General features: G+C 41.9%; 2 protein-coding genes, 1 pseudogene and 1 gene segment (V, D, J or C); 3 read left to right on the top strand and 1 right to left on the bottom strand.

Moving 5' to 3' along the window:
- Positions 1 to 22893: 22893 nt before the first annotated feature.
- Positions 22894 to 55860, top strand: LOC143655789 (T-cell receptor alpha chain constant-like). The segment is given in 6 exon segments: positions 22894 to 22900; positions 27102 to 27283; positions 51870 to 52124; positions 53633 to 53677; positions 54549 to 54656; positions 55138 to 55860. Coding segments are annotated over 4 exon segments (522 nt in total).
- Positions 55861 to 66435: 10575 nt separating this feature from the next.
- On the bottom strand, positions 66436 to 107527 carry DAD1 (defender against cell death 1). The gene is made up of 3 exons (XM_077127236.1): positions 107225 to 107527; positions 75832 to 76006; positions 66436 to 66681 (listed from the first exon to the last, which is right to left on the bottom strand). Exons 1-2 carry the CDS (start codon positions 107433 to 107435, stop codon positions 75876 to 75878), a joined length of 342 nt encoding a protein of 113 aa, XP_076983351.1. The 5' UTR covers positions 107436 to 107527; the 3' UTR covers positions 66436 to 66681; positions 75832 to 75875.
- Positions 107528 to 107870: 343 nt separating this feature from the next.
- Positions 107871 to 110049, top strand: LOC143656477 (lipoamide acyltransferase component of branched-chain alpha-keto acid dehydrogenase complex, mitochondrial pseudogene; annotated as a pseudogene).
- Positions 110050 to 125176: 15127 nt separating this feature from the next.
- Positions 125177 to 143462, top strand: ABHD4 (abhydrolase domain containing 4, N-acyl phospholipase B). 4 transcript variants are annotated; one of them, XM_077127232.1, is made up of 7 exons: positions 125177 to 125283; positions 129006 to 129094; positions 130331 to 130703; positions 130861 to 131015; positions 132770 to 132881; positions 135554 to 135740; positions 141485 to 143462. In XM_077127232.1, the coding sequence occupies exons 1-7, from the start codon at positions 125222 to 125224 to the stop codon at positions 141641 to 141643; spliced, it is 1137 nt and encodes a 378-aa protein (XP_076983347.1). In that variant the 5' UTR covers positions 125177 to 125221; the 3' UTR covers positions 141644 to 143462. The 4 variants fall into 4 exon arrangements, with proteins under 4 accessions (XP_076983347.1, XP_076983349.1, XP_076983348.1 ...); XM_077127234.1 differs by lacking the exon at positions 141485 to 143462 and adding an exon at positions 136963 to 138523 and having other exon boundaries at positions 135554 to 135701; XM_077127233.1 differs by lacking the exon at positions 141485 to 143462 and adding an exon at positions 136963 to 138523.
- Positions 143463 to 144179: the final 717 nt, after the last annotated feature.

Here is a 144179-nt window from a genome sequence, read left to right as displayed (position 1 = left end):
TTTGAGCTTTTGTGCAAGGAACAAGGGAGCAGACGAAATGGCCAGCAGCAATGGTTAGGCCTGGGAGCTGTCCTCAGTATTTGTGGGCTTCCCCATGGCTGTAGAGGTTCTCAGAGGTTCTGGGCAGGGGTCCTGGAAGAGAGGTTTATGTAAAGGGGAGACCCGAGGTGTGAACTCAGGAGGAAGTACTGGTCGACTTACCTTCGGAACAGGGACCCAGGTGATCATCCATCCCTGTAAGTGCCTCTGCCCGGGAGGTGAGGGTCTAAACGCAGTCCCCATGGGGACATTTCCAAACCCTGCTCTCTGGTTCTGCTGCCCCATCAGCACAGTCCTAAGCACATCAAGGGTTTTGAGCCATGTAGATGAGGGAGGTGAGGCAGTCTCTGCCTTGGAGGACTCTTGAGGTCTGCCCTTTTGTGACTGTATTTGACAACAAGGCTGTCATTAGGAATTCTGGACTTGCACAGACAAAGGATATGAGCTTAAGACTGGAGCCACAAACATATGTGGGCTGCTTCAGCAGCAGCATCTTTGCAATCTCATGCAGGGTAGGATGTGACTTTCATAGGAATCGTGAAAATGGTTGTGTAGATAGAGATTTAGTTGTTTCTCCTTTTCTGTCTTCATGCCCTCTTCTCTGCTTGACTTAGAAACCCTAAATTAGAATGGCTATTAATCATTTGATTTCTCAGACCCATCGTTCATCAAGTCTGTCAAGAGGTATCTATTATCATAAATCCCAGAAAGGGAAAGTACAAAGAGCTCAATTCCCAGGGTCTTCAGGGTTGAACTTGGCAACTCCTTGGCCTTAATCACCTAACTGGTTCACCATAATCAACTGAGGTCAAAGAGGGCAGCCAGCATGTAGCATTAGTCAAGGAAATATCTGGCTGGAGCCCTACTGCCCTCATAGGGGTTAATCCTGAAGAGTTTGGGGGAATCGAAAGAACCCTTAAGGGTTGGCCGAGACTGCCCATATGGGAAGAGGTCATCAGCAAGGGAGTGGAGGGAGGATAGCACATGGAAATAGAAGGTTTCTGTTATGGAGCATCTCACAGTGTAACACTGACAGTGGCAGGAAACTCATCTTTGGGGCTGGAACAAGACTTCAAGTCCTACTTGGTAAGTAAAAGGAACCATGAGGTAATACAACTGTGTATTCCTTTAAAACAGGGTTTACTACAGAGGGGAAATGTCCTGGCTGGATGTGATCTTTCCATCTTTCCAAGGGAGGTGATCTCACTGAGGATACCTGCATTCGATTGTATTTATTTTATTTTTATTTCTATTATGAGATTTTTACTTCCATCTGTGACTTCAGACCTCTCTACCCAAACTTCTTCAATCCTCATTACTGTGTGTTTCCTTTGGAATAGTGGGCTTAGGAACTAATTTACTGTCAGGACTTTGTCATTCTAGGCAACACAATAGAAAAGGCTTAGGTTTTTTTTAATAAAATGTCAGTCAAAAAAAAAAAATAAAGAAAAGCTCTCAAATAGGATATAGAGAGTCCTGCTTACTCTAATAACTCTTCAGGGGTGATATGTATAAATGGGAAGAAGTGGACTAGAATGACCTTCTAATGAGTATTTTAGAATAGCTCTAAGGAAATTTGATTAGCATCCTACACACAAATTCTGAGGTGAATCATTTTACTAGACCCATGGTAAAGTGAAAGCAAAACCCTAACCCTCTGAGGACATAATCAAATGCCTACCCCTCTCCTCCAAAGCTCTGCTATGTTTCATTATTTACCAATTATGAAATGACTACATGATAATTAACATGAAATTACATAGATGAATAGTTTGAATTATTTTGAACCCCTTGATTAAGATGCAAATTATAGAACTTCTGGAGCATGCTACCAGGCAGAACCTAATATGTCGTGGACCCTGAAGACAAACAGTGTGCTTGAACACAATTTGTTTGTAGCATTGGTTTATACACTGTTCTGGAGCCTGTTTAAAAGATGACTATATGTCTCAGACTGCCAATTTGGGGTCTAGATGAGCTGTGCTTAGTGCACTGAGAAGTGTCCACTTTTGCAGCCTAGAAGTATGACAGAATGGCCCATTCCCGTAAGAAAGGAGAATGGGACTGTTGTATCATGTGGTATTTATCAGAGCATCTCCGCCTCATCCCTGCCATGCAGGGAGCCTGACTGCAAGCTTCCCCAGGAGGTTTTTGTTAGAGGATGTATTGCTGTGGCTATAGTAACAATGTCTTTCTCTTTGGCGCAGGAACCAGCCTGACAGTAAAGCCAAGTAAGTGGGGGATACTGGGCCAGTCTCAGAGTGGAGGGCTGTTCTGTCCAGCTTCAGAAGGCTTAAGACACTGCCCCTTCCAAGAGGATAGATGCACCTAGTTTCTTTGTGCCCGACACCCTGAGCTGGTTGGAGTCTATTACTTGATGAATTCTGGTACTCCTTAGGATTAGGTCATGAAAAATTAGAAAATTTCTTAGGTTATTTAATTGGCTCTGGATATATGGGAATGCTAAAGCAAATAATAAGCAAAACCCAATCTAGGTGATAAGACAAGGTAAAAAAAACCTGACAACCCAGAAGTTGGGTTTTCCTCCTTAAGAACCCCTCCACCCCAAAAGGAGTGCAATCAGCTCTTTTATCTTTTTTTATTAGGCTTTCTGTTTAAAAACTATGACTATGAAAGTGGCATAACAGTCCTGGTCCTAAAATAGCCTTGGCATGACCCAGTGTTGACCACCTGTGCTAGATGGCATGTCTCTGCTGTTGGCCTATATGTCTCAGGGCCATCAGAACCCAGTGTACTGAGAGCAAAACTGGTGGTTTAAAATCTAGCTTGGATCTGTCTGCCCAGCTGGCTGTTATGTTTAGAGAAATGTCCTAACCCTTCCAAAGAGCCGGGAGCTGAAGCAGCAAGGTGGTGAGACTTCCACGAGAAGGAAGGTGCTCCCGCTTGCTCAATCTCCCCCTCAATCCTCTTCCCACCCACTGGTTGTTGTAATGCCCTGTGTGACTGTGTGAATTATGGAGGAGGCCAAGCAAAGCTCATCTTTGGAAGAGGCACTAAACTCTCTGTTAAGCCGAGTAAGTACTAGAAATTTCAAAGTCTACACCCCAGAGTGCAATGAAAGTGCAACCCGGAAGTGAGTGAGAAAAAATTTTGCCAACTCTTTTCCCTGTGGTTGCTTCCCAACCTTCACCCATGAGCCCTGTGGAATTGCTCCTGCATTGGGCTCCTGGCTGTCCATGGCCTGGGCCGGCCATTCCCCGCTGCCAGAGATAGAAGGAAAGCTCTGGGTTGCATAATGTGTAGCAGACCACCACCCCACTTTGGGGAGTGGGTAACCTACTCAGCAGTGGTCTCATGGAAGGGGAGCCTCATTTCCACCACCAAGAGCCCTAAGGTCTGGAGACTGCTGTGGGATTGGGTTTTAGACATCAGCTTTAATAGGGGATCATAGGAGGAGGAGGAGGAAGAGGATTGCTGCAAGGGGATTTGTGTTTAGGGAGAAAGCACTGTGGTTCTTAAGCACCGGGTATTCATTCATCTTCGGCAAAGGCACCTCAGTACAGGTCACGCCCGGTGAGTTCTTGTGGTTGACCAGATTACCCTTTTTCTGGAAAGAAATCCAATGGGACCTCTAGGGACACAGCTGAATTTAATTACTTTGTTTAGTGCGTGGTGTTAACTATGTCGGATGCGGGAGCGAGATATGAATACATGTTTCCCTGGAGGCTGGATTTGGTTATCAGGTCCATGGGCAGTTTGATAAATTATACTAATACTGCAGTCAGTGCTTCTGGAGGGTTCCGCAAAGCACGTTGCAGCTTTGGGACAGAGGCCGAGATAAGAAGAAGAAAAGTTTTGTAATAGAGACAGAAACAAACCCGTGAAAAAGGAAGGCTCCCGAAGCAGCAGCATGTCGCTAAGGAAGCGTGTCCTTAACAGATAAGTGATAAGGACCCATCTGGGTTTATATCTGCGTCATCTGGTAGAAGTAAAAAATCTGGCCAGTGGACCAAGGACTCAGGTGAGGGCAGGGCGGTAGAAATTACAAGCTTCTCACGGCTATTCTTCAGAGAGAGTAATATTCTCAGGGAATATTCTTCCGAGAACAATCAAACTTTCTATGGAGACAGGGCAGGCCTTGATGTGACGCATCAGCAGATTTGATTCCCCCTTCTTTATCTCAGGGACAAAGTAGCTCCCCATAAGACGTCACCCCTCTGCCCAGGCTGGCTGAGCCAACTCTGGAGGGAGCAGAGAATCACAGTATCTCAGAAATCCTCCTCATCACCACTGGGTTATCTGTGATGAAGCAGAGTGTTTATCCGAGTTGTGAAGCTGTCAGGGAGAGGGTAATAGAGATGGATTATAGAAAGCTATATTGAGAATTTACAGGGCATTTCCACATTTGCAGAGTTCAGTGGGTTTTCTTGTTAGAATTACAGAAACTGGGTGTTTTCCACACAGACAAACTATCTGCAGAAACGCCTGCCATCTCACATTTCAGTAGCATTTCATCAACAACCCTCTGTGCCTGAACCAGGTGTGACAATAAGGCAAGGGGGATGATTTGTTAACAAATAGAGTTTATAAATGTATATGAGTGGCCCAGTCAAACTATTCGGCTTGAAGTGGTAACACAGTTTTGTCCAACACACTGCCCATTGCTCACCTTCTCTTTATTTTTTATTTATTTTATTTTTTTATTTTGCATGGGCAGACACCGGGAATCAACACCAGGTCTCCAGCACAGCAGGCAAGAATTCTGCCACTGAGCCACCATCACAACATCCTCACCTTTTCTTTTTAAAGTGCCTTCAAAGGCCACAGCATATTCTTTTTATAGCATCCGTGGTGGCTTTTTATTTTGTGGGTGGATTTTGCTTTTGTCAATAATCCAAAGCTTTGCAGAGCCAAGAAGTGTAAGTGAAAGAGGGACTCCAGCTGGTTACATATCATACTTTGGGTCCAAACTGAGGTGTAACTATAAAACAATGTCACTGTTTTTCTTTGTGTGGCTCATAAACTGACTTTCATAGAAGCATTTCAAACCTGTTTTCAGAAGCCACAGTATCGATGCAGTATCATGGCTGCCTAAAGGGAGTACTTCGCAGGAGTCAACAATCATTTAGATAAGTCCTCATGTGTTTGTCAAGTCAGCTTCTTTAACTTAAGATAAAATTAGACTGAGATGGAGAAAACTTTGCAAAGTCAGACCCAGGAGAAGCAGTGCAGATTTTCTCTGTGGATTGAGACATTATTCCAAGTAAATTTCTTTTAGAAAAGCAGGAGGTGAAGGCCTTCCAATGGGGAGAGTGCAGTTGATGTCCTACTAATCGACAGTAGAGCTGCTCCAATCATGGCGTCACACTGCTGTACATAGAAGCATGTAACGCCATGACCACTTCAGGCATCCATACATATGTCTTTGGAGCAGGTGCCAGCCTGGAAGTATACACAAGTATGCTTTACAGGCATGACAGAGTTTATTTTTAAAGTTATTGTTATTCTTGCATGCCTGGAAAGAGGAGGTAGAATATGGGAGGTACCCTGCTATGAACTATGGAAGTGAAAATGATGCTATCTGAATTGACAGTTCTGGGTCTCCCTACCCTGGACAGGAGCTGGAAAGCTCTGAGCATCACCCTGATGTACTTAGCAATAATTTTCCAAGAACTGTATGAATCATTAGAAAATTATTTCTTACCTGAAGACCTTAAGAGATTCCTCTCAACACAGTAGGAATTGAGTTTGCTATTCTCTTCTTTTAAGAGTATATTCTCATTCCACATTTTTCACTTGCTTTTCTTACCCTCTTTACAGTTCCCTCCTATACCCAACTCATGTGCTTTATCTGGGCATTCGTATTTTGAGAAACCACCTCAAAGGAAATCACGCCCACTTCTTAGACTGGGCATGATTTCAAGACTCTCGAAAATCTGGATTCTTTCTCTTCTCCAAATTTATTTCCAAGTATTTGCTTTCACAAACACTCTGTTCCAGCCAAACTGGACACATCTCCTTACCTTGAAGACTTACACATGCCCACATGTGTACCTTGTGTCCAAAAATTAGCTATCACGGAGCCACCACCCGAAAGTCAGACGGGCAGGTGACATGGATTGAGTTTCAGTCTCTTAGCAGGAGACCCAGATCTCTGCATGACAAAACTTCTTTCCATTAGGAGAGTTTGAGAAATCCTATCATGTTTAAACATTTAAGGGAGGCCAGGGTGGGAGATCCCACAGACAAATAGCAAAGTGGGAAGGAGATGGCTTCTATAAAGGGGTTGTAAGAAAAGATCTGTCCATGGGAAGATACTCCCTGGAGAAGGAACAATGTCATCTGTATATCCAAGTAGGAAATGCATGTGCTGCCGTACCACCTGAATTGCTCTTGTTTTCTCTCTGGAGCCGTCAGGTCCTAGTGGTGGGCTGGTAAGCTCCTGGACCACAAAGTGCCCAGTGGCAAGTATATACTACTCTCAGGGGTAGCTATGGAGCTTCTGGCCCAGATTTTCCTTCAAGTGTTCTCAAAATTGAGAGACTCAAAAGAATCATATAGAAAGGAGGGGAGATGCTACCTGTAAGAGAATGATTACAGTTTAGACCTCGAGATGTGTATCTCCTTGGAGAGGGACAATAAGACTGGAAAGTCCCTTGGACAAAGGCAAAAAGCGACAAGTCCTTTTCCCGGTAACCATCTAAGCGGGTGCTGAAAAGATCTGCAATTGAAGTTGGGATCATCTCCTGGGCAGATTGCTGTCTGAGACTACCTCTAGTTCTGTGGAATGAGAAAAGTTAGGAATCCCTTTAGATATTCTAGGAGCCAGACCTCAGGCAGAAGTGCCTGGTCCAAGCATCACGGGGGTGAGGACTAACCTGCTGACCACCGCCCCCCCAGCCCTGCAAGGTGGGCAGAGGCACTTGCCCCAGTTCTCTCACATGGTGATGACAGTCTTTCTGGTTTTGCTTTGGTGCTGTGAAAATGAACTGCTCCTGCTTTGTCCAAATGAGGTATGTGCTTTTCAGAACCCCTAGAGAATCACTATCTGAAACACCAGAGGACATGCGAGGATTTTGACAGCCAGTATTCTGGTCAGTGCAGGAAAATTCCTTCTTTAGAATATTGAGAAAGAATATTGTGCATTTATCCAACATGGAAACAGTCCTGAAAGCCAAGCTGGTGCTAGGATTCTGTGCCAGGTTATTACTGTGACAATTACTTAATATTCTCTGCGCTCACGGTATCGCTCCTTCCAGATGATCTTTAGGGAAAACTTAGTTCGGTTTCTAGGAGGTTTTTGCTGAGCTGAAGCTCACTGTGTGAATAATAATGCAGGCAATGCACTTACGTTTGGAGGGGGAACAAGGTTAATGGTCAAACCCCGTGAGTATCTCTGCTGAATCCATAATGAATGCTCTCATTTCAGAAAGAAGCCACCGTACTGAGCTTCATTTGAGGGGCTGTTTTCTCCCCTCGATTTTATTTTTTACAGAATCTAATTCCAATGATTATATAACATCTATGGCATGCCAGGTGTAGCAGTGAAAACAGGTGCATTTGGAAACCCCTACACAGGGACAAATTAACAGAAAAAAAACAAGCTCTTTGCCATTTTGTTCTTAACCAGTTGGGTCAAAAAGTCTGATTGCATTAAACACTGGGATTAGTGAGGACTAGAATGGTAGAATCTCCTTCTCCCGTGGCTTTGTCAGGGCTGTGTCATTGTTTGCTGGCCTGGTCGGGGGGTAGCACAGTCTGGAGGTGGGAGGATGAACTGTTAAACCTCAAAGGAACCTTTGCATCCTGACCATGCTGTGAATTGATCACAATGATAAACAGTCCTCTTCACTGCCTCTTTGGCCAGGGTCCCAGATGGAGGAGCACGCTGTCTGGATTTGGGGATTGAAAGGGATTTCCGGATACACATTGGCCTGGTCGGTTTCTGTAAAGCTTTCTATGACTGTGTAATGACCGAAAGCTGATTTGGGGATTGGGGACAAGTCTGACAGTACATCCAAGTGAGTCTGTGTCTTAACTCGCTTAAACCTGTCTGTGTAGTTTGAAATATCTCAGAATCTGTCTCTTTTTTTAGCCCTAATGTTTCAAATGTCCGGTCATGCCTCGGGTTTTCTCCTGTCCACCCAAGCGGACCCCTTGTCTCCCCTTAAATCACAATAATTAGATTGAGGGACCATAATTATTGTGGGAGGGAGGCAGTTATAGAATTAGAATATTTTCTACACAGCAAACAGGTGGGTCCATTCCAAAAGGGGCTGTCAGAAAGTGTTGAAAGTTAGAGAAGTCATGAAGATGCAGTAGGTTTCATGGCCAACATTATCGTGGGCCATTGGTAAAAACTGTTTCTACCCAACCAAACATATGAGAACTCCCAGCATTTGGGGTGGTCCCAGAGGCTACGCTGGAGAAACATCTCCTAACCGAGAAGTCTCCAGCAACACTCAGACCTGCCACATAGCACCAGCCTCTCTTAATCTGTGGTTTATAACCTTATCATGGTTTTACTAGAGGTCACAGGAAAGGAGTTGGATGCATCCCCACTTCTGGTCTCCCCTCAAACATTCTCTCTAAGAATCTTCTGGATCATCTTACAGTCCACCTACCCTGTCCATAATTTTTGCTTCATGGCGCCAGATAGGGTTCCTGTGAGGGCTCGTGGAAGCTGTGGCTGGGGTGGCTCCTGGGTCAGTTCCAGGACTCCGGGCTTCGCAGAACTCTGAGAGATGAAGGGAAGTTGTAAAGTGGAGCCAAGGGGCTTCAGGAAAGACATCTTTGAAATAAGTGTTATGGTTTTCTAAAGGCATATTTACATGAGTTTCTGTGTGTTAACCCAATAAGACTCACCAAGGAAGTCACTCTTACCTTTGTGGATCTAAATATGAGACATGTGTTGCAAGGAAAAATGAGAAATGTCAATTGCAGTGCCAAAATGAAGAGGCTGGGCAGAAACGTTGGCCTGTTTTAATGTTAAGTTTATGAAATATAAGCCTTTCAGAATAACCATCTCAGGGTACGTTTATTAAGGTCAATGGATAACTATTTTACCAGTATTACCAGTACACTCACAATGTCAAAAGAAGGGGAAAAAAAAAGACTAGTAGAAGGTATAGTAGTTAAGAACATAAGTTTTAGAGTCAGACTGCCTGAACAATTCCTGACCCTATACTTACTTGGGCCAATTCCCTAATCTTTTTGTACCTCATTTTTCTCATCCGTAATATGGGGATAATAATAGTAACCATCTCACTGAGTTGTCATGAGATTAAAAGAGGTAGTACTTAAAGAGGGCTTTGCATAGTGGCTGTGCATGATGTCTTTAATGAATGTTAGTTTTTATTATTAGTAGATGAGATTGCTGGAGGGAAAGAAGGGAAAGTATAAATGCCCACCCTTTTACAGTTTTTGTAAAGTGCACCACTACAGTGTGGTTCTGGCAACGCAGGAAAACTGATCTTTGGGCAGGGGACAACTTTACAAGTAAAAGCAGGTATGTATGAATGCTCCCGAGTGAGCCCACAAATGTCTACTCTATTTTTTTGTTGTTGTTATTCCTCTCAGTCTTTTTAACCTCAAGCCAAAGGCTCTTATTTTTAAGTTTTCTTCTCTCTTTGTAAAAGGTAGTAGAAATTTTGTGAAGTCTGGCTAATATGATCTTTTATAACCCATTGATTTCAGCTAGTTGCAGAAAGGGGTGAGCAAGACATGCGATTTATTTCGTGAGTGCAGAGTTTCCTAGGCTAAAGCTGAGAGCATATAAGTTTGGCCAACTAGGGTGAAATAAAAACATCAAAAATGTGAGTGGTTTACAAAAATAAAGGTGATTTTACCTATCAGTGTGCTAGAAACCACCCCCATAGCTACCAGAAATTTTTGAGCACTGTCTTTCAAGGAGAAAACAGCACGGAAATGGCAAGCTTTTGTTTGCAACAAAACTGTGGGGGTGGGGAGTGGAGAACAGGGACTGGACTGTGGGTGGTTTGGATTTTTTGTTAAGAAACATGGGAGATAGCCCTTTCCATACGATGTTTTTTTTTTTTAAAGCCCACCTCCAAGTGGGAGTCAAAACGTGCATTACATACCCCTGGTAAGCTTTAAGGAGGAAGAAAATTTATCGGGGTAGGGAAGTGTTTTTGTACTGGGCAGAAACACTGTGCCAACTTCTGGGCTGAACAAGCTTGTCTTTGGGACTGGAACAAGACTCGCTGTTATTCCCGGTAAGTCCTTTGGCACTTGAGAAAAGGCCCTTAATCTACAGTGGCCAGCTCTCACATCCCAGACACCTCATGAATTTCTAAATGAGCTTTGGTGTGTTCACCTGATAAGACTCTCCAGGGAGAAGGTCACCCTTGCCTCTGTGACTCTGAATGTTAGACATGTGTTGCAAGAAAAAAATGAGAAATGTCGACTGCAGTGCCAAAATGAAGAGACCGGGTATAAATAGTGGACCAGCTCTAATGTGAAGTTTATAAAATGTAAGCCTTTTAGAATAACCATCTCCGGGTGTATTAGTTTGTGTCTATACAGCACAATTGTCCAGTTAATTTGATTAATGTCAGCAGCTGATCTGGATATTTAGGCACTTCCTCCAGAAACCTTCTTTGTGCTCAAAATTGCCTGAATTGACTGCCACATTACCTAAATAATGGCCAGATCTGTTTTACTTTGTGCTGCACAGACTCAGCCTAATAAAAACAAACATTGTTGTGTTTTTGCCCAGTCTGTCTCCTCTCCACTCAGAAAGTTTTTCTTCTATTAAAACAGCGACTCTTCACACAAAGGAAAGATACCCAGCAAGCAATTTGACTTATTGCTGCTGCTATTTTGCATTTATATGACTCCTTTCCTTGGAAGAGATTAAGACACTTTATCCGACTTATTAGCTAAACAGATTGACAGCCTAATTAGGAAGAGAGAAACAGATTCTGAGTATCTTTTGGTGGCTGTTGTTCCTACCCACTTATGTGGAACATTTGGTCAGATGGCTTCTGAGAGACAGAAATCAGACAGGGAGGTGCTCTCCACTCGTCATGTGGGGCCTCTCAGCTGCACGTAAGAGGTTGTCACTGGAGGTTAAACAGCCCAAAATAGGTCAGGGCAACTGACAGAGCCATGGAAATTACTTTCCCCCAGAATCTATGTGTTCTCACGCAAGTAGAGCATCACAAGTTTTGACATCAGGTGTTGACATGTATCTGTTCTTCTTTATTTTGTTTGCAGACCCTTCCACTCCAGATCCAAGTCTGCACATCTCTTAACTCCTTCTGTGTCTACCCCTTTCTCTCTCCTTTGAATTCCCAGCTACCATCACCACCCCAGTCCCAGCACCCCTAACATATGCTGCCCCTGCCTCTTAACTTGCCCGTCGTATTTCTAAGAAGTTTAGTTTCTTAGCTCCTTGAGTGATTCTCAAATAGCTCAGGGACCTGAAGGAACCCTCCCTGGGGCAGCAGGGGACCCAGCAGAGCCCTGAAGTGGAGGGGGCTGCCATGGGCTATAGTGGATGCCAACGTCGAGGCTGGAGCTGGGCCTCATAGAATGAGGAAGAGCCCGGGAAGGAAGGTCTGCCACAGAATAAAGGGTGCCATGTGGGTCTACCACCTCTCTCCTACCTAGGGAACTTTAGCTTCCACTTTAGGACACAAGATGTGTGCCTGTGAAGAGGGGGCAGGGTTTCTGTAGTGGAGTCAGCCATTGTGGACAGAAGAGCTGGGGGAGGTGTGCTACATTTCGGGTCTGGCACTGGAGTGATTGTTACTCCACGTAAGTGTGTCTCTTCTTTCTGAGGGTTCGTGTGTCTGTAAGTCATGTGGAAAAGTTCTTTTACTTTTTCCCCATTTCCCAGGTAGTTGCTGATAGGATACAATTTCTGAATCTACCCATACGGCCAGTTTGACCTTTAAGACAGTCAAATTCATATTTAAAAATAACTGTGACTGATTTCAGTTAATGCTGCTGACAGCAAAGGGAAATTAGCATGTCGTGGGAACCAGACCCTGTTCATTCATGTGCTGGGGGAAGACAGTCATTTCTTCTTATTCCCCAGCAACTGGACCTCCGAATTCATCTGAACTTTTCCATGCCTGTCTCTTCTGGCAGGTTGAGTGTCCACTAACTTGTGTGTGCAAAACTATATTCCTTCAGTTTTCATCAATATTATTACTAACAAAGATGCTTGTTAGTTATTTTGTTAATAAGCTTCAGCTAATGTAGTCCTGCTGTTCATGTTAATAATCTCTAGGCTTTAACAAGCGTATTTTGCCCCCACGTTATTCAAACTGCATTTCTATTTTGTAACCTACTGTGCCACCCACAGCCCTTTATCTTCACAACAGTCTCTCCTAAGGTAAACAGGGTCACACCTCATCGAACATATTTCACAGACAGAAAAGCTGGGGCACAGACAAGTTAAATAATTTAAGTCAAACCAAAAAAAAATCCAAACTGAGATTAGCAGTGGGGATTCCCTGTTTTCTTACGGTGAATTGAAGACTTAATAAATGCAGGTCTTAGGCACTACAGGGAGATGACATTGAACCAAAACAAAAACGATTTCATTGCATTGATGACTGAAATATATCCCCAAATCGTCTTTGCTGTGGGTCATTGTTTGGTGGCAGGACGGGGAAAGAGCAGGGGGTGCTTTAGGTAAAGGCAGGAGGCGCTGCCGGGCTCAGGAGGTTTTTGTAGAGCCCAGGGTCACTGTGTCCTCTAACAATTACAAGTTCATCTTTGGGGCTGGGACCAGATTGCACGTCTTTCCAAGTAAGTGCTAGAGACCAAGGAGCAGTTTTTAAAAGGTGTTTTCTATAGACTACCCAGTGCTAAAGGTACTGCAGACCTTCCTTCCCAGCGCCTCGTCCTCTAGGCGCCTTCCATGCTTCTAGTTGCCCATTTATTCAGGACGGCACTGGTCACCGAGAGAAACCCTCTTTAAACCAAAACCCTTAGATCTGTATGTGAATGTCATGGGCTGGCTGAAATCATGTCACTGGCGAAAATGAGACACGAGAAAGTCGGACACATTATGACTCCAAACAAACGATCTGTTTCTCTCTTTTGCATTTTTATTTAAAATATCAAGGGAGGTGAAGCGAGTTCAGCTCCAATTTGAAAACCGTTTGTGAATTATGCTTCCCTCCTATGCAGAGAGCCCTGCATTGACTTTTGATGTTTAGTCATTCGATTTCATCATCTGTGTCTGGAATCTGTAATGGGCAAAGGAATTGAATGTAATTACATGAGCAAATAATCTTCAGTCGTCAATATTCCTACATTGTTTTATGTGCTTTGCCCTGGATTTTTTAATCTGTGCGTTATCTCTAATAGGCTCCTTGGTAGGACAGTGAGGGTTTTTGTTAAGGTTTTTGTTTCTGTGTAGATAGCAACTATCAGTTGATCTGGGGCTCTGGGACCAAGCTCATTGTAAAACCAGGTAAGTCTCAGGGACTATAAAGGAGAGGAGATGCTGGATGAATAATAGACTCAGTGTAGCATTCAAATTATATTTCTAAGAACAATCCTGCCTGCTAGTGGCAATGCACTTGACCCGAATGGGGAGTCAACTCCCAGTAAGAGGCCGTGTCAGCCATGCACTCTCTTGTTTGCTACAGTTGCTTCCCAAATGAATAACGCTTGGCTAACTCCCTAAGAGAGCAGAACCAGGTTGCTAGAGGATGTCTAATTCCCTCTGAGGTGATCAGAATTCTTTCCCAAGGTTGGAACCAATCTCACTCCATTGGAAGAGCAGATTCTTAGAAAAGGGCAAGGGCCACAGAAAGTGGGTGAAGGGAAGTGTGCCAGCTGCTTCCCCAACAACCCTGCCAGGGGCTGCTGCCCTGTGCTGGAGCTTCTCTGTGAATCACTCAGGGTTCTGGACCTTAGCGCAAACCCCAAGAGGACATAGCGCAATAGGCAGGGTCAGGCACATCAGGGGGAATTGAAGGCTGAAAGTTGACCTGGAAGTCTGAAGAGAAGCACAAGGACAGGGTTTTGCAGCAGTGGAACTGAGGTGGGCTTAGCCTGAAAAGACAGAAAGCTGCTCTCACCCCATCCTGTCCTGACAGTTACTGTAAGGCTCTGGAGGGATGTGTGGATTATGGGGGTGCTGCCAACAAGCTCAACTTTGGGACTGGCACTCTGCTTTCTGTCAAGCCAAGTACGTGAGTAGTGGGATCTGTCAGGGGGCGTCTGTGTCCAGGGCAAAAGGGAGGTGATAACTGCCCTTTGGCAGAAAAGGAGGGATGGAGATTAGCTTTGTTTCCCCCATTCTCATCCCTTACCTGCCAGGCTATGGCAGGCTCTCAAAATTTCCCATTCTCCAGGATGGCACACCATGGTCAGGAAAGGGGAAATGGTACTCATTTTAAGATAAGCTCCAAGGAGAAAAAACCATTGTAAGAAAATTGTTCTCTTCTAACTGCTACAGGCTCTTTTCTTCTTTGAACTCTATCTCCAGGCCATTTATCAGCTCTGGTCATACATTTACCTGTGTGGATACAACTCCTGCTGACAGATGTAGGCAATTCTGAGGCATCTGGTCCGAGCACCTTGTTTTACAGGTCCATATCTTATTTTTCTTCCCAAAGAGACTCCAGAGCTTCACTTGGAGAGATTACTGAGAAGTAAGGCAAAACTAACCCCTGGAGTAGGAGAAAGGGGAGGTTCAGGGCAGGTTAGCTCAGTCTTAAATGTATGATCCATGTAACATGTTGCCCACATTTTCCATATTTGCTTCCCCTTTTGTTTTCCCTAGATTGATTCTTTTTTGTTTTTTCTTCATACCTCCTGCTCCCAGGCTGAGAAGAGAGAAATAAAAATAATTTTGAACTCTTCCTCCAAGAATCAACAAGTCACACTCCTATTTGGGGATGAAATCAAGTCTCATTCTCTCCCCAAACTCAAAATCCTATCACTTAACCTCTACTTTTACCCAGGAAAGTCAGTGGCCACCAGGTATCTTCAATGCTTACTTCTCTCTTTGTGATAAAGGAGCTCTTGTGTGCCCTTATCCATGCCTATAGAATACAATCTTTTTTATAGCAGAAAACGTTGCATTTCTTCCACTTATTTCAGGACTGTGCTTCCTTAAGGCTGTCTTAGCTCTCTGCCCTTTTCTGGCTGAAACAGCCTGGGTCCATGGTGGAGCTTCTTTTTTGCCTTTTTGTTACTCTTCCCTCATGAAATATTTTCTACCCCATGGGCACTAGTCACAGTGAGAAAACTTTGAACTATATTGACCTGTGAGCAGGGGACAATGCAGTTTGGGTAGAGTCTATGTGGGAGGGCTCTGGAGCTGGGAAGCAATCCCGTGGATAGAGGAACGTGTCATCCCTTCAGACCTGCACGTCTAAAGCTGAGCTCATGCATGTGAGAGCAGGAGTTGCTAACAAATTATTGGATTCAGCTTTGGCAGACTTAAGCCTAGAAATGCAAAAGGATTTTTAGAGCTCCTAAGTTTGTTCTTTGTAAATAAGAAATGGTTTGTTTCATGTAGCAGAACTAATATGTATATTTTTTTCTATCATAAAAGCCATCTACTAGAGGCACCGAAAAAAAAAATCTTGGGCAGTCCAACTACCCCTTCTCACAGTGCCATGCGTTTGGTTTGGGTTTTACTACTCTGAGTAGATGGGGAGAGGTGAGAAAGGGTTTCAGTACAGGCAGGAAATACTGTGGGAATAATAACGCCAGAGTCTTCTTTGGAAATGGAACCCAGCTGGCGGTGAAGCCCAGTAAGTGGCCATGTTCAAGTCATGTTTGATCAAACAAAAAATCTTGTGAATTTAGTGGAGATTTAATTTAATATGTAAACAAATGTACCTTTTGAAAAATGGCTTTGGCAAAATCATGAAACATTCATGATTGTTGGGACTAGAGCAATAAGCATAAACAGATGCAAACTAATGAGACCATCCCAAATAGCCTTTAATACGGTAGCTTGGCTTTCTTTCTTCCAAAGACAGATTGGAGCCATAAGTTATTTCCAGCCACAGGCTCTCTTAAACTATGTCCTGTCATGATTTGTGTGTTTACTGTGATTTTGTCCACAGACCTTGTCTTCTAGTCTATTAAAAATGAGGATCTATCTCATTTTAAATGCTTCTAATATTTATAAGGTACCTTCTTTGTCTCTCATGCCTTCTCAAATATTTATTTTTAAAGATCTAATAGGAAACCCAAACATTTCCCATTTTGATAAATGTCCTGATCTAGTCTCATACACGTCAAATTTCACCAAGAAAAAAATAGCTTTACTATTCAAATTCCATGGAAAAAACAATTCAGAGATGCATCAGTGATCCCAGTTGGTTTTTTATGCACCTGAAAGGAAATTTGGAGTGAAAAAAAAATGGTAGGCATGAAGAGCAAGATTTTTGTTTAATGATCAATCCCTCCATGGAGAGTAAAACTTTAAACATACCAAAATTGAAGCAGGGAAATGAGGCATTCAGGGGTCTTGTATTCCTGAAGGGTGCTCTTTGGGTGTCAGCTTCTCCACAGGGCCATTTTGGGGACAGCAGGACCCATCCAAATGTTAGTAAAAAAAATAACAGCAAGAGGCAAGTGTTGTCAAGTTGACTAATTGGTTTATTAAACTATACAATAGGTTGGTTAGAATTGAGGAGCTTTAAAGGAAGATAGGCTATCTTTGAATGGCTTATCTGTGGGAAATGTCCAAAGGCAAGGAAATGGGCTGGTTGTCTCCATAAGTTTATTTTAGATCTAGTAAACATGACCAACCTATGCTAATCTTTTTTTAATGACTGTGATAAAGAGCATCTATTGTGTCAGTTAGATGATGAGAAGCAAACATTGAGGCTGGGTTCTTTATGAGTCAAACAAGGGTCCAGTCAGGATAGGTTGTAATGGCATAAATTTCTGTCTCTCTGTGGTTTGTTGACTTCTGTGGACTGTGAAAGGAGAACGTTTCCCAAAGGCTGGGATCCCTCTGGACCAAAATGTGTAGCAAAGGCAGGGCTACATAAGCCCAGTGAATGTGTGCTTGGCCTGAGGTGATTCATTCTCAGGGTTTGATCAAATTCAAAAACTTAGGGCCCAGAGCCATCTCAAGTGAAAACCCAGATGGATGATTGAAGCCACCCATGTCCTTCTTTGGGCTCTGACGAGTGGATGTCTACCTCAGTGTATGTCTATTTTGTCTGCATAATAGAATTGTGGTTGAAATCAGAAAGGAGTTTTTGGAATTGATGCTTTTATAATTCATTCTCAGTGTTAAATGAAGGCATTCAATTTCCTCTTTGTGCATCTGCAAAAAAGCAGCATAAAATTCAAGCAAAACAGCCAGGAGACACAGGGAAAGATGGCTGAACAGGTAATGAGGGCTGTAATATTACAGTAGAGGAGACGATGTGGGAATCCGTAAGTCCCATGAAGGTGAAAGACCTATCAAAGGATGTGTGGCTTTCCTGAAAAGAGTCACTAGAGGTTTTTGCTATGTTCCCAATCACAGTGTGAACAAAATACTAACAAAATCGTCTTTGGAAAAGGGACTCAACTTCATATTCTCCCCAGTAAGTGCTGTTCATGTGATTTTCTGGTATTGACTCTCATTGAGTCAATTGCTTTGGCGTTGGGTGGGAAAAGTTTCTGGGCTTTAAGACATGAGGAAACCTCTAGGTCCTGGGATCATGGAGAGATCTGGTTTTCATTCTTTCCAAAACTTAGCCAAATACCAAATTCTTGCTCTCTGGAGCTGGGAAAGTTGCTGAGAGGTTCTGCTGCCTAAATATCAATTATCCTTTTAATTGTTTCTATATTACAAAGAGTAGAAACTCATGAAACTTTTTCCAGAGTTCATCTTTAAGTCTCTCCTCCTAGGCTTAGCCCCCAGTAAATTTTGTTTGGACATATTTTTAAACCCAGTCTAATTTCTGGCTCCAACTAAATTTAGTTAGGAAATGAGTTCAGTTTACCTATGGCCTCTCTTCTTCCACCCTTCATAAAAGGACCCACTTTTTCTCTGGCCTCTGCTCATGTTCTTGGTCTAATGCCCCCACCCCTTCTCATTTCCCTTGTTCAGGGATGGGTGGGGGATAATTGTTTTAACAGCTTCTCTAACTCCAGAGTCAGCAAAGATGGTATGTCGACCAAGAACAGCTTTTTGTGTTAAGCTTTCTCACTATTTGCCATTTTCCAAATTCTTTTCTTCATTTAGGGGGAATGACCACTCCTTTTTATTTCTAGCACAATAAAAAGTTCATTATGAGGCTAGAGATGGGAGTTTCCTTTGGAATTTTTTTACAGGCTAACAATAAGCTGGAAGTTTGCAGATGACTCAGAAATGCATTCTTGGTTCACAGCTCCACGTATGGAGGCGCTTATCTTTCAGCAGGTAGACAGGCAAAGCCAGAGGCATCTTAGTCATCCTATATTAAGGGCCCAGGATTTTGGGGACTGGGACAAAGATGTACAAGAGAAAATAAAACTATGATCAGTGGGGAGATTTTTGGGTATTTCTACTAAGAAAGAAGGTTAACAAGAAGATAAGTTCAGGGAAAACATTGAGCCGGGCATCCAAGGTTTTCGTTATAGAGGCCATCACTGTGAGAACTTAGGAGGCAGGCAACTTGTTTTTGGAAAAGGCAACAAGACTTTCTGTGATTTCAAGTAAGTGCCCCTGGGCATCCTTAATTTTGACCGACAATAGCTTCTTCCCTTCCATGATTTGTCAGTGTTCCCAGTAGTACCTGGGAATACTTTGCCCCCAAGATGTTCTGTCATTTAGTGCTGAGCAGAAAGATGAACAAGTTACTCTGAGTTATACACCCTGGCATAATTCAGAAGCCAACTGGACAATCATGGGCAAGGACAGAGCTGGGCTTTGGGCCTCACTCTGGCCTCTGCACCTCCAGCTTTTTCTGGCCCCACATCCTGACCCAGGCTTCCCTCCTTTGGTCCCAGGAAACCAAAACCCTAGAACAGAGAACTTGAGACACCTGAGCCTGGGAAAGCACAGAAAGGCGTACCTGAGATCAATGAGCCATTTTAAATATATTGAGGTTTCTATCGAATGTTATTACTACTTTTTTTTTTTTTTGGTTATTACTACTTTTAACTTGCCTAAATAATACAGAAAAACTTCTCGTTGTGAACAATTCTAATTACAGATGGAACATACTCTTCCTACGGTATCAGTTTCCTCCCCAAATGTGATCACTGTGGCTGGTTTGGTGTGTTGTGACAAGTTTCTATCTGGAGTATGTTGATGTGAAATCTGTCTTCCAGGAGGGATGCTCGAGAAGTATAGGACTCTCAGGCTGCAGCTTACAGGATTTCAGTTAGATATAAGGAACAATTGCTGGAATGTAAGGGCTGTTGGCAAAGGAGAACCACATTCCCTGGAGCTTTCAGAGGCTAGACAGGTCTTTGGTTAGAGGACACTTTGCCTGAAGGCAGGAGGACAGACCAGACAACATCTGGAAGTTCAGCCAGGTCTCTGCAGGACTCAAAGGAAAGGTCTACTTCATGGCAAGCCTCTGTAATAGCCCTTCTCTTTGCCTTTCTTCTGGTTATTGTTCAGTTTCAGCTGCTGTCAGGGCTGGTCCTGTGCCTTAAGTGGTTTGATTTTCTCAGCATCTGTGGGGTTTTTGCAAAGAAAGGAAGTCCTGTGCATACTCTGGGTCTGGAAGCTACCAACTCACTTTCGGGAAAGGCACAAAACTCTCGGTCATACCAAGTAAGTTCTTCTTTCTGGCTAATTGTTCTTCCCAAGAAGCCCATCTTCCACCATGCAGAAGCTGTCAAAACACAGGTGGTGTTTTCTTTGCGTGGTTTGTGTTGGGCGATTCGTGATACTGGTTGGAAAACAAGGTTATTAATGCACACGTTCCCAGGGGGCATTGTGCTTGGGCTTTTCATATCCATGCCGCCTCTCCCTGAGAAAATATGTGAACCTCCACGAGGAGGAATTCCAGGGCAGGTCGGGGGAAAGGCAGGAATTGGTTGAAAATAGACAAAGACCCTGAAGGAGCAGCGAACAAGGCAAGATCCCGGGAGACCTAGCAGTAACCACTGTGTGAATTTCCCAGGAGCAGCTCCTGCCAAGGCCCATTCTTTCAAAGGATATGACAGCACGTAGAACCGGGCTGGGAGGTTGCTAGTTATTGCTATTCATCACACGCGTTAACCTAATTACAAGGAGACTGTTTGGGCCATGGGCAGTCATCTTGGGTTTTGTTTCGCTGCTTGCCTCCCCCACCTCCACCTGTCCTTCTAGAAGCCCTGGTCAAGGTTATTGCAATGGTGCCACACACTGTGTAACACCAATGCAGGCAGATTCACCTTTGGGAGTGGGACCACGCTCACGGTAAAGCCAAGTAAGTTGTATTCTTCTTTGACTGGGCCTTCAGGGGCAATCAATCAAATCATTAGTTTGAAAAATACTGTAATCCTTGCGCATCTGTTTGGGCTCTTTATTAATGTTCTTTCCCCAGGGCTAAGGGAGTTGGTTCTCTTTTCTTTCTTAAGTTGAGTTGTGAGTACACATATACACACACACACACACACACTTCCTGTATTAGCTCATGCTGAGGAGCTCTCGGGAGCATACACAACATTTTTCAAAGAAATATAGATATAAGCAATAATTAAGCCAATAAGGATGCAAGGAAGAACATCCATAGGCCATCCAGTCACCCACCATCCCCGTCCAGGCCTCTGTGCAGGCTCCCTGACCCAACGGGATGTTACCTGGCTCCATCCCATAGTCTAGGGCAAGGCATTCCTTACTTCTCTCTGTAATCACTTCCAAAATGAAGCAGCCCTTCCTGCCAGAAAGTACTTCCTCACATCTAACTTTCAGTCCTTCCTGCTGCGGTTTCGTTCTCTGTTTAAAAAGAACTGCTTGAATTTTTGGCATCTGGATTGAGAAGAAAATTTCAAAATATGAAGCTCAGCCCTGAGACTGCTCCTGCAGCACTTCGAAAGTTCCACAGGTCCCCTCTGGACATTTTGAACCTAAGCCATTAGAGATTAGGCAGTACCACATAAGCTTTGGAAACAGAAAAACTGAATTCAAGTCCTGGCTCTATTACTTCACTAGCTGTGTAACCTTGAGCAAGTTACTTAACCTCTCTGAGCTTCAGTTTCCCCAACTGTAAAGTGAGAATAAAAATATACCTGCCTTGTTGAGTTATGTAAGGAGCAAATGAAATAATACAGCTAACTTATTTAACATAGTACCCAGAACATAAAAAGAGCTCAATAAACACTAGCTATTAATAATAATGATAAATGTCCTCTCCAACACAAAGTTGAGCTTTTGTTTTGCCCCTCAGGCTCTTCTGTCAAGGCTCTGTCATGCATCAGGAAAAGAGCTGGATTGGGGGTGAGGAGGGGTGGATGGAGAATGTCAGCCTGTTCTATGAAATTCTTCACCTGGGATTTGAAAGTGTCTAGATGGAAATAGAAAGAATCCTGGCTAATTTAAATACAAAATCATCCAAGTGTCAGAGGCAAGGGAGAGTCTCTGCAGAAAGCTGCGAGGTTCTGGGTCTCAAGGCTAAAGCCTTGGAGTGGCAACACAGCTCACGGAAGTCCTGGGTGAGTGTTGCAGAAGCCGCAATCTTGTGCCACCCTGTTCCCAAGCTGCCCCCAGGGTGCCTCCTCCAAAGGGCCCCGAGCACCGTCCCAAGAGACGAGCTCCCCATGAGGTGGCACAGAGACAGAGAGAGGATGGAAGGTTCACAAGGAAGGGCAACCTGTCCCCAAAACCACCCTTCTACACTTCTGGGTAGTGCAGCTTATGAGAAATATGGACTGACAATGTTCCCAAAATGAAATTTGCAAACCTGGAGATGGAGGATCAGTCAAGTCTACGGAGATAAGCCAGGCAATTGATTTTGGAGAAAAGTGATGGAGGGCAAGGTGGGACTTGAGTCTCGTATCTAAATCTGGGAAAGTATGCGTCAAACAGAAGATGGGAGGCTCTGTTCTCCAGTCCCGCCAGGATCCAGACCCAGGGCAGGGCTGCTGCTGTAAGAGGAAGGGAGCTAAGTTAGTGGTAAAACCTTCCTAATAGGTTTTTGAACAGTGAAAATGAGCTGTCAGGAGTGGTTGCCAGAGCACTTTCTCTGGAGGGTTTTTGAAAGGAGATAGACACCTTCCTATCAAGGGTGATTGAAATGCAGCCCTGCCTCAAGGCAAGAGGAGAAATAAAAGAACCTCTTTAAACCTCTTTCCAGCCCCAGGAGCCTGTCTCCTTGAAAAGACTCTGGCTCATTAATGCACAGCCGCATCCTCCGGGACACACGGGTTTGCTGGGCTAAGTTCTGAAACCTTTGCTTGGAGTGTCCCAAACTTCCTTTGTTCTCAGGACAACACGGGTTGGCTTTTTCACCCTAAAACCAAAAGCACAGGCCCTGGGTCGTTTGTGCTGTTGAGCTGCCCTGGCACATGGGGAGGAAGTTCTAGGGGTTTTTGCTGAGCCCAGAAGCAATGTGGGAACAACTATGCCCAGGGTCTGCTCTTCGGTTCCGGAACCAGCTTGTCCGTGCTGCCCTGTAAGTACAGTGAAGTTAGGAGAAGACATGAGTCCAGGCCTCAGCTGGGAGCTAGCTGGAGGGGCTTGCGACCTCAGGAGCAGCAGTGGAGAGAGATGCAGACAAGGGAGTGAGAGGCAGAAACATGAGAGCTGTAAGGAGTGGGGGAGGTTTGCTTATTCAGGGAGGAAAAACACAGGCCTGCAGGAATAACCCTGGAGGAAATACACTAGAGGTTTCCCTTCTCAGGAGGGCTTGGAGGAGGGCAGGTGGAGTGGGTGCTGAGCTGGCAGGTTTTTGATGTTGGGGTAACCACTGTGTGAAATCACAAGGCCTCTCCCTCGTCTTTGGGAAGGGGACAGAGCTGCTTGTGGAGCCAAGTAAGTGGCATATCATCTGAATTGTGCACTGATTGTGGTGATCTGAGAGGAAGGCCGGCTGTCTTTTCCATCAGAGGGAGAGTGAAGGGGCTGAGCGGACCAGGGTGCAATCCCTAATCACCTTCCTCATCCTTGATGGGTCTTGGAAGTGCGGAGTGGAAGACATCCACCAGGACCCCCCAGATTGCCAGGCCTGGGGGTCCACTCTGTCAGACTTCCGGTAAATGAAATCATCTGATGCAGGGTCCTGCTTGGAAGGAGGCTCCAGCGTAGTCATTCCCATGTGCTAGATTTAAACCCTGAGGCAAACAGAACCCAGTGAGTCATATGCTTGCAACAGGAGCAGAACCCAGGGTCCTAAAACAGTTTCTCCACTGGACTCAGGCATTTGAAACTCTGGGTTGTTCCACTAAGAGGGTCGACGTTGCCATCGGCTGTAGAGGTGTTGAGGACTGGGCTTAGAAATAGGCAGCATCCTAAACACGGGGGTGCATTTTCGCTGCAGAGCCTAGAACAGGGTGCCAGAGTTCATCACCCCGGGGGGCCCACTCTCTGGACCTGCTGCCCAGGAGGTACAGTTCTTTGCATGCACCATCCTGTGTGTCTTAAAAGGAGAGCCATTAGAAGAGAAGGGAAGGAAAGGCTTATATCTCGTGGCATGCAGGTACCTCGTTTTGTAGCAAGATTGTTTCCCCCTGTGCAGTTTGTCTTCATTTAGCAGCTGTCTTCTGTGAGGAAGCCATTTTGTAGAGGTGCTTGTCAGGGTGTGACCACTGACAGCTGGGGAAAATTGAGTTTTGGAGCAGGGACCCGGATTGAGGTCATTCCAGGTAAGCCCGATCCCCCTGGGGCCTCGCCTGCCCTTATTTTTAATCCCTATGTGCCAAGCATTTCTAGCTGAGCCTGGGAGAAGCACATCTGAAAGGAAGCCATTTCCCTACACAGCGGTACCCGGAGCCACTAACCAAAGAGGAGAGGCCCATTTGGTGTTAAACAGAAACATTTTGGCATAAATAGGGATTCTCGTTAGTCTTTATCCTTTGTGTGACTATTCTCCTTCCCCTTGTAAGAAAACAAAATTTATGATAAGAAGGTTAGTCCTGACTCATGCTGCAGAGTGGGAGAGATCTGTGGATGGGGGGATGGAGGATTAGAAATGTGTGCAGGCAGATTGGATGTGTTTTCGACAGGATATGTAACACAGTGTGAATTATAACCAGGGAGGAAAGCTTATCTTCGGACAGGGAACCGAGTTATCTGTGAAGCCCAGTAAGTACAAATGTGTATCCCTAGATTAAGTAATGCTTGTGGATTAAGGGCTGATTTGGAAGCAATCATACATTATATGAAGAATGTTTACAGAGGGCGAATGAGTGTTTGAGAGTAGAAGGCCAGAAGGGTCTGGCCTCTGGGTAAAGAATGGGCCACGTAGGGGAGGCTCCAGGACTTGCTGCCAGAGGGGGTGTGGTGGGACCGAAGACATGAGACTGACCCCCTGGGGTTTGGGCAGGACCTGGAGCCCTGGGCCTGTGCAACAATCAGGAACAAGGTCTCTGATTCCTTAACGAGCCCTCAAAGACCCCATTCTCTCTGGCTAAAATAATGCCATTTATAGAAGGGATTTTGTAAATAGTAACCAACAACCCATATAAATGTGATTAGTCTCTCCCAAAGACTGAAAATCCCTAAAATAGAAGTTCGTTCGTAAGGACTTCGGGACATTTTCCATTTCTGAGAATTTAGGTGAAAAGTGTGTACAACGTAGCCTCATGGAGCTGAGAGAACCCTTGAAATCATCCTCTCTGGCTGTCTCCATTTATAAGTCACCCTGAGGCTCATGGCCTCCCAGCCGGCTCATGGCCAAGCTAGGGCTAGAACTTACCTCTCCAGCTTATCCAAACTGTTTCTATTGTTAAATCTCTGGTCTGAAGTTTGAGGGGTCAGCAGGATTCATCTGACAAATAATTTTTGTGCACCTACGCTCTGCTAGGCTCCACCCTCAGACCTGGGATCCAGTGTGGGAACACAGCACAGCATTTGCCCTTAGGGAACTTACATTCTGGAGGTGGATCCCATTTGTTCTCTCCCATATGATGACCTGCACACACCCTGATCCCTCTTGAGCCCGACCCTTTTGTACCATCCTTGCTGCCTCAGCAAACATTACAAATGATTTTTGTTGTACTTTTAAAGTCCTTTAGCAGCTAAATCAACATTAATACCTCTTGAGTCGCATGAAAGGAAATGGCTCAAAGTGAAGTGGAAACTAGCAAGTGCCTTGATAATTTGACTATTAAAAATGATCAGTATCAAGCTAGTGGCCAAACTAACTAAAGAACACCAGCTCTATATGTTACTTAGATTCTGTAGGCTCAGTCTAAGGAGGACTCAGGGATCTGGGCAGTTTCCTGGAGGCTTAACCCTGCGATGCCTTCATTAGAGGAGACATATTCTCTGTCCTGGGCTTTGAGTCTTTTTAAATGAAAAGATGTGAACAATTGGTTTGAAAGCTAAAATCAGAGAGACCTTACTCTAAATATATTGAAAGCATATGATTAATACTTAAAACTCAGTAATGGGAATGAGAGGCAGCAATTCCCTAGAAGAAAATGGGATTTTAAAGTCAAAGAAGGATTTATTTAGGATTTGTAGACAGGCCAAGCCTAGACTGACCAACAACACAGGTCTAATCCATAGAGAACTTCCTCATCTGTATTCTGTGCTCTGCCGACCTGGCCTATTTGATCTGGTTTTTGTTGTTGGCCATAACACAGTGTAACTTCTAGTTCAGGCTGGAAACTGACCTTTGGATCTGGGACCCAACTGACGGTTCTACCTGGTAGGCCTCCACGATTAAATATTATCTGCACTGATTTATTAATCTCTAAATGTATACTGTATGTATATGTAGCTTAATTGGCCTGGGGGGAAGAGTGGGGAGTAGACACTACCAATGCATACTTGAAAGGATAAAGTGAGAAGAAAATTATTTATCAGAGCAAGAAAAAGAAGAGAAGCCTTTTGGCTAAGTTTGGGATAGGAGTGGATGAAAATGAGTAAAGAAACCATCCTAACCTAGAAGCTTTACTCAATAAAGGGGGCAAATTCCATAAAGGAAACCTCTGCCTCATAATATTTGTACTAGGACCAGATTAAATGCTCCAAGATGGTTTTACCAGGAACTATCTTAAACCAACTCTAGTTGGCCAGCTACATTTTTACTCTTGAAGTTGCTAAACCCAAAGGTACCTATTTGACACATTAAGTAGGTTCTATTTCTATAGCTCTCTGGTCCCCTTCCAGCTAAGCATTCCTGTAATGTATTGCCTATCATTTCTACAAGTGAGAACAAGTAAGCCCCTTGCCCTCCAAAACCACATAAGTATTATAATTACTTGGCTTAGAATGAAGTCACCTCTATTTTTTTTTCTCATAATCGTGTTCATTTGTTGAGATTTGTTTAAATCCAAACTGTGTGGGAGTCTAACTATTGGCACTGAGGTTTCCTTTCTCTTAAAATTGTCAGCAAGATATTTTATCCATAAATAATGTTTCATCTAGACTTGCAAATGACAGCCAACGCTGCAGTCTCTTTTTCCCGCCTTTGAAGGGACTATGCAGGCAGGAAGAGAGAAAAAAAAAAAAAGAAAGAAAGAAAAGAAAAAGGCCAAAGCATATAATTTCACTGTGGGCTGGGAGGAGAGTTGTCAATGTGGATGTTAAAGTAAATTTGGTTGTGCCTTATAGGTACCTTATCAGATAGGGCGTAGTGATCTTATTAAATTATAGGTACAGATTAAAATTGTTAGTTGGTGTAGTTCAGGATGTTATTAAAAGAAGCTCAGGTCTAGTTGCCAACACAACACAGAACCAGGTACAGAGTAAAGAAGAGAAGTTACCAGATAGTTCTGGAACTAAAAGTAGAATAAGCGTTTTCCTCGCAGTCAAGTGCAATTGAGGAGAATTTTCATTACAATTAGAAAGAGTAAAAAAAAAAAAGTCAAGAGCATTGATTCGCTGTGCCCTTGTTTCAAATACTGTGTATGGAACACAGAGGAGACAAGGATGAACCCAGGCAGAAAACTAAAGAAAAGAAATCGATAAAACCACTGAAGAAAATCAGTTGCCCTTATCTTGCCTGTCTCTGATAATGAATGTGTCTTCTCAGCGGATTCCTCACTTTGGTTCTCGAATTTTCTAGGGAAGCTGCAAAGAACTGGAGGGGTTGGGTTCGTTTTGGACAGGTTGAGGGCAGCTCTAGTCTCTGGATGACACCTCTCCCTCTCAGGAAGCCACAGGGATTTTCTGTCATGATAGTAAATACAGCGCACAACTTAAACAGATTTTTCATCAGATCTGGGACCAAACTCAACGTAAAGCAAAGTAAGTGATAGCTGCCTACAAGAAAAAGTTACCAACTCGTTATACTAAATTCCTCTTATCATTCTACATTTGTTTTTGGTTCTCTTATTTTGTGTTTTAGGTTCCAACCTATAGCATTTTACCATCCCTTGTTAATATTGTCTTTTGAAGCAATATCCAATGTCGTAAACTAGGCCTATGGCTCAGCAAACATTCTGAAACTACCCACCATGCTCTCGGATGGTGTCTTCTATAAGGAGAATTCCTAAAGCTTAATTATTGCTACTTTAGCAGGTAGACAACAGAGCTTTTGAGTATAATTTAAAGTACCTATGAATGTCCAGGATTTCAGGTAAGAGATAGGACAAATTAGTGTGCATTTTTTAAGATGATAAAAATTATTCTTGATAACAATCTAATAACTAATACTTATTGAACACTTGTGCAAAGCACTGTGCTAAATGCCTCTCCTGCCTTAATTCATTTAGTCCTCATAACCACCCTTGGGAATAGGTGTTATTATCCCCTCATTCACAGATGAGGAAACTGTGTGAAAGTTAAAAACAACTACGAAGAGGTTAAAATAGTTGCTCAGGACTCACACATGTGAGGAGCAAACCTGGGCCAAAAGCTGGTCTGCCCTGCCTCTGCAGCTTGCACTCTTAGCCATAGTCCTGACGAGGTTTATACACAAAGACAAAGCACTGTGGCTCTGACGGCTTCAAGCTCAGCTTTGGAGCAGGAACCATAGTAACCGTAAGAGCAAGTAAGTAAGAAGGAAAAAGTCAGAATAATTTTATACAGACTGGTGGGTGGGTTTATAAGCAAGTTCACCTAGGAAGTGCAATAGTCAGTAACTAAATTCCAGAAAGTTTCCCCAGTTTGGGTTAGGTCCATAACCTTTCCACCTCTCCTATCTCCCCCACCTCCCTTCCTACCCCACAGTGGCTCTGCTCCTCAGGTACAAATTCAGAGTTTGTTGAGGGCACAGGTGTCATGGTCAGATAAAAACGGAGCTATCTAAAATTATCTCAGGTTCCTAAAAAGAAAAAAGTGAGAGAGGAGGTCACTGAACTGTTTAAAGAATAGAGAAAACTCTTTTAAATATATGGAGAACTGCTACGGAAATGAGAGAAGGGGTTAGAACAGAAGGCAAAATCAAAGCCAGTGAATGAAATCAGATGTGTCCTAGCCTCCTATAAACCATTTTGAACAATTAGAACTGTCCCTCAGTGGAAAGTCTGCCTTGTGACGAGTGGAACTCTTCTTCCTTGGGGGTCTTTACTCTGGATCCTTAAGGCGAACCATCAGGACATTAGAGGGGCTTTCCATGCCATTCGTTTATTGAACTGAATCATCTCTGGGCCTCCCTTTCAACTCTAAGTGCTAAGATCTCATGACTCAAGGCTAGAAGATGAAACAGTGAGCTCAGACCTCTTCTATTTGTATTATTTTGATAACCAAAGAAATAGGTCATCAAATTATTCATGCTGTAATGTCTACTTGGAATTTTTAGACAATGGTGACATATGATTTCCCAGTGCCATAAAATAGGAAATGGAAGGAGGGATAAGAGAAAGAAAAGTTAAAGGGGAGGCCAGGAGGGAGGACCAGAGGTTGAATGAGGGAAATGGGGTGATTTTGCAGAGGATGGAGCTTGTCTGTCAAAGCTTTCACAAGTTCAGCTTTGGAAAGGGATCCAAACATAATGTCAATCTGAGTAAGGGAGCAGCTTTTTATATGGGGGCGAGAGAGCCATGGAAGCTAAATTCCTTCCAATTTAAATACTCTCAGAAGGATGTGTAATTGCTTTTTGATGGGAGGGGACTCTGAAAGTGGGAAGGCTATTTTTGCCACAGATCATTTGTCCCTTGAGTTATAGCCTCTGAGGACTGACTGCCCAGCCTGGACTGCTGGCTGCACAGGGAAAAGGTTTAAAGCCACTTAAAGAGGATGATGGTGACTTTGCAACCCTATAGGCCAGGACAGGGGAGAGAGGCTACGGGGACCCTTAGGACTAGGTTCCTGTAAAGGGGGCCAGCACTGTGCAGACAGAGGCTCAGCCCTGGGGAGGGTGTACTTTGGAAAAGGAACTCAGCTGACCGTTTGGCCTGGTAAGTGAGTCATTTTCTACTGCAGGGAAACATTATTATGAAAATTGAAAACGGAGATGGATGAATTCCTTTAGTCTTGAGACTATGGGAATATATGTATTGCCCCTCCTGGGAGAGTCCCCTCCGTTGGTAGACTAGGGTAGGGAAGCAGAGCAATGTGTTAAAAGGACCAGAGAGCCCTTTTAGAGATCTAAGAATCTAGGAAAAAGCTCAGAGGAGACTGGGTTTATCCCCACCAAAGGCAAAGGAGCAAAGGGCAGCTCACATGCGCATGAGAGACTCTCAAAGCACCCACTCTGGTCCATACCCAACACTTGAGGAAGGATATGGCTCTCAACCCAGGATGGGTAAGCCATATTGTACCACAGATTTACATGGTTTATTTTCCTCATGTCCTGGGGCTTTGTCATGTTCTGCACTCCTTTCTTATGAAGAATAACCTCTCTATTGTACTCTGTAAACTTCAGGGCCCTGGGGAATATTCTTTTTTCTTTTTGCCTAAGAAACCTCCTTATCCCTTCCTTGGAGCTGGCCTCACCCTGATATGGGCTCTAGAATAGCTGAAGGGAGTTCAAATCTGAAGCTTTCCCCAAAGACTGCAAAGCTGATCCACTGTGCACGGGAGGTTTAGCAGCTGGGAAGGCCCTATGGACATTGGACTAAAAACATCCATTCTCTGTTTGGGGCCCTTCCTGGGAGCTAAACTGGATGGAGAGACCCTGTTAGCAAGTATATGCCTGTGTGAGTATGAGTGTGTTCATTGAGCATTAGTACTCTGAATGTGTGAATAGCCTGACTCTGAAGGTTGCAAGAGCTCATTGGACTCCCTGTTCTCAAGTCCTTTGTGAGTTAAAAATTGTCACATAGGTCCCTGAACGAAGTCACGGTTGAGACCCATTATCCTCACTCACAGAACCAGGTCCAAACAGCCAAAGCTGGGAACTGAGTAAATGTACAAATGGGTTAGACACCCATGGTGCACAATCAGAAGCATCCCAACTCTATAAAGTGGGTACTTGTTTACAGATTATTCTGAACATTGCAGCAACCTCCACTCTGCCACAGCCAGAGAAAATGTCCCTTGTCACATATTTACCAAGCGTGACTTCCTTGGTCCCTGTGGTTTTTGCTGGGCCTCAAACCACCGTGTGACCAACAGTGTAGGGAACAAGCTAACCTTCGGAGGAGGCACCAGAGTACAAGTCAAGCCCAGTGAGTACAAAGCTTGAGCCCCAGTTCTGTTTCCAACATTGCAATAAGATCCTTGTTATCAATGTTTAATTGACTGCGCCGTGTTGGTCTGAATGAATGTCTCAAACTTGCCTCACATATGTCTAGGGTTGTTTTTATGCATTAGCATGTGTATTGTACAAATTCTGCATAGATAAATGATATTTCTATCTTGATGTTTTCTAGGATATGCTTTTTCTTAAACAAGGGAAAAAAATAATACTAGCGTATTCTTATTTCTTCTCTTCTCTTCTCTGACTGTCCCAAGAGGCTGAGGAAGGTGGAAAGGGTGATGCCTTCTACTCAGGATGGTTAAGTGATTTGAACACAGTCACAATAGCAAGGCAACGAGCCTCTTTTTCTAAGGTTCACTATATCACTGCCAGTACCAGCCTCTATAAACATCATTCTGATTTATCTCCGCTGGCCCTCATTTCACCCAATTAACGCAGCTGAAATATTGGTGTGTCTTATCTCCCAGTTCACAGAGAGAGTGAGGATAAAAAAAGACACTGTTTTGAAAGGAGGTTGGGGTTATTTTGGTGAGATGGGATTGTTTTTTCACGTGTGTGTGTGTCTGTTTTGTTTTTAAGGGTGTAGGGGAAGATTGCTGTTTTTGTTGTTGATGCCAATGGCTTCTTTACTGGGGGACGGAACAAGGAGGGGAAGGGTTCTTGAAAGGCAAGGTAATATGATCAATACACAGAGGTATACAAAACAAATCGTGAAGATTTTCAGCTAGGAGCCAAGGACAGTGTGGTCCCAGCTCAGGCACATGCCAGCTATGTGGCCCGAGGAAAATCATTTAAGCTCCAAATCCTTGTTTCTTCATCTGTAACCTGGAGATTGTGATTCCAACCCTGCCCAACTCCAGGGATTTTGTAAGACTCAAATGAGGTTTTATATATATATATATATGATATTATTAATATATGTATATATATAAGAGAAATCTCTTTTAAGAATACAGGTGATCAGATGATTCACTATTTATTAAAAGTCAAGTCTTTATGAAAACTTCCACTTAGGGTAAATTTGAGAGTGTGCAAGCTTAACCGTCTTTGGTTACGGCAGAAACAGGGTTGAAGTTGGATATAACGCAGACCTTTCTAATTATGAAAGAAGGGATCATGAGAATCAGTGACCAAGGCCTGCTCTGGATATCCTCCAAACCCGTCTGAGATAGTTCAGGGATGAAATATGTAGTTTGGGAGCCTTTTTGTAAATGGCTTCTGAGATTTCCTACCAATTCAAAGAATGTGTAAGTTTAAGATTTTCTTGAGTTTATCTAAATGCATCCTTAGTGTTAAAATTGGGTTTCCACCAAGCCAGGGAACCCTGGAAGAAATGCCGTGCTTGAAAGTGAAGCGCCCTTTGGTTTTTGTGGTGAAATAGATCACTGTGGGAATTCAGGTGCCCGGAACCTGGTGTTTGGAAGGGGAACCACGTTAAAGGTGGATCTTAGTAAGTATTGCCATGAATTCATAGTTCTATTACTTTCTGAGACAAGTAGCAAGGTTTCTTGGAAATCGAAGTGGACTGTCAAAAGTCCTCAATTTAACCAGATTTTCTGAAGAGTAGAGAGCTCTCCACACTCTCCCCATCCTAACTGTAAGAGCTCATTCTGATCGTAGGACAGATAACAGTTTGCATCGTTTGCAAAATGGAAGACGTTCCCTCAGCTCAGTGCCCAGCTCTATCAGAGAAACCCACCCTGAGATGCCAACGCCTTCTCTTCCTCTTACAACCTCGATGCCCTCCATGGCAGTGCCACAGCTTCCAGTTCTCAGATCAACTGTCAATATCACTTTGGAAAACGTCTGGCTCAGTTTATCTTTCCTACCTCGGAATTTATGCAGTAGAACTAGATTTAGCGCTTCAGCCGGGAGAAGGCCTGATCTGAGTGTTATGCATTGTTAACATGCTATGGGACTTGGAGCTAGGTTTTGCTCTTCAGACCCTTGATTTCTTTATCGAGGGTGTAAATGGGGGTGACGATGAACTCCTCTTGCCTGACCCCCATTTCACAGGCCTCCTCCTGGGAGAGGGCTGCCCTGCGCAGGGATGGAGCAGGTCACTAAGAGCAGGCTTCCCCTGGTTGCTCCCTATCCTCTTCCCAGCTTGATTTTTTTAATGCATTTTTCATAACTTGACCTCACCTTATCCATGTATTCGTTTCCTGTTTGTCTCCCCCTGGATTGTGAGCACCGATGATGGGAACTCTGTCCAAGCTGCTCTCCATTGTCTCCCAGGTGTCTAGAGCAAGTGACTTACACGTCCGAGGTGCTCAGGGAATAGTTCAGGAGTGGAGGGAGGCGATGTCCCCACATCACCCCCTTCTCATTAGAATTAGAACTTCATTGTTGCCTGTCCAAACACTGACCATCCACAGTGTTCCTCGTCAAGGGCCAGGACAGAATACAAGTTTCCATTGTTTATAGTTGCATACAAGGTGGGATGGGTCAGCAGGTCCATGAGGTATCTGCAAGGCCTTGTCTCACTGTGCCTATCAGGGAGGAAATACCCTGACCTTTGGGAGGGGCACCTCCATATCAGTAAGTGCCAGTAAGTACCTGGTTATTGTTAATCCAGATGTTCGCATTTGTCCTGTTGTCTTACATTGCACAAATGACTAAATGTCTTTTTCTTCTTTAACTCAAGGAGTAATGGGGCTTAATGAAGAAAGGCATTAAAAGTAGGGGGAGGGGAAATGGACAGTTACCACCAAATGAGCCTGAGTTATGGTTTGGGATGATGAAAACAGTTTGGAAATCAATAATATTGAAGGTTGCATCAAGTACTGTCAAAGTACTTAATGTGAAAGAATTGTCCACCAAAAATGGTTTAAAAAAAAAACGATGCTCTCTCCCACTCCTAATACTCCAGCCGTAGCCCATGCCTCCTTCCATCCTCACAAATTTTAAAAAATAAATTCTAGTGATAAAACAAAGATTTTATTCAGGGAAATGAGCAGTTTCACAAATGCTGATAAAATGAGATTGTGTATAGGTGCTGATTCCTAAGTAAACCTAAGGATTGGGGCTGATGTTCTTTGGCTAGTAAAAGCAAAGATTGCTTGGGGAAATTTCTTAAATCTTTTCGGAGGAAATGAGTGTCAGAGCTGTCTAGAGGATATTACTTAGACCCTTTCAGGCTTACCTCTATGATCATTAATATTTTGCCCCTAGAAGAGGCTTTCACAGGCTTAATTCCAATGCTTAGTCTTTATTCCAGTAATAAAAAGGGGGAAATCCCAGCCATAGCTCCCATGAGGGAGGATAGATGCATGATAATCACATTAATCTATTATCAGGGTAGCTTGGGCATTTTTGTCAGGCAGCACAGTGTTGTGATTTATAACACATTCATCTTAGAGAGTGGGACAAGATTATCAGTAAAACCCAGTAAGTAGGCAATATGTCACTAAAGTAGGAGGTTTAATGTGGCAACTGAGGCCCATTGAGCTTACTGCAGTATTTGTAGGACCCAAGTGTCGAGAAATTAATGGTTTATGCAAGCTTAAGTACATTCTGATGTAGAAAGAAATATTACCATAATGGCGCGGAGTAGAAAGATCTATCTGTGGAGAAAAACAGTCAAATAGATGAACCAAAAATAAAAGACGGAAATAGCCCAGCCAGAGAGCTGATTCTAAGGAAAAAGATACAAAGTTCAGCTGAACACTTCCAATTCTTCTAAACCTGTCCTGATGAGTGCAACTGGACCACAGTTTCTTCCCCTGTAAAATTAAAACATTGTCATCATCTCACAAGTTATTTTATAGTTAATAAGTTCCTGCATTTGAAAGTATTTATGAATTATTACATGCTATACACATGTAAAATAATTTTATTTGTTTCCAGAATAAATAGCTAAGAGAGATAGTAGAATTCTTTGAGAATAAGAAAACATCTATTCTTAGTCAAATAGATGTTTTCATGAGGAGCTGTAGCCATAGGCATTGGTAAAAAGCATTTTCTCTTCTCCTGAAGTATAGTGACTTGAATGGCCTGGGAGGGGCAGGCTCTTTGTAAAGACCTGCTTTACGGTGTGAATGCTGGGAGTTACCAAAAGCTTGCCTTTGGAACTGGAACAAAGGTCCAGGTCACCCCAAGTGAGTTTAATTTCCTAAGTTTTTTCTCCTTCCTTGTGTTGTCTTTTCTCAGATTGTAACATGTGGAGCATATGGTGGGGCTATAATAGTTCTTTTTCCTGGGCCTATTTGTGAGGTTCAGATAAAGGGACTACATAAAGATCCCTCATCCATCCCTCAACATTTTAATAGCATTGTTCCATACAAGTTGTGTTCTTCCTCAATAGAAAAGAAAGTCAAGAAATTGGCCATAAGGCAAAAGGAAAACAGTTGATTTGCAAAGAATAAGAATTAAAGAGAAGACAAGTGATGTTTTTTTTCAATCAGGCCTGAAGTGGAGTGGGAATCCTTTAATCAGATTGATGCTTGGCTTTGGGGCAGGACAGGACTTAAGTAAAAGATCACCACTGAGTCCGCAAAATGAGTTGGCTGGGAGAAGAGGAACTGTCAGTCATGACGATCTGGTTGGAATTCCTGTGAAGTTTCAAATTGATCGAGGTTAAAATTATGAGAGACACTAAGAGAAAGAATTTAAAACTTGATAACTGTAATGACGATGAAAGAAGAGCTAGGTGTATCTATTGGATAAAGAGAATTGAAAATCAGAGTCTGATGGTGATGGGTCCAGAGACGTGGGTAGCTAGGGATGTCATTTTAAGTGCTGTACAATAAATACCCCAAATTTGAGTCGAATGACCTGTGAATGATCTGCAATATAAAAAAAAAAGAAAAGAAAACATGTTGAAATGTAGTCACTTTCGTAGGTGGAAGAACCCTATCTCTAGGTCTCAGATATGAAAAAGATGAATGGACATGTGGGTGTTTTTGACTGACTAAGACACACTGTGGGAAAGGTGGAAGCAATACATGGCTCTTCAGCAATGGGACCAGACTGCTGGTCAGGCCTGGTAGGTGGAGAATCAGATAAATAATGAAGGGTTAAGGAGAAAATGTCTTAATGTTTCCAGAAATGGCCATGCAATGGAGGCTTAGCTGGAGTCTTTTGAGGGATTACTGTTACTAGAGTTCTGAAGCCTGGTTCTGGAAAAGTAATTAACCCCAATATAGCTACAATCCTAATCTCGAAAAAATATGGGAGAGGAACCTTTCCTTACATCTCCTAAAATTTATCTGTCCTGTGTATCCAGGATTCTTAAGTCTTTGTTAGCAGTGCTGATCCAACCTACTTAATCTCATTTGTAAAACAGGGATAATAACTAGCTCATGGCATATACTTGAATGAAGTAATGTAATATACATAAACTGTTAACCCACTCGGCATATAATAGATTCTCCACAAATAATGGTCTTCTTTCTCCTTCCCTAAGTAGATCACAGTAGAAAAGGCTCCACTGCAGGCCCTTTTTGTATGGGGGTTTTCCATAGTGTGAATACAGGACTCAGCAAACTCACCTTTGGAAAGGGGACTGTGCTTGTCGTCTCTCCAGGTAGATGCTGTTCCCTTTGTCCTGGTTTAAGGCTCTACATATCCCACTGCATTTTAGATTGTGTCATATTTGTTTCATCATTTGACCTATGAATTTAAAGTTGAATCCCCATGGGAGATTTTAAAAATGAAAATAGCTATCAGAAGAGTAAGAAATAATAGGAGAACTAACTCCCTAGACCACAGTGGCGTGGCAACTAACACTGTAGAAGATTAAGACCAACCTAGTTTGTTCCCAGAAATTGCCTGGCTTCCCATTTAATCCCGAGAACGTTGTTTCTCCTCAGACCTTCTTCACAGTCTTCTCACCCTTTATCTCCCTACCTTCAGCTGCGGAGTCTTGGACAGTCTGTGGCTCACACAGCTACAGAAAGCTGTCAGTCCAGAGAATATTGCCCATTAAAACCGAAAGATCCTTGAAAGCAAAGATTCTTCTTATATCCCTTGAAATGTCTGAAGGGTCTAATATGGTTCCTTTTACAAGTAAGTGCTTGATAAATGCTGGCTTAATTGAAATTATACACCCAAAGAAATCAAGTTTCCAGGCAAAAGGGAAGAAGTGAATGCATTAATGACGCGGTGCATTCAGTCCTGTAGTGGGGCAGGGAAAACACTATGCCGAGAATCAAATAGAGCCCTGTTTTGGTCCCAGCTCCGATACCAGCTGACAGTGTAACTTAGAGCAGAGCTCTTGCCTTCAGGCCTCAGTTTTCTTGTCTGTCAGTGGGGAAGTAGGTCCAGACGACCTTTGTGACCCCTCAGCACCAACGCTGTATGAATTTATTCCACTGGAGGAGGGTTTTGTTTTTTCGTATGATTGAGTCAAATAGCTTCATTAAATATGGAGTGCTTTCTAACTTGTCAGGGTAACTCAGGAAAAGGGGTGAAACTCCCAAAGGAGTTTATTGTAAAGCTTCAGACACTGTGGGATTCATGGGAGCAGTCAGTAAGCTCACCTTTGGGATGGGGACCCAGCTGAAAGTGGAGCTGGGTGAGTATGAAATTCTGTGCCATCTACAAAATGTATTCTGGAGATGCCGAACGGGAGGAAAGGAAATGCCATTTTTTGTGATTTCTATCTTATTTATAATTAACTATAATCTAATGCTGAGGTATTAAAAATTGTGGCACCCAGGTAAATTAGTGTAAGTATTCAGAGACTATACAAGCCTATCTCCTTTGGCGTGGAATTTATCAAACCATTAAAGCTTTTCCCAAGAAATGTGGCTGGCAGAAGTCCTGTCTAGCATTAGAGTTTTTAACAGTAGAATTGAGCTAAATGGAGCCCCATAGAGGGGGAAAAACTAGAAGGGCAGAAAATTACATGGCCGTGGTCTGATAAGTCCTTTCTACTTCCACTGCCACTGACTCAAAAGAGCACTGGGGGGAGGATTCTCAAGGTCATTTTATCTATGTCCCAAATAAGCCATAGCCAATTTGCTCCCAAATTTGAGTGTCCCTTCTCATTAGACAGTATATAAGAAGAGTCGGCAAAGTGTAGAAAAACAGGCCCAGGGCTTCTGATTTCAGACCAGAGTTCTAGATTTGTTTTGGTCCCAACTGGCTATGAGATGTCAAAGAAGTCATTTCTCCTTTGGGGGCCTCAGGCTCCTCAGTGTTAAATGAGGGGATTTAAGCACTCAAAGTCTGTAATTCTAGGATCTCACTCCTGTATCACATTCAGGTTTCTATAACTCAGTGGTATGGACTCTTGTGAATAGTTCATAAACAAATTCTATAACCTTAAGAAAATAACCTTGTTAATAATTTAACTCAACATAGAAACAATAACCACCATCTCAGCACCTACAATATACCAGCATGATGCAAGGTGCATTACATATAGTGTTACTTGACCTCAAACAGCTCTGTGAGGTAGAGGGAAGGAAACTGAGGCTCAGAGAAGCAATTGCCCAAGATCCCATGGCTAGTGAGTGGAGGAACCAGGATTCAAACCTGAGTCTGTCTGCCTGATCTGAAAGCCCTACTCTTTCTGTCACATAACGTCAGAATTCAACTTATGCCCGTCCCAGGATTTAGAAATGAGAGAGGATGGCATACAAGTGAGTAGGGAAATGGGTAATATGTGGAATGTATCTTTTCTGTTCTTAGATATTGTCATGGATTACAGATGGTGTTTTGCAAAAATCTTGACTTGGATGCACCAGATGTCTAAAGGATTTTTCTTACCCCTTTAACAAAGAAACAAAGGTAGAGATACTGCTGGGGGCATCTACCCAATAAAGAGAAGGGAGGGGTTTCTGGCAGTAGCCACTTTCCTTGTTCTGACTCTCCCCACTCCTCTCTTCCTTGTATTTTCCTCAGGCAGACCAGTCACCAGTATGTGTGATCTGTGAGTGCCTGATGAGTTTGTGAGTTATAGAAAAATGCAACATTGCGGGCACTTTGAATCATAGACCTTGAGATCTGAAAGGGTGCATCAAAGTCATCTGGTGCAGACTTCTGTACTTTTCTCATAAGGAAATGTAGACCCAGAGATTGGTTGAATTGTCCAATATCATAAAGTCGGTGAGAACTAGAGATGTGAGTAGTACCTGGTCTTCTTTGTCCCTGGGCATAATCTGTGACCACTGTTGGCAAATTAACCTTCTGGTTGGTAAGAGGTATGAGATAAGCTCAGGAACAGGAAAAATGCAAATGCGTTTTACAAGGAGTGAAACAAAGTACTACTTATTACTGGCACCTTATGTCATGCTCCCTGGGCCTGCTCCCAGCTGTGGTATACAAGTGGAGGGAGAAGGAAACGGTACATTTTGTCATAGCACAAATCAACGTGGGGAATACTGGAGGTTTCAAAGCTGTCTTTGGGACAGGAACAAGACTATTTGTCAAAGCAAGTAAGTTCTCTGAAATAACCCGATTTGTATTACAGTTTAAGGGCATCTGTTTTCAGTGATTTGATTTTTTTCCCCATGGTTTGGCTGCTATTTAAGTACGATCAGCTGGCATAATAAAGTTCCATTAGACAGCATCCGTGAGCAGCACTCAGGCAAGAAACATGCAATGAACACTTTCTTAGTGTGGATGGATAAAACTAACCCAACTCTGTGACTTTTTCAACCTGAATATTAGCTGCATCCTGGATATAAGCCACTTTATCCAAAGCAGGAACACCTGTGAGAGTCTGCCTTGCTCATTGTCATTTCCCAGTAGTCTTAGGAAAATGGTTAAATAGTAAAATTATAGGCGCTCTCCCACTTCGGTGCTTGCACACACACATACTCACACACACAGGCACACCCTTAGGAACTAGCTTATTTGTGGCTTAGGACTCTTAGGCTGAGGCCAGCTGCAGGATACCATTTTGTAAAGAATTATGTCAGAGTGTGAATACAGGCTTTCAAAAATATATATTTGGAACTGGCACCCAACTTTTGATCATCCCAAGTAAGTCAGATCTCCAGAAATGTATATCCCTACTCCAATGTTAGGTTTACATTTTTTATATGCACATGTGGCATTTAGGTCTACAGTAGAATATTATTACTATTATTACCGTTATTACAATTCTGTTATTGTTAATCATAATGATGCTACTAACTTGGAATATGCATTCTCTGCCATAGTATTCTTTCTACCCTTTAAGGAGAATCAGTGTCAAAATATCAGTGCAGAAATGCTAGTTTTCCTTTGGAGTCAAGTTTCTTACTTGGTCATTCAGTTCCCGTATTGTAAGGTCAATATGATCCTCGAGTGTTTTGTTTTTATGCTGCTTCCTTATTATCTGTCTTAGAAAGGCTTCCTTGTTTTGCCCTGCCTAAGAAGTTGGGTTTTCAGCTCACGTTTACCCAAGGTATACTTTGCTTTTAACCTCTCCTGAATCTGGTCTCCTTGTCCAGTAATTATGCACAATAACAGTTCAATTCTGTAAATAATTACTGAGACCCATCAAGAAACCAGGGACCATAGTGAGCTTTTATTTTTAAAGAAAGAAAAGAAGAAAATGTTGAAGCTAAGGTATGGCCCTAGAACTTGGAGAATATCCAGACCTAACGTGCAACAAAGCACTTGCGTGTTAAAAGTCTAATAGCAATTTTCACGGGCCTGTGCTAGGTTGGCTGCCGTGTGGGATCAGCTTGTGGGACTTGGGTACAGCCTGCCTTGCTTGGCAGAGAGCAAGCACGATTCAACGCCTGTGTTTCTGGAAAGGGATTAGAGTCTGTTATCTACTAAGATGTTTGACTTTCTTGAGGACAAAAAGCCTCCTTGGCAGTGAGCATGCTTGAGCGAGGTGAGGAGAGAAACAGGAATGAGTCAGGTGTGAGTCACCCAAGATTCCTGCTCAGCCCGTGGGGGCCAGGCTGGCACTGAGTCCCGCTGCGGCATGTGTTCCACGTGTGCCGCCGCCCGGCCTGCTGGGAATGCACTTGCCCCAACTCTGTATGGCAAAATGAGAAATACCCTTTTGCAAATGTCCTCAAGAAAATGGCGCCGCCTTCTCAGCCATGGCAGAAGAGATGGGGAAATGCTGGGCTGTTCCCTGGTATCTTTAGAAATAGTCACACCCACTGGTCTATGGAGGAGGCAATGTTTTCCAGAAAATTTTCTAAGGACTCTTTTTCCCCAGCAGAGAAACAGCCAGAGGCTGTGTTTGCTGAGAGTTGTGATGAGGGAGATGAAAGCCAGCAGGTAACAGTGGAGCTAATGCCAATTACACCCATTAGAGAGGCTCTTTCCAGTCCAGATGCCACCCTTTACATAGAGAACTTGAGGATTAGCCTTCAGGATCAGCCTTTCCAGGGTTCTAGCTTTTAAAGCTTCTATGAATGGACTGTGCCTTCCAGGAAGGGGTGGGCAGGTCCAGGACCTTTTTGTTATGCACTTACCTAGAGTGTGACTATGGGGGTGACAGATTCACTTTTGGGAAGGGGACCAAAGTGGCGGTCACACCAGGTAAGTGAGTTGGCATCCTCCTGCACAAATGTTTCAAGGTCAGACCCCCCCATCCTCACACCCAGTGCTGGACAGCTTCTTATTCTATACCCATGGGGCCGGAGAGGGGAGGGGAGGCTGCACCATTCATCAGTGCACCTAGGGTCCTTGGACACTCACTGCCCCAAACCTTTGCCACCCCATGTCACTTACACCCTCTCCACACTCCTCATCTCTGTCCCAGCCCTTCCCTGGGGCTGCGTTTCACATGAAACAAAGGAGCACAGAAGTGAGAGCTGGAGGGGACCTTGGGGACAGGTGGCAGGGGTTGCTTGAGGCTGAGGGTCCAAGGCCTCGGCCAAGGCTGCGCCGTCTCTGGTGCAGAGCAGCGTCCAGCTCGGGCCCCTCGCCCCCACCCCAGCTCAGCAGCGTGGCACAGCTCTTTGCCAGCGTGACACTCAGACCTGGCACGAGGTGAGCTGAGAGCCGGCAGCGCCTAGCAGCCAGGGAACCGAGGAGGAGGGTCCCGCCCTGCTCAGCCGCAGGCCAGGAGCCCGCCCAGGCCATGACTTCCCGGAGCCTCAGCTTTCACAGTCCTGATGTGGGGCGCGTGATCCCTGTTTCCTTTCATCTTTCAAAAATATTGCAAAAATTGTTGTGCCTTTTTTCTCTGTAGTCCTAGGGCTTCATAGAAGCAGGACTCTGTCTGGATCAAGGTCACTGAGAGTTTATAAAGGAATCTAAGTGCCTGGGGGCCTTGGCCCATTTCCAGGAGGTGAGGAGGGAAGGTTACCAGCACAGATCACAGGAAGGGCCAGAATCCTGCTGGGAGTCTTGCCCTGGGCAGGGATGTGCAGGAACCCAACCCCTGGGCCCCACGGAGGAAGAAGGCTGGGAATGGACGTGTCTTAAAAAGAGCCATGGAAAGGGAAAGACAGGAACGAAAAGGGTTTGCAGGAAAAGAGGCCAGAACAGTCTCAGCAAAACATAATATAAAACTTTTGTTGTGCATCCTCGGAGCACCTTCAGAGGTCCCTTGTATCTGATAAATGAGTATCAGAGTCAGACCCTCAGGTGTCTTCCCCCAAGGTGGTGGTGGTGGTGCAGGATTGAGAGTGACGGTCAGAGCTGCTGCTTCTCTCTTGCTGGGAGAAGGATGTTTCCTCCTGGGTCACTGAGTAGCCGAGGAGCTCCAGCCCCCACCCCTCTTGGCTCCCATCACTGAGGACAGATGTGAGATGTTTCCTCCAAATCCAGGAAAGTGTTAGCAGGTCTTTTCCTGGGTTGTTGCCCCAATGCCACTGGGGCAATCCAAATGAAGGTGGTAACATGAGACAGGTTTTAGCAAAGGCTCTCCTCACTGTGCTTCTGGAGGAAACTACAAGCTTATATTTGGAAGAGGGACGAGCCTAGTTGTTCATCCATGTGAGTATTGCAAAAATGACCAAGGGAATATTGTAGGTAGAGAGTATATTTTGGAATGACTTTGCTATAGCAAGAGAGAACATGTGTTATGATCTGCTCTATTGTCAAAGGAGTCCATGGTTGTCTAGGAGGAACTTGTCAGTGTGTCTGGTGTTCGTAGTCAGATCTAACACAATGATTGAGGCGATGCTGAGCAAGGGTTTTGTGCAATGCTTTCAGAGTATGAATCCCCAACCTTTGAAAGAAAAAGGCTTCGCCCTTGGTTAGATTTCTGAAGAACTTTCAATCTGATGGCAAAGGGGTCTCCCCTGCCCCTCAACCCTATGGCTCAGACTCTTTTACCACCTATTTTCAGATGCATGAGTTATCTGTCCCTAGAAGAGAACACTCCAACCAGGGAGCTGAGGCACCTTGGGAGGCTGACAGGTGGAAGGACATGGACGGGTTTCCTCTGGCCCCAGCCAGACTTATCCCTGTACTGCAGTGTCAAGCATTGCTGGGAATCATCATAGGATTAACTACTGTTTGCTAAATGTCCAGTGTGTGCTGTGGCCATACTCAGTCCTTCATGTATGTTCTCATTCAATGCTCACATCCATTTTAATGAAAGGTAGGTGATAGGATGCCCATTTAATGAAGGAGGAAATGGAGGTTTAGGTTAACTAAGTTGCCAGGAAATGACAGAGGTGGGGTCTAACTCCGATCTATTTGACTCCAGGACCTATCGTTTAACCATCCTGCTACACTGCTGCCACCATCTCTCCTACACCCTGTGAAACCAGACCCTACACCTTGAGAGCCACCTGCTTGGCCCTTGGTTTGTCCACCTGATCCTTCTTGCCGTAGTGACCAGGTAGTCTTAGCACAGGACTCAGTACTTCTAAAGAGATCAATAAAGTCATTGAATTGTGTTGGCAGGATTCAGGCATGGCAGGGAAGGAAGTAGAAACCTTAGGGGGACTATTTATTGGACATGATGGGACACAGAGAGAGAAACCTATCATCCAAACCACAGCATAGTCTGTTTAAAACCTTTTCTCCCTAAGAGTGAAGGCTGTGAACATGTGGGGGCCCCTCTGGCACCATCCTGGGCAGCAGAGGGCAGGTATTTGTACTGCATTGTACCAGAGTGTGGGCACAAGTGGCAGGACACTCACTTTTGGGAGTGGAACAAAAGTCCAAGTATATCCAAGTAAGTGTCTTACCTTAAATTCTGGCCAAAATCACAAGAAGTCCCTACTCTGCTTTCTTAGATAATGAATGTGTTCTTCCTCAACTAATTTTTTATGTTTCTTTATGAGCCTTGAATGTTTTAAAATTTGAATTCCCAGCCACTGGCTCAATACTAGCTTATTTTCCAATGGCAGTAATTGCCAGTGGGAATTGGCCTTTTCATCGTTACAGAGACAGACTCTTTAGTTGTTTCTAGATTCCTTTGAGACAAAAGATCTTTATCAGAAAAGACCCATGACTGATTATGTCAAAGAGAACCTTATTTTTGTTATTATTTAGTTTTCATGAAAGATAATGATTTAAATTTCCCAAAGACCCTTTGGATTTGTACACACTCTCACAAAACTCCATGTCTAATTGAGATGTGGGGGAAGAACGTAAAGCCTAAATAGTGCCATAAAAACAATAAAAGGTTTGGGAAGTGGAATCGTAGAGAAGTTAAAGGAAAATTAAATAGTCCTAATAAGCAAAGATAGAGAGCAGGACTGCATTAAAAAACTGAATTAAAAGATTGAAAGGTTTATCTGTTCAACAACTATTTATTGAGCGTCTATTATGTGAAGCACTCTGCTGGATGTTGGGGGAGGGGAGGGAGGGAAGGGAAAGAGAAAGGAAAGGAACAAGTATAGTCTAAGCATCAAGGATCTCACAGTGGGTAAATATCCATGTAAACAGACAATTAGACAATTACATCTGATGACATAAGTGTTATAAGGGAGGACCAAGCTACAGTGGGAGCAGAAAAGGAAGGCATGCCTACCTCCTGTCCTAGTTGCCTGTTCCCTACCTACATCTTCCAATGCTCTGTAAGCTCCGGGGCGGGGGGGGGGGGGGGGCAGGACCCTCTTTCATTCATCCTTATATCTCTACAACCCAGCACACCGACTGGCACATAGGTGTCACTGAACAAAGGATTGTTGGAAAAAAATGATTTCTGGTTAGAGAGCCACAGAAGGCTTGGAGTGAGGGATAATTATTGTTTAGAACATATTGGTTTAGACACTAGCAACTTTACAACCAAGAGAGTTGTTAGACCTCAAAATAGGGAGATTACAGAATCCATCCAAATCCACGTGGGTGGGAAACCGCCTTCCCCTCCAGGGAAAAGCTTCTCTGTATTTATCTGTTCATTTGTGCACTGCACGAAGCCTCTTCTCTGCCATGGCTAGGTTCAGGCTGGATTTAGAAAGCCCTGAAATCCATTATATTTCTCAATAATCAGGCTCAGAGGCATAAGGATTACAGCGTCCATGATAAGGAAGCAGCACAGGAGGGTTTTAGCAGCAAAAAGGAAAGAGGTCTAATGATAAATAAATGCAATCTGCATCTCTGTAAGAGACCACCCAGGAAATAACATTCTAAGGGAACATTTTTCCATTAGGACTAGAATCATCTTTGGAATAGACAGTTCCAAGGTATGACTGGAAGGAAGACCAATAAATTCACTTTTGGGAAAGGCTTTTAAGTCATTATTGTTCCTAGTAGGTAAACCCTGTGATGCACTGGGGCGACCTGTATCCTACACGTTGCCTGTGTCCTCTCTGCCCTGTTTCTGAAGGTGGCAGGAGGATTTGCTGCACAGCTGTCTATGTCTTCAGCAATTGCACAAAGAGAATGAAGCTGTTTGATGACAATTAGAAAGAAATGATCAGCATAATGAGCATAATGAGGACCCTGGTTGTTTCTGCAGGAGTGGGTGGGAGAACGAACAGATTCAGAGCACAGAAAACTTAAAGGCTGAAATTTAGGATGGAATTTTAAATTCTTGGCACTCTAAGGAATATATATCTGTATATGTTCCATGTGTATAAAATGAGTGTTCTAAGAAAAATAGTTTCCTGGACCAAATAAGTGTGCTAAGCACTAAATTTCTTTATCACGGAAATTCTCAGAGCCTTTGAAATGTTAATTTGCATTGTCCAACTGAAATAGAGCAAACAACATATTCTAAACTTATTTGAGCTTAGAGTCTTCTTTTTTTTTTTTGGCAGTAAAACTTAGAAGTCTGCAGTTCTATGAAATTCTCAGTACTTATCTAAATCAAACTTTTGAGTTCTGGTTTTGTTTTGTTTTGTTTTTTCCCCATATGGCTGTCAACTCTAATCTTAGAATCCTCCAGAGAAAGAGCTTCTCAGGCCCCACATGTAACTCACTCCTGATTCTCACACTCCTTATACATTTTTTTTTTAATATTCCTACAGCAATTTTAGTCATTCATCTTCTATGCCCCCAAGGAACACAGAGACCGCTTTCTAGAGGGAGAGTCTTTCCTTGGCCTCATCATTTAAGACCTAGCCTAGGTTTTCCATCCATCCCCACTGCTATGCATTTTCCTCTTATGATTTGTTTTCCCTTTAATCTCTCCCTGTTCTCCAGAGTCTCCCAATTTTCCTCCTTCATTTTCAGTTGTGGAGTACAGAATGGGTACCCACCCTCCAGGAAGGCCTGATGAGGGAAAGTCTGTGGGACTGTTATAACAGAAAGCCAAGGAACCAGGATCCTGTGAACCATTCTTTTCGCTCTTGTAAGAGGAAAGATGATTTACAGGAGCCTGGAAGACAGGACAGGAGGGGGTGCTACCGCAGCCACACTGGTTCTGCCCAGGCTGGAGTTCTTGTAAAGCTGTGTCCTCTTGTGTGTCTACGAAAAGCTGACCTTTGGGACAGGGACCAGGCTAACCATACGCCCATGTGAGTATAACCACACAAATGAAAAGATCAAAAATAACCAACACCTCATCTATGATAAACAGGCAAGGATGTATGGCAAACTCGGAGATAGCTGAAAAACTCATTTTCCATTCTTCGAGTTTGCTTCGTGACTTAAAACATTCCCATTTCTCATATTAAAGACAGAGGTGCCAAAAGCCAATTGAGTAAATGAAAATTTGAGCAGAATAATTTACCAAAACATTAAGAGAGTACACAGTGCTTTCAAGCGAAGCTGATAATATCAGCATCAGATAATCTGAACGTTCAGGGAATTAGCTAAGTGCCCTTTGGGGAAAGAAATGAGCTAATAGCAAACACAAATTCTCTTCTCTTGAAGCAGGTAGCTAAATTTCCTAGACTGGCTAATGAGCACAGTTCTGGGATGCCTGCACATAGACTCTTCCTCTCTCTAGAGTTTGGTAGTGTTTTGAATTCTCTCCCAAGGGTGCAAGTGGCCCAGACCTCTATTCACATGGGCAATTATACCATGTAAAGTAATGAGGCATGGAAGCCATGTGGTAAAGGGTTCATAGCACAGCTCAGGAGGCCAACAGACCTGGAAAAAATTCTCTACTCTCACCAGCCATACATAATAAAACCTCCACTTTCTCAATGGCAAAATGATGGTAACCACATCTTAATAATATGCAACAATGCCCGAAATATAGCAGGCAATTAACAAATGGCTTTTCTAAAATTTTATTATTATCAAGGCTTTGCTATCCTAAAGTTTACATTATTGTGACAGGAAAGGGGAAAGGCTTCCTTGGGAAATAGGAAATCTAAAAAGCAAAGACCCAGAGAGCTCTCTAGGAAGGTGAAAGGTGCTCTGAGATCCTGGTGGGCTCCAGTGGGTTAGCACAAGGAAAGTTATTGCAAAGACCTTACCTGCAGTGGGGCTACAACGGGGGGATACAAGCTAAACTTTGGAGCAGGAACCAGACTGAGTGTCCAGCCAAGTAAGTAAAGTGGGGTAAGGGTGGATATCGACAACTAATTCTTCTCTGTCCAAAATGCTGAGCTGAGCTGAGCCCAGGTATTTTCTGCTGTAGGATCTCAAATGATTCTTTCCATCTGTCCCTAGAAAATCCTCCCATCTAGCAGTGAATGCTCTGCAGACACTGTCATTAAGGCTGGGAATTTAGGAATTATGAGGCAGGAGATGAGCAAGTTGTCTTGGACCTTCCATACAAGAGGACTCAAGAGACTGCTGCCCCTAACAGAGCTTTGTCCTCTCCTGAATTCTTGGTCTATTGATATCACATGAAATCGCAACCTCTAGTCCAGGACGAAGCAGAGGAAAAGGATTGAACCCAACAGACACAAAATCTCCATATAAAGGAGCAGACGGTCAAACTCTCAGGAGTGTAGCCCTCCTGCGCCTTGTGGGAGATCAGTGCTTCTCTTATTTAAGCAGTAGGTAAGCCCAGGGAGTTTTTGTACTGGTGTCAGCTTTGGTGTGAATACTGGAGGAATGACTGGAAGACTTACATTTGGGAGAGGGACCCAAGTGACCATAATATCTGGTGAGTTATCCTAAGGGCCTCCATTTGCAACCCCACGGCCCAGTGTCCCTAATCCTTTGTCCGGGACTATCAGTCATTCCTGTGGCCTGGCTAACTGTGGATGTTATACCTAATTGTCTCACAGAGGTTGCTGTGAAGGGACAAAGCATCACTATCAATCTTGAATATCTGTGTCTCTCTAGGTCAAACCCATTTTAGTTTGACTTTAATCGTTCAATGAATATTTTTAAATATCTTTACTGCCATCACTTTATAAAATGTTAGACTGAGTATAAACTCTAAGATAGATGTCTGACCTGTCCCCAAAGAGAATAAAAACTAGCAAAAGGGACAAAATTAATGTAAGTTGAGCAACCTGAAAACTATCTCAGTACTAACCAGTTAGGCACAACAGAGATTCAGAGGAATGGGGTTCTGGCTGGAAATTGGCCTAGGCAGGGAAAGTTTTTGTGGTAGAGAGGATTCATTGAGCCCTGAAGGATGTTTAAGACATGTATGGGCAAAGAAAGGAGAGAAGGGAAGTTTCCGACATAGAACAGTAAGAAAACAGGCATGATCTTGGGAATGAGCATAACACATGCACTTTGACCTAAGTAAACACATCTGATATTAAAGTTAGATGGACAACAAAGCAAATAAGATGTGTTCTTATATTCTGGAAATACTACTGCCTTCTAGAGAATGTATTTAGGGCCAGGGCACGCCACTGGGAAACTGGAATCCAGTGTAGAAATGCAGGCCAGGTGTGAAGGTGAGAAGGGTCAGCTCTTTCCATGGATGGCTCTAAGAGGACTTTCCCCATTACTCAGAGCAGGAAAAGCCTAACGGTTTCTGTAGGGGAGACGCTGGGAGTGGTACATGGGTGTCGCCTCCCAGTTACACATTGGCAAAGGAACCAGAGTAACCATTTTTCCTGGTGAGTCGGCTCCAAACCCTTACCAAAGCCTCAGGGATCTGGAATCAGTGTCACTGACTCATATTTCTGGCTTTCCTGCTGCCTAAATATAAAGCATAGATCTAGAGCCTAGAAGGCTTTCAATCACTGCTGCACCCCTGGGGATTAAAGCACTAGTGCATCGGACATGTGCCGCCACAGTTCATTTTAATTTAAAATGTCAGGTTAGAATCTTGAATAGCTGAACTTCATGTCGAAAGATTGATCTGATCTTACTTAGGCTACCTTCTGATATCATCAGTGGTAGGATGTGTTTATCTTATAGGATACAATATTTCTCCCTGTGGGGCTCTAACAGATGAAACCCTTAAGACCTCCAAATTAAAAGTGTCTTGTTTCTTGTGTTCAGATAAAAAAGAGGTTGCATTAGAGGTACGTGGAGGTAAAAGTAAAAAGTGGCTTTAAAAAATATCAAATTTAGGGATCAGTACCAAGCATTTTTTTAACCAAGGAGTGTAAGAAGCAGAAATTGTGCACATCCTGATGGTCATTAGCCCATTCATTTATTTTAAAACTGTTTTATTGAGCACTACTCTGGGGCAGGTACTAGTGGTAAACAGGGACCAGCCCTGGCTCGCACAGTCCTTAACGTTCCAGGGAGCCAACCTGAAAAGTCTGGGGCAGCCGTGCTCCCATGGCCAATGAGAGGGCTTGAGAGAAAATAAACAGGGAGGAAATTCAAACTTTCAGACCATGGCAGCCCTCAAATGTCATGCCCAGAAAGTTTGGGCTTTACCCCATGGGCAATAGGGAATCCTTGAATCAGTGCAAACAAAAAGTGCCCCAAGCCAATCCACGTTTTAGAAAAAGTATTTTGGAGGTTGAGTGCAGAAGAAACGGGGCTGGTGAGGCTGAGCAGGAGAAGAGATTAGAGGTAGGGAAGCTGGAGAGGAGAAACCACAGCAAAACTGCAGGTAATAAAGCCCGAACTGCATCAACTAGGGGGTAACGAGGCTTGAGAGAGCTACAAATCACCTCAGTTCTTGGGACTTCATTTTATCACTTTTCATCTTCATCTCTTGCTAGCAAAGTTGAACACCCATTGGCCTGCCCCTGGTAGAATAACCCCTTATGGACTCGAAGATGGCTTTTAAGTTTCACCCTTAGCCCCGGATGCCTTTCCTCAAAATCCCATGCTCTCTCCAGTCCAGGGCTCTCCAATGCAGCTTTCTGTGATGAGGAAACAGTTCTACCAGTCTACTATTTACAATCAGTTACTGTCTGAAATGGTAACCACCAGCCGCACAGGGCTGTTGAGCTCTTGAATATTTAATCGTTAACGGAATTTTTAATTTTATGTAATTTTAATTAATTTGCATTTAAATAGCCACCTCTGGCTAGATACTGTCAAACTGGACAGTGTGATCTAGGCCTTCTCCAGTCTGACAGACACTCGCCCTGGGACATGAGTGAGAGGATTTAAGCAGGACTCAAAGTTGAGCATCCCCCTCCCCCCCACACACACACGCCCAGCAGCCTCCTTTCCCCTCTAAGGCCAAACTAAGGCTCCTTATCCTCTGCCTTTCCCTCAGCTCACATTTCCTCAGCACCTCCGCACCCTTCCAGGTCTCCCTCCCCAGCCCGGCCCTTGACCATGGCTAAGAAACCCATTGGGATGTGTGAGTGGGACTGATGGTTTCCTGTCTCTCCCCTCCCATTTAGAGAGCTGGAGCTTAGGTCCTTAACTCGCAGTGATGTCAGGCCCTGCGGTGTGGAGGGCTGCGACGTCAGCTGTCTCTCAGAAGAGACCCCAGAGCCCCCCACCCTGTGCTCGGCAGCAGCAGCTCTGCCTAAGTCCATGCATGCCAAGGGCAGATTTTCCGGGTTGGGGGTCCAGCCGGACTTGTCTGTGTCGCCAAGGCCACCCTGGCTGGCTCAGCCCATGGGGTGCATTGCTGGACGTGAGAAAATTCTCATACAGACATGGTGAGGAGCTGTGGAAGCGGAGAGCCACGGGGCAGGAAACTGGAATCCCAGCCCTGCTGTAAACTGTCTGGGTGGCCCCAGGCTTGTTAATCCTCCCAGCGGACCTCCGCTTCCTCCTCTGAAGGCAAGAGGTCGGAAAGAATCAACAATGAGGCTCACATTAAAAACACAAAATCCCACAGAATTGCCAACGATGATTCTCGGCACTAAGGAAAAGCCTCCAGCAACTCCCGCTTCCTGGAGGTGAAGAGTAGAAACTGCCGCTGTGGATTACCAACTAGCCGTTTCCATGGCAGTGCTCTGGCAAGCCTCAAATGCTGCAACTATGAACATTTCTTCAGTACCTTAAACTTGAGTAATGTAATTTTATATGGAAAAGCTCTCCTTTGTTTCTCCAAAGAGCCCGGAAGGAGGTGGGCGAGGTAGCATCCCCATCTTACAAATGAAATTCCTGAGACCTGCAGGGCTGGTGTGTCTTGCTCATGGCCCCACGTGCAGTAAATGGTAGAGCCAGGGCTGGAACTTGGGAGTCCTGATGTGTAGCCCAAAACTTTTAATGATGGATAAATCTCTGATATTCTGACTTAATGCCCAGCCCCAGAAACCTCCAATTTCTGTCAACGCCAGCAGAGGCAGGGGAGACCATCTAGATCCCAAGATGTGTGGTTTTCTTTGCTTTGTCTCTTCTCTAAGCTTGCTTTCGTCCTTCTGGTTTACTAGGACTGCTGAGGTTTTGGAGAAGTCTCCTATGAAGTGGAAGGAACAGCAGTGTCATTAAGCAGCACTGCGTGTCTGGTCTCCTCAGAGGGAGGGCCTAGCGGAGAGTGTTCACAGAGAGCCTGGCCTCGGAGCCAGGACCTGTGGCTCGTATGTGTCCCCGAGTCCCGGGCCACTGTGAGCAGCTGCTTTGTGAAACGTTCTCTCCCATTTAAAGCCTGTGAAAGTGACTTACCATCCCCGCTTTTGTCCTCCACTGGTATCTAGACTCCAGCTTGGGTGGGGGCCAGGAAGGAAATAACAGCACCGCCTAACCCTGGGTCCTCTTGATCCACAGATATCCAGAACCCTGACCCCGCCGTGTACCAGCTGAAGGGACCTAAATCCAGCATCACCTCCCTCTGCCTGTTCACCGATTTTGATTCTCAAGTCAATGTGACACAAGACGTGGGGCCCACGGTGTTCAGAACGGACAGAACCACAGTGGACATGAAGGTCATGGATTCCAAGAGCAACGGGGCCCTGGCCTGGAGCAAGGACGTCAAGTTTAACTGTGATTCAGCTTTCAACCAGGCTGATTTCCACCCCTCAGGTCAGTGTAGCCTTGGTGCCTATGCAGGTGGCGTCTCCCCATTTCCAAGGGCTGCTTCTGCCCTGGTCTCAGCTCAGTGGTGTCTAAAAGCTGATCTGATTAGTGGTCTAGACTCATCCATCGTCAGCAAAGCCCTCTCCTGGCAGGCCACAGAATGACCTGGGCAAAAAGCAGATGGGAAGAGGGTGGTGAGAATGGGCACCTGCCCAGCCTCGGTCTCACCTGCTCCCTGTGCACACTCTGCGAGCTCCAGCCTCCCTGCCTGTGTTCGGGTTATTGCCCTTGCTGTTCCTCCAGGCCCAGCCCTCATACCCTTTCTCCAGGACGTGCCCACCCCCACCCCACCTCCCTCTCACCCAAAGAATTTTCCCCAGCTCCTAACTTCACCATGTCACTCATCCATTCAACAACATTGGGTCCCTACAATGTGCCAGGGGCTGGAGTACAGGATGAGGGCTCTGCCCTGAGGAAGTTCCATTCCCAGTTAGGGGAAACATCCATAAGCAAGGGGGAAACTAGATAACTTCAGGTTGTAATATGTACTTTAACTTGGGGTTGAGGAAACAGTTGCTTTAAGGTCAGAGGGTCAGGGAAGGGCTCTGTGAGGAAATGCTATTTGAGCTGAGACTTAAAAGAAAAGAAGGTACCAGTCAGGCAAAGGGCAGAGAGGGGCGCCTATGGTGGCCCTGAGACAGGGGCAGAAATGGCTGCAGCAGAGCGAGGAAGGGGAAGGCGAGGGCCAGATCATAGGGCCGTGTAGGTCATGAGAGAGGGGGCAGCACTGGGAAGCTATCAATTGATTTTAAGCAGGAGAGTGATATCTAATTTACTTTTATAGACACTCACGCTGACTGATGAGTGAAGAATGGGCTGTAAGAGCCAAGAGTGGAGGCAGAAAGGAAACTCTTGCAGCAGAGAAGTCATGGGGTTTGGGCCAGGTGGTGGTCAGGGCATCAAGGAAGTGTCCAACATCATTTGTGTCTCATAGGTAGAGCCAGGAAGGGATGAGCAGGGAAGGAGGGGATCAAGGTGGACACCTGGATTTTATGCCTGAATCAATGATGGTGCCATTTATTGAAATGGAGAAACAAAGGAATGAATTTGGGGTGCAGGGATCAAAACTTTGTGGAACACATGAAATGATCTATAGCCCTTATAGCACTCGTCATTGTGCCCATGTCTTGTTGGCCCTGCTAGGCTGGAATCTGCCCGAGGGCAGGGTCTGGGTCCGATGGGTTCCTTATGGCCTTGTGTCATGTCACGTGTACTTTGCACAAACGGTGTTTGTTGAGGGAATGAAATGAGCCAAGGAAGCCAGACTGTTGGTCTTGCCCAGGGTCAGTGACTGTCCCCAGTAGGAGCCACATGCAATAAGTTCACTCAAGACCTCGCCACAAGGGAAGATGGCAAGGCTGTAGACATTCACCTACCCAACTCCTGGGATGTCTGGGGTGGAAAAGTCAGCTGTGCTCTGGGCTCTAAGAAAATCTCTTTGTTTCTATTTTCAGACGGTGCCTGTAATGCCAAGTTGATGCAGAAAAGCTTTGAAACAGGTAAGAGAAGGATCCAGCCTGGCTTTGCACAGGGTTTGGGGGGCTGTGCACCCATAATCACCCTCAAGGAGATGGGAAGGCATTTATAGATCTGGGAATAGAGTTAGAAGGGGCAGAGACAGCAATTCAAGCCCTACACAGAGTTCTGGGGGTCTTTCTTGAATCCCCAGGCTCCTGTCACCTTTAATTTTGTTCTCTATTCTAAGCACTTTGAGGATGAACCTCTAGTTTTACTTGGCTTCTATATCCCTTTCATTAGCTCCACCATCAGGAGAGCCAAAGAGAGCTTCTGGTTGGCCCAGCTCTGAAATTTCTGACTCTTGTGTAGAGCTTCAAGCTGACCAGGTCACCCCGAGGTCCCTTTCCCTTCCATAGCCAGGGATTTCACCTTCATCCCAAAAAAGCAGCAGGACTCCACATGAGCCCTGATCCTGCCTCTCAAGGGCTGCCCCACCCACTCCTCATCACCTATCCTGGGTCCATAGTTATTCCCATTTGAACTGTTCTTACTGAGTCATCCTTCCTGTGGTTTCGCCACTAGGTTCTCAATAAAGGGCCCAGACCCAATGGATTGTTCTGATTGCCTCCTAATTCTGAACATCTACCCGCCATCTCCACCTGCAGAGGGGCTCAGAAATAAAATAAGGACTAAGCCCAGCTGGTGTGGTTCTTCTGGAATAAAATACTGTTTGCTCTGGAGAAAGGCACAAACATTTGTTTATAAGGGAATACCCACAGAAGCTCAAAGCAGAGGCAAATCCAAGAACTGAGGTCCACCCTGCTTTGGGGAAAGCTGAAAGTGTGTCACAAGGGGGGTGCCCAGCCCTCGTGTGCACATGCCCCTAACAGCCGTGGCCCCTTCGTGTTACAGATATGAACCTAAACTTCCAAAACCTGTCAGTGATCGGGCTCCGCGTCCTCCTCCTGAAAGTGGTCGGATTTAACCTGCTCATGACGCTGCGGCTGTGGTGCAGCTGAGGTGAGCGGGCGGGCGTCGCAGCTGGGGGTGGGTGGAGGTGGCGTGGAGGGTCTCGGGGTGGGTGCCCCAGCTCTGAGAACAGACCTCCCCATAGGGTTTTGTTTTTGGAAACCTGGGCTCCCCAAACTCTTCCTTTTCTTCCCAAGTTATTCTTGTTACTAGCAATGGCCCAGAACGTGAGTGGAACACTACACACTCACTCCAGCCACTTCCGCAGAGCTGTTTCTCCATGATGAGGTGTAAAGAATGGGGCCACCCAGTGAATGAGTGGGAGAAGCAGAGAAGAGAGAGCCGCAGCTCTTTCCATTCAGAGCACATCCTTAGTGCTGGGACTCTCTCACCACATAAACTAAAAAGAGTCCCAATTTCTTTCCTCGTGTCCTCTGCCCCCAGTATTGCTCTCTCAGCTGCATAGAGAGAAGATAGTATCATCAGCTCACATCCCAATCCTAGCTAGAGTCTCCATCTCCTTCTCCCCCAGTGTCCCTTGTCATCCTGAAGACAGGAGCTTTCCATTCCATCACTGTCAAAAGGAACTCCAGGGTCTGCTTGCTCCTTGAACTTCGCAAGGGGAAGTGCGCTGAGTGACACAGCCCCAGATGGAGGCCTCTCACCACACTCTCCTCAGTATCCAGCCTGACTTCTGTTCCTTCCCATTCAGGTCACCCGTTCCCACCGCGCCCCTCCCTTCTTCCTCGCATCACCACCCCCACTCTCCTCCACCTTCCAGCAGAAGGGAGAATTCCCCGCCCACCAGGAAGAGAAGCCTCCCACCGCCTCTCTGGCCCCATTGACAAAGCCAACAACTGGATCCTACCTGACGTCTGTGATCTGAAGAGCTGCCAAATTCTGCCGCCACCCTCTATTACCTTCTTGCTGCTTTTCTCTGCCTGACATTCATGTCGAGGGCAGGGGCTGCTGCAGCCTCAAGTGGCTGCGAGGAAACTCCCTACTTGTCCCCAGAGCTGCCTCCAGAGTCCCACTGGATGACAGAACCCCAGTTGGTCCCTTGGACTCTAACTCCTGGAAAAGGTCGTGAGGTGTTTATATATTTTTAAATAGTGTTCATTAAAAAAACACATATTTTTCTTTTCTCCAATATGTGGGGAAATGATCTCCTCTATGCCCTGCTATGCTGTGTATCTGACCCGCATTGTATATTCTGCTGCCCACGGCTTCATTAAAAGTGATTTGGAAGAGCAAAGCTGGTTCTGTCTGACTGGGTTTGTTTGAGATCATTTTCTGGTTGTTTTTGGTCCCTAGCTGGGGAGAAGGAACTTTGACTATGACACCACACACAGGGAGCCTCACTCAGCAAGCTGCTTAAGTCAACCTCTTCTTGGAATCACCTCTAAAAATTTTTACTTTGCAGGCTGTGCTGGGAGCCCGGCAAACCCACTTAAAAGCTTGGGCCCCTGTTCTTCCAGTCTTATGCCACACCACTGGGCCACTCGTTGCAGGAGACCCATGTACCTGGGTGACTTGTATTTGAAACTGGGCAGACAAGTTTCCCCCGAACCCCATCCACCATCTCCTGTTCCCCAGAAACATTCTCTTTGCCTTTCCTCCCACATTGGATTTCCACTGAAACTGGGCATTGTCCCACAAAGTTGTAGCTGGGAACTACCCACCACTCCCCCGCCCAGGTCCCAGCACAATGCCCAGCCCATGGCAGGCAGGAAGGGGGTCCCTAGCAAGTCTACTCCCACCCCACCATCTTGAACATGAGAATGAGGAAAAGGGTGATAAGCTTTCTCCCTTTAAGCCCAAGGATTTGGCCAAGGAGAGTAGTAACCCCAAGCCTTCACCTAAAGGACAGCAAGTAGGATTCATGGGACCCCCATAGGGCACTACCCTCTCTCCTGAGACTCCTGCTGCCAGAGCTCCCAGGGGTCATGGATGCTGATGACACACCTTGGAGACCACCCAGCCATCCACCTAGCAATTGCCCCTGCCAAGAGCAAAGCAGAGTGCTTACCAATGCCCAGGGGTCTGCCTCCAGCACCTCTACTAGTCCCCTGTGTGTCTCTGACCATACCAGCCAGAAGTCTACAGACACCCCCAGCTCCAACCCAGGCTGCTTCTCTTCACAGAGGTGGAGCCATGCGCCATGATCTTGGGCACATCCACCCTTCCGTGAGCTTCAGGGTCACCACCTATGTAATCTCAAGGTGGGGTTGGAAGCCATGTCCAGCTCAATGCATCTGACTGTTAGCCCCATTAAGGGGAGTCATAGAATCATCAGTTCCCTCTGAACTGCCTCCTCTCCAGCCTAAGTGCAGGTCCCTTTTAAGACCACTAAAGGGAAAGAAGGTCTCAGAGGAAATTCCCTCATGGCAAGGTCACCCGCACACAGAAGAGCACAGGAACTGTCTTCCCAAAGGTGGGATTTGCCACCTTCGGGGAACTCTGGGCAGGCCTCTTGCTCAAAACTGCTTCCTCTGACATACTGCCAGAGATTCCACCATTGGGAATTTCTTTTAATTAAAGCATTCTCTTTCCCATATTCAATGAAAATGCCCCTGGGAGGGTTAATAGAGCAAGCCTTTATCAACTGTTTAAAACTTAGGACAAATTAGTTTGTCTTTTTTCCTAAAGTGGTAATTCACTTTGTTCTGTATAAAAAAGATCCAGGCAAGCAGTATGTGGGTGGCTGGGGAGGGAGGCTGGCTCCTGAGAGGTGGCCGTGGTGACACCGAGGCTGAAGGGGATGGAGGTGTCTGGGACAGGGGCCAGGAGCAAGGGCCCTGGAAGGCAGAAGGAGCCAAAGACAGACCCTTGGAGAATGTCAGCAAAGGCCCAGACTGAAGGAGGTGTAAGGGAGCCCATTGAGTCACAGTAGCCAGCGCCCTCAGGCATCAGGGCCCGCGGTTCACAGGTCCCTAGGGCCGCCTGAGGATCTATGTGAGGTGATGCTGCAGGGTCTGGGAATCCACCACACAACTGGAGGGAGGGAGGTCTCAGCTGAGGCGCAGGGTGGCGAGGCCTGGGCAGGTGAAGGCCATGTGGAGAGTAGGGTCACCAGTCCTCAGGAAACCCCCACATCATGCCAGGGCTTCCTCGGTCCTGGGAAGGACTCCACTCTCAGGTCTGCTGCTAAACTTGAGGCCAGTAAGGGCTGAGGTCCTAGGAGTAGACCAGAAGCAAATGGGTTTGTTGAGGAGGGACAGAGACTCCATTCATCTTTGACCACTCTGCTCTCATGTCTGACTCCAGGCCCCACTGGCATATCAAGGGGAATTAAAGTGGCCTTGTGAGGAGGCCCAGGAGAAGGGTTTCTAGGTCCACTGAGAAGGGCAACTCTAAAGACTCGGGCTGCTGCAAAGGAGAACTCAGAGCAGAGGGTCCAGCAATGAAGAAGTGGAATTGTTCAGCTTGGAGGGAAGAGGTAGCTGAAGAAACCTGGAGACATGATCATCCAGTCCATAGAAGGCCCAGGCCTGAGGAGCAGCCATCGCACAAGCCAGAACAGTGGGCTGTAGCTGCAGCTGGACAGCTTGGCTCCTGCCTCAGGGAGGAGGGGCAGACATCCCAGCAAGGAACATGTTGCCAAGGCCAGTTGTAGAACGTGTTTCTCTAAACAGAAGTCCTACTGCCCTCAAAACTTAAGTGCAGTCCAGCCCAGGAGGCAGAAGATAGGCCAGATGACCCTCCCTGATCCCAGGCCTAGGGCTCTAGAGAAGTATCTGAAACTTCATCCAGGAACCTGGCCTCTGAGTGCAATTGGAGTCACGGTCTCGTCAGGAGAAAGGACAGGCTGAGGAGGTGTGTACTTCGGGAACATCTCAGGTGGGGTGTTCAGCTCCAGCAGTCACCCTTCTGCTGTTGTCCCCTGTAGGAGAGGCAGCCAGATGAGTCTGGAAGGATTGCTTATCTTCTTGGTACCCTCATAAAAAGCCAGCTCCCCTGGGGTCACACATAAAGCCCTTGGTTATCAGGTAATATCTCAGCAAGAAAGCCTACTGGACTATGCCCTCCTGGCAAAGGAAGCTTCTCTTGTTCATCCTTGTGTCCCCAATACCTAGCACAATGCCTGGCACCCAATATGTGCTTATTAACCACTGAATGAATGAATGGCTTGTGTTATTAGGCATTGGGGAAGGAGCTGAGCTGGGGGAGGGGGAAAGGCCGATGCACAGAGAAAGGAAAAAGGATGAATAGCAGTGGCTGGTGAACTTCTAGTTCACAATTTTGCCAAGAGCTAAGAGTCATCTGTCAAAAACTATCAGGAGAAGCCAAGCAGAGCCCCAAGGTGGGCACTCTTCGCAAAGGAGGCTGCTCTGGGAAAGCACACAGGGTTTCACAAGTCAGAGCTCTGTTTGCTGAGTGGTCACACAAGGTCAGTTCCAAAGGTCGCATTACTGTTCCACCTCACTTTCTCTGTGCCTCCTAACCTGCAGCTCTTTATCCAGCCTGCTCCTCAGTGTGGGGACAGGGGCTTCTGAGGGAGTGGGTGGGTCTGGGGGAAGCAGCCACTGGGGATCCAGGACTGCCATCCTTGTTAATAAATGCATAGATGGCTGGGGAGGCTGGAAGGACAGCCAAGGCCTGTGTGAAGGCCACCTGGGTCACCAGGGGAAGGGGGATGGGTCTGGACCAGACACACACCTGCATAAGGTTTCCTCTGAGTATCGCATGTACAGCTACATTTTGAAATTAATAAACAGGCCAGACATTGAGTCACTAGCCACAAGTAGGGCAGGAAGTGGAAAAAGTCTCCCACTTCCCTCCAGGTGTCTGGGGGCGTCAGGCAGCCCCTTCGCATTTCCATGATGTCATGGCTACCAAGAGGGGTAAATAGGGCACCCTTTGAAGCTCTCCCACAGAAGCCACATCCTCTAGAAAGAAGAGTTAAAAATACCGAGTTAGAGATAGCATCGCCCCAGGCCACGTGCCGGGGAGAGGCAGGCTGGGCCGTTACACCGCGACCGACCGCAGGTGCGACAGGAAGGCGGCCAAGCTGGGAGGGGCTGGCAGGTCCCTCTGCAGACTAGCACCCACACCCAGCAGCAGGCCTCGGGGTGCCGCCCGTGCCGCCATAACCCAGGCAGCCTCCCTCACCCCACCCCCACCCCCCTGAGATCAGACCTTGAAACGAATTCAACACTTTCTAAATACAGGACAAGCCCTCAAAGCATATGTCCAGTTCACCATCCCTTGGAAAGTCTTCTAAAAGCCTCAGCTAGTTTCTCCTGAGCAGATCCACTCTGGCTGGCCCCACCCTCGGCCCCTGACTCCAGACAGAAGCCAAAGTGCTGGGTGATGGCCGTGGTGGACGTCTGCCTCTCAGAGCCCAGGAGCCCAGGATTTAAGGAGACCTGGAAGCCAGGAGCCACAGAACTCGAGACTGGAAAAACATCAGGATTAGATTTCCTGCTGTGGGGTAATGTCTCAAGTCACCCACCTGGGGGCAGCAGCGCTCCATCAAAAAGTCCTCTTCTCCCCAGGTCTGTTTTTTCCTGGGAAGGTAAAGCTCCAGAAGCTTAGGAAAGCCTCTTTTCAGAGGGAAAATGAAAAGGCAGGTGGCTTTCATTCAGCAAGCCCCTGCTCTGAGCCAGTCACTGCACTGGCTCCAGGTCATGAGGTCCTGCCACATCTCCATGGAGAGTAGGGTCTCGGGTCAGGCCCCACCAGCAGCAGGGGGTGCTGCCTGCCCAGCATGGGCCTCGCTGATCACAGAGAGCACTAGAGGGGTACTTGGAAGGAGGGACTGAGAGGAGCCACACTGGGGACGAGGAGAGAACCTTGGATCCAGAATCAAGAGCCTGGCTGCCACCCTCTTATCACTTATTTGCTAGCCACAGGACCCTCGATGGGTCACTAATTGCTGGGGGCCTCAGTTTCCCCATGGGCCAGTGCTCTCTCATAGGGTAGTCTAAGAACCAAGGCTCTCTTTCAGTGCAGCACATCTACCATGTACACGGTCCCAGGCTGCAGGGATCCAGTCTCCGTACAAACTGTGTGCTTTCTGCCAGGTGAAGTTGAAGTACAGACAAAAGTAAACTTTAATCAACAGTGGGAGAAATCAGAACTGTGATTGCCTCAAGGGTAGAAGGTGTGACTGGAAAAGGCCATGAGAGGATTTTCAGGGGTGGTGGAAACTTTCTGTTTCTTAATCTGGGTGATGGTTACATAGGTGCTTGCAAGTGTCAAAATTCAACAAGGCCAGTGTCAAAAGAAATTTAAAAATAAAAATTAAAAATTTATCAAACTGTATGCCAAAGATGTGTGCATTTTAGATGTTTGTAAATTATATCCCAATAAAGTACTGTTTACATTAAACACACATACACACAACCATACACACACGTGCAATTTCAGTCCCCAAGGAGTTACAATGCAGGGAGTACACGGACCTGAAAGAGACGTGTTGGTAACTGTAATCGCATGACAGTTCTTAGATTGTTGGGACAAGGGCATGGGCAGGAGTCAGGAGAATAAGGTGAACTTCGCTGCTCCTCACTAGGCTTCTCACCTAAGGCCTTAACTTTTCTGAGCTCCTATTAGTCATCACTTACAGGAAGATTAAAATGCCTGCCCACCTACCTTCCATTATTGAAGGGATCAAGAGATAATGGATTTGAAAATGCTTAGTAAACTGAAATTTCAATGCAAATACAAGTGCTTACTGACCCAGCTACATAAAAATTAGCAAACGGGGAAAAAAAAAAAGAAAATATTAGCGGAAAAGCACATAAATTTAAGAGGACAAGACTGGTGGGACTTAGGCTTTCAGCAGATGCAAGAATGTGGTTTAGATAGTGGTAAACAACAGGTTTCCATTTCATGCTTCCAGCTCTGATGGGAGGAAACCCAGCTAACACTAGAAAGGATTTCTTTCCAGTAAAGAATGTGACACTATTTTTATCAACCTCTAGGGTATCTCCTCGCTAACCCAAGTTATTCCAGTGATTTCCAAGGGACATGGAGGGCACAACCTCCTCATCGAGAATCTTTATTAACAATATCCTGAATCTGTTCAACAATCAAAGCGCACACTATCTCCTTTGATCTTCACATAAACTTAGGTGCTAGGTGAGGTTTACAGATGGCCCATTTACAAATGGGGCACAGTGGCCTGTTTAGGATTACAGTGAAGTGGGGCCCGGATTAGCACCAGGCCCTGGTTCTTCCCACCAGCTCCAGGGACAAAGGAGTCCCAGCCAATTGCATGTGCAGCTACTGTGGAGGAAGGGAAACGAAGTGACTGGTGTCTCTGAGGACCTCTCCAAGAAAGGTGTTTTGTATTTACCTCGGTTGCCCTTCCCTTTTCTGTGACTCTGTTTGCACCCATTTGATCCATCAACAGGATCGCATTAGAATGCTAAAACAGTGTTTTAGCCCCTGTACATTTTGGGGGCCTCCCTCAATAACTACCTATTCACGTTGATTGTCTCCTACAGCAATATCCTTGTCACATATAAACTGTTTTCTCGATCATTGGCAAAGAGGGGTTAAGGTAGGGCCATGGTTGGTCCCTTCTCAGCTATCACATCTCAGCCTAAATACCACCTGAAGCTGGAAGTTGAGTATCTGGGGTTTTGTTATACTCTTCTCTTAATTTTTGTGTGTGATGAATTTCAATAATAAAAAAGTCGAAAATAAATTTAGAAAGGCAGAACCCAATGGGGACTCCTAGGTAGGAGTCTCTCCATCTCCCAGGAAAGATCAAGACTTGCCATTGGCCACTACAGTCTTTTTGCTAAAAACCAGTAAAATGAGATGTTCCAATGAGGGAAAGAAACATTATGTTGTGGAACATTCTCAGCATTTCTGATGACTGCTATGAGAATACTAATACATTTGTAGAGCAGTTACATTAACAAGATACTTTCCTTACATTTTGTTGGGATAACAGTGTTTGGTAGTATCCCCATGCTTATTATTTTGCTATTTATTTCATTCAAAACCCAATCCAAATGCTTTGAAACCTTTCAGAAATAAGATCAAATCCTAACGCTTAAGAACTGAGTCTCCATTTCCTCATCTATCCCACACAATTACAGGAAAACAAGTAACAGGAGGCCACTCAATACCACACCAGACATGCGGTACAGGTGCACAGTGTTAGCTCACTCACTCCTGGACGGCAAGGGCTGTATGTCAGCTTCCATAATCCCATGCACTACCTAGCCCAGTGCCCAGGTGCCTAATTAATTGATACATCTTAGAGGCAAAGGTCCACAAAAGGTCAACAGATAATAAATGGCAGAACAGGTCTTTGAATCAATACTGGCAAAGTGCTTTCTGCAGCCCCAGGCTGGTCTCCAGCAGCCTGAAAATACCCCTCGTCTTTGTCAATCCATCCTTTTCATTCCATTAGAACATGTGCATGAACTTGGACCCACCCAAAAGTTCAACGTAAGCAAAAAAATTTTGTTTAGTCCTTCATAAGCTTCCTCCTACTTTTTCCCTCACTCCCTGACCTAAGATCCTTGTTCTAGAAAGTGGTGATTTACCCACTTTTAAAATATTTAACTTTTTAAAAATTAACTATAGTTAAAAGCCACACAGCACCCAAACTAGTATAGGCTTTCACAGTCCAAAGCCACAACCCACCAAGATGGAAGGACAACAGGGTCACACTGGGTTTATACACAAACTCCCCCAGTCTATGATAACCATCCAGTGCTAGCTTGTAGAGCCTCTGTGCTGGTTTGAAAGGAAGCCCCCTAAGAAAAGCCATGTTTTAATATAAATCCCATTTCTTAAAGGTAGAATAATCCCTATTCAATATTGTATATTTGAAACTATAATGAGATCATTTCCCTGGTTGATGTGATTTAGTTAAGAAAGGTTGTTAAACTGGATTAGGGATGACATGTCTCCACCCATTTGAGTGGGTCTTGATTAGTTTCTGAAGTCCTATAAAAGAGGAAACATTTTGGAGATTCAGAGAGATTCAGAGAGAGCAGAACGATGAAGCCATGAGATGCAGAGTCCAGCAACCTTTGGAGATGAAGAAGGAAAACGCCTCCCGGGGAGCTTCACGGAAATAGGAAGCCAGGAGAGAAAGCTAGCAGATGACGCCGTATTCGCCATGTGCCCTTCCAGCCGAGAGAGAAGCCCTGACTGTGTTCGCCATGTGCCATCTCACTTGAGAGAGAGACACTGAACTTCATCGGCTTTCTTGAACCAAGGTATCTTTCCCTAGATGCCTTTGATTGAACATTTCTATAGACTTGTTTGAACTGGGACATTTTCTCGGCCTTAGAACTGTAAACTAGCAACTCAATAAATTCCCCCTTTAAAAGCCATTCCATTTCTGGTATATTGCATTCCAGCAGCTAGCAAACTAGAACAGCCTCCAAAAGCAGGGAACTGGCTTTTATGACCTCCCCAAGTATTTTCCAACCACCATAACAAAAGTGTTTTGAAGTCCAAGATGAAAGGCTGTTTCAAAGAGGCCAAAGGTATAGGCAGCTAAGAGAAGAAAACACAGAGATGGTTTCCATGTGATAGGGGACAGGAAATGTGTGGGCAGAGGTGCTCAGTGCTTGGCTTCCTGCCACTGCAAAAAGTGGCAGGGAACAAGACTTCGTACAATGATTATGGTAAATGGCTTCCCTCCCCACAAAAGAGCACAGAAAATAAAAACAAACCCACCCCACAGTGGTGCTGGGCTAGAGGTAGCAGGAAATGCTAGGACATGCCTCATTATTTATACAGTAATACTCAAAATCAACTTGTTCCACAAGCTTTACTGAGTGCCCATTTATAAGGGTCCATGGCAAGGCTTAACAGCCAACGAATGTTAAGAAAGGACCAAAGTAAGGAAGACACATCTAAGGAAAAAATTACCTATCCTACCTCAGTGTCTCTCATGGACCATGTCTTCAGCTACTTCAGCTTAAAGAATTAAAAAATTAAAAATTAAAAACCACATGAGAATCAGAAACTCAAGGGTGGTGGGAGGTATGCATTTCTTTAAGTTTGATCGAAGGAAAGTGTAGTTTCCCACAGCTAATTCTTTGTGCATACTCAGTTGAGAACCACTGAGCAAATTAACAAAAGCTTAAATACAAATGAGTTACCTGTAATGACCCTTTAACTAAATTTAAACCCAAGACTCCAAAAGCAGTCAGTAAGTAGGCTTCTGCCCCACTACAAATGGTGAAAAGGCACACACCAAAGATGACTGCTTCCCGTTGTTAACTGGATTGAGTAAATCACAACCTTTGAGATAATAACTGATCCAATCAATGAGAATTAATATATACCCTGTGAATCTCAAGATGATTGCAAAAAATTAATTAAAATAAAATCTGATTGTTAAAGGCTCTGAAAATCGTTATGTCCTCTTTCACAAATTACTTATTCCCAATTTGCAATCCATTGACCATGAAGTTCAGACTTCTACCCTTCAAGATACCCATTCATCTAATCTAGACTAAAAATAATCCAAAGACCGCCTGATAAAGTTTTAAAGCAAAAACTGCTCGATCATATTCTTAATGAACTAGCATTTCTAGGAGTGACAAAGTACACACCAACAACCTGTTTTGTAAATAAACTTTGACTAGAACATAGCCATGCCAGTTCATTTAAGAAAGTCTACCAACTCCTAATCTAGAACTATGGTTCTTAAGCTTCACTGTGCATCAAAATTACCCAGAAAGCTAATAAAGAACACAGAAGCTCCAACTTTCTACAATGCTCCCAAGTAATCGTGAGATACACCAAAATTTGAGAAACCACTGCTTTGGCTCCGACTTTGCAAACTTTAATTTGGTGATCTCGTTAAAGTAACAATTCTGCTTCAGTAGGTTTGGGTGGGGCCTGGAGAGGCTCCATTCAAATATGTTCTCAGGTGCTGCCCATACTGCTAGTCACTGGCTACATTCTGAGTAGCAAGGATCTAAAGCAGTGCTTCTCCAACCTGACTACACACTGCAATCACCTGGGTTCAAAATACAGAGGCCAGCCCCAAGGATTTTCATCTAATTGGGCCTACATATGACCTGGGCAGTGGTACTGTTTTTGTTTTTAATTTCCCAGGTGATTTTAATGTGCAGCCAAGTTGCATACCCTCTAGAGCAAAACTCATCTCCATAGTCAGCTAAATTTAAATAGTGGAAATCTCAATCTAGACTGTTTCCTGTATATGGCAATCTTTTAGCACCCAGGACAGAAATAGGGTTGCAAGCACAAACACATATAAATATGCCTAGATTTTAGCCTGCTGACCTATGTTCTACCCAGGTTTTGTCATGAACTCTTTAATCTCAAGCAAGTTAAATCTGAGCTTCAATTTCCTCACCTATATAATGAGAATTAGAACCCCTGAGATAACCAAAAGAATAAAATGAGATAATATGTATGAAGGAGCTCTGGAAAATACTGTCTTATAAATACTATATAAATAATCCCACTCTTGCACTTTGCTTACAATGCCTAAGAGATATGTATTTCACTTTTCACAACTAAAGACACTGAAAGACATGAATTTGGAAGCACACACTTAATTCAATTTCTGACAAAGTGCTTAATGATGCAGTTCCAGAAATACATTGTGTCATAAGAATGGAACCACCTGTAACAATTGAAGGATTAATAAAGGATTACCTGTTTGAGGGAACAGACAAAGGACTGCAGTTTCCCAGGGATGGTTACCACTGACTTTTGTCATTAACTTCAAATATACTTAATGAAAATATGGAGGTAGGTTCAAAGTTGCAAGTTACCAACTCCTAAAGAGTTATCCTCAAAGGATTGGAGGGAAAAAAGGATTTTGATAGCAACAAAGAATAAAAACAAAAAAGAGAGCCAGAGGCAGAAGGAAGAGTGGCACAGAGTTTTTTTTTTTTAATTTGCAAGGCAAATAGGTTACACTTAATAGAAGGTAGAGGTCATCTTAATAAATGCTCATTACAAAGGTGTCTTCACACAAAAAGAAGGAATTTCTGGGCTCTCCACCTGCATGCCAAATCAGAGTCGGTAGTAAGTACAAATCTGAAGAAAATCCATGTCTCCAAACAAGCAGCCATCTCAACAGCTTTCATCCAGGGAAAATCAAAAAGTGAACCTAAAAGAAACAAGCAGAAAGGTAAGAAGAGATAACCAAAGTTTTTAAAAATGTCTTATCACAGTACAGACAGAGCCCAAGCCCCAAATCCTTCAATCTAAATTCTAAATCCACAAAGACATAATATAATTATGGGGTCCCCAAACTCTGAACAGTATTTATGCCAGGAAAGAACAACAACAACTGAAGCAAATATTTCTCACAGAGGATTCTGTTGGGGTAGTATCAATAAAAATTAATGTTCAAACCTGAACTCTAAACACACTAAGCTAGGAGTTGGTAGATACGGCTTCTCACTCCTGTGTATCATTATTTGGCAGCATGATTTTACACAAGAACCTCTGACCTCCCTGGCCCACAAAATCCTGGAAGTGAGTGTGTTGCAGTTTAGCCTAAAAAGCTTTTCTGGATCTAGAATTCTTATAAAGCACTGAATTCTGGGTTGTTTATTATTTGGGGGGGGGGGGGGGGATTGAGGAATAAAAGGGCAAAGGATTTATGTAAAAGAGTAGAGAAAAAATCCCCAATTTATCAGAGAAGACCAGAATAGAACAAATCATTTTGTTTTCATTTAAAGTCAGGATATTTAGAGGAAATCAGAGAATAACTCTGGGAGAAGTGGCTACATTGCTGCTGAACAAGCTGGAACTGGGACCTGTACACTGTGGGTAGATACCCTGTTCCCTTCTCAGGCTGCCCTTCTAGTTTCTCTGGACAGAGCTGCCAGCCTAGTGTGTTCTAATATGGGTGTGTCCAGAAATCGACCCTTTGAACCTTGGGGCTCCAGATGCCTCTAACCATAAATAGCCAATTTCCCATGGCATGCCATAAAAATACCGTAATCATCTATGTGTGCCACAACTTTAAAAAGGTTGGGCAGCAACCACATGTCAGAAGAACTGGTCTACCACAGAAGGGAAAAGGGCACTACCTTATCTTGTATACTGGTTCAAGTGACCTGGAGATCTAGCATCAGGGCTTAGACTTCTAGCCAGAGGGCTTTACCTCACTAACAATGGTATTTATAGAAATAGTACATAATTGCAGAACATTCCTAGAACAAGGGAACTATGAGAAATGTACAAAAGGGAGCAAAAAAGGGGGAGGGGAAATGCTTAGTTTTTACAGCACCAAATAAGCACAAAGACCTTTAAAAACTCACATATTCAAACCATCAAATTTCTGAAAGCAAATGCTGTGGCAATAGACTTTGAACCAAAACAGCATGTTAGTTTTAATGGCCAATGTGACAGAGGTCTAGAATATAAGGCATTTTCAGTAAACAAAAGTTCGACACATTTAGAATTATAAAAAGAAATCCTAGTTTAGTACGAAAGTCAAACTTTAAGATTCTATGATATTAAAATATTTAAATCTAAGACACTGAGGCTGGTTCATATAGAGGGCAAAACTGACTCATGAAAATAAGTCTCTCCGATAGTGGTTTTCAGAAAATCCTACTTATAAAGTTCTGTTCCCATTTTTTAAGGAAAAAATTTACCAGACAGTATTCTAAAAGCAAAGGTTCCAGGAATTTTTAAAATGCTAGTTTTAATAATTTTAATAAAATTGGACTATTCGACAGCTCAAAAGAAGAGCTTCAACTGTTAACCAAGGAATAAAGGTTTTGGGAAACTGACTAATAAAATTTCCTCCCCTGATAATCAAGACATGTAAAATGTCTTTTCTCTACTGAGAAGAGTTAGTATGACTTTGTCAGTCTATTTCACCTATGCAGAAAAGACAGTGCCATTAGATCAGTCTATTCTAATCATCTTAAAAGAAAGTGAGGCACAATACAAAGAACTGTTAATAACCACTCGCTGTGTAGATACAAAAGATAATGCCAGACAGGGTCATCTCTGTTTAGGATCTATATTCATCATCAACACCAGCTCTATTCAGGCACTAGCACTGGAAAGATATGCTCGAATACTGATTTTCCTTCAAATTCATCTCTTTCTGGATCCCAGTCACCCAATTAAAACTAAAATCAGTGAAAATGTGACTCAAAACACATTGCGCAGAAATTCTAAGTTCAGAACCCCATCTAAGGCAGTACAATTTTAGAAGACACAGATCATATATTCCCAAAAATGAAAGGAGCTTTAGAGATCAGGTAGTCCAATCCTCTCAGTTTATAGGTGAGCAAAACCATAACCTGAGGGTTTGTCCCATTTGTCCAGAACTGTGGTGTCCAATATGGTAGTCACTAGCCACCTGTGACTATTTAAACTTAGTTAAAATTAATGAAATTAAAAATTCAGTTCCTCAGTCACAGCAGCCACCTTTCAATGGTTTAAGAATCACACGAGGCCAGTAACTACTATACGGACAGGGCAGTGCAGCTCCACAGCACTCCCACAGCACAGAAAGCACCACCAGCCGGCACGGCACCGGTCTGAGCTGTCCGAGCTGTGGAGAGCCAGGTCTGCGGAGGACATTCCCCAGGGCTTCCCCTGGACTGTAACTAAGGACGGCTGATTGTGCAGAAGCATTTTAGGTAGCCTGTCTTCACCCTTTCTTATCAATATTCTTATCAAAACATTTTTCCCATTTCAAAAAGAGAAGCAAGTTTAGTATTTTTTAATGAAAACCTAACAGGAAGATGTAGATATTCTTTTTCCAGAAGTCTTCAAACATAATAGGCAGGAAGGAAATTAAGAAATTTGGAGTCAAAATGCCTGTTATCAAGTTCCTGCTCAGTCCCTTATTAGTTCCAGAGCCTGAACAAGTCAACTTCAAGTTCAACAAGAGTTAATGATCTCGTGTATAGAATGGGAATACCACTGCCTTTGCCGACCTCCATCACAGTGTGTGTCGTGAGGATCCCATAACTTAACGCACATAGAAGTGTATGTGAATGCATGTGAATTCTGCAAGCCTTGTAGATAATGTGACAACTGATAATGCTGCTTAATCTTTTAAAAGGCTTTATGCAGGCATTGTGCATTTTGTTATGGACAATCACATTTGAGCTTTTCACTTCCTGCGAATGCAAGGTGGATATTGACAAAAAGCAAAAAATGTAAAAAAAAAAAAGCAAAGCCCAACTGAGAATCCACACCAGGGGCAGAATCCTCCTCAAACACCAACAGGATCCATCATGAATTCTACTAATCAGAAGCATTAACAGCTGCAAAGGACTTTGATGAACATCCAGACCAGTCCCCTCACTGTGCAGATAGAAACACTGAAGCTCAGAGACAAATTTATTTGGCTATTCAACTAGTAACAGCAATGCAGAGTCTAAAATGCAGGTCTTACAATTAACTGTCTCATGCTCTTCCCCCACGCCACAGCCTCTGGCATTCTTTCCTTGGCCTCTTTCTTCCACAGATTATTCCACATTTTAGCATTCAAGTAAATGACAGTTCTATTTATCAATTATCTAATGATATAGCTATTTTTCTTGCTATTGAAAATGATTTATTTATTCATATGCTCATTCAACAAACATCTATCCATTGTGGCTGTCAGGCCTGTACTAAGCCCTGAGGTCCCTATCGTTAAGAGTCCACTGGATGAGACAGGAGGGCAGAAAATGGTTTCCTAACAATGTTGTAAGGGCAGCATTAGAGGCACACACACTAGACCCTAAGAACACAGAGAAGAGACTCCTATGCAACCTGGGGATGACTTGCAGTGATGTCATCCAAGCTGGAAAGATGAAGAAAATAAGGCAGGGAGTAGGACAGCAATGAAATTCATAAACAAAATATATCTGATTTTTTTTTTATAACCTTAAATGGACCAAATACAAAACAGAGCTCTGTCACTGGAGTCATAAATTAGAATTTTTATAGTAAATAAAATAAGCAGATTCAAGGTTTTAAAAATAACACATAATTCCAGACGATGCACCCCCCAAAAAAAATCATAAACATAAAAAGTATTAATCTCACCCTCCAACCAAAGTAAAATGAGTTTACAAAAGATTATGCTGTACCTAGCTCAAAAGATTGTCTACAGATTTAGAGTAGTTTCCTTTTTGAGAACTTATCTGGTGGTTGGATCTAATTCAATATAAAGAAGAAATGTCAAAGAGAAAAGGAAATAACTTAATAGCCAAAAAGAAAAAAAAAAGATTATTGCCAGTGAAAAGTCATTACGGAAAACAAAAAAGGGTCTAGAACAAACCAGAAAGGGAACTCTTGAACTGATGAGAAAAGAAACTAGGAGTATCCGCCTCTCTACATGCACAAAGTCAACCCTATGTAATAAAAACCCTGGGCCACTTTAAGGTTCCTGCTCTCTCGTCTCTCACTCAACATCGCCCACTTCTGGCCAGAGTGTAAGGCAACCCCCATCCAGCATGTAATAAGTACACTTGGACCTCTGCTGCCCTCTCATGACTGTAAAGAAACCAGGTTTTATCATAAAGTCATCTTTGTTTCTTCCCCCAAAGCACAACTCTCAGGCTATTTTATACTTCATTCTCTCAATATATGAAATGTCCAGTCCACTAGGTGGCAGTAGTACATAAAGAATAACATTTGGATTTCTTTTCAGAGATAATTTTCCAGATTATTATACTTTATTGATAAATTCAAAAAGCTAAAAGCAATTGAATACTTGTAAATAGTACTGCCAGTCCTTGCTCTTTCAGGATTAAACACTATGAATTTTTAAAGACCTGTGGGAGAAGGCCTCCATTATGAGAGTTTAGCACAAACATTTGGCAAACAATCTCCCCTGGGGGCTGAGCAGCTTTCCAAGGCTGGGTTTTTGCCCCTTTCTGCCAGTCTCACCTTTCCCTCTGATCATAGGTCCCAGGCATCAAGGGCTCTGCTTCCCAAAATAGGGCCCAATTTAGGTAAGTCCTTCTTTTCCTCAATCCCCTTTAAAACACCTGAGACAAGCTGACATTTTTTTTTTAAAAAGAATTTCACACACACACACACAAAAGAAAACAGGGAAAAATGAAACAGAATAATTAGAGAAAGCACACAGATTTTAAAATATTCTAATTTGCTGAGCTTCTGTGTCATGTCTGTATTCATTCAAAAAAGATATTATTGCCTCCTAAGGGTCCAACACTGGCCATCACATCCCAGGTGTGCGAGGATTCCTGAGGTTCAGAAGTTCCCTAGGAACATGCTTACTTTTGTAATTTTATTGTTATGACTATATGCTTGATCACCTGGACAGTATATATAACCAGTGTTGCCTATAACTGATTCACCAAAACAGCAATTAACTTTTCCCACAGGGTTTCCTGAACAGTCAGTCATCTTTGGACATGTTTTTAGACCAAAAATTCTCAAATCTGTAAAAGTCTGTATTAATAGGTTAAGGTTTTACATCAGTCCTTGCTGCACAAAACTGCCATAAAGTTGTTCAAATCTTATAAGAAAGGGAGAGAAATGGAATGGTGAGGGACTCACAGGGAACCTCAACTAAATCTACAATGTTTAATTTGTTCAAAATCTGTGAACACATAAGCTGTTTATTATGCTATTCTTTGTACTTTTTATTTTTAAATTATAATAAAAACAAAAGAAGGAAAGTGAGGGGGAGTATAGTGATAAAATACCTACAGCATCTTTTTAAATGGATTTCTTAAACCCTGCAACTGACAAATAATGTATAGTGAACAACCTTTAACAAAAATGCAAAAATGGGCTATTAAAAAATTAGTTTTTTAAAGTCAGATTGGATTATCAAACTACTAATTATAAGATTTCTGGCTCTCTGAGCCTTAGCTACTCATCTGTAAAATGGGAATAGCAAGTTTATCATCATGAAGTTATTTTAAGATAAAATGAGATATAAAACAAGCAGCATTTAAAGCCTGGCCTATGGCAAGCACTTTATATCTGTTCATTTCTGTATTTGCCATTGAATATATATAAACATATGCACTGTAAATCAATGCCATTTTCTTTTGATCTGCCTTTTGCAGAGGGACTACTGGTTTTGAATGTCACCCTCAAATTCATACAAAATGAGAACTCTGTGCATGCTTATTCTTATTAAACTCAAGTTTCAATTTACTTGGCAAGTAGGGATAATATTCAGTCTATTCTGTTTATTTGCTTTATTCTCCTTCTAACTTGGTATAAATATTGAGAAGTCACTTGAAAAGTATTTTTAAAGTGTTTTGCCCACTGCACATATAGATGAGTTAGAAGCACATAAAACTGGCAAATAAATGTATATTTAAAAACTGAGAGTGGGACAGTACATCAAATGAAGGATCTCTGTGAAAAACCCTCTGGGCAATCCCCCAGAGAGAAGGATTTTTCTATGAACATCCTCTCTATAGAATGATTTAACATTGCAATATGGGACTGAAAGATTTTGCTGTACCTTGAGCTCATAATTCCCAGCTAAACAGGTGGCCCTCAGTTGTTAATATGGTCTGCAATTTGCAGTTTCTGCTGAGCCTGCTTTTTTGTCTCTGCTTTTGTCATAATTTTGAAATACTAAGCTCTCTGCAGTAGATTCCTTCTCTAATCAAGACAGCTCTAGGAAATAATTTTCCATGATTTGGTATCTCCCTGAGCCTAGAGATCATCCTTGAAATGTTTGCTCTGTCCTCCTAAGCATATACCATGACTCACCTAAAAAAAAAAAAAGAGAATTTTAGAAATCTAGAAGAAAGTAGCCAGAAGACTTATGTCCTCTCCCGCAGAGTTACTATCAGAAACCAATAGTTCCTCATAGTAGTTAAAAGGTTAAGATTAATTCATGCCAAAGGCTGAATTAATCATCACCACCATACTATTGTATGAACATTGCCTGTATTTGCTCTAACCCTTGTAGTAAAGATTTCTACCGATTAAGTGCAAAAATGATAGCTGTCCCAGCAGTGACAGAAAGAGGCTGGGTCCTGGGATATTTATTTTTCCCCAAATAGGATCACATTTCCTAAGGTGTTCTTTTCTCTACCACCTAGTAACATCAACACTAAATTTTGTAGTGCCAACAGTACACTCATTTATCAGTAAGTTACGTGAGTTATTAGAAGGAGCACTGAACCAAGAGTACCACTGGACTAAGGCACTATTATTCTGTAACTGCTCAGATATGTGGCTGGGAAAAACCACTGGACCTAAGTCTCTGTATTTTCATATTTAGATACACAGTTTGAAAAACTCCCATTTACTTCTCAGAGCATTAAGATTCTATGAAGGTTCTTCAAAGGTTGCTGGGGTGGAAGGAGGGGGGAGGGCAGGATAGGAGGATGTCCCATAGGTCCAAGGGAAGACAAGCAAAAAGGTCTTTCCAACTTGTCAATCAAAACAACTCCAGCTACACATCTATCTGTTTCATATACCAGAATTCTATATAAGAGCTTGTTTGGAAATAAAGAGCTCTACTGTCTTAAAAAAAAAAAAAAAAAAAAAAGGCGGGGGGGGGGGGCAGCAGGGAATGGTTGATATTTTGAAGTCTTCTTCCAAGATAACCCAGCTAGGATCAGCCTCTGGTATGTCAGTGGGGGAGCTCTGCTAACCTTATTCCCTAGCGAGACTGGTGAAAACTATTTTAAAAACCCAACCATTTAAATTCTCTGAAAATGGTCCTAAAGGCCAACAGCAAATAGCTATGAAAATCTGGTAAGGAAGAAGCAAGTCTGTGGTATCTGAATCACTATCACTCCCTTCCATCCCAGCAAGGCGGAGAGATATAGAGATCCCTTGCCCTTCAGCACCCAGAGGGAGACAGGGAGAAGTAGTACATCAGCATTTCTTAACCTGGCTCTAACCTACTGCTGAGGTTAAATCCTGGGCAAATGCAGTTAAGGTGGGAACTTGCATCTTCTGCCCAGCAACCACTCATGAACCGGAGGCCTGGGCATGACACTGAGCGTACTGGGGCCCTGACTTCCCTTGACCCAGCTCCTGAGGTGGCAGTTCCATGCAGGAGAGGCAAGCCTAGAGGGCCCTAGACAAGCTAACTAGCCCACCAAGTGCTCAGCTCCTAGAGGGAAGGTATCACTCAGAGAGAAGTTTAACACTGTCCCCAGCCCCACCCCCAGAGCCCTGATTCAGAGATTTTGCCTGGGGGGAGGAAAAAGGCCACAAAACAGGTAGCTCCTAGTGTCTTCAAGGAACTGACTTCACTTGCAACAAAAGAACAAAATTCAAATCTAAAGGCACTCTCAAGAACAGTGAAGGTTATAGTAAAAGGCAAATGGGAAGAGATTCAAAACATAGGTTAAACTATAGGCTGGCTAGTTTGCATACAAGAACAGGGGAATAAGACAACTAGGAACTACATGCCTGGGGTCAAAGATCAGTAACCTCATAAACAAGTCCTTCAAAAAGCCAGAATATGACTGGACTAATTTGTAGAGCAATTTATGCTCAAGGCATTGTTGAAAACAATAGAGCAATTAACCCTTATGGTCAGGAAAAGAGTTCAACCCGTACCACTGTCATCCAAGGTGGTGGAAGGTATACTCAGAAGAACAGTATCAAAGATTTAACACTGACAGGGGGAATAAACTTCACTAAAATAATCTAGTCAGTCACTAAGCAAATAACCACAACAATCCCTGGAAGGGAGGAGAACTAGTACCCAGAGTGACTATAATATATCTAAAATATCCAGTTTCCAACAGAAAATTATGAGGCATGCAAAGAACAGGAATGTATGACCCAGGCAATGGAAAAACAGCAGGCACCAGAAACTGCCCAAATCAAGTTAATCCAAGTTTCCCATTTATTTCTACTTTAGAACACATATTAGCAAATGGCCAGTTAGTCATTCAGCATATACTGGATGCCTAGCAGGTAAAAGCTAGGTACTATGGGGACAATGGTCCAGCATTTAAAGTCATCTGAGAGCAAAATCAGAAAAAATCACACTGCAAATATAAAGGAAAAACCTACAGTTTATTTCTCTTTCAAGACCTGAGTTGTTTTCATGAACTTATTGGTACAGAAATTAACACATTAGCTACAGGCAAATATTCATTTTCTGTTATCTTAATGAACAGACAAGAAGAGATGGCAATGACCAAAAGCACAGGTAAAACAGATGAATCATGATATTAATGCATACTTTGCAGATTGCTGGAAAATTCTGCAAACATTCCATCAGCGATATGAGAACCTGGCCAACCATTATCAAAATCAACCCCACACAATTTTTTTTTCCTAAAATCAACACTATGGGACACGGGCTGTGATTATAACTTACATTCTTCTTGTCTCCTACTCCTCAATTGAGAAAACGGGAACAATTCAGCCAACAAAGTTCATGACAACAAGGTGCAAGATGGTGCTGGCAAAGAGAAAATCAGCAAAGGCTCGCTCCGGGGAGATTCCTTGGAAATCCGCTTTGTTTTGTGGGTTGATCTGTATTCTCAGACAAACTGTACAAGAAATAAAATACAAAAATGTTTATCTAGAAATATAAAAAATATGACTACTAATGAACACACACTTACTCTATGACCCAACAAGTCTACTCTCTGGTATATACCTAAGAAATGATACAACTGAATGTTAATTCAATGCAAAAGAATTGACAGGAATGTTCATAGCAGCTTTACTCATGATAGCCCCAAATTAGAAACAATCTAAATGTCTATCAACAGAAGATGGATAAATAAATTGTGGTATATGCATACACTGGAGTACTATACAACAATGAAAAAGAAAAAACTTTCCTATACTCAAGATACATAAATTTCACAAATACAGTTGATTCTTGTTGTTCACAGTACTTATGTTCTATAAAGTCACCATAAGCAGTGAATTAGTGAATACTGAACCAATGCTCCTGGGGAAACACAAGGTTCAGTTTCTACTACCTCTGGTCACATTTTCATCAGCCAATCAAAATGGAGCCTTGTTCTATGAGTGTTTATTTAAAAGCAGCTTATTTTATATATACTGTTGATTCATAAGCATTTCATTTACAGCCACAGCACTACAACTGATGGCTGAACAAAGCTTATCTAACAAATATTTTTTCCATAAGGTATATTGCAGCCTTCTTGCACTTAGAACACTAGGCAGTACTTCAGTACCACACCTGGGGCCATTTTAAACAGCAAGATCAGCAAAAAAACACAAGAATGTGAAAAACATGGCACTAAATAAACTGCAAAAAGGACACCTGTTTACAAGTATGTGAGCTGAAACAAGAAGGCAAAGTACCATCTTGTTTGACCGCCTCAGCTGGGAACATGTACATATGGCATTCAAATCTTTACCCCCTCTGCCCATGTCCACTAATGACTGTAAAAGCACCACAAATACTAATTTTCAGCTTACAAATAAATTTTAGCAAGTAGGTAAATTGAAAATTACCAAATCTATACTAGTAAGAATCAACTGTATGACGTTAAGCAACACAATCCAGACAAAACGTACAAACTATATGACTGCATTTATAGAATACATAAACCAGCCAAAACTAATCTATATAGTAATAGAATTGAAGTTAATGGTTTTTATCTTTTATGGAGGGATGGGTAGCAGGGAGGGGGGAAAGAGGAGGCTTCTGGAGTGCTAGTATGGTTCACTTTACATCTGAGTGGTGGTTAGATGGGTGAATTAAAAAATTCGCCAAGCTGTACACTGTGCTCTTAACTGTTCGTTAAAGGAAAAAATACAGAAAAAAAATGTGATTGCTCAAAATTAGGCTAAACATTCAAAGAACAAATACCACCAAACCCCTCAGATCTCTCATCTTCCTATTTAAATTTTTAATTATACCTAGATGGGGATATAGTTCAGAGAGTACAAAGGTGCTAGGCTGAATGACAAAACATTATAAAAATGCAGATTATTTTCTAATAGAATACATGTAATAATTGATAAGAGGCTATAAATATAACATGCTTATCAATAAGGACCTCATAAACTATCTTTCTTCTCAAAGTTGTAGCAGCTGCTTATTTATCTCAACAAAGACAAGAGATCTAACTCAATGGGGAACTCTCCACTGCCACATTTTACAGCCTTGAAGATAAATTAGCAAGTCACCATTTCACATGAAGGGGAAACTCCAGGAGTACATTTATCCAAAATAGTTTTATGACTGTGATAAATTATAATACTTGAAAAAACCCAAATTTGCTTCAGACTAGCATCCAGCTCATTACTTAACCAAGAAAAGGGAAAACACTGAGTTCTAACCCAAACATCAAAATTACCAGACTAGTTCTCATTGCAAAAGAGTTTTCATTATGTTTAAATATTTAAATGCTTTGGAAGCACTGCTGATCTTTTTAGGCATCTGAACCCTTCAGAAAGGTCCAAAAAAAAAAAAACCCTTCAAAAGGTCAATGACAGAAGGAAGGGCACCAAAGTCCTGCAGTGGAGGGTATAGACTGGTACATCCATTTGGGAAAGCAATTGTAATATCTAGTAACGTTTAAAGTGCTTTTTTTACCTTTTGACTAAGGAATTTTTCTTACAGAACAAAGTAGTTAACAGCACGTTTGAAAAGTTAGAAAAAAAATGAAAACAGTCCAAATGTCACCAAAGGGATTAGTTAAATAAATTACTCTAAAGACATGCAACGAATCCCATGCAATTCAAAAGAATGAGATAAATCTAGAGATCTGACAGTGAAAATATTTAATACATATCAAATTTAAAAAGACAAAAAAATTATTCCATTTCACATTTCTGTTTAAAAAAAGATCACTGAAATGTAGGGAAAAAATCTGGAGAAATAAATACCAAACTATTATGTTTATTGGGGTGAGGAGTTGAGGGTAGTGTTTTGGGAAATACAAGAGGACATTCATCATTCCACTACATAAAAGAGAAGAAAAACCCCATAGTGAAGGTGGCTTGGTAATGAATTAATGTGGTATCATTATCATGACTACAGTAATCCAAGGCATTTCAATAACAACATCAGCAAGAGTCCCACAGAAATGCAAACGACCTTGGAAGTCTTTTGATGATAAAATCCCTAAAAGTAGGTGAGAGTGGCCTGCTTGGGAGGCTGCATAAATCACCTAGGAAGCTTTCCAAACTATATTCACCACCTAAGGAATCTGATAAGCCACTTCCAGGTAGAGAATTATGAACCGTCCAGTGTCTATTTTACTGATAAGAAGTGTAGCATATCCCTCAGTTACAATGGGGCACAAAAAAGGCCAAAAATGACTGCCGAAAAAAGCTCTTCCACAAATGATCCTTCAGTCTCTCCCTGAGTACTTCCAGAGATGGAAATTTACTACTTCCAGAGATAGCCCCTTCTATTTTAGCCGTTCTAATTTAATCTATTTTCATAAATGTTCATTCAGTAAAACATTTACCTACCATGTGTCATGCATTGTTCCAGGCTCTGGGAATAGTATGGCACTGAGCAAGACACATAAGATTCTGGCTCCTGGGAACTCACATTTCAATGGAGAGAAACATATAACATACAAGTAAATAAAACAGGATAACCAGGGAATGGATGGGGAAGTTACTTCCTATTTGGTGGTTTTGGAGGGCCTAAGAAGGAGCTATTTAAGACTAATATTTGAGATTAGGAGCCAAGTATACAAAGATCTTGGGACAGATCATTTTAGGTAGCAGAGCATTCTAGATATAATAATAAGATCAGAGTAATCAACCCATAGTGATCTCGTGAAAGAGGGCAACAAAGGGCAAATCCTGCTGGGCTTTGTAAGCCTCAGTGAAAAATTTAGATTTAATTTAATGCAACAGAACAGCATTTCAGGGTTTGGGGCAGATGAGCAAAATGATCCGATTTACATTTTTTAAGGTTGCTAGAGTTGCAATGTGGACAGTGGTCTGCAGGGTTAAAGAAACAAAGGAACCACTTAGGAGCCAAACAATTCAATTCAAGGTAATAGAGTAAAAATGGATAGAAGTGAAGAAATATAGGCTATATTTTAGAGAACACAGGGCTTGCTATAAAATAGATGTGGGAGATGAGAAAAATCAAGGTGTCAAGGAAATATAGGTGGCTGGGCAGGAGAGGATTCAATTTGAGATTTTTAAACTGGAGGTAGTTTCAGACAGTAAGTGGAGATGTCAAACTGGCAATGGGATTTACTAATCTGCAATTCAGGAGACAGGTTAGAACTAAAAATATAACTGTGGGCAGTTGTAGATAAATAAGTGTTATTTAAATTCACCTATGGAAAGAAATACAGAGAACTAAAGAGGCCTGGAACCAGGCCCTAGAACAGGTAAGTACAGGCACACACAGTACAAAGGAACAACCAGAGAAATGAGAAGGAACACCAAGAAGGAATATCCAAGAGAGTGTCATATCGTAAAAGTTTAGAGAAGAAAGTATTCCATGAGAAGCAAGCACCAACTATGTTCAGCGCTAAATGCTGCTGGAGTGATCTGGTCATACAGAAGATGACTACTATATTTGGCAAGATGGCAAGAGAGTTTCAGTGAATTGGTAGGGACAGACCAAGAGGGGCTTAAGGAGTGAATAAAAAATGAGAAATGGAAACAGCAACTAGACTATTCTTTCAAGAAACTGTGTGATGATGAAGAAATGGAATCATAGCTGGAGGGGTACTGGAGGTCAAATGAATTTATCTTTTTAATTGGAGAATATTAGAACATATTTGTAAAATAACAGGAATGATCCAGTTGAGAGAAAAAAATCAACAATGCTGAATGGAAGGTAACTGCAAGAGCTGAGTCTTACAGTGAGCAAGAAAAGACTGGATCTTCTGCACAAGTGAAGGAGTTGGCCTTTGATAGGAAAGGGACACATCATCCTCCATAATAGGATATAAGTCAAAGAGTATGGGTAGGGCAGATAGGTGGCTGTGATTCACTAGTAGGAGGATGAAGGGATTCTTGTCTCACTACTTCTGCTTTTTAGTGAAAGAGTAAAGCAAGATCATCAACTGAGAAAGGGAAGGAGAAAACAGGATAAAATGAGAAAGAAGTTATGAAACAAATATTGGGAATGCAAACATATTAGGGAAGTACTGTAAGACAAGCGGTCAGGACTGAGTGCCCATTTGAAATCTGAGTCTGATCCCGGCCAATACTTCTCCATCAAAGCATTTTACTCATATTTATTTGTCTGTATCTCCCACTACACTAATAAACTCTGTACTATCTTTATGCTTCACAGCTGAATCCCCAGCACCTTGGCAGAAAATCTAGCACATAATTCCTCAGTACTTCTTAAATTGTTATATGCATGCTCACAACTTAACATATACAGTGTTAAGCACTGAAGATGCAGAAATGAAATGACAACCCTTAGCTAGCTCACCTGCCAGAGGGAAGACATGCAAGCAAATACAGCACATATCACATGTGCACACACAAGCAGGAATATAAGATAAAGAGGACCTAAATTTTCTGGGAGAGTCAAGGAAGACCTCCCAAAGAGAAGGAGCACTTGGCTGAGCAGTCTAAGAAATGAAAGAATTTTTCAGACAGTCAGGCAAAGGTAAGTCATGGCACATTCAGATAATAATGAGTAGCTCAATAATGCTGGATGATAAAATACAGAAGGGACAGATATAAGAGGAGAAGCTGGAGATATCAATTGAGGCAAATCATTTTAAGCTTATATGCCATGGGAAAAAAATAATTTTACTAGCAGCCCAAAATCTGTCTCCCCCAACTGCAGTAATTCAGATAATTTTATTAGAGAAAAGATGGGCAGGGTTTAGGATAATGAGCACAGTGGCCCCAATGATGTAATTAGAGGTGATGTGATTATTGAGTATGTGTAGACATGCTTAGTCACAGAATGTATGAAAGAAAATGGTTGGGTGAGGTATAGGTGACTTGTAGGTTAAAGTCCAAGCTACTGCACATGTCCAGAGGGCCCACTTTGGTTAGATTCAGTCTCGGTCATCAAGATAATTTTGGACTTTGGGTAGGTTAGTTCCGGGCAGACCCAAGACCCTTCATTAACAAACATTAGGGGCTATTTTAGTGATTACAAGACTCTAAAGTTGAAAAACCGGATAACTGGGTACAAGTGAAGATTAGTCACAAATTATTTACAATCAAAGGGGCAGAAGAGCTATATAATCATTATTAGAGATCAAGGCAGCTGGATTACAATTTAGAGATTTCAGGAATTTCCCTCTATTTACTCCGAAATACCAGAAAGCAAAAAGGAATATCTAATAATGATTCAGTCATCAAAATCATCCCTTAAATCCTAATTTCTCAATTATAATATCAAGACTGCAAACACAGTAGAATTTGGACTGGAGGGAAAGTGATTAGAGGCTGGGATCAGTGAGGAGAATTACAGCAGCCTAGATGAGAGACACTGACAACCTAAGACACTGAGGGTGAACAGGTAGCAACAGATATGAAAGATACGTAGAAACACACAGGCACAAGGATGGCATATCTCTTGGAGAACAGTTATAGAAGACTATATTAGGAGGCACAAAACTGATGAGTAATTCTAAAAGAAATGCTGGATCCCAGTTCACACAGCCCAACAGCCCCCAAGAGAAAGAAAACACCCCCAGATTAGGCACCCTTGCCTTACAAATTCAAGTTCTTTTGGATTTGTACAGTAGAGGAAACAAAAGTATTAAAATTATTTTTTTTTTCAAAAGCCAAAACTGTTTCTTTCATACAGATTGGAGAACAGAGTAGACCAAATTTTGAAATGACTTAAAAATTGATTTTAAGATCAAAGGCTTATTTTAAGGATAGTCTTATTCCTCCTAGATAGCACTTTAAAACAGCACATAGAGAGATTTCAGTTAGGCAAAAAAGGACAATGAAATTAGAAGGGCTGCCAACACTGGAATGTTGTTCTAAAATACCAATTTTAAGTTTCTCCCCTATGCAAAAAAAAAAAAAAAATCTCAGACGCTTTTCTATTACCTAAAGGATAAAGGCAAAACAACTTGGCCTGACATTCAGAGCCTATCACACAGCACCTAATTGATTCTTCAACATAATTTCAATTCTTCTCTAGCCAGACTGAACTACTCCCTTCCCTTTCAACAGGAAAATACATTGCGTGGAAGTTAGAACTGTAGTACCATCAAAAGGTACAAGGCTTCCTTTCCCATCAAAACAAAAGGTAAGCATCCAGGACATAAACAACATGGCCACATAAGACATACTCTGGAGAAGTCTACCTTCAGAGTCAACTAATAACAGGACAAATCCCACTTGCTTGTAACTCTGGAGTACAATTGAGACTAGAGGACTCCAAAAAATTCAAAGAAAAAGAAACACCAAAATTAGGTAGGAGTTTTAGATCACAGACCCATCAGTTCAGACAGCTCTCCTCACTTGGTCCTGTGCAGTTTAAGAGTCTCAGAGAGGCAGCCCAGCCCATGTTCTTCCTGCCACAGATGCAAACTTACAGAACCACTCACAGCAGCAGGTTAGAAAGTCCAGCATACCCAGGCACAGTGACCCAAGTTCACAGACACCCAGGGCAGAAGACAGTGGCTGAGGAGTGCCACATACAAAAGTGCCCACAGGGAAAAATGTAAAACAGACGTTTCTGGATTGAACTCCTCTGGCTCCCTGGGGTGATAAACCCTAACGGGGAAGAAAATGGAGGCAGAAAACCCTCACAGAAAAAAAAAAAAAAGGAGGGAAGCTGACAGGACAGGTCCTGGAATGAAAAAGTGTGACGAAAAGGGAGGACTGGGTGAAGGAGAGAATTTAAGCAAATCATAGGAGCTGGGGAGAAAATCATGCGCAAAACAGAGGCTGCGGTCACATCAGTGACTGCACCCACAGCGTACACCATCCTGGATCAGGGGGAATGCACAAACAACAAACAAACTTCAACAAATGATGCTGCAATAACGTGATACTCACATGGAAAATTAATGAAATCTGACCCCACCATATAGCATACAGAAAAATATATATATATTTATACACTGAAAGAACTGATTAAAAAAACAGGACCCATCTATATATTTTAGTCTTCAGCATAAAACAGAAGACTCATTTTAGACACAAGGACAAAAAAAAAATACTTAAAAGTGAAAGGATGGAAAAGATACTTCATGCAAACACCAATCAGAAAAGAGCAAACGACAATCAGAAATATATGTTTAAGCCAATAAATTTCCCTCCCAGCAATGCCTTTGCTGCATCCCATAAATTTTGATATGTTGTGTTTGCATTTTCACATGCCTCGAGATAATTACTGATTTGTATTGTAATTTTTTCCTTGACCCAGTGGTTGTTTAAGAGTGTTTTGTTCAGCCTCCACATATTTGCAAATTTTCTGGCTCTCTGCCTGTAAAGAAGGATTTTATAAAGCTTAACAGTAGCTAACTTTTCTTAGGTAAAGAAGGATTTTATAAAGCTTAACAGTAGCTAACTTTTCTTATGTAAAGAAGGATTTCATAAAACTTAACAGTTGCTAACTTTTCTTATGTAAAGAAGTATTTTATAAAACTTAGCAGTAGCTAACTTTTCTTGCCTAATTTAGCTATTTACATGTATTTTAGCTTCTGAATGATAGAAATATCTAGCAAAAGGATTTGTGTCATTTTATATTCACTACTATGCATTTGGTGTGAGTTAAGGATTGTAAAGGAAAGAGTTATGGGCCCCATCAGGCTAAGAAAAACAACTCGGGACCTTCCGGGGTGGTTATCTGCCTCTCCCAACCCCCATGACTCCTTGCACCAGAAATGCTTGTTGTGAAAATGATCGTTACCTGCTTCTTGCATGAAGCAACACCTGTGACCCATGCTCGACCCCCACCCCCTCCTCCTCCCCCTTAAAAAGCTTCCCCAAACCCAGGCTAGGGGCTCTCTGTTCCTGCGTGTTCAGTGAGCCCCATGCATGTGTGGTAAATAAACCCCTTGCGTGTTGCATGAGAGAACATCTCTTGGAGTCCTCCTTTGCGTGGAAAAACTCTCGAATTCTTACATGCCTATTATTGATTACCAACTTCATTCAATCATGATCTGAGAAAATGTTTTGCAAATCTGACTATTAATATCTGACAAATTAAACTTCAAATGTAAAACAATTAAAAGAGACAAAGAAGGACACTATGCACTAATAAAAGGAACATTTCAGTAAGAAGACATTACAATTATAAATATTAATGCACCAAGTCAGAGTGCTCCAAAGTCCAAGAGGAAAAATGCTGACAACAATGAAGGGAGAAATAGACACCTCTACCATAATAGTTGGAGACTTCAATTCTCTGTTCTCATCAAGGGACAGAGCACCTAGACAGAGGATCAATAAGGAAATAGAGATTTTGAGTAATTCAATCAACAAACTAGACTTAACAGACATTTACAAAACATTACATCCCAAAACACAAGGATACATATTTTTCTCAAGCGCTCATGGATCATTCTCAAGGATAGACCACATGCTGGGTCACAAAGCAAATCTCAATGAATTTGAAAAGACTGAAATTATACAAAACACTTTCTCAGATCATAACTGAATGAAGTTGGTAATCAATAATAGGCAGAGAGCCAGAAAATTCACAAATATATGGAGGCTGAACAATACATTCTTAAACAACCAGTGGGTCAAGGAAGAAATTACAAGACAAATCAGTATTATCTCGAGACACGTGAAAATGCAAACACAACATAACAAAATTTTTGAGATGCAGCAAAGGCAGTGCTGGGAGGGAAACTTATTGCCTTAAACATAAACATTAAAAAAGAAGAAAGAGTAAAAATCAAGGAATTAACTGTTCATTTCAAAGAACTAGAGAAAGAACAGTAAACAGACCCCAAAGAAAACACAAGGAAAAAAACAATGAAGATTTGAGCAGAAATAAATGAAATTGAGAAAATGAAAACAATTGAGAAAATTAAAAAAAACAGAAATTGGTTCTCTCAGACAATCAATAGAATCGATGAACCCTTAGCTAGGTCAACAAAAAAAAAAAAGAGAGAGAGAGAATGCAAATAAAATCAGAAATGGAAGAGGAGACATAACCACTGACCCAACAGAAATAAAGAAGGTAATGAGAGGATACTATGAGCAACAATATGCTATTAAACTAGACAACGTAGACGAAATGGATAACTTCCTAGAAAGTCATGAACAACCAACAATGACTTAAGAACAAATAGACAACCTCAAAAAACCAATTACAAGCAAAGAAATTGAATCAGTCATCAAGAAGCTCCCAAAACAGAAAATCCAAGACCAGGTGGCTTCACATATGAATTCTACCAAGCACTGAAGAAAGAATTTGTACCAATCCTATTCAAACTCCTCAAAAAAGCTGAAGAAGAGGGAAAGCTACCTAACTCATTCTAAGAAGCTAACATCAACCTAATACTAAAGCCAGACAAAGATACTACAAGAAAAGAAAACTATAGATTTGTATATATATAAAAACCCTCAAGAAAATTCTTGCAAATCAAATCCAGCAGCACAGTAGAATTATACACCATGACCAAGTGGGATTTATCCCAGGTATGCAAGGATGGTTCAACATAAGAAAATCAATTAATATAATATACCATATCAACAGATCAAAGCAGAAAAACCACATGATCATCTTGATTGATGCAGAAAAGGCATTTGACCAAAATTCAACATCTTTTCTTGATGAAAACACTTGAAAGGACAGGAATAAAAGGGAACTTCCTCAACATGATGATAAAGGGAATACATGAAAAACCCACAGCTAACATCATCCTCAATGAGAAAAGACAAAGCTTTCCCTCTAAGATCATGAACAAGACAAGGATGCCCACTATCACCACTGTTATTCAACATTATGGTGGAAGTTCTAGTCAGAGCAATCAGACAAGAAAAAGAAGTTAAAGGCACCCAAACAGGAATGGAAAAGTAAAACTCTCACTGTTTGCAGATGACATGATGCTATACGTCAAATATACTGAAAAATCTACAGCAACACTACTAGAGCTAATAAATAAGTATAGCAAAGTGGGAGGGTATAATACCAACACCAAGAAATCAGTAGTGCTTCTTTACACTAGAGCAATATGAAGAAGAAATTAAGAAAAAAATTCCATTAACAATACCAACCAAAAGAATCAAATATTTAGGAACAAATTTAACTAAGGATACAAACGATCTGTACACAGAAAAATAAATCATGGAAAGACCTAAATAAATGGAAGGGCATACCATGTTCATGAACAGGAAAACTAAATATAGTTAAGATGTCAGTTCTACCCAAACTGATTTATAGATTCAATGCAATATCAATTAAAATCCCTAAAACTTACTTTGTAGAAATAGAAAAGCAAATAACCAAATTTATTTGGAAGGGAAGAGTGCCCTGAATTGCTAAAAATATCCTAAGAAAGACAAAGGAAATGGGAGGTCTCACACTACCTGATTTTAAAGCATATACGAAGCTACAGTGGTCAAAACAGCATGACCGGCATAAAGACAGATAAACTGACCAATGGAATCAGATTGTTTGGATTTAGACCCTCTTATCTATAGACAACTGATCTTTGATAAGTCAGTCAAACCAACCCCCCGGGGACAGAGCAGCCTCTTCAATAAATGATGCTTGGGAAACTGGATATCCATATGCAAAAGAATGAAAGAGGATCCATATCTCATATCCTATACAAAACTTAACTCAAAATGGATTAAAGACATAAACATTAGAGCTAAGACCATAAAACTTTTAGAAGAAAATGTAGGGAAATATCTTTTAAAACTTGTAATAAGAGGCGGTTTTCTAGATCTCACACCCAAAGCACAAACATTGAAGAAAGAGATAGAAAAATGGTAACTCCGGAAAATTAAACACTTTTGTACATCAAAGAACTTAGTCAAGAAAGTAAAAAGGCAGTCTACACAACGGGAGACTTCAGAAATCACTTATCAGATAGGGTTTAGTATCCAGAATATATAAAGAGATTGTTCAACGAACAACAAAAAACCAAACAATCCAATTAAAAAATGGGCAATAGACATGAACACACATTTCTCAGAAGAGAAAATACAAATGGCTAAAAGGCACATGAAAAGGTGCTCAATTTCATTGGCTATTAGGGAAATGCAAATCAAAACCACAATGAGATATCATGTGACACCCACCAGAATGGCCATTATCAGAAAAACAGGTAACAATAACTGCTGGAGAGATGTGGAGAAAGAGGCACACATTCACTATTGGTGGGAATGTAAAATGGTACAACCATTCCAGATGGCAGTTTGGAGGCTCCTCAGGAATTGAAGTATAGAACTGCCATATGACCCAGCAATCCCATTACGAGGTATATATTCATAGGATCTGAAGGCAAGGACACAAATGGATATTTGTACACCAATGTTTATAGCAGCATTATTTATTATTGCCAAGAAATGGAAACAGCTCAAATGTCCATCCACGGATGAGTGGTTAAACAAGCTGTGGTATTCACATACACTGGATATTATGCAACTGTAAAAACAACGGGGATGAACCTTGGAAACATTACACTAAGTGTAATTAGCCGGAAACAGAAGGACAAATACTCTATGATCTCACTAATAAGAACTAAGATTAATGAGTGAACTTTGAGAACTAAAGTTAAGAACACAGGTTATCAGGAGACAGAAATAGGGTAGACATTGGGCAATCAGTACTGAAGGAATACAGATTGTGCAACAGGACTGGCTGTAAAAATTCAGAAATGAATAGCACAACACTACCTGATTGTAGCACAAAAATACACATACACTGAATGAAGCTGAATATGATTATGATTGAGGGAGAAAAGAGGAGGAAAGACAAAGGAAAAAGACTGAAATGGTATAATTTAGGAATGCCTAGAGTGGACAATGATGGTGATTAAATGCACAAATAAAAAAACATTGGGTGGTGCAACAGTGACTCAATGGCAGAATTCTCACCTGCCACGCCGTGACCTGGGTTTGATTTCCGGAGCATGCCCATGGAAAAAAAAGAACATTATTGCATGCAGGAGAACAAACGTCAATATTGCAAAGGGCTGAAAATAGATGGTATATGGGAAAAAGTAAATCAATGCAAACAAGAGTCTATAATCAACAGTAACATTGTAATATGCTTTCAATGAATGTAACAAAGGTATTATGCGAAAACTAAATGTCAACAGGTCGGGGGCATGGATTATTTGTGGAAGAAAAGGAAATGTCTTCAAATAGAACACAGTGGCGAAGGCATGTCTATACACTTAGGTTGGAGATGGTATGATGTGTGAATCGAACTATTTAAAAATGAACAGATAAACAAGTGCTAGAGAAAACGCAGAAAGAGATGTAACTATTCACTGTCAGTAGGGAAACTGAGAGGTGCAGCCCCTTGGAGGGCAGTGTGGCAGTTCCACAGGAGTCTAGGGGTGGGGTTGCCATATGATCCTGAAACCCTGTTGCTCAGTATATGCCTGGAGGAACTGAGTGTGGGGACACAAATAGGCATTTGCACAATGGTGCTTATAAGCAATCTGCAACTGACAGAGGTAGCCTAAGGGTACAAGACTAAGGAATGGAAGGGGGAACTATGGTATATACATACAATGGGTTTGTGAGGGGTCACAAGAAGAAATGAAGTTGTGAGACTTGCAACTAGGTGTATGAACCTTGAGGAATGTATGCTAAATGAAATGTCAGGAACAAAAAGACAAATATCATGTCTCAATCACATGGACTAAGTACAGTGTAAAAACTCAGTGAACTGAAGTCAAGAACACAGGTTATCAGACTGGGGCCTATCATAAAGGTCCTACATTGTAAACTCTTACAGCAGTCACATATATTCTGGAGGTGTAACTATTATTTCTAAATTATGGAATACTGAGCTGTTTGCTTATAACCCAGTCGTTCCCAGAAACTTCAGGTATTTAAGTGACACCTGACACTCAGAATTAGAGCTCTGGAGCTATGAAAGTCAGCAGTACCCCATCTACAAACTGTTTAAAAAGTTGAAAAAGTGACCAGACTTTGAGTGGAGCTATGAATGAAGCTGATCTGAATAGGACTACAGAATCAGAATACAGGGTAAAGGACATCATCCGTATTTTAAAACTTCAGCTTCTACATGAGACTAAAGGGAGAGATGTTTATTTGGTGCAAAATTTATATTCTGGATTGTGCATTTCCTAATTTAACTTGTATGGTCAATTTAGTTGAACACCATAAATACGTGAAATCTTGAATAGGGCATGCAATTTTGTTGGTTTGTCTAGGATAATGTGATGCCGAAATACGTATCAGAGTAATTAGGGCAGTGAATAAAGAAGTATTTACAGAGGACCCTTGGGGGAATAGGGAGAAAGGAGGACATATTCAACTGTCCCATTTGGAGAATTTCTGATTCTTGCAAGCAGTGGGGACAACAAAATCAATAGGTTGAGCCCTCAATCTTGGGGTTCGTCCCTATGAAACTTATTCCTGCAAAGGATAAGTAAGCTAAGCTTACTTAAAATTATGCCTAAGAGTCATGCCGAGAGAACCTCTTTTGTTGCTCAGATATGGCCTCTCTCTCTAAGCCAACTCGGAAGATGAATTCCAAGTGCCCTCACCCACTACATGGGGCATGACTCCTCGGGGTGTAAATCTCCCTGGCAACATGGGATAGAAGTTTCAGTATTCACCAGGACCCAGCATCATGAGACTGAGAAAGCCTTCTTGACCAAAAGGGGAAAGAGAGAGATGAGACAAAATAAAGTTTCACTTATCTCTGAAAAGGATAGGCTAAGCCTATTTAAAATTAGGCCTAAGAGACACTCCAGAGAACCTCTTTTGTTGCTCAGAAGTGGCCTCTCTCACTCTCAGCTGATACAGCAAGCGAACTCACCACCCTTCCCTCTCTATGTGGGACATGACTCCCAGGAGTGTAAACCTCCTTGGCAATGTGGAACAAAAACCCTAGGATGAGCTGGGACTCAGCATCAAGGGATTGAGAAAACTTTCTCGACCAACAGGAGAAAGAGAAATGAGACATAATAGTGTCAGTGGCTGAGAGATTTCAAACAGAGCCGAGATGTTATCTGGAGGATATTCTCACACATTATATAGCTATCCCCTTTTTAGTTTATCATGTATTAGAGTGGCTAGAGGGAAGTACCTGAAACTGTAGAGGTGTGTTCCAGTAGCCATGTTTCTTGAAGATGATTGTATAATGATATAGCTTTTATAATGTGACTTTATGATTGTGAAAACCTTGTGTCTGGTGCTCCTTTTATGAGTAAAAATACTCCTAGATGAGTAAAAAATATAGATAAAAATAAACAAATAAGGGGGAACAAAGATCAAAATAAATTGAGTAGATTGAAATACTACTGGTCAATGAGAAGGAGGGGTAACGGCTATGGCATATATGAATTTTTTCTTTTCTCTTTTTTATTTCTTTTGCTGTAGAGATGCAAATGTTCAAAAAAATGATCATGGTGATGAATACACAACTATGTGATGATATTGTGAGCCACTGAGTGTAACCATGTCAAGAATGTTTTGTTTATTTGCTGATTACAGTAAAAACATTAAAAAAAAAAGTTTCAGCGGCTGAGGGATTTCAAACAGGGTTGACAGATTATCCTGGAGGTTATTTTCTTATGCATTATATAGATATACCTTTTTAGTTTATGATGCATATGGGAGTGGCTGGAGGGAAGTACCTGAAACTGTTGGAGTGTGTTTCAGTAGTCTTGATTCTTGAAGAGGACTGTATAAAGATAAAATTTTTACAATGTGACTGTGATTGTGAAAATTTTGTATCTGATGCTCCTTTTATCCAAGGTATAGACAGATAAGTGAAAAAATATGGATAAAAAACAAATAAATAATAGGGGGGGACAAATGCTAAAATAAATTGGGTAGATGGAAATACTAATGGTCAATGAGTGGGAGAGGTAAGGAGTATGGTAAGTACGAGCTTTTTCTTTTGTATTTTTATTTCTTTTTCAGGAGTGATACAACTGCTCTAAAAAATAATCACAGTGATGAATATATAACTGTGTGATGACATTGTGAGCCATTGATTGTACACCATGTATGGACCGTGTATGTGTGAAAATTTCTCAATAAAAACATTAAAAAACAAACACACAGAGCTGATCAAGACTCCCAGAGAAGGCACAGAGGGAAGAAGTGAAATAAATACACACAAAAGGGCAATCTTAAAAATTGTACCATAGTTCCAGGGCAAAAATCAGGTGAAGAGCTGACAACAAAACTTAAACAGTGAAACACAGGTTAATGTAAAGGTCCAGAAAAGTTGGACCAAGTGTCAAAGAGCCTTTAACACATAGGCAATCTACAATAAAACCCTAGGCAAGAGGAAGGAACTGACCTTCAAAGTTAACACAACAAAATAATCAGGGCGGACCACGGTGGCTCAGTAGGCAAGAATGCTCACCTGCCATGCCAGAGGACCCGGGTTCGATTCCCGGTGCCTGCCCATGTAAAAAAAAAAAAAAAAGAAAAACAAAATAATCAGATGACCAGACATCAGGAAAAAATTGTAATCCATACTAAGAAACAGAAATACATGGCACAGTCAAAGGAATAAATTAAAACTTCAGAAGAATCTCAGAATTTAGAACTAATGAGAGTAATACAAGCAAATCTTTCAAATCAATTCAAGAAGATGAAGGAAAATATGGATATAAATAAACCAATGGTGGGTATAAAGATAAAGGATATTAAAACAATGCAGAATTCAAAAGTTTAAAAAGATACTTTACAGAACAAAAAGAAAATGAAAAGAAACTTTACAGAAATTATAGGGATGAAAGTCACAACAGTATGGATTAAAAATATAGTAGAGGCATATAACAGCAGATGTGAATAGGCAGAAGAAAGAATAAATCAAGTAGAAGGCAGGACAGTCAAAATCATATAGTATGAAGAACAGACAGATAAAAGAACATAAAAAATTGAGTAGTGTCTCAGATATCTGAGTGACAGATTGATGTGTACGAAGATACATATCATGGGTGTCCCAAAAGGAGAAGAGAAGGTAAAAGGAGCAGAAAGAATAATTAAGGAAAAGGTAAAAGGAGCAGAAAGAATAATTAAGGAAAGAATGGCCAAAAATTTCCCAACATAGGTGAAAGAAAGAAATATACATGTCCAAGAAGTACAACATACTCCAAACAGAACAAATCCTAATAGACCTATTCCAAGACACGTATCAATAAGATTTTCAAATGACAAAGATAAAGAGAATTCTGAAAACAGCAAGACAGAAACAATCTACACACAAGGGATCCTCAATAAGCTAAGTGTCAAATTCTCATCAGAATAATGGAGGTGAGAAGGCAATGGTATCATTATATTTAAAGTACTGAAAAAGAAAAACTGCCAAAATTTATCTGTCAAAACTGTTCCTCAAAAATGAGGGAAGAGTTTAAATAATCACAGAAAAACAGAAACTGAGAGAGTTTGTCAACAAAAGACCTGCCTTACATGAATTACTGAAAGGAGTTCTGCAGATTCAAATGAAAAGACAGGAAGGAGTAGCTTGGAGTAGTGTGAAGAAACGAAGATCCTCAGTTAAGGTAACTAAAGGGTAAATGAAAAACCCAATGGTACCGCATCCTCAGTACACAACATTGCTCTTTAATTCCTATAAGTGACAGAATATAAATGAACCAGAAAAAGGCATATTTCCTGATAATGGACATATAAAACACAAAGAGGTATTGTGGGGGGGGAGGGGAAAACATCATATAAAGGATAAACAGAGCAATGTGGGAGCAGAGAACATGTACGCTACTTAAGCTCAGATGGTATCTTTTCAAATTCATAGATTATACATATATCTTGTGTAATACAAATCCCAGAGTAACCATAAAGAAACTATCTTTAAAATGTATAGAAACATAAATGAGAGAGAGATTGAGCAGGCACATTACAAAAGATCAACTATACAGAAAAGGAGCCTGCAATTAAGGAAAAGAGAAACAAAAAAAGATAAGACATATAAAAACAAAAGGAGAAAATGCCTGAAGAACATATTGCTTTTACAGTAATAACACTGAATGTTAATAAGTTAAACTTCCCAAACAAAAGACAGAGATTGGAAAAATGCATAAAAAAGCATGATCCAACTTACGTTGTTTACTTAGAAGAACACTATATGTTAATAACAGGGGCAATCCATCAAGAAGAAATAACAATCTTAAGTATTTATGCATTTAACCATGGTTCCCCAAAATACATGAGGCAAATACTGGCAAAATTGAAAAAGACATCTTTACAATAATAGTTGGAGACTTCAAAACACCACTTTCATCAATAGATAGAACATCTAGACAGAAAATCACTAAGTAAACAGGTAACTTGAATAATATGCTACAAGAACTCGACCAAACAGACATACACAGAACACTGCACCCCAATACAGCAGTAAACACATTTTTCTCAAGTGTACCTGGGCTGTTCTCCAGGACAGACTACACATTTGTTCACAAAACAAGTCTCAGTAAATATTAAAAAACTGAAAGTATACAAAGCATCTCCTCTGACCATAATAGAATGAAACTGGAAATCAATTAACAGGCAGAGAACAGGAAAATCCACAAATATATGAAAGTTAAATAATACACTCTTACACAATCAGTGGGTCAAAGAAGAAATTACAAGGGAAACCAGTAAATATCTTGAGATGAATGAAAATGAGAACAACATATATTAAAACATGGGATGTAGCAAAGGCAGTGCTGAGAGAGAAATTTATAGCCCTAAATGCTTACAATAAAAAGAAGAGACAAAATCAAAGAACTAACTGCACATCTGGAGGAACTAGAAAAAGAATGATAAGATAAACCCTAAGCAAGTAGAAAGAAAGATGAGAGTAGAAATAAATGAAATTGAGAATGAAAAAAAATAGAAAACATTAACAAAACTAAAAGTTGGTTCTTTGAAAGGATCAATAAAACAAACAAATCCTTATCTAGAGTGACAAAGAGAAAAAATACAAATAAATAAAATCAGAAACGAGAGGGCGGACATTACTACTAACCCCCAGAAATAAAAACGATCATAAGAGGATACTATGAACAACTCTATACCAAGAAATTAGACAGCTTAGATGATATGGACAAATTCCTAGAACCACACAAACAACCTACACTGACTCTAGAAGATAAAGAACACCTCAACAAACCAATTCCAACTAAAGAGATTGACTCAGTCCTCAAAAACCTTCCAGAAAAGAAAAGTCCAGGACCAGATGGCTTCACAGGTGAAGCTACCAAACATTCCAAGAAGAATGAAATCCAATACTGCTCAAACTCTTCCAAAAAAACCGAAGGGGAGGGAAAATACCTAACTCAATCTATGAGGTCAGCATCACGTTATTATCAAAGTCAGATAAAGATACTACAAGAAAAGAAAATTACAGGCCAAATTTCTCTTATGAATACAGATGCAAAAATCCTCAGCAAATCAAATTCAACAGCACTTAAAATGAGTAATACACGACTTCCGGGTCAAGATGGCAGCTTAACAACGTGCGCGTTTTAGTTCGTCCTCCAGAACAACTACTAAATAACCAGAAATAGAACAGAACAGCTCCTGGGGCCACATCAGTGACCAGACACGCAGTGTACCCCAGTCTGGACCAGCTGGACCAGCTGCGAGCACCCCCCGAACCGTGAGTTCCCAAAGCTGCTGCGGTGGCCAGCGCCCCTCCCCCACAGGCTGCTTCCCAGAGGGGAAAGGAAAGGACTTTACCAGCAGCAGGGGCTGGGCACAATCAAACGCCAATTGTGGAACTAATTAACAAATTCTGACTACTAAAAATAGGCCCCCAGCTTAGGTGAACCTGATCAAAGCGGAGGTTGCTCATTTTTGCCCCGGTGCCAAGGGGGCAGGACTGACAGAAAAAGGGGAAAAAAAAAAAAAAGAAGGAAACAGAGGTTTTTGTGGCTGTGTATCTACAAAGGCTTGATTGCCTCTGGATACAGCGGCAGGCCTTTTCAGGCTGCAACTGCCTCAGGCATAGACAGAAGTGAGCTCTTTGGGGGCTTGTCTGGAGCCTGTGCCTTCCCCAGGGAAGGGGTGAAGCCCCACCCAGGTGGAATCCCTCCATCAAGGAATTCATACACCAGAGTTTGGTAATTTGAAGTCATTAAAACCAGCCTACAACCTCTCCTCTGTCTCCACCACGCCCCCAGCAGGGAGAGTCTGCCAAAGTTAAAGGTACCACATCATCTTATGCCGGTGGGACCTACAGTCAGACAAGTGCCACACACACAGGACAGGATAAGAAAAACAGAGTCCAGAGACCTCACAGGAAAGTCTTTCAACCTGCTGGGTCTCATCCTCAGGGAAAACTGATGCAGGTGACTCTTTCCTCCTGATAGGAGGCCAGTTTGGTCTGGGAAAATCAGGCTGGGGTATATACCTAAGGAGACCCTCCTAAGTGTGTGTGTGGGGGGGGGGAGCCACCACACAAGCAGGGCAAGAAACAAGAAAACAAGAACTGAAAAATTCTCCTCTGTGAAACAAAACTTAAGCTAAAGGTCCAGATACAGCTGAACGGAATGTCAAAGAACAGATAGACAACAAATTCATCCAGCAAGAAAATCCTAGATAAAAGAAGTGAAAGCAATCTCCAGAATAAACTAATTAAGGTAATTAAATGCCTAGACGCCAGCAAAAAATAACAAATCACACTAGGAAAATTGAAGATATGGCCCAGTCAAAAGGAACAAACCAACAATTCAAATGACATACAGGAGCTGAAACAATTAATTCAGAATGTACGAACAGACATGGAAAACCTCATCAAAAACCAAATCAATGAATTGAGGGAGGACATAAAGAAGGGAAGGAAAGAACAAAAAGAAGAAACTGAAAGTCTGAAAAAACAAATCACAGAACTTACGGGAATGAAAGACACAGTAGAAGAGATGAAAAAAACAATGAAAACCTACAATGGTAGATTTTGAGAGACAGAACATAGGATTTCAAAACTGGAGGACAGAACATCTGAAATCCGACAAGAAACAGAAACTGTAGGGAAAAAATGGAAAAATATGAGCAGGGACTCAGGGAATTGAAAGACAATATGAAGGGCATCAATATGCGTGTTGTGGGTGTCCCAGAAGGAGAACAGAAGGGAAAAGGAGCGGAAAAACTAACGGAGGAAATTATCACTGAAAATTTCCTAACTCTTATGAAAGACTTAAAATTACAGATCCAAGAAGTGCAGCGTACCCCAAACAGACATACTCCAAGACATTTAATAATCAGAATGTTAGAGGTCAAAGAGAGAGGATCTTGAAAGCAGCAAGAGAAAAGCAATCCATCACATACAAGGAAAGCCCAATAAGGCTATGCGCAGATCTCTCAGCAGAAACCATGGAGGCGAGAAGACAGTGGGATAATATATTTAAATTATTAAAAGAGAAAAACCGCCAACCAAGAATTCTATATCCAGCAAAACTGTCCTTCAAAAATGAGGGAGAAATTAAAACATTTTCAGACAAAAAATCACTGAGAGAATTTGTGACCAAGAGACCAGCTCTGCAAGAAATACTAAAGGGAACACTAGAGACAGATACAAAGACAGAAGAGAGAGGTGTGGAGTGGAGAAGAGTGTAGAAAGGAAGACTATGAGTAAAGGTAAAAAGAAGGAAAATTAGATATGACATATAAAATCTAGAAGGCAAAATAGTAGAAGAAAGTACTACCCATGCAGTAATAACACTGAATGTTAATGGATTAAACTCTCCAATCAAAAGACATAGTCTGGCAGAATGGATTAAAAAACAGGACCCATCTATATGCTGTCTCTACTCAAAGGACACGAGGCCAAGGACACAAATGGACATTTACACACCAATGTTTATAGCAGCATTATTAACAATTACCAAGAGATGGAAACAGCCAAAATGTCCATCAACAGAGAGTTGACTAAACAAACTGTGACATTTACATAAGATGGAATATTATGCAGCTGTAAGACAGAATAAAGTTATGAAGTATGTAACAACATGAATGGACCTTAAAGATATTATGCTGAGTGTGATTAGCCAGAAACAAAAGGACAAATACTGTATGGTCTCACTGATATGAACTGACATTAGTGAATAAACTTGGAATATTTCCTTGGTAACAGAGACCATCAGGAGATAGAAATAGGGTAAGATTGGGTAATTGGAGCTGAAGGGATACAGATTGTGCAACAGGACTGAATATAAAAACTCAGAAATGGACAGCACAATACTACCTAACTGTAATGTAATTATGTTAAAACACTGAATGAAGCTGCATGTGAGAACGACAGAGGGAGGAGGGCTGGGGGCATAAATGAAATCGGAAAGAAAGATAGATGGTAAAGATCAAGATGGTATAGTCTAGGAATGCCTAGAGTGTATAATAATAGTGAAATGTACAATGTAATTTTGTACATTTTAAAAATGTAAAATTTTAAAAATGTTTTTGCATGAGGAAGAACAAAGGAATGTCATTGTTGCAGGGTGCTGAAAATAGATGACAATTAATACTTTAAAATGTCACCTTATGTGTGAGACTAAAGCAAAAAATGTTCATTTGTTACAAAATTTATATTTTGACTAGAGCATTTCCTAATATAACTCATGTAGATAGTTTGATTGAATGTCATAAATACTTGGAATCTCAGGTAGGACATGAGATTTTGTTGGTTTGTCCAGAGTGATCCCCCGATGAATCCCAGAGTGATTTGATCAGTGACTGGAAAAGTACTTGCAAGCCCCCTTTGGGGAATGGTGAGAGCGGGGAGAAATTCAACTTCCCCAAGTTGAATTCTTGATATTCTCACAAGCAGTGTGGACAACCAAAGCTACAGGCTGAGCCTCTAGTCTTGGAGTTTGTTCATATGAAACTTAACCCCACAAAGGATAGGTCAGGTCTACTTAAAATTTAGGCCTAAGAGTCACCCCCAAGAGAACCTCTTTTGTTGCTCAGATGTGGCCTCTCTCTCCAGCCAACATGACGAGCAGTCTCACCACCCTCCCCCTCTCTGCGTGGGACATGACTCCCAGGGATGTGGACCTTCCTGGCAACGTGGGACAGAGATTCTGGAATGAGCTGAGACTCAGCACCAAGGGACTAAAAAAAACCCTTGAATGAGCTGAGAATTAACATCAAGGGATTGAGAGAACCTTCTCGACCAAAAGGGGAAAGTGAAATGAGACTAAGTGTCAATGGCTAAGAGATTCCAAACAGAGTCAAGAGGTTATCCTGGAGGTTATTCTTATGCATTAAGTAGATATCACCTTGTTGTTCAAGATGTAGCGGAGAGGCTAGAGGGAACTGCCTGAAAATGTAGAGCTGTGTTCCAGCAGCCATGTTTCTTGATGATGATTTAACAATGATATAGCTTTCACAATGAGACTCTGTGAATGTGAAAACCTTGTGTCTGATGCTCCTTTTAGCTACTATATCAACAGAAGAGTAGAACATATGGAATAAAAATAAATAATAAGGGGAACAAATGTTAAAATAAATTTAGTTTGAAATGCTAGTGGTAAATGAAAGTGAGGGGTAAGGGGTATGGTATGTATAATCTTTTTTTCTCTCTATTATCGTTTTATTTCTTTTTCTGTTGTCTTTATTTCTTTTTCTAAATCGATGCAAATGTTCTAAGAAATGATGAATATGCAACTATGTGATGATATTAAGAATTACTGATTGTATATGTAGAATGGAATGATATCTTAATGTTTTGTTTGTTAATTTTTTTAATTAATAAAAAAAGTTAAAAAAAAAAAAAAAGAGCAATACACCATGATTAAGTGGGATTTATCCCACATACGCAAGAATGGTTTGACATAAGAAAACCAATTAATATAAAACACTTACTAACAAAACAAAGTGAAAGAAAATGAATGATCATCTCAATTGATGAAGAAAAGGCATATGACAAAACCCAGCATGATTCCTTGATAAAAACACTTAGAAAAACAGGACTAGAAGAAAGCTTCCTTACCATGATAAAAGTAATATATGGAAAAACCCACTGTTACCATCATACTTATTGGTAAAAGACTGAAAGCTTTCCCTCTAAGATCTAAAAGAAAACAAGAATGCCCAGTGTCACCACTGTTATGCAACACTGTACTATAAGTACTAGCCAGAGCAATTAGGCAAGAAAAACAAATGGCATCAAAACTGGAAAGGAAGTAGTAAAACTTTCACTATTTGTAGAAGACATGATCCTATATACAGAAAGTTAAAAAAAAATCAACAGTTACTACAGCTAATAAATGAATGCAGCAAAGTGATGGGGCACAACAGCAACACCGCAAAAATCAGTAATGTTTCCACACATTAAAAATGAAAAATCTGAGGAGAAAAGCAAGAAAAAAAATCTATTTACAATAGCAAGTAAAAAAAATTTTTAATCTCAGAATAAATTTAACCAAGGATACAAAGGACTTAATATACAGAAAACTACAAAACTTTGCTAAAAGAAATAAAAGATCTAAATAAATCACAGACATTCTATGCTCCTGGACTAGAAGAATAAATATTGTTAGGATAACAATTATACCAAAAAAATACTTACAGATTCAGCACAATCCCAATCAAAATTCAACAGCCTAATCTGTAGAAATGGAAAAGCTAATCATCAAACTTATCTGGCAGGTAAGCAGCTCCAAAGCCAAAATCATTTTGAAAAAGCACAATGTTGGAGGACTCATACTTTCTGACTTTAAAACTTTTTACAAAGCTACAGTGGTCAAAACAGCATGGTACTAGCACAAGGAAAGACATATAGATCAATGAAATCAAACTGAGAGTTCAGAAATAGGCACATCTGTGATCAACTGATTTTTAACAAGGCTGTCAAGGCCACTCAAGGGACAAATGATGGTGAGAGAATTGGATATCCATATACAAAAGAATGAAGGAGGTCCCCTATCTTACACAATATACAAAAACTAACTCAAAATGGATCAAAGACCTAACTATAAAAACTGGGACTATAAAACTCCTAGAAGAAAACGTAGGTTAGCATCTTCAGGATCTTGTGTTAGGCAATGCTTCCTTAGATTTTACACCCAAAGCACAATAAACAAAAGGAAAAACAGATAAATGGGACCTCATCCAAACTGAAAACTTTTGTGCATCAAAGGACTTTACCAAAAAATTGAAAAGACAACTTACTCAATCTGAAATAATACAATTTAAAAATGGGCAAAAGACTTGAACAGACATTTCTCCAAAGAGGAAATACAAATGGCTAAAAAGCACATGAAAAGATTCTCATTAGCTATTATAAAAAGGCAAATCAAAACCACAGAGATACCATTTCACACCCACTAGAATGTCTATTAAAAAACACAAACAGGGCGGGCCATGATGGCTCAGCAGGCAAGGACGCTTGCCTGCCATGCCAGAGGACCCGGGTTTGATTCCCGGTGCCTGCCCATGCAAAAAAAAAAAAAAAAAAAAAACCACAAACAAACAAAAAATTACAGGTGTTGGAAAGGATATAGAGAAATAGAAACATTTATTCCTTGGTAGGAATGTAAAATCATGCAGCTGCTAGGAAAAAGGTTGGTAGTTCCTCAGGAAGCTAAATATAGAACTACCACAGAACCCAACAATTTTACTACCCCAAAGAACTGAAAGCTGGTACTCGAACAGATATTTGCACACCAATGTTGTGCTGTTGAACCCTATAGAAGCCATGTTTTAACACTAATCCCATTTTGTAGAGGTAGCCATTTCTTCTAATCCCTTCTCAGTACTATATGTTGGAAACTTTAATGAGATTATCTCCATGGAGCTGTGACTCAATCAAGTGTGGGTATTAAACTTGATTAGATGGAGAGCATCTCCAACCATTGCAGGTGGGTTCTGCTTAGTTTACTGGGGTCCTGTTCTAGTTTGCTAGCTACCCGAATGCAATATACCAGAAATGAAATGACCTTTAAAAAGTGGAATTTAATAAGTTGTTAGTTTACAGTTCTAAGGCCAAGAAAACGTCCAATAAGAGGCATCTAGAGAAAGATACCTTGGTTCAAGAAGGCTGATGAAGTTCAGGGTTTCTCTCTCAAGTGAGGAGGCAAATGGCGAACACAGTCAGGGCTTCTCTCTCATCTGGAAGGGTACAAGGCAAACATGGCGTCATCTGCTAGCTCTCTCTCCTGGCTTCCTGTTTCATGAAGCTCCCTGGGAGGCATTTTCCTTCTTCATCTCCAAAGGTCGCTGGCTCATGGACTCTCTGCTTTGTGGTGCTGCTCTCTCTGAATCTCCCATTCTCCAAAACGTTTCCTTTTTTATAAGACTCCAATAAACCTAATCAATACCCACCCAAATGGGTGGAAACATGTCATCACCTAATCCAGCTTAACAACCACTCTTAACTAAATCACATCATCCAGAGAGATGATCTGATTACAGTTTCAAAATACAGTATTGAATAAGGATTATTCTACCTTTATGAAATGGGATTTTGATTAAAACATGGCTTTTCTAGGGGGCATACATAGTTTTAAACCAGCACAGGTCCTATTAAAGGGGAGACATTTTTTGGAGAGAATGCCTTTTGAGAACAATGAGAAAGGCACAGCAGAGCCAAGCAGACCCACGAGGCTGAGAGAACCACAGAGTCCAACAGTCAGTGACCTCGAGCAGAGAACGCCGCAGAACCATGAAGCAGCCATGTCTACCAGCCAGCAACCTTTGGAAATGAAGGAGGGAAATGCCCCCAGGGTAGCCTCATGAAACAAGAAGCTGGAAGAGAAAGCTAGCAAACTTCACCATGTGCCCTTACAGCCAAGAGAGAAACCCTGAATGTCATCAGCCTTCTTGAACCTCATTAAAAAGGAATGAAGTTCCAATTCACATGACAACATAGATGAACCTGGACATCATGCTGAATGCAATAAAACACAAAAGAAAAATGTATGATCTCACTGATATGAAATAATTAGAATAAACAAACTCACAGAGTCAGAATCTAGAATGTAGGCTATCAGGGAATGTAGGCTATGTAGGAGTAGGGAATATATTGTTAATGCTTAAATTGAACGGAATTTCTATTTCAGCAGATTATAAAGCTTTGGAAATAAATGCTCATGATGGTAGCAAAACACTGTGAATGTAATTAACAGCACAGAATTATACATGTGCATGGGGTTAAAAGGGGAAAATTTAGTTGAATATATGTTACTAGAATAAAAATTAAAAGAAAAAGCAGAGGTATACAACCCAGTGAACCCTACTGAAAATGATCGACTATAGTTAATATTACAGTTAAAATGTTCTTTCACGAATTATAATAAATGTACCACCCTAACAGAAGGTGTCAGTAATAGGGTTGTATACGAGAAAAAATAATAATAATACGTTCTAACATAAGCTATGGCCTACATTAAAAGTACAATAATAATATTCTTTCATCAACTTTAACAAAGGTACTATACTAATGCAAAGTGTTAACAATGGAAAGAAGGGGGTATATAGGAATTCTGTGTTTTCTGCATGATTTCTCTGTAAATCTATAATATCTCTAAAAAAAAAAAAGATTTTAAGTATTCACCAAAGCAACAACAAAAAAAAGGTAAGATTTCAAATTCCCCACTAAACCCAGCCTCCAGTTGATCATCTGATCTAAGAAATGGCAGAGAGAGGATTTAGGTCAGTGCTGAAGAGAGAAGTGCAAATAACACCCGCAGGGCAGCTGTGAATTGGTATGAGTCCTTTCTCTTCCTTTCATTTTCACCTTCATTTTTTGGCTCAATTATCTGTTATCTAACAAGCTTGGAAATCCCAAACCCCCATACTGACCCCACTATTTTTTTTAATTGCAAAAAAATAACTATATACAAAAAAGCAATATATTTCAAGGCACATTGCAACAATTAGTTGTAGAACAGATTTCAGAGTGTGGTATGGGTTACAATTCCACAAGTTTGGGTTTTTACTTCTAGCTGCTCCCAAGACACTGGAGACTAAAAGAAGTATCAATATGATTTAGCAGTCATACTCATTTGTTAAAGCCTATCTTCTCTTTGTAACCCCACCTTCTCCTTTGATCTTTCTCTCAATCTTTAGGGGTAGCCGGCTATGCCCATCCTAACTTTTTCATGTTGGAAAGGGCTGCTGATAATACAGGGAAGGGGGATGGAACTAGTTGATGTTCTGGAGAGGCTAACCCCTCTGGGTTTCAGGACTTATCTGGCCTAGGAATCCATCTGAGGTTGTAGGTTTCTGAAAAGTAATCATATGCCTGGAACATTTATAGAATCTCAGATAACATCCTAGGTGTTCTCTAGGGTTAGCAGAAAGGGTTTAGGCTGGGGTTTGGCAAACCATGTTAAGTAGCAATGTCTAGCTGAAGCTTGCACAAGAGTAGCCTCCAGCATCAACTCTCAACTCTATTTGAACGCTCTCAGCCACTAATACCCTATTTGTTACAATTCTTTCCCCCTTTTTGGTCAGGAAGGCATTCTCAATCCCACAGTGCCAGGACCAGGCTCATCCCTGGGACTAACCCCACTACTAATGTACCTTGTCTCTAGGCATTCTCTTCAGTGACAATCTAGTTCCCAATGGGGAGGAGGGAGGGAGTTTGCCAATACAGTTTTAGGCACAACAGCCTCAAAAACAGGACTTGGCATAAGCAAAAGGTGTTCAGAAAACCTTCTGGCTTTACCACACTAATCTACAACTCTAGTCCACACTCACTCTTCAGCAACTTCTTGTCACCCTGAAATGTCATCCTTAACCCTAGAGACTTATGAAGACAGAGCAACTTCAGCATGAAAGTGTCTTTCTTTCCTTTTTAAATCAGCTTGGGCCCCTCACTGTTCCTACTCTCCCAGAGCTGGAAGACAAAAACATCAAACAAAATTCAACACAGGTTCTCAAGATTCCTTCTTCTCTCTAGCTAATAAAATTCTTAGTCACTAACAATACTGGGGGAGGTAGGGATTGCCATTAGGAGGATGGTGTATCTGGTATACTGAAAACGGTTATATATCAACTCCTAAAGGCCAGGATGCTGCCACAAGAAACCAGATCTGGGTCATCTAGGCTAAAACTTCAAGACTATAATTAAATATTCAATCGAAATGTTAACTGGAACTCCGGACTAGGCTAGTGCACAAGTCATTAAGTTCTGAGAAAGAGAGGAGAAGCCAAAAGTATCTCTGGAATGAGTTTGAACTAGCAATCTGAATGTGTGGCAAGCATTCTACAGATCTGTAACTTTTAGGAGAGTATCACGATATACAAAGTCTCCAGACAACTCTAATTTTGTATGTTGTATCTATGTCCCAATTAGTCTATAAATTGTCAGGGCTCAAAATACACACACAACAGCTTTTACATTAATACCTTGTATTAGAAAAAAACTCAAACAATGGCTTGCCTGATGGTCACACTGAAAAAAAGCCTTGACTTCTTTCATATTTTCAAAGCCAAGAAGCAGGTGACACCAGTAACTGCAAAGGCAGAGGTAATGGCCATCTATAAATTAAACACTCTCTGGGCCAAACCTGGACTCAGTATTCACTGAATCCCTTTTGGGTAGGGTCAGATTCTGACAAAAAATTTATGGGGACAGCCAACTTTAATGAAATATGGAAGGCTACAAGGTATCAAATGCTGAGAACAAGAAGGAAAATTAAAGCTAACATAAAACTATAAAAATAAAAATTGCACTCAGGATAGTGAATTAACAGCTTCATCCACAACATAATTATGAGTAGCTAAAACCCAAAGTCAAAGTCAAGTAAACAATAATTGCACTTTACATCATCCATTGAAACGTTCGAAACGTTTACCTGGAAGTTAGCAGTGATTAGGCCAAGGAGAGATGATCCACAGTTGGAGTTTTCATTTTAAAGGACCAAAACTTTAAAGGTGTTTTAAAAGCTGTATGACAGATGTGGCCTCTCTCTCTAAGCCCAATTCTGCAAATGAAACCACTGCCCTCCCTGTTATGTGGGACATGACATCCAGGGGTAAAAGTCTTCCTGGCAACTTGGGAGATGACATTCAGGGGTGAAAGACTCGCTGGCAACTTGGGAGATAACTCCTAGGGATGAACCTGGCCTGACAATGTGGGATCAACAATGCCATCCTGACCAAAAGGGGGAAAAGAAGTGTAACAAATTAAGGTTATCAGTGGCTGAGAGAGTTCAAATAGAGTTAAAAGGCTACCCTTTTTTAAGAGGTCACTCTTAAAAAAGCTCAGTTAGACTTGCCAAACCCCAACCAAAACCATTCCAACCAATCCTAAAGAACACCTAGGGCGATATATAAAATTCTGCAAAGGTTCCATGGACTAGGATAATTTTCCAGAAACCTATAATCTCCATATCGGTCCCTGGACCAGACAGGTCCTGAAATGCAGAGGGGCCAGCCTCCCCAGCATATCAATAGTTCCATCCCCTAACCCATATATGGACAGCCCCTAACAACATGAAAAAGTTAGAATGGGCATAGCCCAAATATTCCTCAACAGTGAGAGAAATATCAAAGGTGATGGTGGAGTTAGACATAGAAGGTAGGGTTTAATAAAGAGTATGACTGCTGAATCATCATACTGATACTTCTTTTAGTCTCCAGTATCTTAGGGCAGCTAGAAGAAAAACCTAAACTTGTGGAACTGCAACCCATACCACACTCCAAAATCTATTCTACAAGTAATTGTTGCGATGTGCTTTGAAATTTATTGCTTTTTTGTACATATGTTAGTTTTCACAAAAAAATTTAAAAAAAAAGTTAGAACGAGCAGAGCCCAAATACCCCTACAGATTGAGAGAAGGATCAAAGGAGAAGGAGGAGTTATAACAAAGATAGGATTTAACAAATGAGTAGTAGTGCTCAATCATTATATTGATATTTCTTTTAGTCTCCAGTGTCTTGGAGCAGCTATCAATCATTATATTGATATTTCTTTTAGTCTCCAGTGTGTTGGAGCAGCTAGAAGGAAAAACATAAAATTGCGGAACAATAACCTATAGCAAACTAAAAATCTGTTCTATAACTATTTGTTACAATGTACTTTGAAATACTGCTTTTTTGTATATATGCTATATTTCATAACATAAAATGTTTTTAAAAAAACTATAAAGAACACATTGGAAAAGAAAAGCTGGTAGAATCATATAAGGTTAATAGTATTACAAAACTGTTAATTTTTTAATATTGTTAATTGTTCTAAGGTTAGTATTAGGAAAAGCTGGGTGAAGCATAGATGAGAGTACTCAGTGTAGTTTATGTAACGTCTTGTAAGTCTAAAACTATTTGAAGTAAAAAGTGAGAAACAGGGTGCACAGGTGATTCAGTGGTAGAATGTTGGCCTTACACGTGGAAGACCCAGGTTCGATTCCCCGACCATAAACCCCCTCAAAAAAGTGAGAAACAAAGCTAAAAAAAAAAAAAGCTATATTAAAGTTAGATTGAGGTCTTCCTTGAGTCAACATGAATGGAGTCGACCACCAGAATGAACATAAACAGGCCAACACTCAGGCCCCCATTGAGGAAATTTATAAAGGTGGTTTCTTTAGAGATTTAATTCCAGCTCCTAAGCAGCTGTGCAGTATTAGGCATGGGACAGCTTTTCTGAACCTGTTTCCCCACCCACAAAAAGAGGACAATGAAGGCTCTTCTTAAAATGTCACGGGGCGGTAGCTGATATAAAATAGAAAAAAATAAAATAAAATCACCACACCAAAGTGACACACTATTATTGAGATTATTTGTAGAATCATTACCCGCCAAGATGAAGCTCCCCACACAAGAGATGAAGCCCGAGAGGAAAGAGTTGAAGGGGAAGGTCCCCACGAGGAGACAATAACCGAACTGCAGCGCCCCGGTCAGCAGGATATAAAGGAGATACGCGTCCAGCAACTTCAGACGCTGCGGAGTGGAGCTCAAATATTCCTCTAAGAACCGCGAGATCACCGACACAACAGAGGCAGACATGACTACCGGCTCAGTACTCGGACCCGCGTTCCCGCAACTCTTTAACGGAGCGTACCAACACGCCGGAAGTAACGTTTACGCATGCGTACTGCTATCGCCCAGCAACGTCCTCCCGGTATGGCAATTTGCGCAGGCGTATTGACAGGTCAAGGCACGTAATAATTAAAGCGCAAGCGCAGAATTCATCTCCCGACCGCGAACTACAGCCAGAAAAAGCTAATGCGCCTGCGCAGTGAATCTCACCTGCTTGAAGACGTGTACTCTTTTTGTCCTACTTCCGTCAGGTTAGTCACGCCCACTGTTGCTCGGGCAACTAGATTCTGTAAGGAGGAAGAGAAAGAGTGTTTTTACGGAGGACTGCATGGCTACCAGAGGGTTCCGGCTTTCTTTGGTCCTCCCACGTTGTCAAAGATTAATTGGATCTGCTTTGACACAATGCCCGGAGCTCATCGGTACCAGCCCTTATTCCGTCAGGAGCGCTAACTGCAGATGCCTGTCACAGATTATTGGAGCATATTGGAGGGTGGCGGGAACTTGCGCTCTACCTGGCCCAGAGAGCGTTTTTGGATTAGCGCAGTAGGACTCAAACCCGCGGATATTCATTCATTCATTCATTCATTCATTCAGCTAGACTGTAGTGATCCCCAAAGGAATCAGATACAGTCGCCGCCTTCAAAGACCCCTAATGGGAGGAGGGAACGGAAAGAACCGACCATTATCGTGCATAGAGTATATGATCAAGTTTATGCCCCTGAGCTGGCATCTTGAACCCGGTGTAAATCCCAGGATGTCAGCGTGAAATCCCGCAGGAGCATGCGTGATTCAACCCCTTCCTCCTCCACCTCAAACTGAATGTTTGAGGGTTTTATTTAACAACTGGGATAGATAATTTAATTTTAGCCTAATTTTTAAAAATATATCATCTCTTCCTTAATTTCTGGCTTCTCTTGCCTTTTTAAATGTCACAAGGAAATTTTTTATTTCACCTTCAGCTCACCTTTCAGCTGCAAGTCTTTCTGCACCGAATAAGTAATGTGTTTTCAGATTCTTAACAACTTTGAACTATCCTAGTGTCACCTATAATTAAGAATTAACAAATAAGTGCGACTGCTGGGGACTTGGAGCCGGCATGCTCAACGGCTGATTGGTGTTAGTTATTTTCAAACGTGTTGTAATGGTCATGTTTTGAAGCCAAAATTTGTGTGTTTCTTCGGTTATCCTTTGTTCAAGTGTAGTCATCCAAATCAGTTCCTGAAAAGAAGTGCTCCTATACATAGACAGATTGTTCCATTCAAACTCTCAGACACTGGAGACAGGATTAGAGAAGTAACAGCCAAAGAATGAGAACCCTGACTAATACTGAATGAATGCTGATTTAGAGCTAATACAGCCTGCTAGAGGAGATAGCCCCAGCTCTGCAAGATTCAGAGGAAGATGTTGTTGAAACACCTCTCATGTCCCACCATGAATACACACACCAAGAAATAAAGGGCCAAAAAATACTGGCAATTCCGCAGTTTGCCGCCTTGCAATGGAAGCATTATTAAACTGAGTGCCAAAATCATGCCACATTCAGCAACACCAAAGTCAGGACTATCCTTATGCCAATATGAAAACCTCCAGTATTCACAGGGAAAAACAGAACAGAATCCATTAAAGGTTTTCACAAAGCGATGGTCAAAATGATTACAGCCCTGAAGATTCCTCACTTTGGGTATTGTGATGAGGTCGAGCTTACTGAACTGGTTAAGCTATGAGAGGAATTAAAGTCCATTGCTTTTGCTCGTGAAATTAAAACGCTCCTTTATGCTCTTCTTTTAAAAGACTGCTTCCTTCGGGTTACTACGGTTTCCCATCTTAATGCTTCTGTGGATGAAAACTGCCAGAACATAACATACAAGATTTCTCATAATACCAGGGTAGTGATGGATACTGAGCAAAGGTTGATTGTCCCTAATGTAAAAAACATTCAGTTCTCCGCTGTACTTGAGATTGCTAGTCAATGAACCATCTCCAGAAATTGGGCTTTGGGGGTCAGATCAGAACTGCTGATCTTATAAAAGGAATATTTACTCTTTCCAACATCGGATATATTGGCGGTACCTATGCCAAACAAGTGATATTACCACCTGAAGTAGCAGTTGGGGCTTTTGGATCAATTAAGGCTCTTCTGTGGTTTAACCAGAAGGGAGAGGTATATAAGGCACAGATAATGAATGTGAGCTGGTCAGTTAAATTATTGATGGTGCTACAATGTCATGCTTCTCTAATTTATGGAAATCCTACTTAGAAAACCCTGCTTTTATGCTGTAGATCTGAAATAAAGATTGATAAGACATCCTTGAACTTTTGGGCTTCCAAAGAATACATAGAACCTATGTGTGCCAGCCCATGTTCTTCATTACAATTCACATTACAAACGATCTGTAGTGTCTGATTAAGGTTTAAGGCAAATATGTATCACTATTCTGTTAGACTTTTTCCTGAAAATTAGTAATGATGTAGTAGTTTCCTGGGGCTGTTACATTTTATAGGTAATAGTGTGACTTTTTAATATTGTGCTGAGGTCTTTGAGCCAGTGGATTGAAACTGGCAAGAACAACAAAGTTAATGTTACAAAGAGACAGGGAGCCATTTACAGTATTTTCCCTGTTTTATTTTTTTAACTGACTCTTAAATGAAACTTTTAACTACTCTTAGTTGAGAAAAGAAATTTATATACAAAAATATTCCCTATTTCCCCACAATATTGCAAATTATTGAATAAAATATGTACAATTATACTTTTAAGAATCCAGAAGTATAATTCTTGCTCTGTCAAGATTATCATCTTTGATTGTCTTATTTATACAAATTAACATATTTTAGTAGGGAAAAGTATAAGGTGATCTTAAAAATGCCCCATTATAACCAGTAAGACCATTAAAAATGTTTAAAATGGTTAAACTCTTAGAATTTTGGTAGTATCTTCTGTGGGGTTTTTTTTTTTTTTGGAAAAAAACTTCGTGTTCACAAATTTGCTTTATGTAAGGAAATGTTAAATGTAGCAGCCCCTGGCATTTTCTTACATCCAAAAGTCCACTGCCTTTTATCTTTCTTGGCCTTCAGCTAAAAAACAGGATGGAATAAGAAACTGGGGGTGGGCCACGGTGGCTCAGCAGGCAAGAACGCTTGCCTACCATGCCAGAGGACCTGGGTTTGATTCCCGGTGCCTGCTCATGCAAAAAAAAAAAAAAAGAAATTGAAGTCTATTCCATATTCCATATCCTGAGTAGAAAATGAGTAAGAGGAGGGAGAAAAGTGTAATGGGTATTTATGGGCAGAAAAAAATAAATGTAATACAGAAATGAAGGTATCATGATGATCACCTTATTAGAGACTCGCTTTAATCAGAAACTAAATCAAATGATTTTGCAACACTTGATTTGATTTTTAGAAATCCAGGTTCTTTCTAATACTTGTCCTATGAATATTGTATGCCATATTTAGTTGATCAAGTGAAGTGTTATGACAGAAAAAAAGTAATTTTAATGTCTACTTGATTTGTTTCAAAATGGAAATAATTTTTAAATCAGAAAAAAGAAATAAATGCTATGATTTTTTTAAATCAGATAATACAGTTATAAAAAAATAAAAATTCATCTATAATTTCAACACTATTAACATATTGATCCATGTAGCTGTGTATATATAGCTATGCTTTTTATAAAAATGGGATCACACTATAGTATTTTAGAATTTGATTTTTTAAATTTAACATTATATTATGGGTAACAATGTGTCAATAAACAATTCCACACTATCATAACAAAAGAATAAATAATTATGATTACTGAATCATTACATAGATGCTCTTATTTTCTAATGTACAGTGACCAAAGGGAAATACCTGAGGTTGCTGAACTGTGGCCCAAATGTCTTAATCTTTTGTAGTAATTGTTTTATAGCCCCCGTTTATACACCCCTTATCCTGTTTTACAACTTTAGAGTCTTATGAGAGCAAAGACAGCCCCTAATGTTTATTAATGAAGGAGCCTGAGGCAACTCAGAACTAACCCACCCCAATTCCTAAGCTATCATATCAGACAAAGCTAGCATGTAATCAATCTGTGCATGCTTAATAATTAGATCATCTCTAAAGTCATCTAGAGCCATTATACTCAGTATCCTAAAAACTGCCCATCTTTTTTTTAAATTTATTTATTAATTTAAAAAAATTTAAGAAACGAAATATAACATTAACGTAATCAGTAATTCACAATATATCGCTTAGTTGCATATTCATCATTTCTTAGAACATTTGCATCCATTCAGAAAAAGAAATCAAAAGACAATAGAAAAAGAAATAAAACGAAAACAGAAAAAAAAACGATTATACCTACCATACCCTTTACCCCTCGCTTTCACTGATCACTAGCATTTCAAACTAAATTTATTTCAACATTTGTTCCCCCTATTATTTATTTTTATTCCATATGTTCTACTCCTCTGTTGACAAGGTAGATAAAAGGAGCATCAGACACAAGGTTTTCACACACACACAGTCACATTGTGAAAGCTTTATCATTATTCAATCATCCTCAAGAAACATGGCTACTGGAACACAGCTCTACATTTTCAGGCAGTTCCCTCCAGCCTCTCCATTGCATCTTTTTTTTTTTAATTTGGTATTTCAATTATCTCTTTTATTTCTGTTTCCTTTTAAATAGCAAGGAGAGTTTCCACAGTGGTCTTCTTTAAAAACAGACAGCATTCAAGGGAAAAAAGCCAGAAAACAAAAATACACCTAAGAAAATCTCTAAGGTATATTTTTGCAAGGCAGCACTTATCTGTAGATCCCAATATTCTAGGGAAAAAGATTTTTTCTCAGAAGTCTATTTGACACACTATCTATTAATATATAATGTGCAAATTGACCCATTGAAAATGAGATCTAATATTGACAATGTGTTTCTGGTTCCATTTACACACAACCTGGCCACGATAAACCTGGAGCTGGTGGGCACAAACACCTTGCACACTTACAATTCTCCTCACCCAATTAAGTTTTAAATTGCTTGGGAAAGCATGACTGCTTCTCTTCTAGATACATGGTAGTATAGAGTTCTCTGTCACTTCTTGGTCACATTTGCCTTTCTTTTTTTTAGAAATCATTCCATTCTACATATATAATCAGTAATTCTTAATATCATCACATAGTTGCATATTCATCATTTCTTAGTACATTTGCATCGATTTAGAAAAAGAAAAAGACAACAGAAAAAGAAATAAAATGATAATAAAGAAAAAAAAACTACGTACCATACCCCTTACCCCTCGCTTTCATTTACCACTATTTCAAACTGAATTTATTTTAACATTTGTTCCCCCTATTATTTATTTTTATTCCATATGTTCTACTCTTCTGTTGATATAGTAGCTAAAAGGAGCATCAGACATAAGGTTTTCACATTCACAGAGTCTCATTGTGAAAGCTATATCATTGTTCAATCATCATCAAGAAACATGGCTACTGGAACACAGCACTACATTTTCAGGCAATTCCCTCCAGCCTCTCCACTACATCTTAATCCACTACAGATTAAGGTGATATCTACTTAATGCGTAAGAATAACCTCCAGGATAACCTCTCTACTCAGTTTGAAATCTCTCAGCCATTGACACTTTGTCTCATTTTACTCTTCCCCCTTTTGGTCTAGAAGGTTCTCTCAGTCTCTTGATGTTAATTCTCAGCTCATTCTAGGGTTTTTCTCAGTCCTTTGATGCTGAATCTCCGCTCATTCCAGGATCTTTGTCCCACGTTGTCAGGAAGGTCCACACCCCTGGGAATCATGTCCCACTCAGAGAGGGGGAAGGTGGTGAGACTGCTCATCATATTGGCTGGAGAGAGGCCACATCTGAGCAACAAAAGAGGCTCTCTTGGGGGTGACTCTTAGGCCTAAATTTTAAGTAGACTTGACCTATCTTTTGTGGGGTTAAGTTTCATGTGAACAAACCCCAAGACTGGGGGCTCAGCCTATAGCTTTGGTTGTCCACACTGCTTGTGAGAATATCAAGAATTCAACTTGGGGAAGTTGAATTTCTCCCCACTCTCACCATTCCCCAAAGGGGGCTTGCAAATACTTTTCCAGTCACTGATCAAATCATTCTGGGATTCATCAGGGGATCACTCTGGACAAACCAACAAAATCTCATGAGATTCCAAGTACTTATGACATTCAATCAAATTATCTACATGAGTTATATTAGGAAATGCTCTAGTCAAAATATAAATTTTGTAACAAATGAACATTTTTTGCTTTAGTCTCACACATAAGGTGACATTTTTAAGTATTAGTTATCATCTATTTTCAGCACCCTGCAATAATGTCAATCCTTTGTTCTTCCTCATGCAAAAACATTTTTAAAATTTGTACATTGTACATTTCACTATTATTATACACTCTAGGCATTCCTAGATTATACCATCTCGATTTTTAACATCTACCTTTCTTTCTGATTTCATTTATGTCCCCAGCCCTCCTCCCTCTATCATTCTCACATGCAGCTTCATTCAGTGTTTTAACATAATTACATTACAGTTAGGTAGTTTGTGCTGTCCATTTCTGAGTTTTTGTATCCAGTCCTGTTGCACAGTCCGTATCCCTTCAGCTCCAATTACCCACTATCTTACCCTATTTCTATCTCCTGATGGTCTCTGTTACCAATGACATATTCCAAGTTTATTCACTAATGTCGGTTCATATCAGTGAGACCATACACTATTTGTCCTTTAGTTTTTGGCTACTCTCACTCAGCATAATGTTCTCTAGGTCCATCCATGTTGTTACATACTTCATAAGTTTATTCTGTCTTAGAACTGCATAATATTCCATCGTATGTATATACCAGTTTGTTTAGCCACTCGTCTGTTAATGGACATTTTGGCTGTTTCCATCTCCTTGCAATTGTAAATAATGCTGCTATAAACATTGGTGTGCAAATGTCCATTTGTGTCTTTCCCCTTAAGTCCTCTGAGTAGATACCTAGCAATGGTATTGCTAGGTCATATGGCAATTCAATATTCAGCTTTTTGAGGAACCGCCAAACTGCCTTCCAGGTTGTTCCAATGTCCAGGTTGCACCATTTGACATTCTCACCAACAGTGGATAAGTGTGCCTCTTTCTCCACATCCTCTCCAGCACTTGTCATTTTCTGTTTTGTTGATAATGGCCATTCTGGTGGGTGTGAGATGATATCTCATTGTGGTTTTGATTTGCATTTCTCTAATGGCCAGGGGCATTGAGCATCTCTTCATGTGCCTTTTGGCCATTTGTATTTCCTCTTCTGAGAAGTGTCTGTTCAAGTCTTTTTCCCATTTTGTAAGTGGATTGGCACCTTTTTGTTGTTGAGTTGAACAATCTCTTTATAAATTCTGGATACTAGACCTTTATCTGATATGTCATTTCCAAATATTGTCTCCCATTGTGTAGGCTGTCTTTTTACTTTCTTGATGAAGTTCTTTGATGCACAAAAGTGTTTAATTTTGAGGAGCTCCCATTTATTTCTTTCTTTCTTCAGTGCTCTTGCTTTAGGTTTAAGGTCCATAAAACCACCTCCAATTATAAGATTCATAAGATATCTCCCTACATTTTGCTCTAACTGTTTTATGGTCTTAGACCTAATGTTTAGATCTTTGATCCATTTTGAGTTAACTTTTGTATAGGGTGTGAGATACGGGTCCTCTTTCATTCTTTTGCATGTGGATATCCAGTTCTGTAGGCACCATTTACTGAAGAGACTGTTCTGTCCCAGGCCAGCTGGCTTGACTGCCTTATCAAAGATCAAATGTCCATAGATGAGAGGGTCTATATCTGAGCACTCTATTTGATTCCATTGGTCAATATGTCTATCTTTATGCCAGTACTATGCTGTTTTGACCACTGTGGCTTCATAATATGCCTTAAAGTCAGGAAGCGTGAAACCTCCAGCTTCATTTTTTTTCCTCAAGATACTTTTAGCAATTCGGGGCACCCTGCCCTTCCAGATAAATTTGCTTATTGGTTTTTCTATTTCTGAAAAGTAAGTTGTTGGGATTTTGATTGGTATTGCGTTGAATCTGTAAATCAATTTAGGTAGAATTGACATCTTAACTATATTTAGTCTTCCAATCCATGAACATGGTATGCCCTTCCATCTATTTAGGTCTTCTGTGATTTCTTTTAACAGTTTCTTATAGTTTTCTTTGTACTGGTCTTTTGTCTCTTTAGTTGAATTTATTCCTAAGTGTTTTATTCTTTTAGTTGCAATTGTAAATGGAATTCCTTTCTTGATTTCCCCCTCAGCTTGTTCATTGCTAGTGTATAGAAACACTACAGATTTTTGAATGTTAATCTTGTAACCTGCCACTTTACTGTACTTGTTTATTAGCTCTAGTAGTTTTGCTGTGGAGTTTTCAGGGTTTTCGATGTATAGTATCATATCATCTGCAAACAGTGAGAGTTTTACTTCTTCCTTTCCAATTTTGATGCCTTGTATTTCTTTTTCTTGCCTAATTGCTATGGCTAGAACTTCCAACACAATGTTGAATAATAGTGGTGATAGTGGACATCCTTGTCTTGTTCCTGATCTTAGGGGGAATGTTTTCAATTTTTCCCCATTGAGGATGATATTAGCTGTGGGTTTTTCATATATTCCCCTTATCATTTTAAGGAAGTTCCCTTGTATTCCTATCCTTTGAAGTGTTTTCAACAGGAAAGGATGTTGAATCTTGTCAAATGCCTTCTCTGCATCAATTGAGATGATCATGTGATTTTTCTGCTTTGATTTGTTGATATGGTGTATTACATTAATTGATTTTCTTATGTTGAACCATCCTTGCACATCTGGGATGAATCCTACTTGGTCATGATGTATAATTCTTTTAATGTGTTGCTGGATTCGATTTGCTAGAATTTTGTTGAGGATTTTTGCATCTATATTCATTAGAGAGATTGGTCTGTAGTTTTCTTTTTTTGTAATATCTTTGCCTGGTTTTAGTATGAGGGTGATGTTGGCTTCATAGAATGAATTAGGTAGCTTTCCCTCCACTTCAATTTTTTTTAAGAATTTGAGCAGGGTTGGTATTAATTCTTTCTGAAATGTTTGATAGAATTCACATGTGAAGCCGTCTGGTCCTGGGCTTTTCTTTTTGGGAAGCTTTTGAATGACTGATTCAATTTCTTTACTTGTGATTGGTTTGTTGAGGTCATCTATTTCTTCTTGAGTCAAAGTTGGTTGTTCATGCCTTTCTAGGAACTTGTCCATTTCATCTACATTGTTGTATTATAGCATAAAGTTGTTCATAGTATCCTGTTATTACCTCCTTTATTTCCGTGAGGTTAGTGATTATGTCTCCTCTTCCATTTCTGATCTTATTTATTTGTGTCCTCTCTCTTATTCTTTTTGTCAATCTTGCTAAGGGCCCATCAATCTTATTGATTTTCTCATAGAACCAACTTCTGGTCTTATTGATTTTCTCTATTGTTTTCATGTTCTCAATTTCATTTATTTCTGCTCTAATCTTTGTTATTTCTTTCCTTTTACTTGCTTTGGGGTTAGTTTGCTGTTCTTTCTCCAGTTCTTCCAAGTGGACAGTTAATTTCTGAAATTTTGCCCTTTCTTCTTTTTTGATATAGGCATTTAAGGCAATAAATTTCCTTCTTAGCACTGCCTTTGCTGCGTCCCATAGGTTTTGATATGTTGTATTTTCATTTTCATTCGCCTCGAGATGTTTACTAATTTCTCTTGTAATTTCTTCCTTGACCCACTGGTTGTTTAAGAGTGTGTTGTTGAGCCTCCACGTATTTGTGAATTTTCTGGCACTCTGCCTATTATTGATTTCCAACTTCATTCCTTTATGATCTGAGAAAGTGTTGTGTAGGATTTCAATCTTTTTAAATTTGTTGAGACTTGCTTTGTGACCCAGCATATGGTCTATCTTTGAGGATGATCCATGAGCACTTGAGAAAAAGGTGTATCCTGCTGTTGTGGGGTGTAATGTCCTATAAATGTCTGTTAAGTCTAGCTCATTTATTGTAATATTCAAATTCTCTGTTTCTTTATTGATCCTCTGTCTAGACGTTCTGTCCATTGATGAGAGTGGGGAATTGAAGTCTCCAACTATTATGGTAGATGGGTCTATTTCCCTTTTCAGTATTTGCAGTGTATGCCTCACGTATTTTGGGGCATCTGGTTCAGTGCATAAATATTGATGATTATTATGTCTTCTTGTTGAATTGTTCCTTTTATTAGTAGATAGTATCCTTCTTTGTCTCTTTTAACTGTTTTACATTTGAAGTCTAATTTGTTGGATATTAGTATAGCTACTCCTGCTCTTTTCTGGTTGTTATTTGCGTGAAATATCTTTTCCCAAACTTTCACTTTCAACCTATGTTTATCTTTGGATCTAAGATGTGTTTCCTGTAGACAGCACATAGAAGGATCCTGTTTTTTAATCTATTCTGCCAGTCTATGTCTTTTGATTGGGGAATTCAGTCCATTAACATTTAGTGTTATTACTGTTTGGGTAGTACTTTCCTCTACCATTTTGCCTTTTGTATTTTATATATCATATCTAATTTTCCTTCTTTCTACACTCTTCTCCACACCTCTCTCTTCTGTCTTTTCGTATCTGTCTCTAGTGCTCCCTTTAGTATTTCTTGCAGAGTTGGTCTCTTGGTCACAAATTCTCTCAGTGACTTTTTGTTGGAAAATGTTTTAATTTCTCCCTCCTTTTGAAGGACAATTTTGCTGGATATAGAATTCTTGGTTGGCAGTTTTTCTCTTTCAATAATTTAAATATATCATCCCACTGTCTTCTTGCCTCCATGGTTTCTGCTGAGAAATCTACACATAGTCTTATTGGGTTTTCCATTACATCTTGAATAACAAGGTGATATCTACTCAATGCGTAAGAATAACCTCCAGAATAACCTCTCCACTCCATTTGGAATCTCTCATCCTTGACACTTTGCCTCATTTCACTCTTCCCCCTTTTGGTCGAGAAGGTTTTCTCAATCCCTTGATGCTGAATTTCAGCTCATTCTGGGGTTTTTCTCAATCCCTTGATGCTGAATTTCAGCTCATTCTGGGGGTTTTCTCAAACCCTTGATACTGAGTCTCAGCTCATTCTAGGATTTCTGTCCCACGTTGCCAGGAAGGTCCACACCCCTGGGAGTCTTGTCCCATGTAGACAGGGGAAGAGTGGTGAGATTGCTTGTTGTGTTGACTGGAGAGAGAGGACATATCTGAGCAACAAAAGAGGCTCTCTTGGTGGTGACCATTAGGCCTAAATTTTAAGTAGACTTGACCTATCCTTTGTGGGGTTAAGTTTCATATGAACAAACCCCAAGACTGGTGGCTCAGCCTATAGCTTTGGTTGTCCACATTGCTTGTGAGAATATCAAGAATTCAACTTGGAGAAGTTGCATTTCTCCCCATTCTCACCATTCCCTGAAGGGGGCTTTGCAAATACTTTTCCACTCACTGATGGAATCTCTCTGGGATTCATCGGGGCATCATTCTGGGCAAACCAACAAAATCTCATGTCCTACCTGAGATTCCAAGTACTTCTGGTGTTCAATCAAACTATCTACATAAGCTATATTAGGAAATGCACTAGTCAAAATATAAATTTTGTACCAAGTAAACATTTTTTGCTTTAGTCTCACACATAAGGTGACATTTTAAAATATTAATTACCATCTATTTTCAGCACCTTGCAGTAATGACATTCCTTTGTTCTTCCTCATGCAAAATCATTTTTTAAATTTGTACATTTAGTCTCTATGATTATACACTCTAGGCATTCCTAGATTATACCATCTCAATCTTTAATATCTATCTTTCTTTCTGATTTCATTTATGCCCCCAACCCTCCTCCCTCTATCATTCTCACTGCAGCTTCATTCAGTGTTTTAACATAACTGTATTACAGTTAAGTAGTATTGTGCTGTCCATTTCTGAGTTTTTGTATTCAGTCCTGTTGCACAGTCTGTATCCCTTCAGCTCCAATTACCCAATATCTTACCCTATTTCTATCCCCTGATGGTCTCTGTTACCGACGCCTGCCCATCTTTTGATACCATAAAACTGTCAGAGTTATTGCAGTTCAGAAAGTCAGATCTTTAGGCTGATAGCCTGTCTGTTCTGCCTCGCATTTAGCAATAAACTCTTACTCTTTTTGAAGCCCAGGTACATTACTCAGAGAACCCCGTGTTTCATCTGTATCAGCTAGCACTCAAGCAAAATTCCTAAAACAGGAATAGTGGCAACAACATTCCTTCATTTTCACATTTTATTTGTGTTAAGACCAGAAACTATCAGCATCAACACATGTACTGATTATCTATAGTGAACAAAGCCTTGTTTAAGAGATGAAGAGATACATTCTTATTCACAAGCTAGGAGATTTGAGCCACTAGGTGAATTTAGGTTCCGCCTCAATCCTCTTATATTGAAGAGGTTAAAAAAAAAAAAGTGAAAAGTGGTTCCTATTTCAATATAATACGACAAGGAGCTTCAGTTTCTTTGACAAGTAGAATCTTTCTTCCTGCCTCATCAGCAAGTATGAGAGTAATTTCCTCTCAGGATTCAGCTTCAAACTTCACAGACTAAGCTGATGCTTTTAATCATTCAGGCATGGATTCCTCTGAGAGTTGGTATTACCTCAGCTAGTCTTCCCGTAGATTCTCCCTTATATTTTGTCTGCCTGTGATCCATGTCAACTGTCATCGTTAGCAACTCCACAGGAACCACTGCTGGGAGAAAGCAAAAGAGATGGAAAGCATCAAATTCATTTATTGAATGCATTCTTTTTTGAGACTTGCAAAGTCATACCAATATAATGAACTAAAGCTTTTCTAGACTACTTAAAACAGCAAGAAGTCTTATTCTTCGCGCAGTGTATGATTCTATTGAAACATTTTTGACTGACCTGTTAATCAGAAATTGGTAATACTAGTGTTTTACACTGTAACACAATTAATTTAAATGGGAATATTGAAATAATACATGTTAAAAATCATGTCCAGAATAGTGGATAAGAGTATAAGCTCTAGAGATAGACAAACCAAGGTTGAAACCTTGTTTCTGCTGTTTACTACTTATCTAATCCAGGACGAATCATTTAGTCTGGCAGCCTCATTTACCTTTTCAGTAAAATAGAAATAAGAATACATGGATCATTGGGATGCAGTGAGGATTAAACGAAATAATGTTAAGCACTAAGCATTTAGTATAGGGCTTAGCATCCAGTAAATGTTCAATAAATGTTTGCTATTATTAGCTATCATTAATCCTGGCAATTAAGTACATCTGCTTCACCTCTTTCTCCGAATAATTAAAAGTTGGCAAGTCAAAAAGCCCAAATATTTTTGATAGGCAAAAGATGGCACTGGAAGCTCCGCAACTCAGATGATTCTCAAAAGGCAAATCAAATTTATAAGCTGAAGCTAAAGTTAGGGGGGTAAGAGGGTCCCCTTAAGGTCAAAGGCCATGATTTTTGTTTGTTTTTTAGAAAAAAAAAACAGCTTCATTGAGAAATAATTCATATAGCACACAAGTCACCCATTTAAAGTACACACTTTAAGGGTTTCAATATACTCACTGATATGTACACCATCACCAGCATGGGTTCTTTTTTTAAAATATTTTTATTGACAAATCAGTCCATACATGGTGTACAATCAGTGGCTCACAATGTCATCGAATAGTTTTGTATTCATCACCATGATTATTTTTAGAACATTTGTATCACACCAGAAAAAGAAATAAAAAGAAAAAACTCATACATCCCATGCCCCTTATCTCTCCCTCTCATTGACCACTAATATTTCAATCTACCCAATTTATTTTACCCCTTATCCCCCCTATTATTTATTTAACATTTTAGCCATATTGTTTTACTCATCTGTCCATATCCTGGATAAAAGGAGCATCAGATTTTCACAATCACACAATCACACTGTAAAAGTTATATCTTTATATAACTGTCTTCAAGAATCAAGGCTCCTGGAATACAGCTCAGTAGTTTCAGGTACTTCCCTCCAGCCACTCCAATATACCATAAACCAAAAAATGATATATAATGCATAAGAATAACTTTCAGAATAATCTATCAACTCTGAAATCTCTCAGCCACTGAAACTTTATTTTGACTCATTTCTCTCTTCCCCCTTTTGGTCAAGAAGGCTTTCTCAATCCCATGATGCTGGGTCCCAGTGAATCCCGGGAGTTCTATCCAACGTTGCCAGGAAGATTTATACCTCTGGGAGTCATGTCTCATATAGGGGGGAGAGCAGTGAGTTCACCTCCTGAGGCGGCTTAGAGAGAGAGGCCACATCTGAGCAACAAAAGAGGTTCTCTTGTGGTGACTCTTAGGTATAATTTTAAGTAGGCTTAACCTATCCTTTGCAGGAATAAGTTTCATAGGGGCAACCCCCAAGAGTGAGGATTCAAAAGCCCATGATTTTACATTTGTGTCTCTCTATAGTAAATGACATTTTTATCAAAAAGCAAACAGCACCAACAACGAAACACAAGTGATTGAGTAGAAAAGGACTCTTCTAAATAGAATCTCCTAAATGAGTAAAAAGACTCTTTTCCAACTCCTTTTTCTTGTGTTTTCACTTTCTCCTTAAGTTTCTCCCTTTAGTTTCTCTCGGCTACAATTGTGCATAACAGCTCCACCTTTTAAACTCTGGTCTAGTGTGGGCCAAACCCTCTTTTCCTTGTTTTCTTTCTTTCTTTCTTTTTTTTTTTTTTTTGTTGTTGTTTTCTCCAACAAATTCATTTTATTTTATTTTATTTATTTATTTTTTACATGGGCAGGCACCGGGAATCGAACCCGGGTCCTCTGGCATGGCAGGCAAGCATTCTTGCCTGCTGAGCCACCGTGGCCCCTTTCCTTGTTTTCTAATAGTACAGATAAAACAAGTTGATATTTTCAAAAGGAAATTTTTTAAAGGCATAAGTTCAAACAGGAAGAAGTTAAGTTTCTAATACTTCAAATTTCTGATCCAAGTCTTAGTAAAGTAGCAAATATCTTCAACGTCCCTTCCTCCTAACATAACTGTCCTTCTAGTCCCTGATGGAGTGGAACAACTCTGCAGTCTCCTTTGTCGGATTTCCTTCCCTCCTAGCTCTTTGGCAGTCTCAAAAAGTGACCCCTTCAGCATTGTCTTGCCCCTTCAGCATTGTCTTGCCCCTGCTTGGCACCCAAGGGTCTGCCAAATTGTCTTTTCCAATGGAAGAACACCCTTCACATTATGGAGCTGATATTTGATCACTGCCTGAGACGCACTATCCGATAGAATTTTCTGCAATGATGGAAGTGTCTTTGCCCTAGCTACACGTGACTACTGAGCATTTGAAATGTGGCTAATGTGACTGAAGATCTTATGTTTAATTTTCATTAATTTAAATCTAAATAGGTATATGTGTATAGAGGTTATCATATTGTATGGAGCAGCTTTAAAGGTTTTCCACTCAGTTCGCGTGTTTAGTCTAAGGGTCACACTAGTCATAGTTCAAAGGGCAATGAGTGACACCCATTTGAAACCAAAGAATAATCTATTCTTCCAGGCTATTGCTATCAGTTTATCAGCTCCACCTACTTATGGAATATTTAATGATGACTTATAGGCACAGGAAAGAGGGTATCTGATAATTACAGAGTACCTCCCTACTCCGTGCTACACTCTATTCTAGGTGCTGGAAGCAAAGCAGAGAGTGACAGACAAGGTCCCTGGTCTCATGAAACTTATTCTTTAGTGGAAGAAAGCTGATAATACATAAACAAATATGCAAGATAGTTTCAGACATGGACAGGTAATATAAAGAAAAGAAAATAAGATATTGTGATAGAGTGACTGCGTCTGTATTTTAGACTCTGTGGTCAAGTAAGGCCTCAGACGTGAGGTTTGAGTTGAACTCTGAAAGTTGCCTGCTCTGAAAAGGAAAGAACAGTCTACTCTGCTCTTCTATTCTAAGGAAGGTTATTTCTTTCCTTTTGATAATTGTGTTCTTAGTGCCTAACACAGTACTTGGCTTTGAATAAGTATTTGAAAATAATAACAGCAACAATAAAAAATAGTTTTGTATTAATAATTGTTTTTAATGCTTATTTGTATTATCCAGATCAGTCCTCACAAGAAGTCACAATAAGACACTACAAGATAGAGGAAATTTAAGAAAGACATTGAAAAACTTGACTAAGGGCTCTCAGTGGATAAGTGGCAAAACCAAGAATGACTTAACCCAGACCTCTGACCCCAGAACTATATTTCTGATTTACTAATGAGTCACAATGAGCACCAGCATTTGAAGTGCCTCCTGAAAATGCAGTTTTCTAGCATCAAGTCAAACCAACTGAATTACGATCTCAGAGAGTAGGGGTTGAAAATGTAAATTTCAACAAGTCTTCAGATGATTCTTATGTACACCGAAGTTTAGAACCACTGTGCTTTGTTGACAAGCAAATGAGAGACAGTTCCCCAGCTATTTGTAGTACTTTGCCCCACATCTTGCAAGTTCTTGGGCCCCTAAGCTCTGCAAATGCCATTTCTCTTAAACTTTAAGCCCTAATCATGATAATCACATCTGCTTAATACTGTGTTACAAGAAAGAAGAAATCTAGGAATCTCCTGGGTTCTGCAGGAAGGCTAAATAAAAGCACTTTGGCAGACCTATACACCAGCATTCTGTCACCCATCCAGTACTACCCCCAATCTGGTTTTAACCTTGTAATCAAAGGAGACCACCTGAAATCTGACAGTTGCAGGAGTTTACCAGTTCAGGTAAATTCTGGAGCCAGCCTCAAGGTTTGGCTTCTTTGCTGAGCAAGCCTGAAGTGTGCTCAAGAGCTCTGAGCTAAACTAGACAATCTCCCAACACACCCACAGCATATTCCAGCTACTAATCTCTTGACTGCCCTTCGATTCCCACCCCACTCTCCCATGGAAGGGGTCCTCAGAACCGAAAGAGACCTGGGATCAAATCCCATTTTCCCTGGGAGCTAGGTTAAAGCCAGGTATTCCTGAGCAGAGAGGAATGACCACCTTGGCAGATAACTGTCCGTTTGGATTAGGATTGTCAGATAAAATACAAGATGCCCAGTCATGTCCTCAATATTGCATGGAACACGCATACACTAAAAAAAAAAAAAAAAATGTTATTCATCGTTTATCTGAAAATCAAATTTAACTAGGCGTCCTGTATTTTATTGGCTGAATCAATCTATCAACCTGTTGAAACATTCATCCACTGGTCCCTGGGCTCCACAAACATATTTTAAGTACGTGATTAGAAGTAACACCAAGAAGGGACTTAGGAGTAAGGAGGGTTGTGAAGGGGCTGTAAAAGAGAAGACCGAAGAGTGTGTGCAAGTGTGCAGGGTAATTCTATCACTTTCTAATTGTCAGAGAATTGAGACCTGATGTAGATCCTGTGAGGGACTCGTTTTAGTACTACTATCCCCCTCACTGCCCCGACCGTGTGACCAGGATTACTGTCCTACTTTGTGAGACCCCCAGACACCTCCGCCTGGACACATGCCAGTCATCAAAAACACAGCAAAACTGGGATTCGCTCAAGCTAATCTCCTGCGTTTCCTATTTCAGCCCTTCGCCTCTGCGGCCCCGGGGGTGGACAACCTACGTCCCCCGCTCCGGTAGCCCCACCTCTCGGCCCGCCCGCGGCGCCGGCCACGCCCCACTTTGTTATCCGATACTTTTCTGGGTCAGCTGGTGCTGGCGTCAGGCGGAGGGATGGGCTGGCTGAGCTCGACCCGGCAGTGCTTGTTTACTATGGCTGATGATCTGGAGCAGCAGTGAGTTAATCCTGTCTCTTTCTCTTTTTCTCTGTCTCCCTGGGACACGGTCCTGGGACTGTCTGTGGCCGAGGAACAGTTTTAGACACCTTCCCGCCTTTCCTTTCTCAGGTCGGCTTCAGGGGAGGGCTGGGGTTTGTGTTCGCTCGCTTTGCTTTTCCCCGCGCCGGCGGCGGCGGAGCCCCGGGAGCGACGGCGGATGGGCTTGCGTGCAATGCAGTGGTTCTGACTTTCCACGTTAGTCTTCGCCGCGAGCTCCTCGTCCGCCTTTAGTCGCTGTAATTCGGGGGTTAGACATAGTGGTAACGTCTGCCACCCCCTGGAAGCCAGCTTGTGGGACACGGGTGTGGGGGTAGCCGCCGCGTGCTTGTCTCAGCTTGCCCCTGGACGGGAGTCTGGGGTGTGGGAAAACTCTCCGACAGCCGGGCCGGGAGAAGGTGTAAGAAGAAGGGAGAGGCAGGCTTGCAGGACACTGGACTGGTCTGGAGTGATGGGTTTACAAGTTTGATTAGCTCTCGCCCACCGAAACACTTAGCCCCTTCCGAGCCCAGCTGACAAAGTTGTAATCATAACAATATGCCTAATTCAGTGGTTTCCAAATTGGAACTATTTGGGATTTGTTACCACTGTCTCAAGGATGTCGAGTCTGGGATGCCACCTGTAGGTGGTGTGACTTGCAGTTCTCAGTCCGGTGGGAGAGAGGAAAAGTTGCCTGGAGAATGACTCAGCTTCCAGCCAAGCCTTCGTTTCCTGGATCTAATGGTCTAAGCTCTTTTCAGAGCTTTAGAATTGGCACCTGCAAAGCTAATTAACTTTGTGCTGGTAATAAATAGCTTCCTCTGCTCGAAGAAACTTCCCAGGAAAGTGTTGCTCTCGAAGATGACTTCTCCAAGAAGAAATTTACAATGCCTAAAATGACTCAGGGAAACACAGAATATTAGAGCCAGAAGAGATGCAGGTAGTTCAGCTCCTTTTCACAAATGAAGCCGGGGCCGGCAGAAGTCAGGATACATGCCCAAGATCACAGAGGATTCACACCAGCACAGAGGAAGCCTCACCCAGCACAGACCCTTTCTGCTTTACCCCCATCAGGATGAAAGAGCTCTAGAGGGAAGCAGCCACTCTGACCAGGCTAAGTTTGTGGTTAATGGTTTCCTCTGCTCCTTACCTCAGTTTCCCCACCCCACCCCTTATTTCCTCAGTAGTCTTGAATAGATGCAGTGTGCCAGGGGCCATATCCCAGCATTTTATGTGTAACATTTTTGGTAAAGGAGAAGCGAAGATAAAATTCCCTGAAGACTACCTTCTAAGCAGCCCAGTGTGTTGTTGGGTGGGACATTTCTCCTAAACTCTGCTTTGGGTATATACAGGACAATGTGGGGTCCAGATGTTGTGGTCTGACTTGTCACAGCCTCTGTGATGTAAAGATAAAGTTTGTCTCTTACTGGTAAAATTCTGTGTTCTTGGTCCCCATGCTCCAAACCTGGAAGGAGTTTGGGTAGAGTATTAAAAGGGATCCTAGTCACTGCAAGATTAGATTGAGACTAACAACTCTCATCTGGCTAAAGCTACTGATAATCTCAGCTGCAACCTCAGTTTTTACTTCAAACCTCAAACGTTCACTGAGAATTGCTACTTGCAAAACACTGGGAATACAAACAGAACTTATGATTTAGCTGGGGTGAAAGAACATTTATTGAGAGTTTATATTGTGTTAGGCATTATTCTGTATGCTTGAGATGCATTATCTTATCTAATCCTTATAACAATCCTATGAGGTAGACACTATTATTATCTCCCTTTTAAAGATGAGAAACTCTGGCACAGAAAAGCTCAATATCATACCCAAAGTCCCGTTGCTGGTATATAGCAGTGCCAGGATCAAGACTCTGGCTTTTTGGCTTTTGATCCTGATCCCTAGTCCCACTGAGCCTTTCACTATCTCAGAGATACTCAACATGGCAAGGTAGCCTAGGTTATATTCTACATACGTGGTATGGACAAATATTCTAGGCACTCAAGCAGGGTGAAATCACTGTGCTGAGGTGTTGGGTAATACTTCATTCTTTGAGCTGGGCTCTGAAGGGTAAATTAGAGTAGAAGAGTGAGGGTATTCTAGATATTAGGACCTAGGTCTGTCAAAGGGTGGAGACAGAAATATGATAATTTAAACTCATATCCATTCTAGTTTATGGGGAGGAGTAATGAGAAAAAAGGTAGGAAAGGGGTATTGAAGTTAGCCTTTAAAGAGTTTGGGCTGAAAAAAAACAAAAACAAAACAAAGTTTGGGCTGCATCCTGTAGCTGTTGGATTGTTACTGAAGTGTTTTGAGCAGGCTTTATGGCGACCTGTGAACATTGGCATGGTTGGGGCAGGGCATTTGGTAGGCAAACAAGAGGAGTCATTAGCAAACTCCCTGAGCATATACTGGGCATCCTGATACATCACTTGAAGCACAGAATTCTAGCTTAGGATGGGTCCTTAGACATGATCTAGGCCAACCTCTGTTTTACAGATGAGCAAATTGATATGCGAGAAGTCATACAGCTAGTTTAAAAAAGAGCCAGGGATAGAACCCAGATCCATATATGAATATTCAAAGTATAGAACCACATTTTCACTCCTGTCTCTACTTTCTGAAAGGAGGTGTGGCAAAGGGCAGACAGGCTCTTTTTAAGATAGTTACAGCTCTTGGTCCTTCCTGTAGCTGGTGGGTCTCTGCCCTGTAACCCTCTTCACCAAGGCAGAGTTCAAGAAAAGAGAAATATCGTATGGGATGGAATAAGAAAAACTGCCATTGTTTTGCATCTAATTTATGCTCGGCAATTTACAAGGTCCCTTACATAGCTAGATGTTCAAAGAGAAGTTATTTAATGGGGCAAAGCTATTCTGCTCCTAAATGATAGTATTGTGATTCAGATCTAGATTTTTTTTATTCCAAAGCTATTGCTTTTAACTTCTGCCCTACAATGACTTAAAGTCCCTGAGTATAAAGAAGAAAGTAGGATGGATTATTTTACCTGTTTTTCATCTCATGGGAGGTGAGGACATATGTTAAGTTTTCTTCTCCTTTTACCATCTGGAAAGCAAGGCTAGAAGTAACTTGTCTCCCATCAGTGAACCACAGAAGGATGAAAACCAGGTCTCCATCTCCTGGCCCCTACCTACCCCATCTTATTCAGAGTGGGGACTGATTACTTGAGAGCCCAGCCTGCACTGATGCAATGTTCTGTACTTCCAGAGCTTGGAGGTGGGCACACACAAGCCCCAGTACCCTGACAGAAGGTCAGGTGGCAAAGGAATTTGTCTGTCCTGCCCTAAAAGAACAGCCAGTCTTGGGGATAGCAAGGGATAACTGGAATATTAGTTAAAATTATTTTTTCCTTTTAATCTCCTTGAACATAAATTATGATAACCAGTTACAAAGTGGGGGTGGTTGTGAAGTGCCAATGAGATATTAAATGCAAAAGAGCTTTGTAAACATGAGGGTCTGAGTATCTATTGAAACAAGGGCAGCTTGTTGTAAATAGCCATTTGCCAGAAGAGTAACAGTCTATCAAATGCTTAGGGAGTTGCTGACATCACCATAAAGGGCAAGTCCCCTGAGGCTGGGAGTCACTCTGCACACTGATAACTTTTTTGCAACCAGTCAATAAGGCTGAGAGCATTGGTGTTTCCTTTCCACTGTTGCCCATTAGCGTTTCTGTGTCTCCTTGATCCAGGCCTCAAGGCTGGCTGAGTAGCTGGCTGCCCACTTGGCGACCCACTTCTATGTCTCAGCTGAAGAATGTGGAAGCCAAGATCCTCCAGTGTAAGTAGATGGGACAATTTGCCCCACCTCCTTCAGGACATCCAAGAAGAATGTGGGATCGTCCCAGAGCTTGGTACATGGAGCTGGCTGATTCCTGATTAACAGTGGTTGAGTGAAAGAATAGGATATAAGTGATTTAGGGGAAGGGATTCATACAGAGGACACCATATTCTATGATAGTAATTCCTTGCCCTCTCCCTCCCTAGCCGTCATGCTAGTTTCTGCCACAGCCCATCAATTTAACCTCCAAGCTCATACCAACTTTTAACACACACAGACATGCACATTCTTCCCCTCCCTCTTTCCTTCTCTGACTCCTCTCTTCTTCCTTTTCCATCTCTTTTCTTCTCAGCACACCAGTATTTCTTAGATTTCTCAACTGGGGCCCACCAATCATATATCCTCCAATACCATCATTCTCTCTGTGCTGCCCAGTTATGCCCCACCTTCGATCTGGTCACCACAGTAGTTTGGGATTCCCACAGACTAGTTCTCATGGGCGGTATCAGGTTGGGGCTGATTGTCCTATGAGTTGCATCAGCCATCAGCTCAAACAAGGCCCTTGGGCCACATTTCTCCATGTTTCCCCGTATGATCTCCTCCATCCACCCCACTACCCCAGCCACAGCTACCCTATTCCTTATGGTCCTGAGTAAGTTCAGTCATGGAATAGCCGCAGCTTTCAAACCTCTATCTGAGATCCAGACGACTTCACCCACGCAGCTCAATGACGTGACTGCTATCATGGCCAGCAGAGCAAGCTGTCCGCACAGCTGCCATATTTTGTTTGTTTGTTTGTTTTCCCTCCTGTCTCACTTGATTCTCTAAGAGGAATAAGCAAGTGGTTCAGTCTATACCTGATACCCTCCGCCTGGCTGGATTCCAGTCAAAAGTTACCCACCCAGATCCCCTCAGTGGGGAGAGTTCTGTCTGTCTATCGAGCCCCAAGTACCCAAGAGTGATAGGAAAGAGAGCTCTGAGGGGTCAGTAGTGTTGCTGCTACCCAGGTCCAAAGGGAGCTGGGCAAACAGCCTTAAGGAATAAGGCTCCTCTTCACCTACAGATTACACGGCTACAAACTGTGCTTGGAGTCAAACTCTTTAGCATGTGTGGTTAGAAAATGAGGAAAGGAGTGAAGGAGATTAGGAAGGGTTTGGAAATGGAAAGATAAATCTAGAGTGGAGTCCCAACAAAATGGTATCTTCATGATTTGCCCTGGAATTCCTCCCTCCCCAGGTCTCCAGAACAAGTTCCTGGCCCGATATGTGTCCCTCCCAAACCAGAACAAGATCTGGACGGTGACCGTAAGCCCCGAGCTAAAGGACCGCACCCCCCTGGTGATGGTGCATGGCTTTGGGGGTGGTGTTGGCCTCTGGGTCCTCAACATGGATTCCCTGAGTGCCCGTCGCACACTGCACACCTTCGATCTGCTTGGCTTCGGGCGAAGCTCAAGGCCAGCATTCCCAAGGGACCCAGTGGGGGCCGAGGACGAGTTTGTGACCTCTATAGAGACATGGCGGGAAACCATGGGCATTCCCAGCATGATCCTCCTGGGACACAGTTTAGGAGGATTCCTGGCCACTTCTTACTCTATTAAGTACCCTGAAAGGTAAGGAGGGGTGACCCTGTCCCTTGTGATCTAACTCCTTGCCTGCTGGGAACTTTCTAGTGCTGGTTTCTAGTTGCTCCTTCCCAGGTGATTTAAGGATCAAGGTACCACCAAATTAATACAACTTGTCTTCCCCTTTTACCCACCTTTAATGTAGAGTTAAGCACCTCATCCTGGTGGACCCGTGGGGCTTTCCCCTCCGACCAACTGACCCCAGTGAGATCCGTGCACCCCCAACCTGGTTGAAGGCCGTGGCTTCTGTCTTGGGGCGTTCCAATCCATTGGCTGTTCTTCGAGTAGCTGGGCCCTGGGGTGAGTAACCTGCAGACGAAGAAACAATCTCCTTAAACCAGGATTCTATTCTTGAAGGCCCACTGGTCCTGGAGGTCCACCATTCCCACTTATTCATAAAAAGCAGGAATGAACCCAGTATTGTTATTTTTGAATCCTTCACCTGCATGGAAAAAGCTTTTCTATGCAAGGGACAGATAGAGCAGAACAACTGTCCTGTGTCTTGGCAAGATCCCCAGTGAGAGGAAGGGGCTGTGAGGTGACTCTTCCTCTGCTGAGCTTTCTCATGCTACATGTGTGTTTTTATACCAACTGGTTGTTGACTCAGCCCCAGTAACCACCACTGGATCACATCCAGTCCCTCCAACAGGGAGGGGTCTGAACAAGAGCATCCAGAACAACCCATGATAGCAGGCGAGCCCCCTCTAAACCGTGTGCTGCTCCAGGCAGGCACCATGTCTTCATCCACTCCGTGTCACCTTGCACTTAATGTCTGCCAGCAAATTATGTAGGTGAAAGGGGGTAGCAAGGCAAGGGGGTAGGAGCAGAGCCACTCCTAGTATTGGTAGTTCCAGCCTTTTAAGCACAGAGCACATGGTCAGCACCCTTCCCTTCCTAGAGTTTTTTACTCTGATGAAATGAAAAGCATATTCAACTTATGGAAAAGAGTGGCAAACCCCATCTTGTACTAATGGGTTATGTATAAATAGTTAGGTTTAACAGCTAAATTATTAGGCATTAATTGCTAATGAGTAAATAAGAGTGTATCTTTGAGACCTTTAAGAGAAACAGAATAGCTCTATTTTCTGAGAGATAAATGAGTACTGAAGTGGAAGGTAGGAGGAATTTGGGGTTAAAGGAAGAAAAGCAAAAGACACAGGTACCAAAGAGTGAGTGGGCAGGGAGCTGACCTTCTTATAGTTCCTAGTGGAATCCAACAGACCATTTATAAGTCTTTTCCAGGGAGATACCTGTTCTAACCACTCTCACCTTTTCTGACCATGCATTTGGTGTCAGAGTTATTATGTTTGGGACAGTTGGCTGGCAGCCACAGAGGACTGTGCCAGGAGGATGAGGAGGGGGCACTAGACCTGTGGGATCACGACTCTGCCTCTCAAGTCTCCTCTTGCCTCTCTCACACCCCTTGCTTCTCACTAAAGGGAGAAAAACAAGAAGAGAGAGATCAAAAGTTGACTACTAGGCCCAATTTGTACAGTCTATTTTGGGTGCCCTGTTGCTGGTGTCTTTACCACAAAGACAGGTGAAAGGAACAGATTGCTCTAGAACAGTGCCCTGAGTCTGGCACCCCAGTGTTGTTAAATTCACCTCTTCACTCATGTTCTGTTATCATCCTGAAAATTAGAGGCTCTTGGGAGGTGGGCTAGTTCCATTTGCTACCTTCAGAAGATTAAAAGGCCACATGGGTATCAGGAAGAAAGAGAATATAGTGCAGGCTGTAAAAGAACCATGGACTCCTGTGAGGCTTGTAATCCTTAGAGTGAAAGATCCAGGGACTTCATTGAATTGAAAATAATCTGGTTCCTCAGAGATGTTAGACTGTTTCTAAACTCTTTGGCAACCAAGTAACTCTTGTCATTTGTGATCTGGAGCTTCCCAGTAGACCCTCATGCTCTTTATGCCACTGTAATATTAAATATGAAAAAAAAAAAAAAAACCCTTTAGAAGGAATAAAGTTGAAAAGCAAACGCAAGCAGAAGACTCTTGTCTCCCCAACCCAGGCTGGCCACTCCCATGTTTTTCTGTCCCCTCCCCAGGGCCTGGCCTGGTGCAGCGATTCCGGCCGGACTTCAAGCGTAAGTTTGCAGATTTCTTTGAAGATGATACCATATCAGAGTATATCTACCACTGCAATGCACAGAATCCCAGGTGAGGGCAACCTCCCAAGGGGCAGCTCAGGGTGGATGGGTTCCAGCTTCCAGGAAACTCAGGAACTGTCTCAGGATCTTTCTGTGCTTCATTTCTTCTTCCATAAAGCCCATGACTCCTTTAGGGGAACACAGAATTCCCCAGGGGTAGGCACAAGGGGGATGAGCAGTAATAGATTAATTAAACATTGTGTTATCTCTGGAGGAAGATCCTTACTCTTCCCTACGGACAGGCAATTAGCCTGAATGAGCAAGAGTCTGAAAACATTAAAAAAGATCTTTTTTTTTTTTTAATTGAAAAAATAATACGAACATGGGGGCAGAGGTCTCGCCTGCCATGCCTGAGACTCAGGTTCGATTCCCGATGCTTGCCCATGTTAAAAAAAAAAAAAAAAAGGTACTATGAACATGGAATTTTTTTAAAGATCTAAAAAAGAAAAGAACACTGTATAAAAGACTATAAAAATAAAGTTTTCTCCCTCCCCAGACCTACAGTTCCCCAAATTTCCTTGTTATTTCCTAAGATATCGCATAGCATTGCTTCAGAGAACGTCCTTGCACACATGCCATTGCACATTCATGTAACTACACCTACAGAATACCCTCCTACAAATAGAATTGCTGAGTGAAAGACTATCCATTTTTTAAATATAATTTTGGGCACTTTGAATATAACATTATTGGGACATGAATTCCTTCCACGTCTTTTGGAGATTTGGGGGTGTCCCCAGAATCTTGGGAAGTTCTTATCTATGACGATTCTGACCTGCAGACTTGACAGCTCTGAGGCCCAGGCAGAGTCAGAGAGGTAATCTTCCCCAAAGGTGGTGCCCTGTGAGCGGCAGATAACATGAGGCTGCACTGGGGGCACCACCTCTCTGGAGGCCCCACCCCAAGCTGCAGGGAGGCTATCAGTGGAGCAGCAGCACTGCCCTCCATATTCCAGATTTGTCCACATCTCCCACTGTGAACCCCAAACTGAGAAGGTAGGGATTAGCATTCTAGCACTATTTTCTGAGCATTAGCCTCAAACCCACATAGCTTTTTAAACATTTATCCAACATTCCATATGAGTTTATCTAATTGCAGGGCCCTGGCTTAGCAATAGAATAGAGACCCTCAACTCAAAAGTCCAATCAGGTAGCCTCCTAGCATCTCTTTCAGCTCCTCAGCCCCACTATGCCCAATTCCAATCTCAATCCCACTCAAAGCCCAACCCCTAGTCCTTTCCTCAAAATTTCCCCAGACCCCGACCTTTAGCTACTTCTGTCCATATGACCTCCCAATCTAATTTTGCAATTCATTCCTGTCTTGGAGGAGGCAAAGACATCAGTGACAACCAGCTCCCTCTCCTCACTCGATTTTATAACCTGAATTTTTATGAGTTGTGTGTGACAAGCTCACAGTCATTAGGCATTCCCTTGAAAACATGACATTTGGCCATGGGGAAAGTATTTGCAGGTACCTACCAGTTCTACCTAAACTTGGGGGCTATGTATATATTTTCATTTTCCTCACAATGATCTTATGGAGTCGGTTATAGTTATCTCCAGTTTGTAGATGAGAGAATTAAGGTATATTCTGGTTATATGCCTCACCAGGATTTGAATTCATATCTGTCTGAATCCAAAGTCCATGATTTTTCTGCTACACTGCTGTATCTTAAGGAAAAACTTTCCGTTCCTGGTGGCCTGGGAAGAACTCAGTCTCCTTCTCATCCCAGGGCTGTGAAGGAGACCAAGGATATAACTACACTAAAGAGGCTGAGCCTCATAGGCAGTAGTGTCTAAACCTCCCCTGCCTCCTGCAAAAGCTATGGGCTATCCCAGAAAGCTGACCTCTGCCAGACACCACATGATACAGTCTTGATTAGTTCTACCTGTGGAAATGCACAAGGAGTAAAGAAGATTAAATTGGCATTCATTGCTTCTTACTGAATACAAACTGCTGCTTACAGTTCCCTGTTCCCTGGGGTCCACATAAGACTGATTTTTAATTCCAGACCATCCTCAGGAAGCTATTTTTTACTTAGTTCTATAGTGCTCTTCAAGTTCACCTCAATTGGCTTTCTCAGAAAAAGCCTTCTTGGGCAACCAATGGTGGTTCAGTGGTAGAGCTCTCACCTGCCATGCTGGAGACCCAGGTTCGAGTCCCGGTGCCTGCTGATGCAAAAATAAATAAATAAAGCCTTCTTTCCACCCCTAGCCAGGCTAAGACCCCTGACCTTTGTTCTCATAGCACTCTACTACTGCTTTTTTCATAATTCTTGGGAAATTTTGAGTTTAATAATCATAGTTATTTAATGCCTATCTCCCTAAAATATGAGCTAAATGTGAGCTCTAGGAGGACAGACATTGGATCTGTCCTGTTCAGATGCCCTGAGAATCCGGCCCAAGGCATGACACATAAGTATTTGTGGTGTAAATAACCCATTCCATTGTTGGGCAGTTCTAACTGCCGTGGAGTTTTTCATGGGTATGTCCCTCCTAATTTTCTTCTATGATATGAGAACTCTAGAGATTCAGTCTTTCATCAACTAATCTGACTGATTTCAATTGAGTCCAGTGCTGGACTTTGAGAGAATACAAAGATAACTTGAAGAGACCAATAAGTTGATATTTCATGCTGTGGGATTTATTCTTAATTGCCTCAACCCTGTTTTTCTTCTTTTAGTGGTGAGACGGCATTCAAAGCCATGATGGAATCTTTTGGCTGGGCCCGGCGCCCCATGTTGGAGCGAATTCACTTGATTCGAAAAGATGTACCTATCACCATGATCTATGGAGCCAACACCTGGATAGATACCAGTACAGGAAAAAAGGTGAAGTTGCAGCGGCCAGATTCCTATGTCCGGGACATGGTACGTTGGACCACCCAGAGAGTGGGAGTTGAGATGAAAATGGCTGTGAATTGAATGTCAGCACATTTTGATGAGCCTTGGGGTAGAGAAGAGAAAGGGTGATCAGAGACTCGGGGAGAAGCTGTTTTATCAGGGTTCTCTTGGGAAACAGAACCAACAGGAGATTTCTGGAAATGTGAGATTTTATCAAAGTGTCTCATGCAACCGTGGGGATACATGAGTCCAAAGTCCCAGGGTAGGCTGCAGGTTGGCATCTCAGATGAAGGTTTTCAATGAATTCCTGAAGAAAGGCTGGCTGTATGAAGTAGAGATGAAAATTCTCTCTTCTGACTGCTGAAGTTATCACTTCTCCTTTTAAAGCCTTCAACAGCTTGGATTAAATCTCATTGCTGAAGGCACTCACCTTAGTTGATTGTAGATGTAATCAGTCATAGATGCAATCAACTTATTGATGATTTAAGTCCATGGAAAGTCCTCACAGTAATGGTTAGGGCAGTACTTGCTTGACAAAAAAACTGGGTACCATTACCTGACCAAGTTGACACAAATCTATCCATCGCAGCTTGACTGTCGGTATGGATGAGCCTTGGGGTAAGAAGAGATATGGTGATTAAAGACTTGAGGAAAAAGGAATGGACAGATTGAAATAGGGTAATGAGTTTGAAACAGTTGGTTCTGTTTGTAATATCAGAATGCAGGACTTCCTACTTCTATGTATGTACCTCAGTTCATTAAAAGGTAGGTAGTTGTCCAGTAGCCAGGCACAACATCATGCTGCCTCTCCAGGCCATATAATTCCCACCCAAAATCTCAGCTATGAATGCTAGAGTGAAGAATGAAGGCTGCCATAGAGCATTCCCAGCACATTTCTCCTTGCCATTTTTTATTACCCACTTCTACCCTCATTTGCTAATGAATGTGTTTAATTAGGCTAGATGCCACCATGGGATCTGGTTTACTAGACCTTTTGATGAGATGAGTAGATCATTGGTGGGGTTAACAAGGAAGGAAAGATACAGTGAATACCCATAGGGGAAGAAGAATGGGAAATTGAGATTCATGGGCTCCCACAGAAAGTGCCAAGATCTGGAAGAAAGGTTGAGCATTGTTTCTGATAACTGCTAATGGGTGGTAGGCAAGAACAGGTGAGAAGAACCACTTGGACAGCTTTCTAGTCCTTTGAGTAAAGAGCCTTCCCACTCTTGGGTTCCTTTCTCCACAGGAAATTGAGGGTGCCTCACACCATGTGTATGCCGACCAGCCACACATCTTCAATGCTGTGGTGGAAGAGATCTGTGATTCAGTTGATTGAGCTGCCCTCCCTAGAGGAAGAGGAGAAAGCCAGAGAGTCACACTTGCCTCCCTGTCTGCTTTACTCACCCCTCTCTCCCTTCCTTACCAACTAACATGTGCCAGCCAGGCTGAGTCTTGGGCTGTCCCCAGGGCAGGACAACAGTGAAAAAGAGCACTCCTGAGCCCATACTGAGGACTGGAGGCAGAAGCTACAGAGGCCTTGAGCTCCCCACCCTAGGGAAGAGCATCAAGAACATAAAGGGTTGCCCAGTGCCACCCATTCTCTCCATGCCAAATTTTCTCAGATAGTGGTTGTGAAGGGATTACTCCAAGCCACGCTTCCTCCCTATACCAAAGGGAGGGCAGCCTCTCTTCTCTCTTCCCCTGGATACATAAGAGGCTCCCAGCAGCCTTTCCCAGTTCTGGAGTGTTTGCGGGGGTAGGTTTCAAGCAAGAACATATTCTTCCTATATCACTCCTTCCCCACCCCCTGCCCCATCCTATGCCAGTTCCATCTATGGTTTGGCTGGGACCAGTTCCCACTTAACTCCCAAGAGCAAGTTCTGGAGTTCCCTTGATCTACAAAATCTCTTCTGTGATCTTAGTGGTCATATCCAAAGCTGCCATTGACAGATAAGGAAATAGGCCAGACACAGGACTTGGCTGGCCCATGGTCACACAACTCTTTATGATACAAGTTCTGGCAGAGCTAAGGCCAGAACCCAGGTCTGCTGATGCCCAGTGCTCATTGTAGACTCCATTTGCTAAGGTTTGAGGCAGACACCATTGTCATGTGGCTGGTTCTGGTCACTGGCCAAGGATAAACCTGTGCTTACCCCCATATTCCAACCCCACTGCACAAGGGGTGCCGTTGTCCTGCTCTGTGTCTCTGTTCCAGTTGCCTAAGCTGGGGGCACCCAAGTGCTTCCTTCCTTGCCCTGTGTCCCTCCCACTTGGGAGGTTTCTGGGTCTCCCTTTGTGCCTTGGGCCCTGAAGCCCCACATGTAGTATAGAGCAAGGGTGGCCTCTGGTGGACAGGCTGGGGCATGTGAAAGGCCCTTCAACCCAAGAACATGTCTGGATGCCCCCTCCCGACTAGTATCCACAGGGCGTTTCTACCAACCCATAGAGCTGACACCCACCTTGAGCCCCTGCCCTTAGTCCAGTAGGGAGCCTCAAGCCAGCAGTTCCCTGTTCTCATCAGCCACAGGATGGTTCTCACTGCCTGACCTTCCATCTCTGCCATCTGTCCCCATGGTTTTCAGCTCATTCCCTCCTCCAACCTACCTGTCTAGGCCTGGTTCCAGGTGCCGCTCTGAGGTTCTAGAAATTGACTGGGCCTAGCCCCCAGAACCAGGGCAGCTTCTGCATGTTCCTTCACTTTGTAAAGCCAACCCTTTCACCAATATAATATTAATTCCTGGTGCTTTGTACTACTGGTCCAGCTGCCTTGGGCTCCTTTTCTATATTAATAAAGAAATGAGTAAAAACTGCTGTTGAAGATATTTAATATTGCTCTGACAAGAGTGCTGGGAGTGGTACTGAATTCATAACAGCCCATATGATGCCTGAATCGGAGAAGGGATCCCTGAGAAATACCTTCTTATACTCCACTGTCTCTCCCATTAGCGCAGTTCTTGTCCTCTAGACCCAACCCACACTCTAGATCAGTACAGGCAAGGGCCTTTATGTACCATCTCAGCCAACCCCCTCATGATGGATGAGAAATCAGGCTCCACTGTGGGTGGGTCCAGCCCTAATTCACAGGAGAATTAGGCAGATCTGGGTGCTCCTCACTCCCCATCTAATAGTTCTGTCTTCCAAGCTTGCTTCAAATGAACCTTCACTATAGCTCCCTATAGCCCATTCTCTGACTCTCAGCTCAAATATTCTTTATTCAGGAAAGCCTCCCCCTCACCTCCCCGCCCCCACCCAGACTAGACTTGGACTCCCTGATCTGTTGTCACCATGGTACACTTTACTGCCCCTTGTGTAAAACTCAAACCTGGAGTTATTTGTTTAATGTCTTATCATTCCTCCCTAAACCATAAGCTATTATAGTGGGCCAGGTAAGATGTTGGTCACTTGAACCTGGGTAGTGGAGACAGAGGAGAAAGATCCAAGAGATATTGTTCTAGTTTGCTAGCTGCCGGACTGCAACACACCAGAGACGGATTGGCTTTTAATAAAAGGGGATTTGTTTTGATAGTTCTTCAGAGGAAAGGCAGCTAACTTTCAACTGAGGTTCCTTCTTATGTGGGAAGGCACGGGGTGATCTCTGCTGGTCTTCTCTCCAGGCCTCTGGGTTCCAACAACTTTCCCCAACATCTCCAAAGGCCTGGGCTGAGCTGCGAGTGCTGAGATGAGGTATGCTGAGCTTCTTGGGCTGTGCTAGGTTGCGCTCTCTCATTTAAGCACCAGCCAGTTAAGTCAAACATCATTCACTGCAGCAGGCACATCTCCTAGCTGACTGCAGATGTAATCAGCAACAGGTGAGGTTCACGTACCATTGACTCATGTCTGCAGCAACAGAACTAGGTGCCTTCACCTGGCCAAGCTGACAACTGAATCTAACTACCACAGATGTTTAGGACATAAAGTCAAAAGGACTTAATTTAGGTACTGATTGATGCTACCACCCTCTCGGAGAATGAGTCCAGTGATGCAGTAATTATTACCAAACCTGCTTGTTTAACAAAACAATATGAGGGTATTTTTTTTAATGTAGATTCTCAGGCTTTATTCCCAAGATTTTGATTTGATAGATATTACCTTGAACTCTGTATTTTAACTATATTCCCTAAGAGGCTCTGATGTGCCCCCTACAGGCACTGATCTAAAGGATTACACGTCTTTGACACTTGATCCAGAAATCCCAGGTGGGGAACTGTGTCCCTGAAAGTTCCTCCTCCTTGCATCAGGGCCACTTCCTTTCAGAAGGCTGTACAGCAGGCAAGTCTGGACGAACCCAATACGACGCAAGCACATTCCTCAGGAGCAGCTGCATGAACAGACAGAGGAAGGTCACCCAGAGTGCTCTGTTTACACTACGGGGCCCACATGCATTCACACACGCATGCCAACACACTCCATCAGACACTGCCATTGCTAACATTCCTAGGGCTAGGATTAAGAAATCCCAGTATGCATACTACCCAAATGACACTATTCCTGGGAGGTTCTAAGGACTTATGGTGGCAGCTCAAGCCATAAACTCAGGCCCATCAGAGGCTTGGCAGTTTACAAGGAGCAATTCTTCAGATAGGCATAAAGAACTGCAGCTCAACTTCAGACCTGGGAGGGTACACTGTTCACTTACTACCAGGAAATGTGCTAAGTTTAACTTCCTTCCTGGGATAGACTCCGAAACATGTGTGCTAAAAATACTGTCTGGTTTTATTGCCAAGGGGTGGTGACATCTTGATGTCTCTCCACTCTGACATACCACTCTGTAAGCCCACAACTACAGTTAACAGTTCACAGCCAGATTTAAAAAAAAAAAAACCCATCTACTATTAGCTCATAGTAAACACAATGTCCAAAGAATGGTGCAAAACATTATTTTTTTCATCACGTGAACTTCAGTCTATACAAAATCCTTGGATAGGAGCCTCTCTAGTTTCCCTCCGTGTTCTCTCCTTCTCCAGGGTTCTAATCCATTTTGTAGAAGCAACGCAGGACACTTGCTATTTTGAGGGTTGGTCCCAACCCATCCTGGTGAAACATCTGAAGACAAACCATCTCTTTCGACTTGCTAATGTTGTCTGTTTCTCAGCATAAGTTCAGCATTATTATGCTAGAAAAGACCTTGTCTCTATCTTACCAAATATCATTCTTCACTACGGTTAGGGAGGAGAACAATCCTAACTCAGAACATTTGTGAGAACAATGCATTCCTAGAAAGAACACTAATCAGATTCAGTGATGCCAACAGATGCAGAGAATCCTTCCTCCACACCAGGAAATGAGACCCCATTTGCTTGGTTGGTGACTTCTGCTAAATGATTAGGAGGGGATCTCTACACCCTAGCCTTGCTAATAGTTAGGTACTCCTTCCTGGAATGGGTTCTGAGGCCTAATGCAGAGTCTGATAAAATTCAGCAACCCCTAGTGATAAATGAAAGCGAGGGATAAGGGGTATGGTATGTATAATCTGTTTTTTTTTCTGTTATTGTTTTCTTTTTCTGTTGTCTTTTTTTTTTTTTATTTCTTTTTCTGAATTGATGCAAATTTTCTAAGAAATGATGAATATGCAACTATGTGCTGATATTGAGAATTACTGATTATATATGTAGAACGGAATGATAATGTTTTTGTTTGTTATTAATTTTTTTTAATTAATAAATTTTTTTAAAAAAGAAACATGGCTACTGGAACACAGCTCTACATTTTCAGGCACTCCCTCCAGCACTCCATTCATCCTGCTAGTCATCGTCTTTTGTTGCTCACAGGGTCCTCCCCTCTCTCGGCCAGCTCAGCAGGTGAAGTCACTGCTCCCCTTCCGCCATGTAAGACCTGCCACCAGGGGTGCAAATCTCCCTGGAAACATGGGACAGAACTCACTGGACCAACTGGTACCCAGCATCAAGGGAATGAGAAACCCTGCTTGACCCAAAGGGGAAGTGAGAAATGAGACAAAAGAGGGATTCATTGGCCAAGAGGTTTCAAGTAGTCCTGATGTTATCGTGCTGGTGATTCATAGGCATTCTATGGACATCCAATTTTCATTTATGGTGGCGTGGAGAGGCTGGAGGGAATTACCTGAAACTGTTGAGCCCTGGTCCCCAAGCCTTGACTCTTGAAGATGATCATCGGAAAGATTCAACTTTTACAATGGGACTGTGGTCTTGGGAAATCCGTTTTTTTCTGCTGTTCCTTTCCTCCAGGGTATGGATTGATGTGCAAAAACAGTGTGGAGAAAGAATCAATAAATAATAGAGAGCCGGAAGGGTAAAGCAAAAAAAAAAAAAAATTCAGCAACCCCATATTTTAGTTGCTGCATAAGAACAAATTACACAACCTAGGACATTCTAGTGACTGAAGAGGAGTTGAAGGACATGGGGTCACTGGTGACATTTTCATCTCAGTTTGAAGAGTCTGACTTTGAATTTCAAGAGCTAAGACATATTAGTGTCATTAGCCCACAAATTATGATACAGGATTTATGGGCCTCTGACAAATTGCGGGGTAACTAAGACAACTGGGCATCATGTACTTTCTAAACTTTTCAAGAAATCTCCCAATAAAACTACAAAATCATTATCGCAGTGGTTTTTTACACAAGTCTGCAAACTGGAGCTGGTCCATAACAAAACATTTCTGATCTATAATAAAATAATATTTTACATTAGTTTTCAATTCCAAACTTATGCCCCCTCTCATTTTTTTTCGGGATTAAACTATTCTTTTGTGACAAGATGCTGATATTGTAAGACAGTTTGGTTGCAGGCTATGTCATTTCTTGTTGTCAACATATCAATTTCAGGGATTTTTTTCTAGGGATTTTAATTTTAGTAAAATTCTAAAATCTGGGAAGTGATGCAAACAGATCACAGTGGGAAAGGAGTTTGAATTTTAGCATAAGAAAATAGAGGGATCATATGGAACTCCTGAATGGAGGATGACTGTGAAAAGGAAAAGTTGTTTAGAGTAAGCAGATTTAACCAAAGGGACTCAACAGTAGCCACATAAGTCAAAAAAGAAATTATGAAATGGAAGGTGGGAGAGTTAGGTTGAGGATAAAATAACAAACAGGAAAACAAAACCCAGAATAGCTGTTACGGAACAAAGAACAGATGTTAAGATAAATGGTCATGGATGATACTTTTCAAATTCAGATTGCAAAACTGATCCAAGGCAAGATATGGTGGGGCCAGAGGTCTCCAAACATTGGGACACCAACTCTAAGTCTCCTTCTGCCAGACGCAGAGCATCTAGTAAATTCTTGTCCTAGTGACATTTTCACTTACTCAAATGTTGAAGAAAGACTTGAGGAGAACCACAAGGATGGCCAATAGAACAATTTGTTAAACAAGTGCAAGCAATGGGAAGCTTGAGAGAATGAGTTCAGAGAGCGAAAGCTGGTCAGACATAATTTTTATAGATTTTACAAAGCCAGATATCAAAGTGTTCCAAGGAAAAACACCTTAGGACCACAAAAGGGACCTAAAAGTGGGCCTCAAATTTCTCAAATACGAAGGTCTTGGAGTTTTATCTCAGAGAATACTGCTGAGGAAGAAAAGAAGAGGCTTCCCCAGTGAGGAAACAACTGTATACAAGTTGTTTTCTGATGTGATCAAACTATTGACTGAATGAACCAAACAAGTAAAGCAAGGGTAATTTACAAGAAAACATTAAAACAATCTGAAGGTTTTAGTGGCCTGGAAGTTCAGTTTGAGACAATAAAGGTATGAAGTTGCCAAAAAAAAATTAACGTTAGGTCTCATTCCTTGCAGGAAAGTTCAAAGAACACAATGGCTCCATTGTACCCTGATCTGAGCACTGTGTTAAATTTTTTTAAAAATTTTTTTATTATTTAAAAAAAAATTAACAAACAAAACATTAAGATATCATTCCATTCTACATATACAATCAGTAATTCTTAATATCATCACATAGTTGCATATTCATAATTTCTTAGTACATTTGCATCAATTTAGAAAAAGAAATAAAAAGACAACAGGAAAAGAAATGGAATGATAATAGAGAAAAAAAAGATTATACATACCATACCCCTTACCCCTCGCTTTCATTTACCACTAGCATTTCAAACTGAATTTATTTTAACATTTGTTCCCCCTATTATTTATTTATTTATTTATTTATTTATTTATTTATTTATTTTTCTTACATGGGCAGGCACCAGGAATCGAACCCAGGTCCTCAGGCTTGGCAGGCAAGCATTCTTACCTGCTGAGCCACCTTGGCCCGCCCGCCCTATTATTTATTTTTATTCTGTATGTTCTACTCTTCTGTTGATATAGTAGCTAAAAGGAGCATCAGACATAAGGTTTTCACATTCACAGAGTCTCATTGTGAAAGCTATATCATTGTTCAATCATCAAGAAACATGGCTACTGGAACACAGCTCTACATTTTCAGGCATTTCCCTCCAGCCTCTCCATTCCATTTTGACTAACAAGGTGA

This window comes from Tamandua tetradactyla, chromosome 14 (genome assembly GCF_023851605.1).
Source record: "Tamandua tetradactyla isolate mTamTet1 chromosome 14, mTamTet1.pri, whole genome shotgun sequence".
NCBI classification, from domain to species: Eukaryota; Metazoa; Chordata; class Mammalia; order Pilosa; family Myrmecophagidae; genus Tamandua; species Tamandua tetradactyla.
Note: the sequence above shows the minus strand (reverse complement) of the source record. Positions and strands in the feature narration are given on the sequence as shown.

Coding starts and splice junctions, on each gene's coding strand:
- ABHD4 (XM_077127232.1), top strand. CDS start 125,222: ATGGGCTGGCTGAGCTCGACCCGGCAGTGCTTGTTTACTATGGCTGAT. Junction 130,704..130,860: donor TCTATTAAGTACCCTGAAAG/GTAAGGAGGGGT, acceptor CCTTTAATGTAG/AGTTAAGCACCTCATCCTGG. Junction 135,741..141,484: donor ATTCCTATGTCCGGGACATG/GTACGTTGGACC, acceptor TGTTGCTCACAG/GGTCCTCCCCTCTCTCGGCC.
- DAD1 (XM_077127236.1), bottom strand. CDS start 107,435: ATGTCTGCCTCTGTTGTGTCGGTGATCTCGCGGTTCTTAGAGGAATAT. Junction 76,007..107,224: donor GGGGAGCTTCATCTTGGCGG/GTAATGATTCTA, acceptor TTTCTTGTACAG/TTTGTCTGAGAATACAGATC.